The sequence below is a fragment of the Lottia gigantea genome (genome assembly GCF_000327385.1).
Source record: "Lottia gigantea unplaced genomic scaffold LOTGIsca_15, whole genome shotgun sequence".
In the NCBI taxonomy this organism is placed as follows: Eukaryota; Metazoa; Mollusca; class Gastropoda; family Lottiidae; genus Lottia; species Lottia gigantea.
Genome location: NW_008707797.1, coordinates 3,147,467 through 3,261,508, shown reverse-complemented (window position 1 = coordinate 3,261,508; position 114,042 = coordinate 3,147,467). Strand labels below are relative to the sequence as shown.

The 114,042-nt window shown below is 32.4% G+C and overlaps 2 protein-coding genes across 2 annotated transcripts in view; both read left to right on the top strand.

The window, feature by feature from the left end:
• Positions 1-7,248: 7,248 nt before the first annotated feature.
• LOTGIDRAFT_112524 (hypothetical protein) lies at positions 7,249-97,421 on the top strand (the record flags this gene model as incomplete). The annotated part of the gene is made up of 15 exons (XM_009050545.1): positions 7,249-7,416; positions 32,945-33,043; positions 47,803-47,892; positions 60,975-61,103; positions 74,156-74,232; positions 75,360-75,448; positions 75,633-75,805; positions 77,396-77,608; positions 77,861-77,961; positions 78,351-78,454; positions 78,775-78,892; positions 79,161-79,462; positions 82,853-83,260; positions 85,529-85,660; positions 96,877-97,421. 15 exons carry the CDS (start codon positions 7,249-7,251, stop codon positions 97,419-97,421), a joined length of 2,748 nt encoding a protein of 915 aa, XP_009048793.1.
• A 6,947-nt stretch (positions 97,422-104,368) lies between these two features.
• LOTGIDRAFT_177989 (hypothetical protein) overlaps positions 104,369-114,042 on the top strand; it is a gene marked incomplete at both ends in the record, with an annotated part of 20,611 nt that continues 10,937 nt past the window's right edge. Inside the window, 3 exons of the mRNA XM_009050544.1 lie at positions 104,369-104,403; positions 105,265-105,403; positions 107,085-107,089. Of these exons, the coding sequence (XP_009048792.1) occupies positions 104,369-104,403; positions 105,265-105,403; positions 107,085-107,089 (179 nt within the window). The remainder of the gene's footprint in view (positions 104,404-105,264; positions 105,404-107,084; positions 107,090-114,042) is intronic.

The following is a 114,042-nucleotide window of genomic DNA, read 5'->3' as shown; positions in this document are numbered from 1 at the left end:
TGTCTGTAGATCTTGCAATTCCACCAAAATGTGTATGATGTCATCAATCACAAAAGCTGCTTATTTATTGATTATATTTAAGCATTTCTAAAATGACAGGAACCACAGACTGCCTGAAAATTGAAATGAAGCTAATGGAGTAGACACTTCTCTCATTGAGAGCTTTTAAAGAGTTAAAACAACAAAGCCTCACCTTTTCAGTGGCCATGGCGTCAGCATGACCGTGTAATAAAGCTTGAACACAATGAAAATGTAACCCAGCACAAGCATGATGTAAAGCTGTCATATTGTTACTGTCTTTCATATCTACATCAGCATTCCCCTGAAATAAAAATATTGATCATTACCATATATATTATCAGCCAAACCTCTTGGCATTGATCATTCCTGGGTATATACCCACTGGGTTTACTGGAATTATAAGGAAGATAACTTTCTCAAGGTCACCAGGCTTTCACCAAGATTAGAACCCACAATCATCATTTCTTCAACTCAACCAAGCAAATGAAGTAATGTGAAGATTTCGTTCCTCTAACCAACTGTGCTACAGTCAGTCCTCAAAAGAAATAGAATGTTATGTGGCAAAATATATTTACTATCGAATTACTATAAGAATTTGTGATGGATTTTAAAATTTGCTAACAAGCCTCATATAGGCATTCTGTTTGTAAAAGGATAGTGCAGTTGCCCCTCCCTTACATGAGTAAAGTGAACCTCAAAAAATAAAGATAAAAAAATAAGAATATTTAATACTGCTGTAGGGAAAAAATATGTAATATAAGATGTATCAAATTACACCAACATGCAACAAAAACACCTCCTTTATTGCACAATAATTAACAAGGGTCGTTTTTTTTTTACCACCCATCAGTCCACCCATTTTACATATAAAGTTTCAGTTATATGTTTATCCACCATGCCTTGTATCCATTTCTATTGTAATTATTTCTCAGTAATGTTAGATATTGTTTGTACGTCAGTGCCCGTTTCGGTTTTTGATTTGACATATTATCTTATATATATATATACTGCATCAAGTTTAACAGGTGCTCCAATATGACTGCCTACGACAGAAGATGTTCTGGGTACTGTATATTGAAATCATAGCCCACATTTTCAACCCGTTTTTGCTCTTTTGAGTGTCGATTTTATTTCGTGGATATCACAGGAGATGCTTGATGTCTGCTTTTCTACACGAATGAGCTCAATTTGAGATATCCAAAAGATCTGGTTAAACTTCATTTCCAGTGCGTCTATATTTTCTAATAAAGACATACATGCATGTTTACTCAGAATACCTATTATTAGAGAGGTTAATGTTTATAACAACTCAATAACAATCTAAATAAACAATAAATAAAGAGTAAATACCTGTAGTAAAAGCTGAACAATACCAGTATGACCTTTAGCTGCTGCTAGCTGTAAAGCTGTGTTACCTACAAAACAGAAGGTTACAACTGTAGTACCAACAACTACCTAGTTTGCGATATGAGCATCCACTGGAAGCGAACGTTATCTTGTCATCTACCAACCAACCAACATGAAGTATATACAGGACAGACGAAAGGCGAGAAAGCAATCAGCAATGACATGGCATTGAGCTTAAAGTCTTACTTTTTGTAATGTCATGCAGTGTGTGATGAGGAAAATTTTGTCAGGACAGTGACATTCTCCTTTATATTCATATATAGTTCTAAATCTGATGACTTTTACCAACTTCTGATGTCTGATGATATGTCATCAGCTGTCTGACAATCAGAAAAACTGCTATGAGGGGGTTACAGATAGAATGAACTTACCTTGTATAGTTAAATCATTAACATCATCTGTATGTTTTAATAATGAATCTACTATTTCTACATTCCCTGAAGCACAAGCTATCTGGAATCTGTAAATATATAATAAACAAACAATGATACTCTTGATACATGACCAAACATTATTTCTACCATTATAAGCGGAATGGGTAGTTAGTCCATGATAGGGGCACAGGTGAGGCATTTACACCCCCCAGAAAAATAGCTTGTAGCACCAATTGTATCACCATTTCATTAAGAAAATTTCATGCAGGACTTTCATTCGTTTCTGCCCCAAAATGTGTCAAAATATACCAAATAAATTCAAATTTTTCAAATTCTCCCCTCAGATTCTCTATAGGAAGCTTGTGTATATGGCGCTTTCAAGCACTTACGCATTTTGAATCTCAACCCAGATAGTAACATCTGTTTGCCCCTTGTTGTACCCCAACTTATTGCAGGCTGGCACTGCCACTAAATTTTCATTTCCAGGAATTCTTCAATATTGGGTTGTGCCACGTGTTTATGTCAAATTCAGATTGTTTTATGTTTTCATTTGGCAGTTCAGTGAAGATATCAGAGCCAATTCAAATCAAAAACACGAGCAGAATATTTTTTGAAGGTAATCAATGTTTAAATAGATATATACTTACACTGAGTGTCCTCTGGGCCCTAGTTTATTTGGAACTAATGTTTTTTTAGATAAAATACTGTTAACTTTCTTTAAATCTGAATTCTCTACGGCTTTTAACAATTTCTCATCATTTTTATTCCATGTAGATAACTGAAAAAATATTACATAAGAGATTTATATAGCAAGCTCAACATTCTATAGCACCATCACTAATTCAGCTGAATGAAGACTAAAAACACCTATAAAATACGGAATGACGGAAGGTTTGAAAGATTTAGTTGCTTTGCTGGCAGCACCTGCATCAATACTCAATATTTCAATGAAATCTTTTGACTCAGGGAATCAAGAGCTTAAAGAAATTTAGGTTGACGAATGATCTCATCTTCTGTGAGTTGGATGCCGAGTTGACAAACCAATGGAATTAGGTGTTCTGGAAGAGTGGGCGTGTCCCGCCTTATCAGCAATACCTGCCACAATACCTATCATATGGAGCTTCGACTTACATCTGTGGTACTTTTGGTTCTAAATTTGAGTAACTTTTTGGCTCGGAAGCGATTCATCTTGAAGCTATATTAGGAAGTAGATATGTAGATATATTATGCAGTTCTGAGGTTTTTTCTTGTTAATCATGAGTTGGTCATTTCTGTAAGGAAAAAAATATCAGTCTTTTATTTTGATATTAATGATAAGAAAATTGGTGTTTGATAATACGCTCTCGATAATGCTGATGTTAATTATGACGTGGACTGAAATGATGAAAACTTTTTTGAGCGTATTTTTGTAATGACATAGGACTATTTTTCAATATTAATACGATAACACTTTTATATGCAATCTGATTATAATTATACGCGATACTAATATTTCTTGTTATAAGCTTTAGATATAGTTAGTTTCTTAATTAATGATGGATTTTAATCAATGATGTACAACATAATATATATTAAAACTCAGTAATTAGTGATATTGATATACCCTAATTATTAGTCAGTGCATTTATGTTTAATTAAATATTCAGAATATTTGCATCTAATTATTGATTTTGTATATTTCTCCGAAATATTTAAATATGTTTTCATACATGCTTTAAGAGACAATCGACCTCCGTTCCTGTGATCCAACTTATTTTAAAAGAATGTCAACATTTTCCTAAAAAAATTATCCTGGTCTTTTCCAGAAGAAATATAGAATTTCCCCTTTTCTCTCCTAAACTAATGAAAAATATTCTTACACTGGAGGATGACATGTTCGAAATTTCCCACTCTTGAAACGTATCGATATGTAATAACCCCCCCCCCCCCCCTTCTCAATTTTAAACCTTAATATATATAAATAAGCATTTGATAAAGACTGAGTCATTCTATATGATAAAAAGAAAAGTATATTGTGTTACTTCTCACAAACTAAAATGATAAATGGCATTTCCTTTCTTTTTTCCTGTTGTTCTAAAATTATTTCCTCATCATCTTAATCATTCATGTAATAATTCATTATGCCATCAGAAAAAAGTCATTTTAAAAAAAATGACAAATTTCTTATCCTTATTACTGATGAAAATCAGCAACAGTCAAGAAATTTCTGTCAAAAAAAGATCCACTGTTTTGCTAATATTATTGTTATATTTTTATGCATTACAGAGGGTTTCAGCCTTTCTCTTTCTATCACCTCTTTAAGGATCCTTGATCGATTGCAGTACCCCTTTCCCCTATAAATCCTTACTTTTTCATGATTTTCTCTTAGGTTTTCCCTGCAATATTTATCATGTTGTAGAAATATAGCCTGACTGAGGCTAGCCTGATTGACTTTTATTATATTTGTCCACAAATTTTATGTTACACTACATTACAATCACCTCTTTACTACCCCTTCCCAACAAAATTTCAAAATTACCCCAACATTGAAAATCTCTGATGTATTATGATACTAATTTTTATCATCGTTACAAGTACTATTCACACCTTCATTCATTCATTCTAATTTCTCAATGAATTTCATTTATGAGAATGGGTAATATCCTGCGTTCACAGTGGACCCAATATTGTTTCACTCATGACAGAGTAAACATTGGGAAGGGAGTCTATAACCCCTTTCACTTTACAACAATTAACCATTCTCAAAGAGAACAGAAGATACATTCTGAGTAGTTTAAACAGGCAAGCATTCTGAGTAGTTTAAACAGGCAAGCATTCTGAGTAGTTTAAACAGGCCAGCATTCTGAGAATCATTTGGTCTCAGAAAGGTACTGAGAACAGATTTGATAACTCAGTATTATGTATATGAAAAGTGGGCCTAGAACACTTCAATTTAAAAACTATTCTCTTGATTTACTGTTATGTAAATGGGCATATCTTATATCTTGTGGCCCTGGTAAAACTAAGAATCCTTGTGGGGATGTTACATCCCAAAGCATAAGGTAACTCTTGTCAACTAGATAGCTTACAGTGGACCCTTGGTTTGTAAATATTGGCATTTAAACCAAGTGAAACAGATGTATTGAACAAAACTAGGGGCATATATTGAAACCACATTATCAATATTTTACAAGGAAAAACTAACAGTATTTGATTTAACAATTTAACATTCTATATTCTATATTCTAGACTGTTTTATAATAAGTCCTACTCTGCAATTTATGGTATTTCAATTACTCATATACTACTGTGACACCTAACACTTAGTAATTGTGACACATCAAAAACAATGGTTTTGACATGGGGTTTTGGCATTTATTTCATATAAAATATGCCTATTTAAAAATATTAGGCCAAAATCTTCACATTAAACCGCTATAAGAGAATATCAAGATATCAATAGGAAAGTTATAAGAATATACAATTATAGTAATAAACAGCAGATAGATTTGACTTCTCCCCAACTGACAGGTGAGGTGACAACACCAACTGTAGATTAATATTGACATCATCAATGAATATCAGCCATAACGCCCGGGCAATATCACTATGATATATCACGTTTAATACACAATTAATATCAATATGTAAATATACGAACCTGTTACATGTTCACGCTGTATAATCAATTAATATTCCATATTTATCCTTGAATATCCAAACTCGAGCATAAACCTTGAATTTTGCGCATGATACCTGTCGCTTTTCCGGTCAAAATACCTTCCGTTATGGGGCTAAAAATACCTAACCCAATAACGTTATTTGGGTGAGATTATCAAGCCGCCTTGTTAAACGTCTGTAGAGATAAGGACTTGATAATCGGATATGAACTACCTGTACTGTTAGTTTTAAGATAAACGGTTGATTTATTATTCAGATTGAGTGACAAAGGTGATCAGTATTCACTGGTCATTGCGTAATGTTAGTATACGGCTATCTGATTGAATGATTACCTTAATTAAAATCCCCTTTATTTAATTAGGTTAAGTTTATGGGTCGGGAAAATCCAATAGATCTTATGAACTGAACGTTACTTATTTGATAATGAAGTTTTTTTGATAAAACTTTTCGTCTGAGACTATGAAAAAGTTTACTTCTTCCCTCATATGACTTTGACCAAAAACTGTGTGATGTATATTGCACTTGCGTTTTGCTAAATTATGATATAACGGTTAATGTATGGTCGTATTCAACTCGACTATGTTCATACAGAGAAATAAAGACAAAGGAACATTCCAAGGGATAGGTTTGGTTTGTCAGGCCCCTAATAACTCTGAACTTGTTGACCCTAACTGGACAATACATGCTGTAAAGCGTGAAAAGAGGATTTTGGAGAACGCCTTGACCATACGTGGTTAATAAAAGGACAGACATTATACGCTTAGGGCAACTCGAAAAATAGTTGTATATTAGTAAATGCAATTGTCTACTCCGTACTGTTCTCCGTCTTAAGCCCAATTAGATGTAGAAAAATTAACACGTAAAATTAAATTCAATAGCATGTAAAGTATTTTGCCGGTGATGTAACCTATAAAAAACCACTTGCAGCATATTATTTAAGTTACTCTTTCTAATTTCTTAAAAATAGCATCAATCAATAGCTTTTACCTAAAATATGGTAAAAATCGAAAGTTGTTACCCTTTTAAAGTTAACTTCTAATTTGACTTGATAATTATCAAAATGTTATTAAAATCGATTCATGTAGAAAATGCGGAAGGCGTAAAAATCAAGCCTATTGATTTACTTGTGGCAATTTGCCAAATATCTAAGAAAAGAAGGATTGGAATTTCTTTTCAAATTTTTCTAAAGAGTTTTCTGTAAAAGTATTTGTTTCTTTAGTGTATTTGAAGTTGAAATCGTGCATTTGTAGATATTATTTGAGAAAAAGCACGTGTAAAATGCGTATTATAATGGTAGCGGGAATATTGAGCGGTATAACGGTTCTTATAACTCATATCTTATAGTTATATCTCACGAGCAACTATTCTGTGCTGCTGCCACACGCGCTTAGTTCTCAATATTACACACGGAGCATGCGCATATAGAATATTTTCACGACAATATCGGCCTGGCTTCATTTCTTACTTTCTACTAGTGAGATAGTGACAAGTTATCAACTACTAGCCGCTATATTGTACTACAACTTTCACCATAACATGCAGGCTGCATAAATACACCCGGTTTATTGCATCACGATGGAAAATGGTTGAAGAAAATACTGCAGCAGTCAACTGCCCGATGTGTAATATACAGAAACGTTGTGTTGTTTGACGTAGAATATCTATAGGATATCTCTAGCAGGAAATATATTCCGTAGATATATATATAATCAAATTGTGTCGGAATAATTTAGTAAGGTGGCTTCCTGTAAGTCTGCTGGATCGGTTGGAAGGATAAACCCCAAACATGAATGGCTACCAAAATGTTCTGCGAGTAACTATAATGGGGCTGGTCATCCTGGAAGTGACAGTAGCCAATCCATTTTATACCGATAAATGGGCAGTACATGTGGAGGGTGGGGAGAGAGTCGCTCGATCTCTGGCAGACAAATATGGATTTGTGTATTTGGATCAGGTAGGTCTTTAAATTTTTTAAGAAATTTCCGAATATAATTCACGTTTTGACTATGGAACAAAGGAGTAATATGAAAGAAATTGAGAGATTTTCTTCAAAGGAAACAGAAATCTCCAATTGTCTTGACAGTAAACGAAGCCGATGCCCTGAACAAAGACAATTAGCAGGTTGTTTAAAGATTGTCGCATGGAGTGCCAAATATAACATTTAGAGAAGCTATTGTATAGTAGTACAATGTAGTACAAATTAGTAAGATACTGGTAGAAATGATTAGTATTGTTATAGATTAACCTTGTAATATGAGGGCGGTATTAGTAATAGAAGGTAATTTATGTTGGAGTCTTGAATAGAACATAATAATAACAGCCTTGATATATAGATATTACTTCAATATCTTTATATTTCATATACTGCCAAATACATAGTACATATACCCTACAATAATATAATATTTTCACTAAAAATAATGCTCAATATCAATTGTAGAGGCTTATAGAAATATTTCTAGTACATACATGTTATTGAAAAGGAATTGATTGGAATTTTGAATAAATGAACATACTTTAATAGCATTTTATTTCATATACTGCTGTCATATACCACACCATGACTATTGGGTTCAGTTAAATTTTTTTTATAGAAATATTAGCATTAACAGTATAACAATCCTATAATTTTCCTTAAATATATAGGAACTCAAATTTACATTTTTGAAATTGAAATAATATTCTTAATTATTGCTTCAATATCATTCTTTTTCACATAATGTTAAACAATACACCAGTTAATATTTTTTATGGGATTTTGTTATTCCATGATAATGGATATATATTTTATTAATATCAGAGGAACATTTCAATAAATATGAGCAGAAAGATAGAATCTAGTAATATTACTTTAAACAAAGATTTTATCTCAGGTTTAAAGTCAGAATCAGCAAATTTTCATTAAAATTGGGTGTGAAGAGGAATACAATTTAAGAAACGAGAAGTAATTGTTGAATTTGAGAGAATCCATTCCTTTTTTGTCGAAAAACCTTAATTATTTTTTTAAACGAAGACGGTAGGCCTATTTCTCGTTGTAAATTTTCAATTTTTTATTGTTAGATTTTTTTGAGAACTGCGCTTTAGTTCCTTTGTCAAATATTAGTCATTTATTAATTGACAGTGTTGGGAATTTGCGTATTGAAAATATTAGTTTATCATATAGATGAGAAATTTTGATAATTCATCCCTGGTGACTGACTGTTTCCTTATACATGTATTGATTTTGAGTCACTATGATGGTTTGTCATGATACAGAATGCCTAGTCCGACTAATTAGACAACTTAATTAGATTTCTCTAACCATCAATTATAAATTAGGCCTCACATCAAAGAAGTTTTTTTGTTGTTGTATTCCATGTATCATCGATTGATTCTTTATTCGTGTCAAATGTGCATGATTCCACATTTCAGATAATGCATTAATGATGCCAATTGAATAAAAGGAAGACAGTACACCCTTAGACGTCAGAACCTATCACTTCATTGGTTTAGTAGATTAATAATAGCTTTACCCTTTGATTGACAATTGGGAGAATATACCAGCAATAAGTTTTTATAAGCATTATGAGGACACTTGTGTGTGGATTTGAGCTTTATATCAATATAAGCATTATATATATTATTTATTATTTATGTAAAACTTTTTAAGTTTAATTTCCATCCTGTTTCTGCTATATATCTACTTGTTCTGTTTTTATTTGGGCCTACAGTCCTAGTCTTACCGAGCCCCTTTTGAAAACTATGCTTAGAATTCTAATGATAGGGGGAATATACCAGCATGTTAAATTTTTTTAAAGTTTATTTCCATCCTGTTTCTGCCACTTCAATCTGCTTGAGCTGGAGCTTTAGTTTCCCTAACCACTGTTCATCACCCATGCTTAAAATACCAATGACTCAAATCAAATAGAATCTTATCCTTCTATTGTGATACTGACTAATGACTGACTCTTGACTTTGATTGAGTAAAAATCATTAAAAAAATTAACGAGGTTGAGTTGTTTACTGTGAGAATAGACCAAGCCTAATCTCTAAATAAATAGAGACAATATGATAAGAACTAAGGTATAAACTGTTTGTTGACATAATTTATTGATAATTATATTTATAATATACTGTTCTCTGTAATAATATGTAATAATATTTGGGCATAAACTTTAGCCCCTTTTGTACCAGGCCACAAAAAAGCATTCACTGGACAAGGCAGTGATAAAATTTGCCAATTTACATAACAGTAACATCTAAATGGAATAGTTTTCAAATACTGTACACAGCACACTTTTCTGTAGAACTCTTCGTTGTGAAGTTAAAATTAGTCCTTGTGGTCACCCATGGAGAAATGCGAATGGACTAGAATAATGTGTAATAATGGAAAAAAGACCTATCAATATATAACTATTAAAAAAAAACAAGTGCTAACAATCAGAACTGCAAAACAAAGCTCAAATCCTAAATAACAGTTTGAGAATACACTCATAGCAGCTATGATGAAATTTGGAAATTTCAATTTCCCTAATATTGATCCACACAAAATCTCCAATCTATAAATATTTCCAGTTTGCGGCACCATTACAGAATTCCTGATAACAATTCGATTCAATCTTCAAATCTTCTTATTTAGGCAAGACTTTTTATTGCCAGTTGTCTTGTTCAAACATTGTCTTCGAGGCGATCAATGGAGAAAAAACTAGTGATTATTGGGTTTAGTTTATATTACAATGTGTGTAGTTAAACACATGGTGTGTTGCTTGACAGTAAAATGTGTCTGTCGATTATTTTTAAAATGTCTGATTTCTTTTCTCAAGTAAAAGGTGTCAAATCTTATGCTAAGTTATCAAAGTAAGAATGAATGTGTTTGACTGGAAAAAAAGGAAGAAACAACCAATTTTTACAAGGATAACATTCTGAGGTTCACAAGGATCCTGCCGATTAGTGATTTCTAGTCAAACCTCTTGACTATGTTCTTTTCTGGATTATCCCATTTACAGCTAGGAATAATTAGGAAAGATGACTTATTCAAGATCACTAGACTTTCATACACTGACTGAAATTAGAATCCATAACAACCATTGGTTCATCCTAGGACATCCTAGCACTAAGATCGTTTCGAGAATACATGGCCAGGCATAAAGTGGCGCTGTAGCCAGTTTCTCTACTTCAATCCATTGAGGCACATCATGTACTTGGCGCTTTGTTAACTCAAACCATGAAAATGGTGGTTTAGCTAGTTTACTTGAGAGACCCTGATTTATATTTTGACAGTTGTTAACTGATTGTGCTTCATTACCTTAAACAGTAATTATATATGGGGTAAAATCAGTCATGAAGAAAACTGAATGAAACGGAATATTAAAATAATATGACATAACGCATTAAGATCAGATCATTATAATGGGCGGACATGCAGTAGAGATTATAAAGATTGACCCTCACCCACCATTGTTTGTTGATAGAATCTAATAATTAAAATATTAAAGGGATAGTAAAAAGGTTTTCTAAAAAATATTATGTGTATCTTGGACACTGATAGCATTAATTTACACACTTCCAATTTTGGATCAGACATCTGTGGTTCCTGCAATTCTTCTAAGACTAAGTGTTTGGTGATGTTGCTAATTGCTAAGGCTCACCCCCCCCCCCTACTTTCACAATGTTATCCTTGTAAAAATTGGTTGTTTCTTCCTTTTTTTTCCAGTCAAACACATTCATTCTTACTTTGATAACTTAGCATAAGATTTGACACCTTTTACTTGAGAAAAGAAATCAGACATTTTAAAAATAATAGACAGACACATTTTAATGTCAAGCAACACACCATGTGTTTAACTACACACATTGTAATATAAACTAAACCCAATAATCACTAGTTTTTTCTCCATTGATCGCCTCGAAGACAATGTTTGAACAAGACAACTGGCAATAAAAAGTCTTGCCTAAATAAGAAGATTTGAAGATTGAATCGAATTGTTATCAGGAAATCTGTAATGGTGCCGCAAACTGGAAATATTTATAGATTGGAGATTTTGTGTGGATCAATATTAGGGAAATTGAAATTTCCCCCACAATGGGCATGCCTCAGGTGGTGTTAGGTATTACAGAAGATACTCTTCCTTATAAGCATTGGCCTGGGTCACAAATACTGGGTGTTATAGAAGATAGTTATTCTGCCCCTATCTCTTCGTTTATTTTAGCTATGTTGTTACAATCTTTAAGAAACATTAGATAAACATCATATCTATATCAAGCACACTTACTTACTTTGTTATGACTTTTTGGTTCACTTGCTCCAAGTTTTATTTTTGTCCATTATGAAATTTAACATTTTTTGTTACATAGTTACATATTTGCTGTGTGCATGTTAAAGGGATATTATAAATATTTGCTATGAGCAGTTGTCACTTCTACTGTTTTCTATATAATTGTACATAACCCAGACATCATTTTTCCATTCTGAAAAGTTAAACAGATAGCTGGAATGGAGCATTAATTGGTTAATTGAAAGCTTCTATTCAAAAGAAAAAGGATTTAAACTGTCTGGATTATGTTTTATAAGGTTTACTGCTGCAAGCTATTTACTTCTCAATCGTTCCTCTTTGAATCTTACAAAATATGATATGGAAATTTGACTCATGTTTTTTGAAAATATAGTAGTTGCTGTCCATGATCATAGAGATCTGGATTTTAACGCTTGGTGACTGGTATTAGAATTGTTATGTATTAAAACAGGCCAGTACTGTATACAGTGACTACATATAAGGTGTATAACTACTGTAAGCAACCCCTAACTCACTATAAATAGTTTTTACCCTATATAGTGGGAATATTGATCAGTATCTAGGATTGACTGGTATTAAAAGGGGTGTATATTAAAACAGATTGGTACTGTATGTAGTGACTAAGACATGATGTATATTATATGTGTAGGTATATAATGTTTATATCTCCTGTAAGCAAGCCCTAACTCACTATAATTACTCTCTATATAGAAGGAATATTGATCAGTATCTAGGATTGACTGGTATTAAAAGGGGTGTATATTAAAACAGATTGGTACTGTATGTAGTGACTAAGACATGATGTATATTATATGTGTAGGTATATAATGTTTATATCTCCTAAAGTCAGACTAATTTAACACACCTGTCCTTCAGTGGCTTTCATCAGATTCCACCATTTTTTGTTTCTGCCATTCAACAGTTCACTTTTTATACACAACCAACAAATTTGATTACTCTAATCTGTTTATACTTATGTATGTGGACTAGGATTTCTACTTCATAAGGAATTTAAATATGTGCTCTTACAAAATCTAATTTAAAAGGAAAGAGAAACAATCCAACACCCTCGAAAACACAGACAGTGGCATAATAATTCCATTATGAAAACACTTTGAGGTTACCATACAACTCCTTCTGATCTGTGCCACAAATTAAGGACAACATGGGAATAACTTGTTGGAACAGGGTTTACTATAAGAGCTGATTGGCTGACGGACATATCCTGGGATTCCAAGATGGTAGATTAGAAGATACCACTAACTGAAAGAAATGGTGAATTATCTTGAATGATTAATAAGCAGTAGAGAAATGAATGATAAGGCTAGCTGTACTGTTTACATTCATTCTTCTTATCTTTCAAACTATCTTTAGATTCTAAATAGTTAGTGTCAGTCAGTGACATATGCTTCTAAACTATGCATACTAAGTACACCTTCTCCTCCTCCTTTACTATAAGTTATTAATGAGCTTCTGTCTTAAAATGAATTAAAACATTTGGAATAACATAACTGTGAAAATTAAACGAACTTATGCCTTAAAATGTCTTAAAGTCTTGCCTTGAGTTTCAACGACTGGCACGGGCACACAAGGAGACACCTTGTCGATAATCACGTGCGGAGCATGCAATTGAAAGTTAAATGAATCTGATTGGATGATGATGGTCTGTATTGCAGACGATAAAACTATCGGGAGACAATTACAAAACCTGTTTGATATGATAAATCCTGTCGTGGATGCATGGGCACACGCGAAAATCTCTAACCAAGACCGCTCGTGTGCCCGCACCTAAAGCTTTGCTGGAAAAATATTTATTTTGAATTCTTGGACTTTTAATGTAGACTGTTGATAACACAAAGGTTTTGCAGTTAGTCAAGACATTAATTACTATGATAATTAAACTTTATTTGAATGGGTAAATTTGTTACTTTCCTCAGACAAATTCTGTCAATTTTTACTTTAAGTGTTACAGTGTGATCAATAAAAAGATAGAGACTTGATAGAAATATCCTTGAATTATAGATGTATCGCTTGCCAAGTCTTTATTTTTAATATCATACATAGCAGACATATTAATGTTTTTAGGAATATTTTGATCGTTATTCAATATTATAGATCTAATATGATGTTTCCAGTCTTTAAAAATTTAAGTTAGACTTCAATTAGGATGTTATTTGAATTTACAATTCGATAAAGTTCATGTTGCCCAGCAGGCTCCATACAGACTTAATTTGCAAGAGTACATAGGAAGATTTTAATTTGTACAAGTTAGAAATGATGAGAAGGCAAAATTCAAGATCTGTTTCAACAAAAAGCTCAAAAATAAATCCTTACAATTTCCTCATTTTTCTCTTAGTTTTTTTCCAGCAATCTTTTTCATGTCAAAGAATATAGCGTGATTGAATTGTACGACCTATGTTATAATTGTCAAAAAATGTTAATAATGAGGTTTCGTTACTAAAGAGAAACACGGTAAAAAATGTATAATAATAATATATATAATGCTAGTATCAGTATCTCCGCTATCAGTATATATATTGGTATTGAACTCTCCATATCGGGAGACTGGTGGTCTAGTTAATAATGAAATTAAGTGAAATTGGAAACTAAATGAATTTGAAGGGAGAACTAGTGTATTGATTAGGCTGGCTTGTAATTTAACAAGTTTTAACGAGTTTTTACAGCTAGATGGATGGTAATGTGTTTTAGCGTATTATTTTCTAAAATAGGAATTAATTCAAATTTCACCTTTTTGGCAATTTGATGGTTGCATAACAAAGCTCATTGTAACTTTGCATTTGTTGTTAGTTTGCAATGAGAGTTCTGAAGAGGAAAGTATCAATAGTCCTCTAGTTTCCAACCTTCAACCTCTTTGCATATGGATGGCTCGTTGTCCGGGACTACAGGACTGAGGAAGGGTTAGAGGGGGTGGGGGAGGTTGGGTTATTGTCCAATCGTAATTGGTACTGTTACTCTCTCTCTAAGACTGTATTGAATCAAGAAAAATCTCCTTACTCTGGTTAACTTTTCACTCTTATTCTCTCGTTTTTTTACTTGGAACTCTTTTTCTTAATTGGCAAATTTTTTAAAATCTATTTTAATTCTGCTTCAATGTTGACTGAAAACTTGAACATTGTTGATCTACCAACTTGAATTAGTTGACGATAATGAACATGTAATATATACAGTAGAGATAATTAATATGTATGTAAATCAAGACTACAAGTAATTATAGTATGTTGATATATGTAAATCAAGTCTACATTATGTATATATACTACCTGAAATCTACTAAAGTAAGTTTGCTGTCATTCAGATGTCTTATTAGCAAGTACTTGTATGAATTTATAAGATATTGCATACATCATAAACCATACTTAACTGGATAAGTATTACTAACACCAAATTCTATTGGTTTTGAAGATCTATACCTTCTGAGAATGGACTGTAGCTCAGTTCATTAGAGTGTTGCAATCTTGACATGATGTCATTGTCTTGGTTATGTCGAGCAGATGGTAGGCCAGTCTGGTAATCTTGAATAAGTCATCTCCCCTCATTAATCCAGACAATTCAGATGTAAATGGATATGGTTAATCTAAGGAAGATAAATGCTGAGAGGTCTGACCAAGGAAAAGCTAGTCAAAGGATCTTTACGTACCTAAGTTGAGGATGGCTCATGTTTGTTTTGAATCAGACTCCACGTGCTATGTGTATCTTGATTATATTTTTAATATGAAATAATGAATATGTGACTGTGGGAGGTAGATATGATAAGTAATTGTACAACAAGCCTGTAGTATAACATAATTAACGAAGTTAAATTTATTAAACCTACCACAGAGTTTAACAATACATGATAATTTATAGAACGCCTAACTTGGGAAAATGCCACTTGTCTTTGTTTTTTATGCTTGTATTGTCTTTGACAAGCTGCATTATAATAAGATAGTTAAGTGGTGTGAAGTCTATTAAAACACTAATAAATCTTGTTGAAAAAAACTAGTTTAGAATTAAAGAAATTAGTTAAGTAATTTTAAGAGAGAGATAGATGTAAACTAGTGTTTTAAGACGTTAATAACTCTAGACGTGATATTTCTTTTAGAAGATACAAGTCATGCTGTCTGTCCTTCCACTTTACCTCCATAATTTGCATTTTTCCCAAATATATTTTCTCTGATTTTGTAAAATTGTGTACATGATTATAAAAGAATGATAAATTTTCTTTAAAAAGGAAACAAATGGATATCAAATGTGATGCTATTTTCACAAAAAACACCATTACGAACTATTACCTGCTTCTCCGCCCCATTAACACAATGAATTATAGAGAGCCACTCTTGTACATCTGTTTGAAACCATAGAAGAGATGGACTGAGCAAGTAGTCCTGTCTGAAGTAACTAAAGTTAAGTACTTGCCCAAGCCCCCCCCACCCCTCTTCCCTCATAATGATTCATAGAAAGTCACTGTTGTATATCAATCTGAAAAGCCTGACCACAGAAGAGATGGACTGGGCAAGTAGTCCTGTCTATAGTAAGTAAAGTAATAGTGATTAGAGTAGATTATTTCAGTCTTGTCAATCTTTACCTAATGACAGGCTAGTGTTTAAGGTATTATTGAACAAGTGCCAGATCCACAGTGTTGAAGTAACCTTTACTAACGATACCTGGTAACAAGTGTTGTTTGTAAGGTGTATTCTGCTGTGATTTTAACTTTAGTAATAAATTAGAACAACAGATGGTCTCTGATCTCAGGTATTTGCCAACATTAGTCTGAAAAATCATTAAAATTATTTAATATGATGGCTATTGTACAACATTACAACAACATAACAGGTATAAAATGGCTATTGTACAACAATGTACAGCATTACTAGTATATGATGGCTATTTTACAACATTACTAGTGTATGATGGCTATTGTACAACACAACTGGCATATAATGGCTGTTGTACAACATTACTGATATAATGTACATGTATTTATGGCTATTGTACAATATAACAGGTATATAATGCCTAATGTACAACATACAACATTACTGGTACCTATTTAATGACTGTTGTACAACATTACTGCAACATTACTGGTACCTATATAATGGCTGTTGTACAACATTACTGCAACATGCAACATTACTGGTACCTATTTAATGACTGTTGTACAACATTACTGCAACATTACTGGTACCTATATAATGGCTGTTGTACAACATTACTGCAACATGCAACATTACTGCAACATAACAGCTATATAATGGCTATTTTAAACCAGAAAGCATTGGCTTGCATCACACCAATTTTCCAAGTTTCAGTGGCCCTTGCAATTCCACTAAAACTAATTGTTTTACAGCAAAACTATCCCAAAGGTTATTAAATTTATTAGCAGGTTTAGTAATAGTGACGTCATAAACAATAAGCATATTTATAATTACAAGAACCACAAACATCTGGCAGTATATTGGAATGATGCGAATAGAAGCCATAAATGGATAAACATAAGCAAGGTATTTCTAAGTTCATCAGACTATAGTATGTTTATTTTATAAACTAACTGACTTCATCTAACAATCATAACATAATATTATAAAAACATCTGGATTTAAACTACCTTTTAATGGTAAAATCATTAACTGGAGAAACAGAAATTAACCGTGAGCTTGTAAATATTCAGAAAGTTATGTAAGTTATGTTTACTACATGTCCTAGGGGACGTCAGAAATTGGTTCTGGTGTACGGTTTGTTCTGAAACTGATTCCATTTCCATTCCTGGAATTGAAATCTAGCCAGTTAATCTGATGAATTATAAGAGAAGCTATGTCTGCTGTTATAAAACAGGATCAGGCTGATATTGGTTATACTTTTATCTGTATGTTGTATAATTAACTCTTCTCTAAAACATTGTGACATTATGTAACGATCTCCCATTGTCATGCAAGTCAGACATCGAAATTTCTAATTCTACAACCAAGGTTTTCAATTGTTGGTCCAGTTACAATAATTTTTAGTTGTGAGTTGTGTTAGAACTTCATGCTTACTTCCATTATTCACAAACATACACTGAGTTCTATGGCTATGGTGTGAGTGCACCTTGAGACTGGATGGTTTGTACTTGATAATCAAAAGGAAAGAACTATTTGTTAAAATGGACATCTGTTTGAATTGTCTTCTGGGAAATTAATTAAATTTCATGGTCTGAAAAGTTTCTGAAAGTCAATGAGGGAGATTACATCATAATTAGTTTATCATTCATAGAAAGATTTGGTCATATGAACAAATATAATAATGAACATTAATTGATGTACCAGCTGATATCTTTGATTCACAGGATTTCTAAAGAGGTTTTTCTGCCTTGAAATAAAAAATCTGTACAAGCAAGACAATTCCGTTAATCAAAATCTCATCCAAAGTATGGCAACATCGAAGGTTAAAGAAAGAGAAGTACCATCAGGTGTTTTGAAAGTTAGGCACTGATTGCTTCTATTTACACTAATCTGATTTCCTGAAATAATAAATTATGAATTTGGCTTGAATGATAATTGCAACAGTGACATCATAATCTGATCAAAAATGTTTCAATATGGAAGGTGAAAATCAGAATGATGTAGATAAAATCTCTACATAAATCTCTAAACTGTAGAATTTTGTGTTTCTCGCTTGTATGAAGATCTGATGAACTGGAAATGGAAATATTTTATTTTTATATGTACAAATATAATAAGATGGACATTTTTAAAGCGCTAGTATCCACATCACTGAAGGACATGCTCAAAGCGCTTATAACAGCCCAAATATAACAGCAATCCAGCTCTGAACTGTAGAACTTTGTGTCTCTAAGGACCTTAAGAACAGAATGTGGAAATATCATCGAATATTTTGATTATATGCACAGAAATTTTCGAAGGTTTTGCAGTACACAAGTCAGTGTTTGAAAAGAGCACTCTTTCTTTTTTTAACCTGAACCAGGAGCAGAAAATAGGACGTGGAACTCATTAACTTTCATTCCTGTCAGATCAGAATTGTAAAGGTCAAGGTCATTATCCAATATTAATCGGTCAATTTGAAATTGTACTGTGGGTACACTTGGGAGTTGGGTCCAATTTGCATTTGACATTTGAAAGTAAGTGTGTCAATATGATTAAACACAACTGAAATTGTGAATCAATTAGGTTTCCAATAGACATTTCGAAATCACATGGCTGCAATCCAATTCCATATCTCACATTTGACAGTGTAGACAAGTATTCCTGTAACCCATGATGAGTAACCCTTTTAAGTTACTAATTACAGAACATCTTAACTGGACAATCTTTAAGTATTTTCGTAAAAAACTTTGGTTAGCTTGAGGTCAGTTTATCTGCGTTTATTGAAGTATTTTCATATTCTCAATCACCATTTAAATTCAACATTTATTTAAACATAAATTTGCTGGTAAATTTCGAATTCTTGTTCGATAACTTGATGAAATATTTTCGTGAAAAACTTGTGTAGGTAACTGCTTTTCTGGAATAGTTTTCATATCCTCTGCATTTAGATTCAACGTTGTTTCTGGTAAATTTCTAATTTCTGTTTGATAAGTTGTAGGTGAATAATCCCCTAAATGTGACTCAGTTCAGATTCTAATTGACACGTAGCTCAAGTCCATTAACTGATTTTAGATGTCAGTGTTATCTGTGTGCTTGCTGATAGTCTGTGAAGGAACATGATGGTGGTAGGGGGATGGTCTGATAAGAAAGACAACCTACACGGCAGTAGGTAGCAATCTGACAGAACTTCATCTTTTACTATCTTTAAAACTGCCAGTTTATTTCAAGAGCTTATTAAAATATATTTAGGTCATCTGGAAGTACTCATTTTAATAGACCAGAAGTTAAGATTTGCTCATCCTTAAAGTCTATTAGCGAAGGACTTTTTGAGAATGACTTTTGGGGTTAAAAATTGTTGCTTGAGGTAAAGTGAGTTATGCAGGTAAAGGAATCAGATAGGACAATATATTAAGGTCCAGTATGAAATAGCCATTCATGTTATAGATCTCTTGACAGTTTGAAATAGAAAATGAGTGAGTTAATGCTGCAGTCTTTGTACAAAGCTCTTTAAGAAGCAGAAAAATAGCATGTTGACGTATTTCCATTGTCTGTGTATTCCTGCTGTATTTATCAACATTGATGATATGTAACATTTCAATAACGAGATATATCCTTCCTGTCTGAGATTAGATTAATGCTGCTCCTTGGCAAAATTTACCCGATTGCACACATCATGGTGTTAATCGTTTTATTTTATCAGAAGCGGAAAAGTTTAATCAGTGTATGTACTATGACATGTATTTATCAACATTATCAGTAATTATATATGACATTACAATAACTTGATATATCCTTCCTTTCAGCAGATAGTAGGGTATATTAATATAAATATTATATACTGTAGCTAGTGTCAGAACTCGTGTCAGCATCAGATATATAATAACATGAGGTAGTTTTTATATACTGTATATTTCTGAATATAATGCGCAAACATTTATAATATGCACGCCTGATAACTGTCAGTATATCAGAGAAAATCTCTGTCACCATAAATAATTGGTTGGCCTATGTCTATTTCATATTTTTGATAAGTGTAATGGGATACCGCCTAGACAGACCAAGTCTAAAAGAGGCATCAGGTGTTTGGAAATAATGGGCATGCTCTGCAAGGCACCTTTCAGAAGTTTTGGAATGTTGAATCATGGCATTGGAGCCACAGTATTTCTACAGAATATCTTTCAGCAAAATGCTTATGTAGAGCAAAAGCATGACTTTTTAGACTTGTTATTTCAGTTCTTCTGCTACTCAGTTTCCAGTTTCCAATGTAGACTGTCTCTACAACTAATGTGCTATTATTATTCATAGTGCAGTTATTAACTATATTAGCTAGATGTTGACATAGCAATTAATCAACATGAGTGCGTTAGCACTGTCAGGTCTATTGGGAGTCGTCTAGAGCGTTGTGTTCTATTTGTCAACATGCTTTATTAATGAATATCATAAAGTATAAGATGTTATAAGATAGCACTGGTCTAGGTTACAAGCAGAGGCTATGGATCATATTGTCTAATGTCGGCTGCGTTGGTGCTATTATACTAGTGGCGGATGTCTCTCGCAAGGCAGACCACACATACTCTTTTCAAAACACCTGATGGTAGGCTACTTCTCTTTAGAGCAGTACACTACTATACTATACAGTTGACAGTAGATCCTTTCAAACTCTGTTCTAATGTATTCCAAGCTATTTGAATTTATTTTGTATGTAGATATTGAACTACCAGACTGCTGTATTCAACTGTATACTAACAACTACAATAGAGAATGTAAATACAATAGTTTTATTGATTGAAGTTAAGAAGTAATTAACTCACTACTAGAATCAAGAATCTATGTTACAAGAAACCTCATTACTTCTTTGAATTTCTATATTTCTCTTTATAAGTGTTCCATAGATATACAATAGATACTGGTTATCCACCTAGTTTCTCTTATCATGGTCATAAAAAGTAGGCTACTTTCAATTGATCCATAGACATTTTTTTTTCATTGAAGCAATTATATAATTTGTGAAAATAGCTTTCAGGCTTTATGAAGGTTATAGTTATATTCAATTTTCAATTAATTACTTACAATAATGACGGGTAACTCAGAACAATTCCATTAAGGGTGAAACATTGTGCTCCATAGAGACATATAAACATCGTTTCCTTTGTGGAAACACAGTTATATATAATGGTGCTTAGTAGCCTAATGAAATAAAGATACAGAAGAAAATAAGAGAAAGAATTACAATTGTACAGGTCCGGTCTGGATGCCAACCGGTTAGATGTCTGCAAAATCCATAGTCCTACACCATATACCAAACCAAACGCCATATCTTGCCGTTTCCAACCCATTCCAACCTTAATGAAATAAAGGTTATAGTCTGGAATCGAGATCTGTTATTAATTTTCACATTGACTATATAATATTATCAAGATTGGTACCGAATTGACATCTACTGAACTGGTACCAGATATTTCATACGCACCAGCTGTGACAGGAACTATTTCTATTATTGTCAGGAACAACGCCAGTGTTTTTATGGGAATGATAATAAACAAGACCTACTTTATGAAATATAGGCTAACCACTGGAAGCCTGGAGATAATGGACCTAATAGGATCTATATAACATTCAGGAAATTGATAAAATATCACATCTGCTCTACCAATTTCCTTGTTTTTGTCTGAAAATTACTTGTGCTGAGAAATAAAGGGGGTTAAGTGATGAACTAAATTGTTGTTCTTTTGTTTTTGGAACCCAGTCTGTATGCAATATTATGAGAATTAGTGTATTATGATCTTAACATTGGTTTAATTCTAGAAACTTTTCAACCGTCTTATATGGGCAGTACAGAAGGTAACATTTTAACTACAAGAGTGACGCTCAACACTGGATCAGTTCTTGAAAGTATTGGATCGATTATTATTCTGGTTTTGCTTCCAACCTGTCTTCAATACAATATCTGAAATATCTCTGTCTTGTATGAAGTTTACCTTAGTATGCAGTGGTTGGCATATTCAGTTGACTGAGCTCACTGACTTCTCACAATTCATTAATGTTCTTTAAAAGTTCGCTCTACTCCCAGCCAGTTCCCCTTATTTGTACAGAACACTCACTTCTGACTAATCTTTTTGTCTTGTATGCAGTCAATCTAAGATTGCAGTGGTTGGCATATTTAGTTCAGTGACTGGAACACATTGTTTCCTGATTGTACCAACAGTAACCATGTAACAGGTGGTTGCCAGATGAATATCTTAAGATCACAGTGGAATACGGAGGATGTGAGAAAACTAAACGTAAATGTGAAATATTTTCTTATAAATTTAGGTCTTTAAGTTTATGTGAACATTTTTTTTTGCACAAAGTAAATAAATTGTATTTCCCTTAAACTTTAAAAGATGTGTTTAAACATGTGAAAAATTTTCTTATTTATATATTTTGACACAGTTGGGTTCAGAGTATTTCTTTTATTATTTACAACAATCTATGGTTAACTCATAATTTATTACTTCAGAATTTGAGCACTTCTGCACAGACAGAAGAATAAAATTGAAAAAACCTCCCAAAACCAGTGATTAAACAAATCTTCCACAAAAGATGTTTTGTTCTGTTAAGAATAATCTAAGTTCAGTTAACATTTAAACAATTAATCTAACCTTTTAAATATTGTTTATTATCCTTTCAACATTAACAGTGAGGTGTGAAAATACATCATTATAAAAACTTGGTTAACAAGTCTTGCTAACTCGGTATTTCATTCATCAAGTCTCGAGTCTATTCAATAAAATAAGTACATGCTACTTCAAAAGATAATGTTATGATGGTTGTACTGTTATATTCATATAAAAAATACACTCACTCTATTGTGTATACTTAATACTGTGTCTGCTTGAAATGGTGGTTTCTTAAAACTGTGTCTGCTTTGAATTGTGGTTTTTTATTAATTGAATATACTTTATACATTGTGATTTCTTAAAACTGTGTCTGCTTTTAATTTTGGTTTCTTCAGTTTTATATTACAGGATAATATGAAATTGCAGTTTCTTAAAATGTCAATTTCAACTCATTGAACACTCTCCAGTATGCAGTCAGGGTAATTAGTCTGTTGTGAGACAGACTGAGATATATACTATGCTATGAGGGATATTTTTTGAAGACGGCACAAAATTCAGTATTTTATTAGGGAACTTTTGCCAAAATAGTATTAGTAATCAGATGAAGACACCTGATTTACATAATAAAAACTCTAGTTTCGATATCTATAAAGATAATATTTGGTAGTACTTATATCTTATCTTAGTAGATAATCCAACGTCTTTAAAATATGTTTTAAAATCTTAAGATCTATAAAGTTTTATCATCAGACATTTTCTAGTCAATGTTTACCTTGAAATGATTAAAAGAGGTTCACATCCCTATGATAAGTCATAAAACCTATATTTCAATTCATTTTATTCTAATCTTTATATTAAAGGCAGCCTTGATGTCAGGCCTTTAGCTTAAAGGGACAAGTAAAAACTGAAATTTAGCGCCGGTTTTTTGAATCATATGGAATAAGCAACATATATCAATCCAAATCTGTATGCCTATTTGGTTGCAAATTGGTCAAGAAGGACAAAGGTGAATCTTATCCGATGACCATTTAAGGGAACATTGTTTTCAAATTTGTTTGGGCTCCTTTAGGTTTTCAATGCCATTTCACTTTTTTTTGTTTAATACATTATATTAAACAGTTAATGGTTTCCTGAGTAATTTCTTATGAATACTTCTAACAATGGTAATAAAATATTTATATTCCATAAACCTATAAAACTACAGTATAGATAGCGTGCATTGTGACTGCAATATTGCTTAGTTTTTATTGTGTATTGAGACAAATATCAATTAAAGTGCTGACCTAGGTCATAGAGCACTCTAAATTTTTAAACTCAGAGAATTTTAGCGAAAAAGAACAAAAAACGTTTTTGGTGGAACATTGGTGTTCAGTCGATTACAGACGGATGCAATTTTGCAGAATGAATTTCAAAGAGGTATCAAATAAAAAAATACAGAAACTTCAGGCCACATATTCTCGAAACGATCACAGCTCTTGGATATCAATGTTAGAAGATAAGAACTTAAGACATCCATGAGCCAAGATCGTTTCGAGAATACGCAGCCAGTGTTATACTACTTAGGATAATTTTAAGAAAAATAGGAGTTAGAACAGTCAGAACTTTGTTTGATGGTGAAAAGTTAAAGATCTATAGTATTATTTGACAATATGCATTAAATAGAGATCTCCTGTCAATCAAAAAACTTAACATCCCTGTAAAAAGAGTAAAGTTAATTTGAAAAAGTTATTTTCCGTGGTGTAAAGTTAATGATATTTTTATTATTATTTTACAGCATGCATTTCATTTCCTGTCAATCAAAAAAACTTTACAGAAATATAATTTTTATATAATACAGACGTGAGACTGGCACGAGTCTGCTGCCAAAACTTTGTTGACCTTTGTCCCCCATTAATGTAACAGACAGTGTTAATTGAGAAATTACATCAATAGACAATTAACGATAATTAGGCTATTATATTAATTAGATAACTAACCAATTTCCTAATATTACTAACACTAACAAAATAATCTAGATAGAAACTTTTGGAGCGCAGTTCACGAATATTTAATTAAGATTTTAACAAATATATCATATATTCTTGCAAGGTGTCACCTTTTAACTTAACCAATACACAAACGAAAAACTCTACATAGAATCTTTCGGAGTGAGTTTTACAAATATTTGACAAATATCATTCAAGATTTATGGAAATAAAGCAGTCTTATTTGCAAGGTGATATTCTGCCAATATAGCAGTTCATACTGCCACCTATATATCCATCATTCTCTCCAGAAAGTGGATCACTCAGTCCGAAAGATTCTATATAGAGTGTAATGTTGAAAGAGGGGGGGGGGGGGGGGGTTGTGTTACATCAGTTGAAAAAAATTGTAATTATAATTTTTATGAACTCAGTCTATCTCCAAATATATTGATACTGATGATATTCTGAAGTCAATCTTTGTTTTATGAACATAATTATCTAAAACTCTTTCAGAAACAGTCTTTCTTCAGCTTAACATTCAATTAACTACTATTTCAGATTATACTAAATAAATCCGTACAAAACCTCTCTTTATAGGAGCTGTATAATTGTATGGATATAAGAAATAATGGACTGGCTGACCGATGATAATTGAGCCACCACGAATAATAAAATTAATGAATTCACGGTAGTTAGAATCAATAAAAAATATCTATTAATCCAGTATTATATATGTAAATAGAAATTACTGATCTTTCAACCTATATCTCTTACCTCTTCCCCTAGAGAATTACCATCATTGTACCCTTTATACTTTCACTTTCCATCTGTTAGCATTGCCTGCAGTCGTCATGGAAACCAGAGACCATATTTTATGTACAAAGTAGACATTAGTTCTACCTATCTGCTCATGAATCTAACGAAATAGCTGGAGAAATCAAAAATATTGTAATCTAATATTGTGTTATAAAACTGCTCTCAAAGTACTGTTAGTTGAGGTAGAAAAATAAGCAATGCTTGAACACATTTTACTATCTAATACAAACATTCAATATCTCATCAACTTTCCTGCTAAAATGTCTAAAATTTGACTTCTACATTCAATAAACAGATCAGTTCTATTACTTAAGTATATACTGAAGCTGAGATGATGAAAACTTGTAGAGTGGCACCATGTGTCAAGAAACACTATCGAAATATCTTGGTCTCTCACCAAGGTTTTCACATCTATTTATTATCTATTGCTCTGTGGCCTAGGCCAGTGTTTTCATTGAGACTCGTCTCAATACACCCTATTACTATCAAACTGAGAGTGTGGCCCTTTAACAAAATCCTGATTCTACTGTCAGTGCTTTGAGAGTTAAACCCTGTGTCAGATTTCACCCTTCTTTCACAACATCCCTGCCACATTGTTAATTAAAATGATGCCAAGTTGACTTATAATCTACTAAGAATAGATATCTATTAAATAAATGTTAGTAGCTGTTGACTTTCAGAAAAGACCAGAAGTTGACAATTAATAAGCAAGAAGAGTAAGCATATTTGGCTTGCAAGCACCTGCCACAATATGTAATATAGTGGTATGCCCTGCCCTTCTAGTACCACCTACCACAATATTACTTACAGTGGAGCTCAAAATCATCAACACTATAAAGTTATCAAATAAAATATGACATATAAAGTAAATAAGGTACAGTTTCAAACTGTGAATGTGACAAATCAAGCAGATCTATCAACAACAGTTCAAATTACAAAGGTTCAATCTCATCCTGTCAACATGAGGTGATATTCTCTTTTCATAATGTCAATAGACAGTTTTAAAGGGACAAGTTTACCATTTTCGTGGATTGAATTTGGTCTTGAATATATGTTAATAGTCTTCAGAAGTACTAGAAATGTATAAAATTGGGCAATTCATTATAATTCCAATAAAACCTCCAACTAAGAATTTCTCTTTCTATTTCTATATATGGCAGAGTTTCAAGAAAACACAAGTCATCTTTTTATTTTCAAATCTGGACACACATGGAATTGAAGGCTCAAATTTCTACTGTGAGCTGTGTACACTATTACTGATTAACTTAGCTAAGAAATTCCTGTTTCTGAGACTAAAGTATGATTGGTCGTACAGATGATGAATCTGTCTCTTTAAGCTGTTAATATATATAGAATATACTAGATACATAAACACTCGTAAACCTCATCTTCTCTAAATCTTTTATATACTTTTCTTTTGAACTCCATTTAAAAACCATTCTCATATTTATTTTCACATATTGGGTTTCCTAATTAAAGTCTATTGGATACAATATGATCTAGTTCAAGTTACTAGGAAAATTCTCATGATTTAATTAAAGGAATGCTACCTCTTAGAATCAACATCAAATTATAATTCTCATACTTGGCCAATTGAGTATATTTTCATCAGTGGACTTACCTGATGTCATAATATCAGATTTTACAGGGATTCTGTTATATGGCTATGACAAGGTAGGTCCAATGACGAATGTAGCATACTCTTAATGGCCCAGTTTGAGAGTGAAAATTTTATGTTAATTCTAAGAGGTAGTATCCCTTTAATTATATTCACAGAGACTTTCAGTAAAAATAATTTTAATGTTTGACTGTCTTCAGAAGGAGTAAACAGATACTAAACAAAAACACAGGTTTTTAATATCTGTTATGAAACTTTAGAATACATCAAATAACAGTTGTCTTCAACACATTTTGTGTCTCTGATTTCCTCCAACCAACTTGTTCTTGTGTTTTAAACACTAACCCTTCCTCTATTTTTTTAGAATTATCAGAATTTAAAGTATAGGAGGAAAATTCTGAATTGTTTTGACAAACATGTCTTCAGATTGGCAACCAGTTTCTCCCTGGAGAGTTGCTCCCCGGAGAGTTGCTCTCTAGAGTTGCTCCCTGGAGAGTTGCTCCCTGGACAGTTGCTCCCTGGACAGTTGCTCCCTGGAGAGTTGCTGCCTGGAGAGTTGCTCCCTGGACAGTTGCTCCCTGGACAGTTGCTGCCTGGAGAGTTGCTCCCTGGACAGTTGCTCCCTGGACAGTTGCTGCCTGGAGAGTTGCTCCCTGGACAGTTGCTCCCTGGACAGTTGCTGCCTGGAGAGTTGCTCCCTGGACAGTTGCTCCCTGGACAGTTGCTTACCAAAGAAATATTAATACGACAATTGCTCACCACAAATTTGTATAGCTTTGAATATTCCTCAACAATTGGAAATCTAAAATGAGAAGGCTGCTATCCTTGCAAAATTTCCCTCATCGCCCACTGCATGACATTTCTTGTCATTTTAACCAGAAACAACAAAGTTATACATATGTTGGCATCAATCCTACTTTAAATAACAAGTTCCATCAACAGGTCTTTATTTAGATCATAATTTGAAGGAGGAACAAGTGTTATTCACTTTTATTCAACTAAACAGTTTATAATAAGGTGTTGAAAAATTCTCTACTTAAAACTGCTAAAAATATCAAATATTTTCTCATTAAAGTAAATGTACTGGATAATTTCAAAATAACAGAAACTTTTTGATTCAATACAGATGTCTTCTTGTTCAAAATTACTAGTTAAAAATAAATTCTGCCTTTAAATCGGGGAGAAGCAATGTTTCCTCAGTTTCCATGATGTATGTTGTTCGATGTCCCATGATATCTGATGTCCCTCCTGAAACGTCTCTATCCACAGAAACTTATTTATTTTGTCTACTCCATGACAACTTTATTTCCTGTTTTTGGACGGAGGAAAATGTTTCCTGGTATAATATGTGGGAGTTAAATAAGTTGATGTTTGTAAGGTGAATTACATCTAGGATTGATGTTGACTGTTGTTTCTCTCTGGAATTCAGAAACTCAGTCAGAAATATTGATCTGCTAATGGAGGTTGTCTTTGTTTATATGATATACATTAACAAATAAAGTCCATTAAAGCCCCTTTTACACCAGTCAGCTCTAAGCCTTCTTTTCTGGGTTTGGATCAGACCAGGCATATTTTCTTTCCATGATTGATTTCAGAAACATGGTTGACAAATTTGACGTTAATACTTTTACTCATGTTCTTGGATTGACCACCAGCTTAAGGTCATGTAGGCATGTGAAAGTCTGGTGTCATCTTTTGTTAGTATTCCCGTCAGTACAGCTGTAAATGGATATAGATAATCTTGGAAAGACCAATGCCAAGAGGTTTGACCACAGACTATAGCTGGTAGACAGGATCCTCATGAATCTAACTTGTTATCCTTGTAAAATTTGGGTGTTCCTTTCTGGGTTTTTCTAACAAATCTTCAATTTTAGTATCTAATTTCATTCAAATGTCCAAAGCACTTATATCATCTTATGTTACGTTTTCAACAAAATGCCCCTATTGACTTCACTGTATGAAATTCTATGCATATCTGAGTTTTTAATTTTGTGTATTTAATAAAGAAGTAAAATAGTTGACAATCCAAGAGTATTAATTCCCATATCATTATCTTGATCTCATTCATAAAAACATTAGATTTATATCCATTCATAGTGTTATATTACAGTCTAGTCTTCTTAACAAACCTATTCAACCATTTAATAAAATTAGGCTTTTTACTGGCTAGTTCAGATACATTAGTGGTTGATATCAAATTTTATGGTTTATTTTGGTACAAGCTCTTGAACCTTCTAATATAATATATATGGTATAATTTGGAGTGGTTTTTTTTTCATTTTGAAATCAAGAGGGTTTAGAATCTTGGTGATATGTTTCAGTTTTTAACGAGACACGTTCAGAACTGTTCTATCAACTGTAACTTAGTCTCAGTAAAGGAAAGTGTTTAGTCTATCTTATGAGTTATAGTGTTCACAGGTTACAGTCAAATTTTGAACCTTCTTATCCACTGATTATTGTCTTGTGAAGCTCCTGTGTTCAATTCTTCATCAGAACTAAAAAACCATTTTATCTGAAACGCATCTTAAACTTGTTTGACATCTTTCAATTTTCACATATTTGGTATTTTGATTTCATTTTTTTGATGATTATTTTATTTTTACAATTATATTGATCTTAAATAGAACCTTAATTCCATCTCCTGTGTTTGGCCTTTAAAAAGGTGCCATTTCTACAAAATTACAATTGCAAATGGTACTGGTACTACACTTCTTATACATAAAGACTAAGTACCAATTTGTTGGAATATTAAACAGGACTAGTTGTCAAAGGCTATGTTATTATTAGTACTAATTACTGGAAGTACAAGACTAATAATAAACTAATACTGGTTATTACTGTTATTCTGATCAGCTACAAGTTGATCACTGTCCATTTCTAGTCCGTTCTGAATCAATTTCAGGCTGTAGACTGTCCTATTGACTTGCATTATCCATATAAATGACTGGATAATTTGACATGTGATGTGTTTATTATTGTAATTAATTGTCTAGAAGTATTAAATGGATATATCAAATGATTAGATATATAAGCTTATGAATTATGGTCCTTCAGATGAGGCAATAAACTGCAGTCCTGTGTAATGTCTATACAAAATTTCTGAAAAAGAACTGGGCATTGTGCTGTTGTTGCAAATTTCAAATTTACTTTATTGCACTCTGCATTTCAAATTGCTCCAATGTAAATCCATTCTACTGTCAGTTTTCATGCTGAAAGATTCCTGCTTATTATCTCAAGATTGTGGCCATGAAATTTGTTTTTTTTTATTTTTTATGTTTCTTAAATCTAGATTTTTTGTTGTTATTAAGGTTAAAAAATAAAAATGATAAGAATAAGTTAACCTATTTAAAAAGGCCAACAAGTGTGTATATGCATTTGGGATTAGTTTTATATTTCATATTTCATATGTAGTTACATACATATTGCATAAATATCTGCATTGTCATTGCCCTTAATTTTGATTTAATATGTATATTCAGGGTTTCGTATCAGGGTGTTTCCTTTTTTTAAAAATCTGAGGAACAAGATTGGTCAAATATATTTCAAAATGCAGATAATTAAAAACATTTTGCGTGACGTAAAACTTTCAACTGTCTACAAACAAACAGTCATTGTTACTCTTGATAATTTTAACACAATGGTATCACTAACATTTTGTGCATTTAATCTCATAAGAGTATAAATTCTTTTAGATATATAACAGTCTGAATACATTATGCAAGGAACGTGTCTGTCCGTCATACAGAATTAAAAAAAAGATTGAGAACTGGATATAATACAGATGGTATAACAGGTGTACATGTAGATTAAATATACTGATTAATTCTATAACATCTTGAATCATCCAGTATAACTGTCAACTTGTATAGCTTATACATGCTGCAATAAGATTATATTTTTTTTATGAAATCTAAAGCTATCTGGGTTGAAAGCTATCTGAATTAAAAGCTATCTGAATTAAAAAATATCTGTATTGAAAGATATCTGTATTGAAAGATATCTGTATTGAAAGCTATCTGAATTCACAGTTATGTCTAAAAGCTATCTATATCAGGATTGAAAGCAATCTGAATGGAATTTTGAGCTATCCAGACCGAAAGCTATCAGGACTAAGAACTATCCGAATAAAAAGCTTTCTTACTAGGTTATCTGAATGTAAACTCTCTGTGTTGAAAGCTATCTTGATTGCAAGCCATCTGAATGGAAAGCTATCTAGGCAGAAGTCAAAACAATCTACCTGGATTGAAAGCTATCCTTAATTGAAGGTTTACTGAACTGAAAACTGTAGCTTGTGTTGATGATTTTTTTGACATGTAAAAGTTTTCTGTGAAATTTAATGAAAGTTGAAACAGAGATAAAGTATCTGTGTTATTTTAGGAAAGTAAAATTATGTATGGCAAGATAAGATAGTTCATCCTGTATCACCTCTCATTCTAAAATTTATAGTTTCGTATCAAATTTCTCTCTCTTCTTTACCTCTACAAATAATAACATTGCTGTGGAAGTAGGTATATCCATATATATCTAGTAGTACCCTGGCCGCATATTCTCGAAATGATCTTAACGTTAGGATATCCTAAGGTCTTTACTTTTTACACTGTTTCTAGGATATCCTAGATTCTGATTCTTAAACCATGGTGGTACAAACAAACTTCACAGGAGATACCTGAGAGGTCTCTTTGAAATTTTAAATAAACTGTTTTAGAAATATTAAAACAGAACCTAGAACATGTTGTTACTCAGAGTTTCGTGTTATCTTCAGAGTAGGGACGCAGGCTGAAAACAGGTCAGTTGTCTGAAAATTGCAAAGCGTGAAATTCTGAGTAACAACATAATTCAGGTTCTGTTTTTATATTTCTCATAAATTTATACTCTAGACTTAAGACATAATGGACCTCTTCCTTGAATATAATTCTAATATAATGACTAAGTACTTTAATGCGAGGCCGAGAGACTGTTATTGTCTGACTTCTATCTTATAATATCAAGCTTGGGGATGTCACAATATAGTTCTATTACTATTAGTAGGTTTGGAACTAAAGTTCTCTCAAGGAATATAGACTGAAAGGAATTGTTTTATTGATGATCTGTGGTAAGCCTGTATTATGTCTCTGAGTCAATAGGTAAAGGTGCTGAGAACGGGCCACAGATTGTCAACAGGGGTGAACAGTACCAGACATTAAAGACATGATGATAATGTCTATATTGTGTACTTGTACATTAAATCCAGTACATACAGTGATACCTACCCACAATGCTATTTTTTCTACTGTTTCATAACCACAAGGTTTCAAAATATCAAAGTAATAAAAACCCGTAGGAGCAAGACAATTCAGTTAATCAAAAATCTTGTCCAAAGAATGGCAAAATCAGGAGTAAAGGTAGTATAGTAGTGGACTTCCCAAAGAGAAGTACCATCAGGTGTTTCGAAAAGATTAAAGTATAATGATATAAGTACATCAAGGCGTAACAGAATGTCATACAATGTGATACAAATAACAGACATGTATTTATCTAAATCTGAATCAATAAGACTAACTCTAAGATAGAGACAATCTCAGCATTGTAACAACCAAACCTATCTTACTATATCTATCATTATTTATGAATTATTCATTTGATCATTTCAGATTATGCCAGACTATTACCATTTTCAACATAGAAAAGTTGCCAAACGGTCGATACAACCCAGTAATTACCACCATAAAACCTTAGCTTCTGATCCTAATGTAAGTTACATTCATTTATATATGACATGATCATAGTTCTGTGCCGGCCAGAGTATCCTACCCCCTTACAACCCTCCCACCTTACAACCTCCCCACACACAAATTTTGGCATATACTCAAAATTTTGGGCTAGAGGTCCCCAACCCACCAAATATGCACACAGTTTATACCCTATGAAACTGTCACTTGCTCCCTCCTCCCTCCCTGAATTATGTGGTATTCTCACAGTTACCCCTCTCCTCTAACCTAACCTATTCCCATGTTTACACTTCAAACCTAGTATTTAACACAGGTCTATGCATAGCTTGGATTTATTTGTGCCAATTTCCTAATGCCATTGGAGGAACAAGGTACATATTCTTCTGGAAATCCAAATTTTAAAACCTGATTCATTGTAATTTATTAATAAAAGTTTTCTTCTGATTAAAGAAATAACTACCAATGAACTATTATGACCATCCTTGTCAGTGATAATTACTTTCAAAAGCTACCAGCCACATTTAAGTCAGTAAGGTTAGGACTAGTTCAGGTATTGAAACAAGCTTGGCAACATTTTGAACATTTTTCAAAACTTACTACTGAAGTAAATCAAACCTTCATCACTAATGTACAATTTTTTCATACACCTCCCATTAATGTAAAATAAACCTGCACATAGGGTGTTAATTGGCTATATTCTACAGTGAAAAACATGTATACTGATAGCGTTAGAACATTATTTTACGATTTATTGGTCCTAGATTCCTTATTTAATGTGAAATACATGGTAATATATCATAATAACTGATGATGATAAACATTAAACAGGTGCTGTCCCCTCCCCGTTGATATTTATGATAGTTGATTAGGATGTATGGAATACTAAGCTTTTCAGCTTTAAATTTTTAAGTTTATGATTGTGTTGATCTATGATATAATGTGAGAAATGAACCTTGTAAGACATGACACAGGCTTGTTGCTTGAGCTTACTTAATCTCTAAATTCATTGCATAGGGTTTTGAAATAGGATTTGAGTTCCACTTAAGGCGTTGCTGATGAAACAAGGGCCTTAGCTTGGGGGGATGAAGGGTTCTCAGGGTTTCGGGGCTGGAAGCCTTGGGGTCTTCAACCATGAAAATTTGAAAAACTCTGATGATTTGAAGAAGCTTTGCTGGGTCTTATTCTTATTTGCTGGGGCCAGCCCCCATGGACCCCACCTTATCTATGGGGCTAATGTATATCACAATTGACGAAGTGGAGGACAAAATTTGTCTCTCTATATATAGTGTTTATCCAATGTCTTCCCAAGTGGCACCAATTTAAGAATATCTGACCACTGTTCCTGCTGACCAGACAAATACTCTATCTATATAATGTTCAACAGATGATCTAGTAGAGTGATAAAGGCTAGGGAATAATAATGTCTAGAGTGGTATTCTGTGATTTATATACTCAATGATTTATATTATATTTAATAGGGCTGGTAGAAAAGTTAGATTTATGTGTCTCAGTATTGACCTAAACTTGGAGGCCTCTAGTCTTCTAATGTACTTACAATAACTGATATATATATTCTTGGTTTTCTTTCTCAGTCCTTTTAGAGAATCAATAAATGTATGTTCTGTAACAGTTTTTCATATGGTAACAGTGGTATATAATATACATTCTACTTATATATTCCTATATTATTAAGTTCCGATTTTTAATAACTGGGCATAATGCCATATTTTAATTGTAGATATTATAATATATATATCTTATCATCTCCACAATGTCAAGCTTCGTCTTATACCTTGACTACAATAGCCACCTTTCTTGTATCACAAAAGTTTGTAAATGCAGCGATTTGGTTGGATTGTATACTAGCAAATACAGCCAATCAGAGTCTTTGAAGAAAGCCTGAAACAACAAGTCATAATGTTGACAGTCTTTCTGTTGAGGACTCTGATTGGCTGTATTTGCTGGCATACAATCCAATCGAATGGCTGCATTTACAAACTTTTGTGATACAAGAAAGGTGCCTATCCTCAAGTCCAAATGAGATATGAGATATTGTAACTTGTAAAAATATGATAGGCCTACTGCGTTCAGTTATTAACTTTTATAACACAGTTTTTCAAAAAACATTTTGTCTTCAGTTGGCTTCTCATATGAAACAGCTCTTCAGTACAAAACAACTAAGGTTTTGCCAAAATGAACACAGGAAAGGTATTTTGTAGCAACGAATGCCTGATCTGAAAATTTGTAGGAAAGCTTTATGATTTTACAAGTTGAAAGTCAAAATAACCGAAATTCTACTAACTGGATCCTGCTGTTCTGTAATTATTTGTTATTTATCATTTTACATCCAGTGGTTCTGCTACAGATTGTTTTTTGATTCCAGGGGAGTTAAGTTTTATTGTATCTAATTGAATAGATATTGTTATAAACAGATGTTTATCTACAAGAGCTAATAGAGATTTAATCAGATATAAACAACCCTTCATTATTGACCATTCTAAAGTATTGTCTATGTAAAGCAAGACATTCTGCACTGAAACCTGATTAAAATAAAGATCTAGATATTTCGCTCTGTTTTTTTTTTCACAAGATATAACACTTGCCATCAATAATCCGACTTTACATTGTTCCTTTAACAGGTCCAAAACCTATTATACATTTCTACTGTGTTTTCCTTGAGCTGGTAAACCTTTTATTAGGGACTGGTATCACATGATATTTTAAACCAACCAATCACATACTTGTACATAACCATTTTATGTTTTGTTTTGTAAATATGAACACAACAATTCATGAATAATGAATGAGTTTTGGTCAACCTTTCTCATATAAAAAGGCTGTTTTGAATTTTTAAAATTTTTACAAAGCTATTTAGATAAAATGAAACACAGTCCCGTCTTTTTATTGGCACGTAAGCATGGTAAGAATGATGTCTACAATATTAGTACTTGGTATGAAATATATTGATCTTCTACAGAGTCTACATATATCATACATGTTGTATATAATTTGATTTTAAAACCAATATTCATCATGGAAGTTCCAGTGCCAGTCTGATAAGGTAGTCTGGAATCTGCCTGATAGTTTATGTATAGCAATGGAACATCTAATGAAAATGAAACCGGTATAACATAATAACAGATGTAAATGATGATTCGGTTTATTATCTGGAGAAACTTTGTTGCTGATCAGACATTCAAACATGTCTATGCTCGGTCAGTCAGTCCTTCAATTAGTTCTTTAAATTAAAACTTTCCAGTTTTCCCTTGTCCTATAGGCTGTACAAACCAAGTACAGATCCACAAACTGATATCCAAACAACATATTGGTGAAACATTGGTAGCAGCTATTGTCATAAGCATTTCATAATAAAAAGTGGTATCAGGTATGTAGAAGAATAAGATTGCTGGATAGTTGGAAACAGGAAAAGTGCAGACTAATGCTGCTGTTTTTGCAATATTTCCCATATTGCATACTGCATAGTGTTGCTTGTGTTCGAATACGGGTTATTATGCTTCCAAAATTCACTTTTTTGATTGAAATGTCTCCCCAATGAATGATATGCTGTTTTTGCAAATTTCTTGCACATTGCGTTGTTTTGCGTGTTCTATTGTTACAGAATTTCCAGCAATATAAAGCAAATTAAAACATTAATTGAACTGTCTACAAGATGAATGATACGCTATATGAATACACTATGTAATTTGAATAATGTTTTGTTGTATCAAGTATAAGTCAATAAAGAGAAAAATATAGAATCGTGTTCCCATCTCAAGGTTATTTCTGATCAATAACTTTTCATTGAAAGTACACGATATTTCTACTGTTTTCTATTGTATTAAAATATCCTCATTAGATTAGTACAGGAATTAGATATTTTCGAATAAAATGACAATGAAGACTGTATTGCTCACAGCTGTCCAGTAAGCGTCCTGAGATAAGGGGTACAGACTGACTCAATGGGGGCACAACTGTCGAGTCTGAATTAAAAAAAAGCGAAAGCTCTATAGAGGCGTATTGTCCCAAGCCTTTATGGAGTGTATGAGAGGGTTCTCAGTAGAAAACCAACCCACCCTCTATGTACCCCCTCTGGTTCAGCCACTGCGATAATGCCACAGTGTTGTATATTCTCTAACGTTAAAAACGTTCTGGCATCAGAGTTTTTCTAGCCCTTGGCACCATGTCGCTTAGCAGACAATCAAACTAACTTCGGACTAAGCTATTCCACTGCTGAATGCTCTTCGCAACTGACATGTGACTCATGGAGGTTAAAGTGCTGTACTGTAGCTTTAGGAGTTTTTCAATATCACATGAGTTCAGAAATTTGAATATTAACAACACGTAATCCCACATAATAATGACTGTAAATTAAAAAATTTCAATTTGAAAAACGTGTTTCTGCTTCTTAGATAGACATGTAAAAACATTATATTTCAATTAACAGGTAATGTATATATGATAATAAAAATAGAGGTTGAGTATATCTATCAATATTACTCTAGAGAGACATATACTTCATCCATGTCTCGGTTTATCAATTTATATATTCATTTATTTATTTGGTTATTTATCCAGCTATTTATTTGGTTATTTATTAACTCATTGATTCAGTTTGGTTATTTTTTATATTTGGTTATTCATTCATTTGTGTCAGTTATTTAATTATTTATTCAGTCAATTATTCATTCATTTATTCTTTCATTTATTTATTTGGTTAGGCTATCCATTCATTCATTCATTTATTAATTCAGTTACTCTTTCATGTCATTTCCTTATCCATTCATTCATAATATATTTATAAAACTTTTTGGTCTATAATTGCAGTTGTGGGCAATAATACTCTTAAAATACAGACAAAATGTCATATAATATATTTACAAAGAAATACAACTGTTAGTGTAAATCAACAAGGAATGCCTCTAGAAATTGAATATGGACATTGATTGAATGGTGTTGGCAATGACTGGTATTATTTAAAGATAATATATATACAACCCATACCAACTTGACACTCCATTAACTATCAAAGACAATATTCAAATAACTTTCAGTCTAGTTGGTATGCTCTTTAGTCAGGGAGGAGTGATTACTTTCCCTAGAGAATCAGTAAGCTCTTCAGTTAGTGAGGAGTGATTAGTATCCCTAGAGAATCAGTAAGCTCTTTAGTCATTGAGGAGTGTTTAGTATCCCTAGAGAATCAGTAAGCTCTTTAGTCAGAGAGGAGTGTTTAGTATTCCTAGAGAATCAGTAAGCTCTTTAGTCAGAGAGGAGTGTTTAGTATCCTTAGAGAATCAGTAAGCTCTTTAGTCAGAGAGGAGAGTTTAGTATCCTTAGAGAATCAGTAAGCTCTTTAGTCAGAGAGGAGTGTTTAGAATCCCTAGAGAATCAGTAAGCTCTTTAGTCAGAGAGGAGAGTTTAGTATCCTTAGAGAATCAGTAAGCTCTTTAGTCAGAGAGGAGTGTTTAGTATCCTTAGAGAATCAGTGAGCTCTTTAAGCAGAGAGGAGAGTTTAGTATCGTTAGAGAATCAGTTAGCTCTTTAGTCAGAGAGGAGTGTTTAGTAACCCTAGAGAATCAGTAAGCTCTTTAGTAAGAGAGGAGTGTTTAGTATCCTTAGAGAATCAGTAAGCTCTTTAGTCAGGGAGAGGTGAATAGTCTCTCATGAGAATTAGTTAAATTGGACTCCTGTTGCCTTTGCCTACGGCCTAAATCTCACTGTCAAGATTTTGTTACTAATATTGGTATTAAAAACTAATTTACTCTACACCTAGAGTCTAGACCCTCATTACTGTAGCTTTCTTAAGTCTTGCAAATTGTCGTCAACACGTCAACATTAAAATGGATCTGCTGATCAAAAGGTTATTCTTTAAGGGGTATCCGTGCTGGCATCCTTAAAACTGAAATTATGAGTAAGTCCTTTCGCCCAATGGCCTAATATAATTACATTATAATTCTGAAAAATTCTGAAGATGAACCAACAGCCGACCTAGAATACTAAATTGTGTTCTGATCCTGTATTTTTTGTAAATACAGATAAAGCAGCCTCCACTGTATCTTTCCATCAATTTTCTTGATCCTACTCCAGCCAATAGCTGTCAAGGATCAGCAAGCCTTGGACTAGATCAAATGGTAAACTTGAACTTAGGATATTGGGGTCTATCTGTGTCTGCCTCTCTTGTGTCTTTTATCTTTTCTGACCCCTACTCCAACCACTAATGGTCAAAAGTATTTATCAGAAGCCTGTAATTTTGGTTTGGTTTGAATCTAGAAATTGGGGTCAGTGTAGAGTCCGCCTCCGCGCTATCTTTCCTTTCTTCTATCCTCATTTATTATTCATTATTCTATTTAAAATGAATTGCTGGTCTATTTCTATCCTCATCGTGATATTTGAAAAAGAATGTTACATTAGAGAATTTGTTATCTTAGTGCTACTGTTCTGTATTGTGTTTATGGTAGTTGTCTCTGTTTAATGGTCTAACGTCAATAGATGTCAATATCATCTGCATCAGCAATTTTCAAAATGATGAAATGTTATATTATGTGTCAATGTTAAGTTATTCTAAGACTATCAATACTATTTTGAATCTGATTATAACAGGGGACATATGACATGAAAGATAGGATATTTTTTAGCTATTTGAATAATTTAAGACTTATAGCACAGACAGTTAAGACAGTTGAATGAAGACATTTGCTTGTATAGTTGAGTAAATGTTAAGTTGAACAAATGGTTGAATTTTGAATAAGTCAGCGGTAATTAAACGAATATGGATATTCCAGGCCATGTATTCTCGAAATGATCTTAGGATGTCCTAGGTTCTTATTATCTTACATAGAATTCAGGACATCCTAGAGCTAAGATCGTTTCGAGAATATGTGGCCTGGAAAGATGAATGCTTAGAAGTTTGGTCAAAGACAAGCTGTAGGAACGAATCTTCTTGAATCTTCGTTTTTATCCTTGAAAAATGGTAGTTCCGTTCTATTTAAAAAAAAAAACTCCATGTGGTACTAGAAGAATATTTAAGAAACAGTATACAAGATAAACATGTAGGAAAGAATTAATTTAGAGTATGAAATAGATATTAAGATGAGTCCCTGAGGGATATTTCATCACTGGATGATTATTCTATAGATAAGTCTTGTGGATATTCATCACTGGACGACCATTCTACCAGAATATTATTTATATTACAATAACAGTAATATCTCCCTGAAACAATATTATACATTCTGAACTCTCTTTGACCTTACTTCTATTAATTATCTTACTCCTTTACTGGAAGTATCTGATGTTCTGGCTCGATGCTTCTGGAAGATTAAAATGACTGGACAATATTTCTTGGAAATCAGCTATTTTTGGTCTATATAGCCTTGAATTCTTAGTCTTTACCTCATATACAGGACCAAGAATTGATATGCAATAACACTTTATAGCTTTAGGGTACTGGTTGAAATTCATGCCAACGCTTCAAATTAAAATTTTATTAACTCACTTTCATGAAATTTTTTGATCTGGCAACTGGTTATTAGATTTTCTGTTTTTTAAAAAAAAGTCTACTCATGACTAAAGCTATTGTTCAGGTGCCATTACTTTTTAATATTTTAAGAAAATTCAGACGATTAAAAGTTTTGAGTGCTTTAAATGCTCTCACACGTTGTTTGACAAGACTTGGTCCAGAAAGGCTATACACTTTGACAATCTATTGAAGTACAGAGAGGCCAGACAAGATATTTAATCCATTTCTATTGTAGCGATTAACTAATCAGACGACTGGAATACTAAAATTACCATAACTAGAAGCTATACCTTATTGAAGCCATAAGTAGAAGCTATAAGTTATTGAAGCTTTAAGTTATTGAAGCAATAAGTAGAAGCTATAAGTAGAAGCTATAAGTTATCAAAGCTATAAGTTATCGAGGGTTTAAGTAAAAGCTATAAGGTATCGAAGATATAAGTTATCAAAGCTATAGGTTATTGAAGCTAAAGTAGAAGCTTTAAGATATCGAAGGTTTAAGTTGAAGCTATAAGTAATTGCTTTTAGTAATCAAAGCTATAAGTAATGGAAGCTGTAAGTTATTGAAGCTATAAGTGCTGTCATTCAAGCTTTTTATTTTTACATGAAAACATGAGAATTGGCAGAGGTCTGACATAACAAGTCCTTCAACCTTCACCATTTATAGTCATCCTGGTGGTTGAATCAAGGTGGTTGAAGATAAAAACTAAGGAATGTAATCTGGAAATTTATATTTGATAATGTTTTATAGTCTAAAATAGCTTTATTACTGGCGTTTATTGTTTTAACAGTTGTTTTAACTTTCAAATAGATATCTTTTACTAATGAGTATTAAAGTCTAGTTTCATGAAGGTGGAATCTGGTTTCAGCCAGGATTGATAGGTTCAGGGTTTGTATCATTGGTTTCTTTTCTGTAATGGTCTGTTATGGTCGTTTCTTTCCTGAATAGTGATTCCAAAATATGCACTTCGATGACCATAAGCTGACAATAGCACACCGTTGAACCACCTTTTGGCAAGTTAAATATCTGATACCTGCCATGATTTGGGAAATGTTAGGGAGGTTGTTATTAGAAAAGTAATGAAAGAGTCTTGCAGTCATATCAGAAACTAACTAAAGAAAAAAAACAAAAGAGTTTATGACATATGAAAGCATAAAAGCTGCTGTTCTTGCCAATTGAACATTGAACAATATTGAACTGTGAAGGTGTGGTTTGGTGTTGTCTATAATCTGATCATAGCACAATAATGATCCGTTTTCATGAAATGTAAGATAGATGTTAGATGTTTCTGTAAGCTGGAAATATGATTGGTACAATTAAAGAAGTAGGGGATATCCTATTTTGCATAAGGAATTATTTATTTTCAATCTGATTGAATCATTTCTCTGAAATTTAACAACATTTTTTACTAAAATAAACCCATTTCATTTCAAAAAGGAATTTTTTTTTATCATTTGTAGGATGCTTTCATCTCAAACAAAGCTGTAAATCCTTGATGATCATTCCAAAGAAATAAATTTCTATCAGAAAATGCGGTAAGGCTGTATAAAACAACTATAATATAAACATGTGTTGAAGTCAGTTAGCTGCTATCGAATATAAATTACAATTTTACTAGGAAAAACATTGAATTCTGCATCAATGAAAACTCTGTTTTGGATTTCTGCCAATCAAAGCTGTTTGATTTAACTTCCAACAGGCTACAGGCCATATATATCATTTTGTTTGTTAGATTTTAACTACATTTGATATCTATGTTGCTATGATTCTGAATTTAAATCAACTGGGTAAAAAATATCGAAGTGTACTTAAGAATTTAAAATACAAATCATTCACTGTAGAAGATAAGTACAACAGCAGAGAAAAGACATCCTTGGGAACTCCCTAGAGCAGGCCTGTGCAACCTTTCTGCAACGGCGGGCCACATTTAGGGGATGCGAGTAGGCCGTGCGCCAACCAACCGTTAATGAATCATGGAATTAACAATGAGAAACATGCAATTTTCATTCATTTATCCAATAATGTATTGCAAATAACAGACATATTTGACGCAAAATCACTGTTTCACACGAGGTCAGATCTCGCTAATGATTTGATTGGTTAGATTCACTTTGATGTCACACTTTGATATAACAGCGTGGCAATGACGGGTTTCGATATCAGAATAGGCAGGGACAATCTGCAGGCCACACTGACCGTGACAAGAGCAAACAAAGCATTAGCCCGCGGGCCGTAGGTTGCACAGGCCTGCCTTAGAGCATCTGAATTATATGGTCATCCTTATAGAAGAAAGTTCAATGATGGTCTGGTACTTAAAGAACCTTGTCTCAAAAGTCAGAGATGCTGTCCTTCTTGGGTGTTATGCAATGGGTAGAAAAGACTTACCCTTTCTGCTATCACCTGGTCTTGTCATTAATTTTAAATCAGGAAAGTTTTCCAGGTCATCAGAATTCTGTGAAACAATTGAAGGAAATATAGGATATTGTAAAATAAATGAAGTGAAAGACAAGCAGGCTAGGATGTTATACTAGTAATACAGTAGCTATATAGTCTACCAAATCACTCATATTGATGCAAATAACTCATTCTAACCAGTAGACTCTTGGGTGCTTTCTGTATAAATGAAGCGGAGTTGTGTCTTATTCTAGATGGAAGAATATTGATTAGATGTCTTTACAATGTGTAGAATCTTAATAACCCGGCATCCCAGCATACAGAACATCGTTGGTTCGACATCGCGCTCGACCAACGCAATATTCTGTACAATGATGCAATGAAGAATGGTGTCTATCAAGACTAATGTTCAGTTTGCATGCAGTGAATAATTACGGAGATTGAGAATGATAATAACCTCCCTAGAGGATGGAGTATATCCTTGGCTACATCGTTATTACCTTTATAATGGTTTGATGGCAGTAACTAGCTTTTGACCTTTTCATCAGACAGCCACTGGCCATATTTGCTGGTAGAAATCAATGTCAGGCTATAATTTGGACTAATCACCTCACATCAACACTAATTTCTTACTAATTGACACAATCACCTTTATTTCTTTTCATCTTTTTTTCTCAAATACCATAATAGGCTTAACTGACAACAAAATGGCTGACAACAAGGTAAATTGAGGTCTGTTATATTCATTCCTACGGTTACAGTCCATTTGATCACAGAATAAGGTAGCAGCAATTGATTCCACTTGGCATTCCTTTCGTAGAGTCCACATACCATGTTTATTTGGTATATTTATTACACATCAATAGACCAATGACTCTGCTGGTAGACAAGATTCCCCCAGTCATTCTGCAAGCCTTGAGTCTCCAGTAAAATTGGTCCTGCATCAATTGCAGCTACATCAATGACAAAATTTGGACCATATGGACAGCAATATAGCTGTACTGAATAATATTTCTGCTGTTACGATTTTCTGATTTCAAAAGGGCTTATGTATAAAACAAAAAGTGAGGTTACGTTCACTAAGAGTAAAAGTATTAAATATACCGACGAGTTTAGAATTATGTCGGCCTATTATAATGACTATCGAATACCATCACAGAAGACTAGAATATTTCCACTATAACAGTTATAATGTGGTATAATAAAAGAGACTGGGAGATTGATATTTAGACTTGATTAATTCTTCCAGTATATTGAATAAATTGTCAGATTATAATCTATATTGTAGTCGTATTTCTTCCCGCAACACAAGGGGTCAGCACGTCAAATGAGCAGAAGAGAAAGATTTAGGCCAATAGACCAATACTCGGCTTGGTGTAGAATCAGTTTACATTGATCGAGCGAGAGGAAATAGCAAGTTACGATTGTTACAACCGGTATACATATTGATTTGCCGGCAATAAACCATACTTTCTCTGATAAACCTGCTGATTCCATATTCATGGACAGAAATTCTTTTACTTGTGTTTCTAAAATTTTACAATTTCCCTGCATCCTGCATCAACGATACGGGGGTGGGGCTGACATGGAAAAACACATCTATTTGCTTGTATGGAACATTAAACCAAGGCCCTATGTGCACCTACATCCTTGACAGTAAGAAAATCAAAAGGCTAACGTTGCTGTCTTGGCTAAATTTCCCTCATAGCACACTGCATGCTGTTATCCATCCACATTAGCCCAAACATGTGCAAGAAATAGAATGTTATTTCATTTCCTAAGATCTATGCAAAACAATATAATTTATATATAACATACGGTCAAAATATCAGAAAATATTAGAGGTGTTTGTACAGACATTTATTTTCCATTTTACTTCCTAAGATCAATGCATCACTGTATAATACAAGAAATACGTAAAAAAAATTTGAAAAAATAATGAGTGTTTCTTCCGACATTTATTTGGATAGCTACAGTATATTGATCGACACTGGTAATATTTTTTATATAAGTTATTAGTTGGTATCATTAGGCAATCTTTATATGGACAGTTTTATTGGTGTTTGGAGGAGACTTTTCTATAATTATTTACTCTCCCATTCACATCTTACTTTCTGGTAGAAAAAAAAACTTGCAGAATTGATCTTTCGACTTAGGTTGTATTGATTGACATGTAGGTTTAGTCCTTGTACTAGACACACTGGTAGAAATGAAATAGTAACCGTTTGGCACTTGGTTTTTATTGGAGCAGGATACAATATTTTCAAATCCATGGACGTGTTTTTTTAAGTATATATGATACACATACCGCAAGTATATATTGGAGGATTTGCATAGAGCTGTAACAATATTGTGAGAATAAATAAGTCAAAGTCCCAAGTGAAATGGTCAGAGCTTCAGCAATACTACCAAAGCAAATGTACAAGGTCTTGAGCAATTTAACCAGCCAGAGCGTTGCTGAACTAGAGCTCATGCAATACAACCGACCAAAGTAAATTTTGTTCCAGACCCTAAGCAATTTAACCAATAACCAGCAGAGCGATTGTTACACCAGAACTCAAGCAATATTACCAATGCAAATGTTATGCTTGAGCTAAAGTCATATAACCATATTCAATTTAGTATTTAAAAAGTGCCAATGAAATTTTCGCACATCTTGCCACCTCCATTCGTAACTCAAGTGATCTCTTCAATGTCTTGGGGTCCTATTTTAAAAAAATTTTACTATAAAATATGCTGCATTTAAAAAAAAAATTTCACTGTGAAATTTTGACTTGTGACAAATTTGATGTTCATCTAATAAAGTTTTATGTCCTGCACCTGTTTGGGCTGATGAAGACTGAATTAAGTTTTTTTGAAGATGATATTCAATATTAAAAAGAGTATTATGATACAAAACAGAAAACTAACAATGTTATTAAGTAATATATAAAACCATCTGTACCATATCTTTATAGTATTGCACTTGATAATGAGAACTCTGTTCATTTATTCACAACAAAATATGACCTGCAGTATTAACTATCTACGGGTGGTAGATTTCTTTCTCCAGTTTCTTGTTTCTTTCTGGTTTTCATCTCAACTGCATCTGTGTTTGTAGAATCAAACAGTGCTGACTTATGCTAATGTCGTTAAAAAGGTTGTTGTATTGCCATGCACTGGATAATAACTAATTCACACATTCTCTCTTCAAAATCAAAAAGAAAACTGAAGTGCAGGAATCATCAGGAGGCCTGTTAGATTATCTTAAAAAACATCTTTGAAATATAATGATTTACACGCTTCCATCTTAAATTAACGCAGATCAAATTCAAAAGTTTTACAAATTTTTTTCATGGAGGAATGATGTACCTCCATTCCCCTAAGTCTTGAGCTAAATATTCCTGAACAAATGGATACATTCCCTCTAATGATCTTCCCAAATACTGTTCTGTAAAGCTTGACTCAGACAGTGAGTAATTTTAAGAATTCCCCACTTGTGATGACATCTTGTTGGAAACTTTTTTTCCCTATATGTCAGCTATTTTGACAGGTAAAAACAACAGTATCAGAGAGGATCCTAGGATATGAATTTGATTCATCATCTGTCATACATTCAACCAAAAAAAATAAGTGTTTGAAATCTGTGACTTTAATATGATGGATATACCTAACTCCGCAGGGAGACTACGAGCGAGGGTTAATTTGTGTTGGTTGTTACAATGGATCTGTTAAGCCACAAATAGATGAGTCCGGTGAGGTGTATGGTGCAGGATTATTGATACAGTTAAAAATAGAAGATAAGAATTGTGTCTGCACCGTATCCAGACCCGTAGCTTGTGTGTTCACTACTTCTATTTTAATTTGTATGGATTATACTCCGTACACCGCACTGGACACCATACCTCGTCCATTCTTAACACTTCTAAATTATTTACTATCAAAGTTCCGGACACTAGTAGTAGCTGATAGTCTATAAGAAAGTTTGAACAGTAATTTCGGCACTGGAATAGTATAATGTGAGAAGCTTTTAACACCAGACTATAAGACATGACACTGACAAGAACATCTTCACAATGTCAAGGTATTATGAACAATGTCTTATACCTTGACTGCAACAGCCACCTTGTCTTGTATTGCTGAAGTCAATCAGAGCCTTCGATTGCATGAGCATACTGTCTATAACCTTTCTGTTGAGGGCTCTGATTGGCTACATTCAATAACATACAATCCAATAAAATCGTTGCATTTACAAAACTCTGTGATACAAGAAAAGTGGTTAATGATACCAAGGTATTAGACATAGTTAATAATACCCTGACATTGTGAAGATGTAAGTCAATAATACAAAAACATCTTACCAGTGGATATAAAACTGATAGACATTATATGAATAATATTTACAAGTCTACAGACAACTTTCATGTTGCATGCAAATTTCTGATAATAAAAGTGACATAGATCTGATGTCTGTAATATTCAAATTCCTGGCATCAAAATTCATCTAGACATGTTACTCTACAACTTCTAAATTTATTTTACAATTCTATTGTATGCAAATTTATATTGTCATCATCAGTTTTGATCTCAGATGTCAATATAAATTGTTGAATATAATTGTACACATTAAACTTGAGAGTGATTTACAATAAAATTACAAGTGGTTTAAAAGACCTTTCAAATTGCATACATTTTATTTTTTCCCTTCTTACATAATCTATGGCTTGCCAATAAGAATCCAGGGTAGAATTTCACCAGAATTCATATGATCAATTTTCTCATAACTCTGGTATTTCTCAATGTAAAATATTATGCTTTCTAATAATCCTTATTCTAATATGACTATTTTAAATAAAAAAATAATATTTACTGAACTTCTGTTTTCTTTTACAGATAAAATGGTTAGAACAACAAGTAGCTAAGAAAAGAATCAAAAGAGATATACATTTTAATGATCCCAAGTGGCCTATAATGTGGTATTTGGTAAGTCAACTTTCTGTTTTATTCTAGACATATTTTAGGTGTGTCACATTGGAACTGGTGGTTGATATTATTGCACCAGTCACTAGAAACTAAAATAAAATGAAATTTAGTTTTAACAACCTTTCGTTTGGCACCTGATTGGGCTAGTGAGAACAGGCAACATCATGCAGTATGGAATGAGGGGAAATTTTTCCAGGGCATTAACATTTGCCTATTCATTTAAGATTATGTCAATAGAAAAATGTTCGTATTTAATATAACTCTTAACATCAAAGTTTACAGATTTGATTTCCTGATGGAATGAATAAATAAAAAACATGTATCAACAATCAAAACAAAACCAGAAATCCAATACAGTGTTAGGTAGCAGTAAATGTACTATGATATAATGAATGCTCTTCATGTTTTAAATTCTATATTTTGTTTGTGAAAGTTATACGAGAAACTATAAGTAAAGATGATATTGATAAATTCCAGTTTAAATCACTATAATCTTCTCTAGTATTGAAGGGTGTTAATTTTTAATCCTCTCTACATGCTGTTAAAATATCTTACCATGATATATTATATTACATTTTATAGCTTGTGTCAACCATTAACACGTGCTCACTGGCAACTTGGACTTGTTACTCTGTTACCTGGTTGGTCAACTGAAATGAAATGAAATGAAATTGAAATGAAATGAAATGAGTTTTACGTCCTACTCTTCTGCACCATGTGGGCTAATGAAGACAGAGAATCCATTTTGAGAGTTCAACTATTAATGTCTAATTGGTACATGTATATCACTGATTATTATTAATATCTCTACACAATTGATGAAATCAGAAATAAAAATTCAGTCAAGTGATTCTAATCCACTATAAAAATTGAAAGATTGAAAATGAAGTATTTAAGCCTGAAGTTTAATCAATTAAGATTTTAATCGTCTACAACACTTGAGGTGTTTACAAGTTAGGAGGATTATTATCGTCAAAACTAGGTGAAAGTTGGGAGAAACGTACGGAGATGAACTTATCCTTGTGTTGGTGTTAAAGTGAGGAATATCACAAAAACTGGGTGAAAGTGGGGAGAAACGTACCTAGATGACCTATCTTCTGGTCGATTTTAAGATGAGGAATATTATCCTGTAAACTGGGTGAAAGTGGGGAGAAACGTACCTAGATGAACTTATGGGTTTGTTGATGTTTAAAATCCAAGGTTGAGGATATCTTGACATTATCTTGTTAGATAGAATAATTAACGTAATTTAATTACTTATCAATCTTCATATTGATTACAGAGAGGATGATGGGTAAAGGCTGCTTTACACTAATTATCTTAAAGTGACGATTGACGATGTTTCATGGCTTCAAAATGACAGCTAAGTCAGTAAGGGGTGATTTTAGAAGGTGTTGAAAACGTTGTCTCTTAAAAGCACTGGCCTGACGTATGATAACTTCTGAAAAATTGAAACTGAGATAATCTTTCTACAATTATACACATATCTATTTGTTAGACTCTCCTCCACGAGGGTGGCACTTTTTATGGATATTTGATATGGCAATTAAGAGCCATTTTACATGTATCTAGCAAGAAAGCGAAAGTAGATGTTCAGGATAGCTTCAAAATTACAGATATTACGAGATAAACCCTTTCTCCTATTAAACACCATCTATAGATTTTTATTGACATTGTGACGTATTTTCTGGTTATACAATGTAATGGCTTGAAGAACAATAGATAAAATTCATATTGGAAGAGCTACTATCTTGCAATTACTGTTTTATGGGGTGGGGGTACATAGGGCATGTGTTTTCGCAGGACAGACATTCCAAACTAAGCTTTGTATTTGAGATATAATTATTGCAAATAGAAATAGTGTGAAGTCCTTCACTTGCCATGAACGAATCGTTTCTAATTAATTTGAACGATTGAGCCTTGAACCTGTCAAATTTTTGATGTAGGCAGTAACTTCCTGTGTTTAATATTTGATCAGATATTGAATCAATATCTAGTTGATTAGGCCAGTTTATTTCAGTTGATTATAGATTAATATAAAATGTCACAGAATACTGTCTATTTCTATAGTGAGTCAAGCTTATTTTCAGGTTGTTAAGAAATTGCTACAGATTTTGTGAAATTTGGCATATGAAAATGAAAATACTGAAAACTCTCTCAGATATACGTGTATTAATTACTGTTCAAGCTTAAACTAAGTGAAATGAATGGAGTTGTGCGTCCTGCCTTTCTTGGAGCAGGAGAGCTTAGCGTTAAGACCTTGACTGAATGAGTTAGTTATAAGCTGAAAGTAACAGCTTCAATCATCTTTAAGATCTTATAAAAGGGTCTTGAGTATGTTATATATTTGTTTTATGGAAGTTCCCTTTCTGTTTTGGGTTTTGTTTATTTGTTTGTAGTAGAGAAATGCCAACAGAAAGGTGATGTCTTAGATAATATCTCATCTATAAGATGGTCTCATATTTCTAATTCCTGGACCAGTGCTTATATGGAAACAGCATGATCTTATCATTGACATTAGTAGTGATTGTCGTTTCTGGAATAGTAAAAATACTTCCTCCATTCTGTATGATTAATGATTTCATATTTGACTGGTGCTCAGTTTTTCTTGGCACCTAAAGACATGAATGTTTATTTTACTGTAGGCTATAAATAATAAACAATTGACTTGTAGTAATATGAGGTCAGAATAGGTGTAGCTATCATCATTAGAACATGTTATTTACTTGTGATGTTCCTTCATGCGCTATTTTTATTTTTATACTCCTTGGTAGATGGCAGAGTCATACTCTTTGCATTGAAGAATATTTGCAAGACCAATGGTTTAATAATAGCCTTAAGAAGTACTAAAACGCACAAAAATCGCATAATCCCTTCAAATATACCTCAAACTAGAAATTTCACTGTCTATTCCTATATATGTGTTTTCTATATGGCATATTCTCACTAAAATTCGAGTCGAATATTTAACTTTCAAACACATGGATTTGAAGGCTAAAATTTCGACAATGAGCTGTGAAGACTATTACTGATTATGTTAGATTAAAAAATTCTGTATCTGAAACTAAGATATGATTGGTCGAATGGATAGTGAAGGTGTTCCTTTAAACATGAGAGTAGGAAGTGATTGCTACTGTTTTTACATTGTCTTGTTCGTGTGTGTGTGGGTGTGTGGGTGTGAGGGAGGGTGTGTGTGGGGTTGGGGTATGAAGATGGTCTCAATATCAAAGTAATTGGGAACAGAAGTTGATTGACTCAAGAGTTGCTAGGTTGAAAGGAAGGTGTTAGTTTATGTACCATTACTGTGAAGTTATTAACAGTTGATTAAGATATAATACATCAATATTAACCCTAATAATTAACCCTCCTTACTCCATAATTAACCCTACATACTGCCAAATTAACCCTACATATTCCCAAATTACCCCAACATAATTCTGTATTTATTTTATATTATATTAGATGAGTTTTTATTTGTTTGTAATTATTTACAATTATATTATTGAAACCAGATGAATTCTAGACTTTTTCTTCTGTTTTGTTAGAACCATAGTTTATTTATAGATATTTCTTTCATCACATCTGCCTGTGTTTTCAGCTTTGTTTTATTCTTGATGTGGTATTATGATGAGTTTTTGAACATTCTTGGTATTTGTTGAATTATAATTGTTAGTATTTTTGATATAAACATTATGGACAGTGATGACATGTTGTATTTTGAATATAAATGGTCTGCCAGTGTTTTCAGCTGCATTTGGGGTTTCTGTAACTTGTTTTATGCTGTATTTGAAATATTCCTGGTAACTGTCAAATTGTAAATGTTCGTCTTTAATGTAAGGAAGTTTGATGAAGTTTTTAGTGTTTTTGAATGGCACAGAAAAGAAGCTGGCCTCGCTTTAGTTCTCCCACTTTCAAATTTCTTCTGATTGAACATGGGAAAAGATATATTTGTGAGACTCCCTTGACAATTCTGTGGCCCAAACCCCCACCCCCCTCTCCCTCTTCACCAAATGATTCATAGAAACACCACTAAAACAGTAAAATACAAAACCAGATGAAGTGGGTTAAAACTAAACAGAATACAGTCTGTGGACCAGATTGATCACCTGGGTTTAAAGATCAATGATTTCAGGTGAAGGTTGAAGGGAAGAAAAGGTGTAGTGGTTTTTCTCGTTAACAGGTGTCAGTACCATAACATTCTGTTGTTGCCATATTGTTTCTCATTATTACTTGCCTATCATTATTCGGTGAGTATAAACGGTGAAATTATGATGGTCTTATGCTTATCACTTACATAAATCAACCATAACCAAACTAACGATCCGAAAAGCAAAATGAAACCAAAAATCCGTATTGATGAAATATTGGTAGCAGCTAATGAACTTTATATCAATCATAAGTGAGTAAGTATTTCATAATGAAAAGTGGTATTTGGATACACCAGCCAGAATAGCGGAAGTACTTGCAGTGGCAAGTCGTTTACTTCAAGGACTAAAGGTTTAATTCTGAAAAAGATTTGTTTCTAGAAGGAAATAGTGTGGTGTCTTTTTTTTAAAACTGAGCTGTTTCCATGACGATAGAAATTTCTTATATACCCACCTTATTCCAATACCAATCTCAGTTGTCATAGTAGTAGAACCACCCAATTTTCATCAACAGCATCTTTAAAGATTATTCTGAAATGAGATCTGTTGAAGCTCTTCCATACCTGTTTTAATGTGGAATATAAACAGAAGCTGAAAGTTGTGTTCATGCATGTTGGAAGATCTGTGATAGAGGCAGGTGTTATAGGCCTTGTGTTACGATACAATAATACTCTCCTTCTCAACTTTACATACAATCAATCTGAATAGTTTTAACACCTGAACGCCTGTATTACTAGTAGTAGTAATTTTCTAGCTTTAGTTATAAACACAGCTATATTGAACAGCAATCACAGGTTCCAGTTTTATTCAAGGCTTTGATATGTTATGTCTTCAGGCAAACACATTGAAACAGTTCATAAAACAAGTGATTGTTGTTCCATAAAGCTGTGTTTATATATATCCTACATACAATTGCTAAATGCAACTGTGTTATAACTCGTTCACTAAATTTGTAAAGGAAAACACCTAGAATATCTTGTTAAATTAGTCGTACAGGGATTGTAAAGCATTCTTGAGTTTAACAGGTCCATTTATGGCTTCTATTTGTACAGTTTTATTCATGTGGTTCCTATATTTATTGAACAATAGAATTTCACTTTAATTGTATGCCATGGCTATTTTCAGACATAATTTGGCGCTATCCTGCTATCCTAAATTTGATATCATTGCTTGTTTTTATAAAACGTAACTTGTTGCCACCCTAACCTCTAAAATTAGAATCAATAAAAAACATAAACTGTCAAAAGGAGAAACTGCATCAATTTGTCTAAAATTAGAAGAAAGACGTTTCTGTGTGAAATGCACTCAAAAAAAGTTACAAGAAAAAAAAAGGCCAGAAAGAGAGTGGTTGATATACAGTTGTTGATTTGACTGAGTTTATCAAAAGATATCAGATATTTCTAGCCGCGATCTGATTTTACATGATGAGATTTCTCAGCTCCAGACTCCCTTATCTATCTCATACAAATACGCTTCATTACATGACTTATCTTTCTTGAAAAATTCCACCTGAAAGCTCAGCCAGCAAAAACAGAGGTAAACTCTATTGGACCAGAAAGTCTGGAGATTCAAGGTTATTTGATCAGGTAGAGATTACATTGTTGATGTGAAGAAAAGAACAGATATTTACTTTTATTAAACAGGGCCTTCTGTTAACATAAGATGAAGATTTTAAAAAATACAGTAATCTGATTGGTTAATAAAACTAAATTTAAAATTGATTGTAGTGATTGACCTTTCAGATAACTGAAACACTAAAATCATCTTAAAGTCCCTGATCTGATTGGTTGAACAGAGATTAACCCAAAACAATTTCATCAGATCATGGATGGCCAGTGGAGTTACCCACAGAAAAAACATAAAACAAACATCCAGATGTGTATGCACATGCACGATATTCATGACTAATATGTTATTCTTGAATGAAAAAGCATCTGATAGTATTCTGTAAAATAATTATCGTAATAGAAAAGAATCAATGTACAATAGAGTTTCAAAACACACACCCTCATACAAAGCTATTTTGATAAAGTGAACAACAGTCCCACCAATGTATTGATAAAGGAGGATGGTATATCTATAATAAAGAAGTAGTGAATATATAGCTGGATGATAATGAGTATAACAGAGAACATGTTTTAATATTCACCACCTCATATGAAGCTGCTTGGATAAAGTGTACCACATTCCCATCAATGTATTGATAAGAGATTGTGGATTATAAACTATGATATAGCTATAAAGAATAGTAGTGAATATAGAGCTGTATGATAATGATAATAACAGAAGACAAGATTGATATTGATATTGTTTTAATATTCACCACCTCATATGAAGCTGCTTGGATAAAGTGTACCACATTCCCATCAATGTATTGATAAGAGATTGTGGATTATAAATTATGATATAGCTATAAAGAATAGTAGTGAATATAGAGCTGTATGATAATGATAATAACAGAAGATAAGATTGATATTGATGTGATAATGATTACATAAACTACTGGTTATTATTTCAACCCTATAACCTCTTCTTTATATTCCTAGTTGAAAATACCTGGTTATATTTGTTAATGTTTCGCTAATATCATGTACAGACTGAAAACTGAAACCAATTTTTATATGTAATACTAGTGATATTATGACACTTCTGACAGAAATAGTTTTTTTTATGAAAACCTTGAAGATGTATTGAATAGATGATTTATTAGCTACAGCAATTTTAAATGCATTTACATTCAGTAAGTTTTTAAAACATGGTCTAAGATGTCTGTTAGATGTATATATTATGAAAGATGGAAATAAAAGATGCTTGTGATGGTGCATATATTATGATAGATGAAAGAATAAGATTGTTAGGATGTATTGTAATGTGGTAAACAATGATATCCATTATAGTCTGGTTGGTTGAGATCTGGACACTGTATTTGCTAGGATCTTGAGGCTTGTGGAGTCAAGATAAAGCCCTTATTCCAGTTCTATACATTCTTGGAAACTGAAGATTTTTGTCCTTTGGTCATGTAGTTCTGTAGATACAAGCATGCAGAAGATGTTTGGTCATTGCCTGATCTTCAACACCAGTAGTAAATATGTGAAATCTGTAGATCTTGGGACTTTGAGGCAGTGGTACTCCAGACCACAAACCAATATTTCAGGTCAATAAATCAATAGATATTGCCTGGTACAGTTGCCCCAGTAGTGAAGATTCCTGTGGGCAGAAGTTGACACTCTTTAGAACATTGCCTAGTTCAGGTGCTCTTAATAACACTAATAGTGAAGATGGGTATTCTGAAGACCTTTGGACTTGGTGGTACTCCAGCACTTATTTCAGTTCTATAGAAGCATATAAACATAAAAGGTTTAAAAAACCTCTTTGAAATCCCTTTACGTCTTGTGTCCTTTGTCTGATTGTGTTGTTGCTCTTGACAAGTCTCGTGAGATCAGATACAATGCATCAGTCCTATTTATATTCCTTGTTAAAAGTACAAGATTCTTGCTGAGCAAGGTTCCTTTCCGTGCTGATAGTATTTTAATATTTCTCTATTGTTTGACTCAATGCAGTGGAATTTTTACCGTAGACTGCAAACCTATTGTTTATTGGAATCTCTCTTGCATTATTAATGACATAAATCAATGAAAATTGATGGAAACGTTGTTTTTTTACGATAGAATCAGGGCTTGGTAAGCATATTTGTTGTGATGGTATTTTTACCCAGTGTAAACAATGCAAGCATCGATAAACAATACTCACTGGTATTTATGGTAGATAAAAGAAATACCATCGGTATACTATCGGTCACTTAGTGCTTTCTAATAGTCTGATACCCCCAATACCTTTACTATTGTAATAAAAACAAGATATAGAAGGAATGATAGTTTATAGTGTTAAAGTCCTAGGTTTTCAACTCAACAAATGGTGACCTGACACAACAAGACAATGATCACTATTGAACAAAACAGAACTAAATTCCTTACTTCATGTACTATTGTAAGCACAGAGAGAGTATAGGGGTAACAAGAATCCATTTGCGAAGGTTTACCTACCTTCTTAGTTTTAGTGAAATTGCATGAACCACAGATGTCTGACTGAAAATTGGAAAGGTGCAAATGGATGCTTTCCCTGAGAAACTTAAAATGTTCAGAAAATCTTTACAATCTTGTTAAATATGTTACATGTGACCTATTTAAGAATGAAGTACAAGACCAGCCACAAACAAAATAAGGTGTGTCATTACTCTTTTGTCTCCATGGAAATGTTATGATGTCTGGAGATACCTTTGATCTTGTATTCAACTTTAATGAAACTCACTGAAGAGAAAATATATGTGTTTATTGGATACAGTACAGTGCAGAGCAGAGACAAAGACTTGGTATTTCACTGTACCATTAAAACCTAAGACAGACGTAAAGTGTCTGAGGGTATTTTGTCAAATACTGAAGGGTAGGGTCGTACATAATGTAGAGGCTGTCTCCACCATTTTATTTGGATTAAGGGGCTTAGGTGGCTTCGTACCTCATTCTCAATTACTACCTCCTTCAAAACTTAAAGGGAGGGTTTTTTTTAACTTCTTATGTGTGTCAGGTCCATTTATGGCTTCTATTTTCATCAAACCAAACAATACCTTTAAAACTAATCTACAGCCCAGTGAGAGTATCAGCTGACCAGGTGAAATATACCCAGTGTTAGTAATTAGATACTAGTAGAATAAAATACCAACAAAAACAATTGTTAGACTATTAAACTATGAGAATAGTAGAACTAGGTTAAGACAACTGGATTTCTCAACTTAAGTACTCAAATGAGTTGCTGAATATCTGTTTATGTTTTCATTACTATGGAAATCCAGATGGTAATTTTAGTAAAAAAGGTAATGTTCTTAAGAATAACTGTGTATGGTAACAATCTGAGGGATATCTCAATAGTAAACCTTCTAAGTTAAACAGTTGACTTATTTTGTGGTTCTTTTAAGAACTTTTAAGCCTAGGTTTGAAAGTCGACATCAGGCCTAATCTTAGAAGCAGCATTTTTGTAACATTGAGGAGGTTGCTTAACATCGTCCATCGCTATAACTACTGAACTATTCCACTGCCACAAAAAGACAGTGTTCCAACCCAGCATTAGAGGGAGTACTGATGTTTTCAAAGTAAGCAAATTGTTAACCCCTTCAATAAGAAGATATTTATATGACTCTCAGAAGCACTGGCAATAGTATCAGAAGTTAACCTATAACTTGACTTGTCAAAAAGGTCATTGTCTGGAATAGGAAGTTGTCTGAAGCCATATTGAATAATACTGTAATTTAATCAGATTGTAACTAAGAGTTGACAACTGTTTGACAGGCGATATCTAGACTTGTCTGACATAAAAAATAAGGTTAATTCTTTTATTATGTACAAAACAATAATTGTTATCCTTCATCTGAGTAATTATCAATGTCATTGGATCCTTCTTCAAGGACATTTGTGGGTGGATCAACAAATCTTTTTAGATTTGATGGTGAAGGATTACAAAGTATCTAAGTTATGTTTTGGGATAGGCTTCTTCTTCAAGGATATTTTGTGGGTTGATCAACAAATCTTTTTAGATTTGATGATGAAGATTTACAAAGGATGTAAGTTATAATCTTTAAATGACATTTAGAAGTAGGTAGAACATTCAGCAATAACAACTATTATGGATAGTTCTTGCTGAAGGATCTAAGTTATGTTTTGGGATAGGCTTCTTCTTCAAGGACATTTTGTAGATAGAAAGAGACTATCCAAGCTACTGAACTATTAAGTGAGTGAAATACATAACAAAAAACACAGCTCACTCTTCCTGAATATTGATGCAATCTTCAAACTGAGTTTGCCAATTTGGTATTCTTTTTGGAGAGGTCACATATTACTTTGGTTTATTGATAACCACTTTTAGACCTACCTATTATGTAAGTTAAACTAAGGCATATGTAGTACATGTTGGTGTTTAGTCTAACCCAGTAGCAGGCACTATTTGCTCATGTAAACAATTTAAAAAGCATATGGTTCATGTTGTGAAGAGAACAATCATGTAATTAGCTACATATCGATTATATAAGCAGAAGGAGTTACCTGGTATTTAGTACATGCTGGTGTTTAGTCTAACCCTGTTGCAGGCTTTTTACGATCATGTGAACAAGATAGAAGGCATGTGCTTGCTGCTGATGTTAAGTCTAACCCAGAGCTTCCAAAAGTCGGCCCAGTGTCCTCTTCCTACTCTAAAACCTCACCCTAAGACTTTATCTAAACCCATTGATCTACAGGTTTTGGCCCCCCAACATCCCACTTTCAAATTTTTTATCATTTTACAAAGTGAAAGAATTACCTTTAGCCCCCCCTAAAAAAAAATGTTCTCCCTGCTTGGCCCGTTCACTTTATGTTTCCTAGAAACGCTAATTTATCTACCTTTATACAAGTTTTGTCTATAATAATAGTCACACCATTCTGATTGTTGTCAATATACAAGACGATATGTTATAAATTAACTCTTACCCTACATTCTTATATAATCTAAACTATTCTTTAACTAATTGTTTCCTCCATGTTTACCTGCATATTTTTTCAACAAATTTAGGACCAAATATTTGTTGAAGACGCCCTAAACATTCACCAGTCTGTGAGCAACTGTTAATGTTGCATTTGTGAACCACCTGTGATTATTTTCAGTGAAGATTGTTACCGTACTTCATTGTAATGTAATCAAGATATTAATGGATATTCTACAATGCCCCTTTGTCCCACAAGGTAGCACAATACAGTCAAGGGGAAGGCCTAACTTATGGTGTTGTATGAAGAAGAGAAAAACCTACCCTTTGAATGTATTGTGTGGTACTGTGTGTGGGACACAAGTATTGTAAACTATCCAGTAATGTCTTGATGGACTCATTAATGGTTGAACTTTGTATAGAAACCAAAAGTTTGGCCAAGTTTGACACTTGTCATGGTGAAAATTCTCAAAAACTAGTGATCAAATAATGGTTTGGAGCAACTCACATAAATAGTAACATTTTATGCCCGGCTCTAAAAATGCTGATATCCACACCGTATGTCACTTTGATAGAACTGGGCGGGGCCAGATTTGCTGGGCTAAAGATAAGCATGATTCAATTATACCAAGTCAGCAGTTATTCAAAGCCATATTAGTAAAATCTCCAAGAGTTGAATATCAGGAATATTTGTTAAAGAAATAAAGGTGTAAGGGAAATATTAAAGATAAGTTGATTATAGTAATATACAGTCATCAGGTAATGGTAAGTTAACTGATAAAATAAAATATATAGGTGAGAGATAAAATATATCAAAACCATTCTTTTAATTCCATTTCCTGTCATGCTGGGCTTCTAAACGCTCCAATTTTTAATACAAATAACATAACACTCTTGGGGTTATTTGAGTCTGAAATTGCGGTGCCGTTTAACTTTGGACTGTACTTTACCATTTTGTCGGACGGCAACTGTAGTTTTAATGATTATTATAATAAAAGACACAAAGTTATATATTAGGCTATTGCATAACACACTTTAATAAAGTACATAATGTTTCAACAATTTACACTTGAAGAAGAGGGGTAAATATTAGAATATATCGTAAGGGAAAAACCTTGAGGTCATTAACAGAGAACAGAATAATGCTGAAAACACTTTAAAACCATAATAAAACACAAGAGGCCAATATTGTGACTACACAGAGATTATGGCTTACCCTGTTGATCAAATCTTAAATAATCATTATTTATTCGACAACTTTCAATATTGTTTATAAGACATATTGTTACCCAATTATTTTTCTATACATATTGTTAGACTTGTTATATTTTTCATTTCTCTTGATAACACTGCCTGTATGAGCATGTGAAATGTTGAGTTAATAAATGTTAGAAATAGTATATCTATATCTATTGATTCTTTATAATATTTGATAACACTGCCTGTATGAGCATGTGAAATGTTGAGTTAATAAATGTTAGAAATAGTATATCTATATCTATTGATTCTTTATAATATTTGATAACACTGCCTGTATGAGCATGTGAAACGTTGAGTTAATAAATGTTAGAAATAGTATATCTATATATCTTCTCTTGATAACACTGCCTGTATGAGCATGTGAAACGTTGAGTTAATAAATGTTAGAAATAGTATATCTATATCTATTGATTCTTTATAATATTTGATAACACTGCCTGTATGAGCATGTGAAACGTTGAGTTAATAAATGTTAGAAATAGTATATCTATATCTATTGATTCTTTATAATATTTGATAACACTGCTTGTATGAGCATGTGAAACGTTGAGTTAATAAATGTTAGAAATAGTATATCTATATATCTAGTGCTTCTTTAACTTTTAATATATTTAAATTCTAACTAGTACCATGATAGTATGGGAAACTGGTTTAATACAACCACATCAATGATGGTACAAATAACAGGTCATTCCGCAACCAAAATAACCTTGACCTTTTTAAATGCAGCTGTCATAATTATGAATAATAAACAGATCTGTGGTGAAGGGCTTGACCTTCTCACATTTGGTAGTTTAAACTGACAGGTATCAAATACTGTAATTTCTAAATATTTTAGGCCTACTGTTTATTTTAAATTGTGATTATTATTACAGCAGTTCTATATCATTTTATCATTGCCAGTATGTTTCATAATATATAGAGTGAATAAGATACAAGTGTTATATAAGCTTGTTGATCTCTTAAAAGATCCCTAGTCACCTGGAAATATATATAGTATGAAATCGAAAAATGTTAGGCTAATGGGGGTGTCCTGCCAAATTTCTCTCATTGCACCATGCATGGCGTTGCCCGTCTTCATTAGCCAACATTGTGCAACAAAGTAGGACGTAAAACTCCAACTTTGATTTCATTTATTAATTATTTATTAATGATTGTAATATTTTGTATTGTAGAATCGTGGTAGTGGTTTAGATATGAATGTATCCCATGCCTGGAGGATGGGGTATACAGGTAGAGGAGTAGTTGTGACTATCTTAGACGATGGTATCGAGAAAGATCATCCAGACCTTGCCAAAAATTATGTAAGTTTTGTCTTGATTATCAAGTCTAATTTGTTTTGAAAGAGCATATATCCTTTGTTTCTTTAGCTTAATTTCAGGTTTTTGGTTATTGTTGTATTCACACTTATTTTTTCAAAGTTGATATAGAAAGGGGTTTCTGGCAAATCCTGCAATCTGTCATAGTTGATTCATTCTGCATGTCTGTGTAAAGACTCAATATTCATCCTTCATAATATACTATATCCTAAATCTACAGCAGAAAAAACACCAAGTGAAATTAAACATAAGAATTTACTACGCAATTACTCACAACTATATCCAACATTTGATTTTAGTTTGACCGTAATCAATAAACAGAACTTCATATCAAAATCTAATATAATAGAACGGAAATATTAAAATAATATATTTACAACCAAGTGTTTAAGATTTGAACGACCAATAGAAGCAAGGAGCACATATAACAACACACAAGACAATATTATGGAATATAACACACTTCTTAACCTTATTAAAGAAGTGTGTTATATTCCAATATATTGTTTGTGTTTTGTTAAACCAAGTGTTTCCTTTGTAGTTCTGATATGATGTTTTTATGAACAAATGTAATATAAAGTTTACTATATTTCCACAGAGAATGATATCAAATGTTTGAGCTTTTTGAAATTTTACATATTTTTATTACAGTTCACTGATCTAAAATAATAATAGATATCATATAAACTAGTACAACTATTTCCATTGTCAACATATTCTCATGGGACATTAAAATTCTTCTATACATTGAATACTAAATTTCTAAAATACCAGTATTTGTTGATGCTTTCTCAAGAGACCAATGTTTTTGTCATTTAAATATCAGTACTTAAAGCATTTACTCTGAAACTGACTGTAACCTTTTTCTTTGAAGTTGATATGGTTTTTGGTGTCAATCCTGACAAATGAGGCAATATTATTTAAAAATTTGATTCTCAGAGTCACTCCATGAGAGGCTTGAGACCATGATGCCTCTACAGAGTTGCCACATTTTGAATTTAGCCCCAACAATTGTACCCCCAACTAGTTAATTTGCACCCCCCACCCCCTCTATTTGTATCCCCAGTATCGGAAGTATGACTCTGTCACCAGTAATGTCATCTGACTGACCTTTATAGGAAAATGACTATAAAACTAGCATCCTGTATACTAACTGTATACTGTAGCATTATGATAATAGATTTCAATGTAGTCCATTAGTGGCCAAAGAACTTAACCTTTTCGTTCTCAGTTGCAGGATGGGAACTAGAAATAGGTTAAGAGCAGCAGTCTAACAATTTCAATAGAATAAAATTAATAAAAGCAACCTGGAACACTTAGTCATTGAAACTAACAAATGAAAATATCAAACAAAAAAATGGACTCGGGAGGCAGAATGCTTGTACTATTTTCTACTGTATCTATAATTCCACATCGGACACTATACCTCCTTGACTCCCATCTTTAAAATGGTTTAAATTTGTTATTTTTCATGAAAAGTAAACGTTAACATTTTCTCTTGTGATTAGAGATAGTTCTAGTTTATAATTAGCGTTTGCATGTTAGACACACACGAACACATCTGATTAGATTGTAGGATAGATTAAGTAAGGTAACATTACTGTTTTCTTTCAATTATATCAGACCATCTTTCAAATTAGATTTCCTGTACACTACAGAGACAATTAGTTGAGGTGGAAAACACAGATACAGAATATACGAACGCTGAATTCTCAATCAGAAAGGGTCACATGAAGGTGAAAAAATGAAAAATGAAAAGATGAGGGGAATATAGTTCTTGATTTCATCTGATATCACTACATTAACAATGGTTGAAAACAGTGATCAGTCACGCAGCAATTTCATACTAGTTTTGTAAATGTAATGATTTGATTGGATGGTACGCTAATGAATACAGCCAATCGATAGAACATCTGTTAATTATAAACCATATTGTTTGCAGACTTGCAGTCAAGGACTCTGATTGGCTGTATTGACTGGCTGAATCAGTGCATTTTATGATAAAAGAACAGTGGCTATTGTAGTCAAGGTTTAAGACAAGGCTTTTAATACCTTGACCTTTATGAAGATTACTTGCGCCATGCTTATTACCCGTCTGGGGTCAGTTATTCTGAAAGGTCCTTGATTGCTGGAAGAATTTTTGGAACAGTAATATTCCTTCCTTAGTCTGAAAACGAAGTATAACCATACATGTGTACAGGTCAGGAAAAAATCTGGAGATGTGCCGTGAAAATCAGAATATTTTTTCAAAGCACGTAAGATACTGTAAAACAGTTGGCTAGAGAAATCTATGATAGAGAAATAAATAGTAGATATTGTAAGATGTGCCGAGAGGAGTAGTAATAAATGAATAAATAAATAGTACTATATAAACAACAACTAGTAAGATTGGTATCAGTATTGTAGGTACTACCTAGGTAGACAGTAAGTGTTAAAACATATGGTCTTCTACTACTACCCTCTAGTACTTCATATCATTTCATCTACTCTACTCTCAGTACCTCTTATAGAGGTGTGCAATGTAGTCCTGAAATGTTTTTGTCGCTTTAGTTGGTATTGTGGTCTTAATAGTGAGGCTTTGAACACAAATTTGTGGAGTTTAGTCATGAAGTCCACATATCCAATCTGATTATCGTTATTTCTGATATTCTTTGTCTCCATTGTAATCTAACAAGTTTTCTACCAAAGTTGTGTTAAAATGGTGTAATTTTTAACCAATCAGAACATGTCCTGTTTGACCAGTTCCTTAATCAATGACATTTCATGCCTATCTCATTGCTTTTAATCTAATAAGTTTTCTGGCAATATCGTGTTCAAGTGACTTTATTTTTAACCAATCAGAACATGTCTTGCTTGACCCTTTTTTTAATCAATAGCATTTCATGCCTATCTCAAGTTTTCCAGCAAAATCGTGTTCAAGTGACTTTATTTTTAACCAATCAGAACAGTCATGCCTATCTCATTGCTTTTAATCTAATAAGTTTTCTGGCAATATCGTGTTCAAGTGACTTTATTTTTAACCAATCAGAACATGTCTTGCTTGACAATTTTTTTAATCAATGGCATTTCATGTCAACCTCATTGCTTTTATCAGACTTTGGACTTTGAATTAAAGATTGTGATTTGAAATATGTCGCCTCTTTCTTTGTGAATTAATATAAATGTGTCAGAATATTGTAATCCCTGTTCACGTTCCATCAGACAATCAACTTAATCACCTGACAACCTTTATTAAAAGTATTTTCTCGTTCCAATCATTGGAATATTTCATGATGTGTCAAATACAATATAAATTAGATTACTCTGTCCTGACCTATTTTTTACAAATAGATTCTGATAATATGATCATAGTTATATAAGTCAGTCTAATATTTATCATTAAAGGAATTAAGGCTTTGGTATTAGAGATGTTAGAGGTTGCTTTTGAAATACTCAGAAATAATGACCAAATATGACATTACTTTCACGAAACTCAAATGTCCTGTGGCAATGATGTCATATTCACGTCATGATTTTTTTATTGCCAGAACCACAGATATCGGACAGGAAATCAGAATGGTGTAAATTGATGCGCTTAGTGTCCCCTATACACATACAAAGACTAGAAAACCCCTTTACAATCCCTTTAAATATTGTTAGTAGCTGGTGCCACAGTCAAGCATTATATATAGTCAGTATTAACTGCCTATACAATTGGTAAATATGTTTCAGAGCTATACTATAGGCCTAAGGATAAATCAGTCATAAATTGTCCATAACTGATGCAAAAGACACATATATATAGTTATATAAGTCAGTAATGCCTGGTATATCATTCTATATAAGTCAGTAATTAATAATGCCTGTAGTATTAGTATATAGTTATATAAGTGGGTAATAACGCCTGGTATATCATTCTATATAAGCCAGGAATTAATAAAAGCCTGTAGAATTTATATCTGACAGTACTGGTAATCTTATTAACTCATTTTCCACACCATGTTCTATTATCCATATAAATGATTTCATTAAGATGTCGTTGTGTATATTGAAGTTAGAATATTGATGAGACGTGACCTAGAATTCACTGCCCTTTATTAACTTCTATTGTCTTCTGCTTCAATTCTCTTCTTTAATTTCAAATAAATAAGATTAATGGATTCTCTTATTACATCATCAGTTACTGGTTGTTGATCTCAGAAATTCCCAACTGGACTTTTTAACATCTTAATTTAGATCCTCATTGTTGATTGAGAAAGTATGAAAAATGTTATTGCCTAAATAATGATCTTCCAAGTCTATGTCTTGTTAATTGTTCATGTTGCAAACAATTTTCTAAATTTTATTGAAAGATAATAGTCTCCAAAATGTTGTGAAAATTACAAGAAATACAAATTGTAGAAAAAATCTGACAAATATAGTTTTACTGTATTATAGGGAAATAAGAATTACAGGCGTCTGGCAGGTTGCCAAGTTAGTATCACTGGCACCAAGCAGTAAATATGATTTGACCTGTAGATTGGTCAAAATAACTATCATGTAGAATAGAGCTAAACCAATCAATATAACTGTTACATCACTCATGACTAACATTGCATCACAGTATCTGGTACTGTCTGTTTTAATTTACTTTTACCATTCCATCTTGTATTACAATCCTGGAAGAGAAAGAAATTGAACTACATTTCTTGGTAAAATACTGCAAGCTTGTAGTAAATGAGCAGGGAGAATTGAAATGGTTTTACCAATTCCAATATATTAGGTATATGTTCCAGAGTTCATTCCAAGAATGGGTCAAGATAATACTTTTGAATTTTTCAACCAGTTTTCCCCTGTCAGTGATGCATGTTGGAAGGGGCCGACATGGAAAAAGTGTATCGTTATTTGGAGGGGGCAATTAACTGAGGCTCTGTATGCTGCAAACTGTGCATGTTAAAGACCCCTTGACAGTTGTGAATTAAAAAAGAGTAAGCCATTTCTGCTGACCTTGCAAATTTTATTACTTGCCACCAGTCAGCGTTTCCCTTTATTCATTATCAGAAGGATGTAAAACACCATTAATTCCATTTCCATTCTTGTAGAAATTTCCTGCTATTTTGTTAGTTTCCAAGTATTATTATATAATGTTATGTTAGTGCCTTCAATTATTGACTTATTTTTGATTGAGTGGAATTGAAGAAAACATAAACTGTGTTGGAGAATTGATTATCTGTCAAATAAAGGAAATCAAGTATAGCTGAAACATGCTGCAAATAGTTACAGTGTTTGATAGATTACTGAACTATTATCATGTTGCATCATGATGTCCTTGGAAAACAAATTACCGTGGATGAAAATTCACAGAAACATCTTCTATGTTATATGTCTTTTTGTATTTCCTGTGAAAAAATTTCTGTGGACAAAAATTCACGGAACATTCACTAGGTCTTTTATCTGTGGCTTTGGACCATGAATCCCTTTGAATATAAATTACCACAGAAAACAAATTCACAGACCATGTCCTAGGTTCCATATCTGTACCATTCTGAGACTCTTTGTATCCTTTTTGGCAATTTTGGAACCCTTGTGCCTTTTGCGCCTTTTGCGCCTACTATCAGTGAAGTGAAATGGGATGATATTCAGCCAAAATTCATGACTTATTCTTCAAGTAAAGAGAGATGTTTGACCATCATTACCAAATATTGCTTTTCACATATTTGTCAATTGGCTTTTTTTCTTTTTTCCGTTGTCAACCTGCAGGCAAACCAAAGATAGTGCTTGTCATTTTGTCAATGAAGTGTCAATGTAGAGTCCTATTCAGTCAATAGAAAGAAGAAAATGGATATCCATTATGCTACAGACTATGCAATTATGCATACAAAACATCTATTCGTTCTCCATTCTGAAAACTGCTGACCTGGCAATTTCCCTGATTCTACATTACATATCATTGTCAGTTCTCATCATCTCAATAAAGTGCAGAACAGTCTGACTTACAAGATTTCAATTCATTTATTAAAGTCTTCAGAATGGAAATATGTGAGTTTGTGTGAGTTTTATTGAAATATTGGTATAAATTGAGAGCAAGGCAGTCTGAACTGAAACATCAGTAAATATCACTCTAGACTCTAGACTAGATGATACAACATAAAATCATTGATTTTAACAATATCTATATATTTTATAATAACATGTTTCAGGTTCTGATTTGATATTTCTATATATCTATATAATTTATACATAACTATGTTCTGTTAACGAGAGATTTAGCCAGAAATGATAGAATTAGATTGTACTGCCATCATTTCAGACTGATGGACATTTTTAGATATTAAAACCCTATCTAGAAATGAAAGAGTTAAAGCAAGCTGATATTACTAAGAACTCTCTGTGAAGTGGGCTGCACACCTCAATATTTTTATAGAAGCACACAGCAGATGTCTTCTGGGACCAACATAGAGAACCCAGAGAACTCATTTCTGATTTTGTTGATTTTGTACAAAGACGCTGTAAATGAATCCATCTCTGTTGAACTGAAGAATGTTTTGCTGGGGCTTAATTCTCACTTGCTAGGGCCCAACCCCCACGGATCCCACGCTAATGACGGGGCTGATTCAGAGCAGTGAAAATATTCATTATTAAAAAAAAGGCCCCCTTTCAATAAAAGGGCATCAGCAATATTGCCTCTCAAGGTATTAGGTGTTTTGAAAATATAAGCCATATTTCAATCAGTAGTTTGAAAATATAAGCTAGTAGAGATATGAGTTTACTATTGGTAGCCATCCTAAGTCTGGTTTTCTAAATCTTCTTTAAACTGTTTTATCAAGTTGTTTGGGTTAGTATAAGTAATAATCTCGTTTCACTAGTCAATCTCTACTTTGATAAAACTCGTAAAAATAACATTTGTGCACCTTTAAGGAAAACAAAGTGAAAGTGGAGGTAAACAGAGGAAGGAATCTGGTTTTCATGTTATCTATGATAAATGATGTTATGGCTTTTAGAATGGCTTTCTGATAAAAATAAAAACCTTTTGAATTGATAAATATATCCAATAAACAATAGTAGCTATGTGGACTCTCTTCAATGCTGACTCTGTTTACTGTCAGAGAGGCTGATATAGAAAACGGGTTTAGTGATCTATAATTCCCTATCAGGCTTTTTCCCATTTAGCAGCTATATGAAATAAACTCTATAAGAAACAGTAAATTCTATAATTCCCTAGGGTAATTCGATCAATAAACCTTGTCTTTCTATGTCCATTCAAAGATTAGTCCAGTAATCATCAAACATTCATGAGGTTTGTGCTAATTCCTACCTATCTGCCTCTAGCTATAATACATTTAAAGATACAGTTCTTCATAGAAATTTGTTTTAAAAATAACTAGTATCAAAGATTCAAATTTAGACTTTTCTAGGCGAATGTAGGAATGAAGGAAAAACACATCTGGATCCACATTTTTGGACAAATTATGCACAGATTGCAAAATCTTTTAACTTTGTATGTGTGTCAACTTAGATGATATACTTTCTTCTTAACTTCTGGGTTTTCGTTCTTGTTTCGTCTTTGTTTTATAAAATTTAGGAGACCTTTATTCCCTATTGTGCTGTGTCAACCAAAATAACATTGTGGTATATTCTCTTTAAGCTATTTTAAAACTGGGTCAACTGATATGAAATGACTCCTTCTTAACTTCTGTGGTACATTCTTTGTCTTATCAAATTTAGGGTGTCTGTGGAAATGTAGAGGCCTTTGCTTACCAGTTTGCTGTGCCCACCAAAATAACATTGTGGTATATTCTCTTTAAGCTATTTTAAAACTGGGTCAACTGACATGATTCCTGATATTGAGCGTGATCAGACTATTATATTGGAATAATTGTTTAATTCCCTAAATAGTCATCATTTATCTCAATTATATTGGTATGATTTTAGTAAATTGGTTTCTTGGCCTAGTTTCAGTAGAGGTTTTTTAATTTGTTTTATGTTCATTGGAGCATAGAGTTCTTTAGAAGAGTGTGTCATATTGTAAGCCCCAATTTTTCAGAAATTAAGATGCTGCCTGAAAAACATTGATGTATTGAAATGAATCTTTAGATATAAGTAAATGGAATGGATTTGATGTCAAACATTTTTTTAGCTTTAATTCAAAATATTTCTGATGCCAACGCTCTTCAAAAATTTCCCTCATTGCACTCTGCATGGTGTTGACTGTCTTCATTAGCCCAATCAGATGCTGAAAAGAAGGACGTAGAACTTCATTTCATTTTAAACAGCTTTGAATCATTTGAATCTCCTTGACCTTAGACTTGACGTAGAATTATAAATATTACCATAAATATTACCGATGTTAATATTATTATTTTAAGAAATGTCAAACAGTCAGAAGAGTCAAGTCATCAGATTTATTTTGTGAAGAAAATAGATGTGTAGATTACATCAGTAGATTGTGTTTATTGCCACCCAAATTGTCAGGAATAGCGAAAGATTGGTAAGAATCGCGTAATATCAACAGTCTAGAAGATATAAGATATAAATATATAGAATAGTTGTAAGTTTTGAGCTGTCAAGTTAGGTAACTCTGTTATAAACCGCCTGTGTCTTACATTCCTGCTATTTATTCTCATCACAAAAACTAGTGATATTTTTATTGTGAGTAAAGAGTGATAATTTGATATCAGTAAGGTGTTACACTGTTGTAACAAAAATGAAACTATTCCTTACATTAGACGTTAGACTAACGCTACAGGCTGTGTAACTAGCTAGTATTATATTAACCAGGTATAAATGTTGTAAGAAAGCACCTGTTTTTTTCTGGCAGTGACATTCTATCTTTCACATTGTTACATAACTAGGTTAGAAATTCTCAAATATGTCGCCCCCCCCTCCTCGGACGTAAACCTGACTCCGCCACTGCTTTTGTCTACATATTATTTGGTTGCCCTTTGATAATTACTCAACACAGATGAGAAATGTACTGTGTATATATAATGAAAGACAATCTTTGGATGTCCAACTGTGTTTTACTCTTGTTCTTGGTGGTGGAGGTATGAATTAGCAGACCACCAGACAAGTCTGTTACTGGTTATTACACCAGACTCAGTGTCGAGTTTATATTTATAATAACTTCTAATTCTATTTTATTAAATAATGAACAAGTTTAAACCTTGCTAATACAGAGGTTAATTTTATAAATCTGGTAAACAGAACACCCTGAATGAATTCTCTACAGTGTTGCCTGCATGCGGGGAATGGGGGGGAGGGGGAGTTGGGTAGGCAAGGGAGGGGGGGATATTAATGGGGGATGTTGGGAGTTTTGTTTTTAAAGTCAGACAAACGATGTCTATAAGATATATTTTGAAAGAATCACAGAAACAAACAAACAACTTTTATTTCACAATGTTCACAAGGAACCAATTAGCCAAACCTTTCCTGGATTACCGGTTCCCATTCATGTCTTGGTGGACAAGAATAATGAGGACCATGACTTATTCAAGGCCACTAGACTTTCACTGATTGAGGTCAGAACCCACAACCATCTGACGACCATTGGCTGTTCAATTGTTCAAAGTAACCCGGCAAATAAGGTCATTCCTCCCTGAAAACTGTTCTTCTGAAGTTATTCTTTCTAGTGAAACATTATAATAAATCTGTCATCAGAAGAAACTTTATATACCATTAAAACTAGAAATACACCCCACCCAATGTGAGTCTTTCTTTGAACAATACTACTCTTTAATGATAAAAAATTGTTTTTCTGTTCCACCCTCTAGAACTCAGCCTTATGATGAAAATTGAAAATAAACATAGAGTAAATTACTGGGTGTCTTGGATGTAAGAAAAGAAAGAAACAACCATAATTACTATGGTTCATGAGGATTCTTCCCACCAGGTGATCCCCTTGGTTAACCTCTTGGTATTGATCTTTCGTAGATTATCCGTACCCCTTTATTAGATATCTTGGAATGTCAGTGATTATGCAATGCCAAATTCAGGATAGTTTGGCCAGTGCTTCCGATAGTTGGCTTTCAATCCCATCACATTACATATTAATTAAAAGCTTAAACAACTACAAACCCTGTTTCCTTGATTTTTTGACAAGTGTGTTGAGTTGTAAGTTTTAAGATTATGTAAAATATTTCAGCAAAAAAACTGTTAAATCAAATTAGAATGATATCAGATAGAATTTACTGGTGTTTCTTATCCAATACCTTGTCTAATTACAGGCTTGGCATTGCTCTCTAATGTTTTCAAAATCTGATAGAAATTTGGCAATGTTTTAGAATGATTTACAGTATGGCTTTCATTTCCAACATTTTACTGGAAATATCTGAAGTAGAAAATTTCAAAGATGGGCAATTTTAAGAATGTGACTTTTGATTTCAGTCATCTGAAAGATTATTAAGTGCTGGTAAAGTCTTAGAAACTTTCTTGTTGAAAATCCAGTTTGTCATATTCTTGAATGAGTCGTATCTCTGTCGGAGGCACTATCTTGTGATGGGTGCAGCAGTAGCTTTCCAATGGATCTTTAGGTACAGGGGTCAAAGAGAAGGCCGCAAAATTGTCCAAGGGAAGTACCAGACAATGAGAGTGCGAGGTGGTCATGACCATTGTCCCAAATGAACATTGAACATCACATCACATGACTTGCTTGCAATATGACTAACAATCTGATTGGCTGTGAGTTTAATAACACCTCATTTTGCTAAATTGAAAGTAAAGTTGAAGGTAATGTTTCAGTGATTCTTTATAAGATAAACTTTCATCAACAGCTGTAGAGGTTTTTTCTGTCTTTCCTGATCAAATTAGTGTGGTTTTGTTGATGGTGATAGTTTCTAGTTTTGTAGTAATAGTATCATTCTACATGACTGACTGCTACATACAATGTTAAGTAGATTTCAATAAGAAACAGGAAGTCTCTATTGATGCCTGGATTTACAGGAACCTCATGCTTTGATGCCAGTCGTTAATGCAATGTTCACTTGTTATTTGATTTGTATTAGTGTAATTCTATTTGAGGAACAAAGAATTGAAGAATTTTCTTTAGAAATTTGTTGAATTTTTGATTCTTTAGATTCTGTTAAATCCAATAACAGACTTCCCTCTACATTTGTAATTTGTCAAATGATTTGATGTATCCCAGCACCAACAGGAGCATAAGAAGTTGGATTTCACTTCATGCAACTCATGTGATTTTAATACTCCATTTCATTTCAATACTTCCATTTCATTTTGATATTCAATTTTCAATACGGTCATTTCATTTCAATACTTCCATTTCATTTCAATACTTCCATTTCATTTCAATACTTCCATTTCATTTTGATATTCAATTTCATTTCAATACGGTCATTTCATTTCAATATTCAATTTCATTTTAATACTTCCATTCTATTTCAGCACTTCATTTCATTTTAATACATCCATTCTATTTCAGCACTTCATTTCATTTTAATACTTCCATTCTATTTCAGCACTTCATTTCATTTCAATACTTCCATTCTATTTCAGTACTCCATTTCATTTCAATTTCCATTTTTATGTAAATTCTAAATTTCATTTAATTTTAATAAACTCAATTGTATTCTATTTCATTACAATAAATTCTAAATTTTGAGAAACTGTTCCATTTTATTTCAAACAATGTGAATTTTAAATGTTGAGATACTCCATTTCATTTCAATTTTATACTACTTGTAAGCTTTCTAGGAAACTCCATTTAATTTCATTTCAGAAATATTCCAAACATATTCAATAACACATTCTGATTATCTTAATGGAAACATTTAGGAGTAGATACAACCTATATCAGTTTTTATAAAAATTGTTAAATTTATTTATCAGGAAATGATAAGAAAAACTGAAACGTAATATACAGAAATAGACATAAAACTGATTTCTGGAAATGATAAAAACTTCTGATCAAAAACTTCTGCTCTCTAGGACGTCTGTATCAAAATGCTGAGTTCTTATTTTTCTGACACGTTTCCAAAATATTCAATACTTTACTGATAAATTGTTGAGAAAAATTACACAGCATCAAAGGGAAGTAATTTAGTAAATTGATTGTAGCACTGAAGACGAGTATAAAGTCATAATTCTGGCTCATATCGTCTGATTGGTATAATTGTTAAGTTAAATGGGTCAGTAGTTCGTGCTAGTCAATTCCGTCTCGAGTCAAACCAGAATTAAGTAAAGATTAGCTAATTAAATTCTACGATAACCAACACTATATTAAACTGGGGAAGTCTACGAACCTCATGACGAAGGTTAGAAGTCTGGTGTATTAATACATTAATAAAATGCAGAAACATTATCCAGGGATGTCTATGATATCCAAACTGACACAATACATTTATTTTGTAATATTTCCTCAACCATTAAACTGTGGACAGTATTATATTTCAACATCATTATAAAAGATATGTCCTCCCTAATTTATTAAGAAATGATATATTCACAATTAAAATTATAGAAACAAAGATATTCCTAATTTATCTCATTAAATTGTAAAATAAATCATGATTAAAGATTACAAGTTATGTTATTATATCATGTTTTGAAATGTTATTTTATAATTATGTGTTATGTTACAATAATTAAAATATTTTCACTGTTGAAATAGGGTTCAATACCTCAATTGTTGCAATTAATACATGTGTTATGTTAACACATATATAATATATGTGTTATGTTATAATATATATAATACATGTGTTATGTTATAATATATATAATATATGTGTTATGTTATAATATATATAATACTTGTGTTATGTTATAATATATATAATATATGTGTTATGTTATAATATATATAATATATGTGTTATGTTATGATATATATAATACATGTGTTACAATACAATACAATACAATACAATACAATACAATACAATACAATACAATACAATATGTTGTATATGATGTTAGATTATCACATGATTTCATTTTATGTTTTATGTTATGTTAATATTATGTTATATTATATGATACATTATTGATATTATTTTATTATAGTATATTATGTTATATTATTTATTACTATAGTATATTATATCATAGTATAATTTATTTTACAGGATCACGATGCCAGTTATGATGTAAATGGACATGATCACGATCCACAACCAAGATACGACTATTCCAATGAAAATAGGTAAAGATCCTATTGTTATTTAGGTTATTAACAGATGGTTATTAGAGAGTGCCTCTGTTGGTTGTTATTACAATGAAAATATCAACTGTTCAATTTTATTACAATCCTAACATAACAGAGTATTATAAGTTGTGTTGGTTTAAACACATTAGATAGTTACTAGGGGCGCCTATCATTGGATGATATTACAGCAAAAATATCAAATCTTCAGTTTATTACAATTCTAACATAACAGAGAAATAAAAAATGTTGTGTATTTATTAACACATCAGATGGTTTTTAAGGGTGCGTCTCATTGGCTGATATTACAGCGAAAATACCAAACCTCCAATTTCTTACAATTCTTACATAGTGTAACAATAAAATATGTTTATGTTTGTATTAACACATCAGTTTGTATGTGTAACAGATTGTAAATGTACTTAAAATGTTTCCTGAGTTTGATGTCTTATTATTCTAGTCAGCCATTGTTACAATAACAGTCTCTTACACACACTTCCCTTGACCTCACTGGGTTCAGGTGATATAGGGTGTTGACGCCAGTGGGAGTACTGCAATATGAGCTGGCACCACAAGTGCCCTGTATAGTCTGCAAGGTTTAGGAGTAAGAGGAAGCAAATAGATTGCTGATCCTGGGTTAGATTCAAGTGCATTAACAAACATGTTGGAGTATTTTTATGTTTACAATCAGGAATATTGTAGAATAACAAGTTTACAGGTCAATATTTACCTATGAATATCCTCAAATTTATATTCAATCTTTGATTGAATATGTCTTATTCTTAAACATACATGTATGTGGTATGCACATGGAGTCCATTATGGAGGGAAAACACCAGATGAAATATATAATAAATCAGCTTTTCAATCAGACTAAAGGGGCACATAGCATTTCAACACAAGTTTTTTCTTTATTATAGCACAGGACACGGCAGTACCACCATAACAAATTTATCATCTTAAAATTAACAAAACATTGCTAAGCTAACCAGCACTTATAAATCAATAGTCCTTGCTTCATACCTCGGCCCATGCTTTCTATGAGTTAAATTCTCATTTCACCTTCACACAAGTACATGAAATACAGTAATTAGGTGATTATACCTTTCTAAATGTTTGTATTATAGACATGGTACACGCTGTGCTGGGGAGGTGGCAGCACAAGCTGATAATGGTGTTTGTAATGTTGGTGTAGCCTTTAATGCCAGAATAGGAGGTATATTGTCTTTTATTTTTCAAATTAAAAAAAACAGGTAACAAAGACAGGTGTTTTATATTGTGATAGTGATGTAATTTTGTCAATTTTTGGGAATTACACAAACCTTAGATATCAGATGAGAAGTCAGAATGGTGCAACATTCAAGCTATAGGCATCCTAGGTTAATAATATATAATTTCAGGTGTTCGGATGTTAGATGGAGATGTAACTGATTCTGTAGAAGCTCAGTCTCTCAGTTTAAATCCACAACATATAGATATCTACAGTGCTAGCTGGGGACCTGATGATGATGGTAGAACAGTTGATGGTCCAGCTACACTCGCTAGAAAAGCTTTTTATGATGGCATTACAAAGGTGAGTTTATGGAGAATTATCTATAGAAGCTATGAAACAAGGAATAGTGTCTTTGGCTTCTATAATGTGTATAGCATTTAATGACTGAGCTATCTATGTTCCTTAGAGCTCATTTCATGCTGTGGACACATCCATAGACATCAAATATATCCATCCATATATCAGGACAGTCAGATTAGTTTGAGTTAATGGATCAATATAGGACTTCAGGCATATTAGTAAAAGATCACTACTTAAACTAGAGGAATAAGGGTTAAAGACTGAAAACTTCTGTGCAATTATTAGGTAGATTGGTATCTATTACGAATTGATAACCAATGTTTATTTAAATTTCACTGACCTTCATCCTACTGGTAGTCAAAATATTAAACTTTATTTTTAATGACATTATTTATCTAACCTTGAACGCATTATATAATGAGAATGATATCATGCCAAGGTTTTTTACGCATTTCATAGAGTAAAAATTTCATCTCTGATTTGATGATAGCTGATAAAAATAGGTGAGAAAAACAGGATGACATTTCGTGTCATAATAATCTATATTGAAATATAATGATTACACAGTAGTATAGAACGAAACAGTCATTGAAGGGTTCTTCTTCATTATACATGTAATTAGATTTAACAGTCTAATTTGTGACAAGTTATTTCTGCATCAAAGTAACTGTATTAAATTCAAAATAAGAGACAATCCATTGCTAGTGGGTTTATTTCATGCTTCTTTGTTTAAAATGTAAAATACACTGTCAAATTTGTGACTGGTTATGTCTGCATCAAAGTGAATGTTCAAAATATAAGAAGTTACAGGAACTATGAGGCAATCATTTCTCCCATTGAACATAAATCTATGGTTTTATAAACATTGTGACATATTTTTGATGTTTCCTGTAATGTTTGATTAGTAGGAGTGATCCCTGCAATTTTTCACAACTAACATCATTTTAAACTCCTCTTTCAGATTTTGAGATATGAATAAGTCCAAATGTAGCTTTTAAATCAGTTGACAACGCCATTCAAATATTAAGAAATTGCCAAGTTGAAGTTCTAATTCCTTTCAGCAGGCCAACCTGTTGGAACCATTAACAGTTGATGGAAATTGTTAAAGGGAAACAACTACCTCTAAAACATGTTAACTTAACACAATTTGTTTTACATTGTAAGGTTGTGATGGAAAAGGGTCTATGTTTCTCTACTCTTTATTTTAAGGGTTATGTTTTTATATTTCAGGGTCGTGATGGAAAAGGGTCTATATTTGTGTGCTCTATATTTCAGGGTCGTGATGGAAAAGGGTCTATATTTGTATACTCTATATTTCAGGGTCGTGATAGAAAAGGGTCTATATTTGTGTACTCTATATTTCAGGGTCGTGATGGAAAAGGGTCTATATTTGTGTGCTCTATATTTCAGGGTCGTGATGAAAAAGGGTCTATATTTGTGTACTCTATATTTCAGGGTTGTGATGGAAAAGGGTCTATATTTGTGTGCTCTATATTTTAGGGTCGTGATGAAAAAGGGTCTATATTTGTGTGCTCTATATTTCAGGGTCTTGATGGAAAAGGGTCTATATTTGTATACTCTATATTTCAGGGTCGTGATGGAAAAGGGTCTATATTCGTATGGGCGTCGGGTAATGGAGGTAGAGATGGTGATAATTGTAACTGTGATGGCTATACAAACAGTATTTATACGTTATCTATTAGTTCTGTAACAGAGAACGGAAACATTCCATGGTATTCTGAAGCATGTTCTTCAACTTTAGCTACAACGTATAGCAGTGGATCAGGGGGAGAAAAACAAATTGTAAGTAGTGGAGCCAAGAAATCTATTCCCATCAAAGAATTTGTGCAAAAGAATATCCTACAGATAAACCAGTAAAGATCAATGCCAAGAGGTTTGGACAATGACCAGCTGGTAGAAAGGATCCTTTAGTGTTGTTATCTTTGTAAAATAAGGTTAAGATTTCATGGATTGCACCTTTTGACATTGAACTTCTATAGATAAGACTTTCCAGTATCCTTTACAACAGCAGAGTTAACAATTTGTGTATTTCAGGTTACTACTGATTTACGGAGAGGATGTACAGAGAATCATACGGGTACTTCAGCTAGTGCTCCTCTAGCTGCTGGTTTAATAGCACTGGGATTAGAGGCTAAGTATGTCATAGTTTGTCATTTAATTTGATATATATTTTCGCACTGGCTATTAGCACCGTCATGGCTGTTAGCACCGTCATGGCTGTTAGCACCGTCATGGCTGTTACCACCGTCATGGCTGTTAGCATCGTCATGGCTGTTAGCATCGTCATGGCTGTTAGCACCGTCATGGCTGTTAGCACCGTCATGGCTGTTGCAACAGACTCATTCTAAAACATGTTGCTATTTAACAAATATTTTTGGGGAAATAATGTGTTTTGCTCCTGATTAAGAAAATGAAGTGCAAAATTATGCAGTATGCAACATTTAAGGAATAATTTGAAGCTTCTTAAAGAAAATTTTGATAAAAAGGATGTTTAATGAATTATGGGATAACTTATATTTTTCAGTCCAAGACTAACATGGAGAGACATGCAGCATATTGTGGTAGAAACTGCTAAACCATATCGTTTAAAAGCCAGTGATTGGGTGACAAACGGGGTCGGTAAAAATGGTAAGTAGATTTGGATCATTAATGGGATTGGAAAGAGATTTTCTAGCATCTGTATGTGTAATACCATCAAAGCTATGTGTAATTTAGGATGGTGCCATTGTCATTCAGTCTAAAGTTTATTCTGGAATTACAAAAATGGGAGACATCAAACAGGAAATCTAAGTGGTGGAAATAAAATGCATAATACAAATTACAAAAGCAAATCCTAGAAGATATCTTTTCAATCCTTAGACTTAATTAAAAATCAAGATAATTTTCAGTCTATTTTGTTTATTATTTATATTGACTCTATGAAATGATTGTGGTTATATTTTAAACAGTGAGCCATTCCTTTGGTTTTGGGTTAATGGATGCTGGATCTATAGCTGCTCTGGCTAGGAACTGGACCACTGTCCCTGCTCAACATATTTGTGAAATTCGATCACCAGATCACAACAGGTAAGCTTCACCTCAAATTTTTGCTTATCATCACAAGCATGAACTCTTTTATTTCAAAATCTATTGTGTCATATTCTTATCAGTGATAATTGAATGTATACCATATAATTGCGAATCTTGCACGCACTTTTTACCTGCAAAATAAAAAAGACAGTAATCATTAAGGTAACTCTGAAAACATGAAGTAAAGATAAAAAGATATGGATTGTAAGCACTATCTTGTACCCTTTCCACCCCATGTCTATGATACTGGTATTGCTATTTTCAGAATTATACCAACGAATGGTAAAATAACAGTTCCACTATATACCAATAGTTGTCAAGGTTCGGCCAGTCATGTTAAATATCTAGAACATGTCCAGGCACGAATAACAATGACATCATCTCGGAGAGGAGAAATACAAATATTCTTAACATCACCAGCAGGGACGAAATCCACCTTGCTGGCTAAACGCGTTCGAGATACTTCTCGAGAAGGATTTAACAACTGGGCTTTCATGACTACACATAACTGGGGAGAATTCGCCGAGGGTACCTGGTTTTTAGAAATTGAAAATGGAGCTAGTTCATGTGAGTATTTTGAATGTTTGAGGGCAGGTTGAAGTTAAAGATGCAAAGTTTCTAACTTCTCAATTCACCTGGTTTTCTTCTTTAGAGAGGGAACTCTTTCTAGGTAGAAGTAGAAGTAAGTTTCAATGTTGAATTCAGCCATTCAGAAAACTTAGCTGCTGTTTGGGAAGATCTTGTGTTGGTTGGTAATCATGCCTGCTTCAAAAAGAAATCCAGAATCATCTCTAGACATTAAAAATGACCTGACATTCTACTCTTCAATTTAAGAGGATGAAAAGAGAGCTCTTAAATATCTATTGAAGATTTCTCATTGAAGAAATCTGCTAAAATGCTTTAAGTTTCTCCAGATTTTCTCATATCCTTTTCGCAATGTTACTATTGCTTAAAGCTTAAAGAGTTATTTTGAAATGAAAATGCACTATATCTAAAAAAAATTTATCCGCGATTTGAATTTTCAGTTCCAGAAGTCAACCCTGAGATATAGCTATCACTTACTTCTTTAACTTCAACTTGTTTTTGCCTTTATAACCTCATAACAACCAATATTCAAATATTATGCTCATTTTTAGCTGCAGTATTTGAACTATATTGTATTATGAAAGCTATCTTCAATTATTTGCTATTTTCAGTTTTTATTTTGACTTTTGTTTATGTATGAAATGCTGAGATTTAGTTTAGCATGATTTAGAGTTATTTCCCTTCAATAATCTGTCTCTCTATTCTGTAGTTGCATGAATGACTTGATAATTGTGTCTCAGAATATCTTATAGCCCACTATAGCTGAACTTTTATATAGCATCTTTCTGTCATTTTGCCCCTCGATCTAAGGAACTTTTTCAATTTTCAAAGGACGGCATATACCAATTGTAGGGCCTACCATTGTGTGTAGGTCTATATCAATAAGACATACAACTGTTTTTATTGTATATGATGCATTGACGTTGTGACACATGCACTCAAATGTCTATAGCCCAAGGCAAGAATGTTTACTGTTGGTCTTTTCATAATGTGCACTTACTTGTCTACCTTTAAAACACTAAAATTCTACCCTATATAGAGGTTACTGTTTTATATTCAGAAACATTAAGGATGATAAGATGGAGTTATATTTAATATTTGGGGTAAATACTAATAAAGGTGAATCATTAGCCAAATAGAAGTTACAAACAGCAGCAATTATTGGGCGGGCATCTCAGTGGCTCAGTCTAAGGTCAATTTGTCTCTAGACAGTGGCTGTGCCAGTGTCCTGAGTCTGGGGGTACAAATAGGGGGCAGATCGACTTATTAGGGGGGTCTATTGTTAAGGTTGAGTTTCAAAATACTCTGTGGAAGCATTGCTTTAAGAGGGCAAATGCCCCCCCCCCCCCTCCTGTATCCCCACTGGTGCAGCCACTTTTCCTATAGGCCTATAATAACTTATATAAATACATATCAATATTATATATTCATATTAGTAATTGTAGTTTATTGTTACAATGTCTGCATGATTTTTAAGCTGCTAATTTTGAATTAAACTTGTCTTGGAATGAAAATTATTTTAATAAAATACATCATAGAGTAGGACATACGTTCATAAATATTCTGTCAACATCTGCTAATTTTCATATTCATTCACTTCTTCTAATGAAGAAATAACTTCAGAAACTCTGTGCTAAATGAAAGTTTCTGCTTTCTGAAATCAGAAAAAGTCATGTTGTGGGGGCTATTTCCTTTTTTTAAGAATGAAATATTAAGTTATTGCATCCTCATTGGATCATTTTTAAGTTCATCATATGTTTAGATTCATTAGACCTATAGCCAGACTTGATTGTTGGAAGTAATACATCCAGAAGGGCATGGTGTATGGTGTTTAGTTGCAGGAATGAAATTAGTCCGTTGTCAGACTTTTTTCAGGGGGGCAGTGAAGCTACGGGCCTGAGTTTCATTGTTTTTGATAATGGTTATTTTTTCATTGGTAATTTTGATTAAAGTTGTTGAGAATTGTGTTTTAGTTTGGTATTTTTATTCTTTATTTTTTCTGGGGTTTTTTGGTTGTATTTTAATGAAGTTTTAAAGAATTCAGTTAATTTTGTTATATTATAGATACGGGAAACACAAATCAAAAGTTTAGCTGTTTTACTGGCATCTAATAAGTAATTAAACCTCTAATGCACTCTCTGATGTTGCTGGTGACAAATTTCTTTAATTTTATATAAATTGATTTGGATATGTGTATTGGTTTATTACTGGTATTTGTTTTATGTATGATAATACTTAATTGGTTAGAGCTCATCTCAAGCTGATCACAATGGCTTGGTTTGGTAATAAGGATTTAACTTTTCAATATTCTAATGTAAGCAGATGAGAATAATTAGAAAATTATTTTGTGCTTGTCATGCAAAAGAGATCATTGATGATTGTTCATATTTAACAAAACTAAAAGATTGGTCCTTTACTAGTCCAGCCCTGCGTTCATAGCGTTTCATTTTATATCAATTGGTAACTGCAGAGAAGACAAAATGTCTGCTTCCAAAATATGGCAAAATCAAGAATAAAAGTTGTCTGGTAGTGGACTCCTCCAAAGAGAAGTACCATCAGATGTTTCGAAAAGAGTAAGACAGCTTTATGAAAACAGACAGGTCTTTCTGTTTTCTATTGAACAAATCGTGTCATATTCAAGTGAAAACTTAAGGCAAAACAAAATGTTTTGTCAAAAATGGACAACTGAACGTGGGGCTGGTTTTGCTTGATGGTAACCCTTAGTCATTCTCATTTTATTTCTGTACAGCATCTCTTCTCTTAACACATATACTACATCCTGTTTTTACCGTTCTCTTTAGTTTTACTGCACATCAGTTAATCACTGCATGAGCCTCTTTTTCCTTTCCTTTCTTTCCAAAACCATATAAAAACCATCAGCTTTTATATTCTGCTCGGCTCTTAATACGAATGAATTGCTCAAAATGCGATACTGAACATATAGTGCATGTATTAAGGTTGAAAAAAAGCATGGTGTTTGAATCACATAGAGTTACTTACAAAATTAATAGCATTTAGTTCAATTTATTTTCGGAGTAAGTATACTTTTCAATCAATTTCATCTAACATTTTCCAAATTCATTTTCACTCTTAACCAAAATTACCAAATTTTATTATTGAGCAATAATTGCATTTCAATTTCATGTTTCATGTTACAATTCAAGGTATATTTTTAACTTGTTTCATGCCAATGATAATCTGCGTTTTGAAATTTTGATATTTTTAGGAAAGAAAGGTGAAGGAATAAAGATTTTGTTTCAGAGGCTATTATTGTAATCTTTCACCAGTGGGAAAATGGTTGAAAACTTTTTATTTTCAAATTTCTTCTTCTCTTTTGCTTATTGACGGTTTCCCTTTTTATTTTGTTTCCAGTTCGGCCTGTAAGATTGAGGGATTGGGTGTTAGTGTTATATGGAACAGAAAGACATCCTTGGAAGAAAAAAATCCCTGCCCGTCCTGGGCGAGCTCCTCCAACCAGAATGCCAATCATTAAATACCCTTCCCACAAACCATATACAACTCGACCCTCAACAACAAGTACCAAAAATACCAACAACTGGCCCTCCAATCGTAAGATTTGGCCGTTATACCGCAAATACTGGAACCCTTTTCTGCAGAACCCCGCATCCAAGTCTTCCACCTATGCACGACACAAATCGCACCACGCGCCCCATCCTGCACACATGTGTGTGTATGAAACTCTTGCCAAAAAGTCCAACATTTCTGCTCTGCAGTATATCCGGATGATTCGGCCCAATTTAACTGCAGGCAAGAATTATGGTTGATGTTGTTCGACAGTTTGCCTGAGTTTATAACATACCCCTACCCTTCTAATTTATCTCATTTTCTTCCCGCATGGCATTTCTTCATAGCACATCTTTTTCTTTCTGCTACTATTTTATTTGCTGCATGATCATTGTCATTTTTAAGTCTTTAAATGTTCATTGTTTTTGTCAGATTACCATCTAAAAGATGAATTTGAAATTGTATTGATGGTTATTTTTGAAGGTTTTCTAGTTATTATTTTAATTCTATATCACAAGGGCACATAATTTCTTTCTTTCCTAGCTCTAGATCTGTTGGAATATATTTAGTTTATATGATATTCAGTTACTGTATGATATAATGATTGAATATGTCTTTTATTTTCTGATAGCTCGTCTGTTTAGTTTCCAATATGCTTCATAATATACCAATCAAGATTGAGAAAAATTATCAGTGTTAAGAATGACAGTATTAATAGATATATTAAAATTTTGTTGTCTTTCTGTGACCTTGGCCAGTGCTTCTGTAGCGAATCTATAACCCAATACAGACCTTTAATTGGGTGATTTTGTGTAAATGAAAGGGAGGGTTCTACCAAGCGATAAAAATCTTTAGTCCTGTAGTTATTTGAGGCCGTATTCCTGTTTTGGGTTACTTTGCAAACAAATTTGTGAAAAAGTCTAAGAATTACCTAACTGTCTTCATCGGCCCAGGTGGTGCAAAAAAGTAGGACGTAAATCTCCATTCATTTAAAATTATCTCTTAAAATGTTTAAAACCTTTATATTTGAAGGAAAATGTGACTGTTATTGTTAAAGAATAAGGTCGATATCAGTCATAATTCTCATTCTCTTACAAGTCAAATTTAACGAAAACAGTTTTATAAAACTATTTAATTAAATGCAGGGCAGTTGTAATAGTTAAATGTTAAGACTCTAGTCTAGATTGTTAATATAGTCTTCAAAAAATCTGTACAAACAAGTTCATTCTCTTAGTCAAAATATCCTCCAAAGTGTGGCAAGATCGAGAGTACCATCTGGTGTTTTAAAATAGCCTTGTGGAAATTGATTAAGATCAGTGGGGGTCATAGTTCCAATCTTCTACAGGAAATAATCCTTCTAGTAGGTAGGAAACAATGATGGTAATCCATGTGATTCTAGAATTTAAACTCATTCTGAAGTCAAGCTGTTAATAACATTATTCTTCCTTTTAGATTTTAACTTTTGATTATGCGTTCAAAATCTTGATTTACATTTGGATGCGCGCTTACTTCATTGATTATTATAGAGGTTGTTTTAAGGATACATAAATACAAAAAAAACTATTGGTTTTATCAAATTAACTCAGATGAGTCTAAGCCCCATGTTCTTACACAATAATTACAAACAATAGTTGTCATAGGGAAACAAGACAAGTTTAAACTCTACTTGACTGTCAACTCAGCTTTAAGCTCATGAGTCAGCATCTAAAAGCTGAAATTGAGTGACCTAAAACTACATCTAGACAAATCATGAAAGTATATTGAATTTGAGCTCTCTCTAAATAATTACCTTGGTAGTTGTCTAAAGTGAAACAGGACAAGTTAAAACTACTCAGTTCATGAGACTGCTTCTCAAACCTGAAAATGAGCTTCCCTAAACTAATTGGGTGTTGCCAACAAGATAAAACAGACTCAAAATAAAACTTTCCAACTATTGTTTATCAATTCAGCTTCCCTTTCTGAGAGTCTACATACTAGAGTAATATGATATTCTATTCTATAAACCTTAGCATGATATAAACAGCTTTAAACTTTGATAACTATTCTGTCATGTGACACGATAAAAAAAAACTATATCCAGTGATATTCAAAATTCCTTGCTATTGCAAATTGTTAATCTTCAACACCTACTGATTCTTGTTTCGACGGGCCTCTATGAAATTCGTGAAAATGCAAGTCAAAGTTTAAATTAATAGATGCATGAATGAGTTTGACAGTAGTATTACAGTTTGCATGGTTAATTAATTTAGTATAATTGATGTAATTTTAATGAGTTTAAAAGTTTTGCTTTGCTTTTGATGTTTTTAGAATAAAGTAATAACTGAACTTTTATGAATAAATTTTAAAATGGAATAAATTTAAGTGACTCTGGGTTTTTTTGAAAAATTTCTTAAAATCACTAAAGCTTATCACACTTTTTCTGATCTTTCAAATCAATTAAGTCTCCATAATTAGCTAATTACTTAAAAACACTAATTAAAGATGTATTATTAACAAACTTGTCATTTGTTTTATACATTTCAGCTGAATTGAAGGAATGGACGTTAGTGGTAATGGGCACAGGCACCCATCCAATGAAAGATAATCACACACCCACCATCAATACAGGCCACGCCTTCACCTGTGCCGGTATTAAATCCAACGGTATATGTATAGGTCTGTTATTTTTTCCTATTGTTTTTTCTTTTATTATCTCGTCATTATTAACAGCCAACATTCCACACTACGTATTCTTATAGCAGGGCCGACACAAACTTATCTACAGCATTCTATATTTTTCTTTCATCGTAATCATGTTAAAATAATGGGAAAAAACTCATTAGGATAGAACATTCAATAGAATAAAAAAAATTGTATAATTTCTTTCATTCACTGCCATTTTCAAAAAATAATGGGAAAAATTATTGGATTTAGTACATTGTATATTGTAAATTGTAATGGGAAAAATATTATGAGGATAAACAAATTGAATATTTTCCTTTAATCACAATCATTTTCAAAATTAAAGGGCAAAAACTTATTAGGTTAGAATATTGAATATTTTCAATCAAATGAAAGAAAAATGGGCTTAAATGGGTGATTTGTAGAATGTTTCTTTTTTAACAGAATCTACAGTTTTTAAATCACAAAATATCACATGTTTTTTCTTTTTATCTTTTTCATTTCCATAAAAAACACAAGCGTCAAAAACTTGTTTCTTTAAATCATTAAGTAGTAGAGCTGTGATATGTGATGAGATTCCGTTGTAAATTTATTATGATGGTCACAATATTAAGTAAAAAAAAACACATAGGTCACAATCTGTGATTTAAATCACTAATCAAAGTAAAGTCCCAAACTTTCACTTTATGAATTTTTAATTCAAAATCAAAATTTATTTCATTCTGAAATTTGGCTGTATCATGACAAATATCACTATAACTTTTGATCTTCATTTCATTGGCAGCTTGTTCATTGATTGCCATATTCATTCTCGAAATTTGCATAAATTTACATAATACATGAATAAATAATCAGATTTAAATGACTTTCTTCACCTCAAATTATTCATGAATTCACCAGTTGTTCTAATAATCAGAACCATTTTATGATGTTAATTTCTCTAAAAATGAATTTCACCAATAAATGAAATTTTAAAATGATATAAAGTTGATTGACAAAGTTATATCTTAATTCTCTGTGGGGAAAGTAAAATTGTCCAATTTTAAAATATCTAATGAAATAATTAATTCCTAGAGTTATTTATGAATTTTATACAGTTTTAATTTGGTAGGATAAATTTGAAAATAGTATTAAGTTGATTGACAAAATTATATCTTAACTCTCTGTGGGGAAAGTAAAATTGTGGGACCATTTTGTGTTATGTCTGTTGTGTTTTTAGGGTAAAAAAATCAAAATTTTAACTTCTGAATAATAAAATACACAAGACAACCTACAATTTTAGAATTTAACAAATTAAACTGAGAATCAACGAAAAAATTTGAGGATTGTAATATTGAGATTGAATCCCAACGAATTATTAGTATTGTATTAGTATATATATGAATAATTACTATGGAAACTAATTAATCAAACAATGAATTTGCATAATATTTTAAAATATGTGATAGTAAAATCTTTATTTACTAGTTTTCACGTTTTGTTTGTAAATATGAAAAAGTATTATGTATTAAGTTATTTTGTAAAAATTGTTTTTTTTAAGTTTTATGTACAAGTATACCTCATTATGATACTGTTAAACATCAACATTGTTTGTATTGTTAGTCCCAAAATATTTAATGATGTTATAATCAAAAATCGTCATGTGCCAATTCATTGTGTTATAGACTTAATCTACATTTAAACCACATTTTGATATCTATGGTGATATGGCTTTTATTTATCTTGTATTTAAATGATATCAGTGACAAATATCAAACTGGCAATATGATAATCTTGTAGTGGAAGCTCGGGCACCTGTGAGTTATACTCAAGATTTGAGTCAGCAACTAATACTGTTCCTGTGTCCTCACTATAATGTGAATTTGAGTATTAAAAATGATGGACTGGATTGTAAAAGTTTATGATATCTACCAGGATATTTTCTAAGATTTTTATGGTATAGAAGGGGTGTTCCTTCAACACCAAATATTATAAACTTAGTATAAATTTAATCATAAAACTATTTGGCTCTTGTGAAATTACAGATGAATGTAAATCAAATTCAGTGTATCTCTAATTTGATAGTTAATTATTCATCATGGTTTGCTAGAGTTATTGCCCTTGACTGGATTGAATGAATATTGTTGCAAAATGTCTGATAATCAAAAACGATTTTAAGCAAAAATGGTCACATTTTGTGAATTGAATTCCTGCTCTTCCTTCTGGCTTTTCTGCCATATATTTAATATATATTTTGTTTTTGTTTTCCTAAATAGGGCCTAAAAAGAATGATAGGGTTTTTAGGATATTTTGAATATTCATATCATATTGACAATGGTTGTGCTTGTATATAGTAATAGAACAGTTTGTAATTTGTTGTTTGTAGGAGGCTAGCAAATTGAATAGACCTATTATGACAGATAGGCAATATTGGGATTAAGAATAGGCTTATTAGGGAAATGAAATTTATTGGATAGGCTTATTAGAAAAATAGAAAACTAGAATAGTTCATTGGATAGACCAATAAATATGAGATTAAGGATGGTTTATTCCCTACATCCATAAGAAAAATTGTGATCTTTTTTCTATCAATGAATAGAATTATCTATGGATAAGCCCATTAAAAAATAAGTGTTTAATAGGCCTTATACGATGGATAAGCCTATTAAAAATTAGGGTTTAGGATAGTTCATTGGATAGGCATTTTAGAGAATGGAGATCTAGAATAGTAGATAAGCCTAATGAGTAAGAATTAGTGAAAATGTTTATATTTTGTAATAAACTGTGCAATAGTGGTATATGAAGAATAGCTTGTAGAGTTCTCTTCTCTAGTCTGATGATTAATTTATTAACAAATTTAATGATTTGGATATCTAAATCTATATCTTGAATACTTGTCTCGAGCTAGACAGTGTATTCTCTTTTGTAGCATCCAATGCCATTCTTTTGAGTAATCTATTTGACATACTGTCTGGAAAGCCTGCATAGTCAAAGAGAAATATTGAATCAATGAGATTTATAAGGATACTACATCTTAAGATGAACATAAAATTTTAAGTCTCAAATTTGCAACAAGTGTATATATGATGAACAAACACTCATTTTGGCCAAGTTTTAAAATATCAATTTTTTTGGTCATTCTAAGAGGTAGTATACCTTTTAGGACTTCATATAGCTTTTAATGTTGATTAGATAATATGTTTTTATAATCTTGGAATTCAATTACTACCCTCTGTGAGTTACTATTTTGGTTTCTGATTATATCATCAAATTTTCCTTAATTTGGAAACTACCGGTATCAAGAAATAATTAAATAAAATGAAATAGTAATTATAAAATTTGAAGGAAATTCCCAAAAAAATATGCAGATTTTATCCGAGCCATTAAATTTGTTAATGAATTAACAACTTGTTAGTTTAATAGGAAAATTGTAAATAAAATTTGTTAATGTTTTTATACCATGTTTTAAATTTCTGGATTTATTTGAAGATCTGAATTCTCGAGATGATTGTTATGTTGTTGATATAGAGGTACTATTTTATTGTAAATGTCCACAGAGGCAAAGGCTGGGGGAATGTATGGGAGGTGTTCGACGACATTATGCACCACTTTACATCATATAACCACAAAGTTTCAAAACATTAGCTAGGATATAGTTCCTGAAATTTTGTATTCTAAGATATCATTTAAGTCAAATTGTTGGCAATACACCTTTTTTTTTTAAATTTTGGCCATTTTGAACTAGCTACAAATCAGTTCCGTAATTTTTTTAAATGAAGCCTCATTTTTTCCACCAATTTTCTTTACATAGGGCATCTTGAAATTCTCATGTCATGTTTTGAGATATTTTTAACCCAGATTCACCCCTGCCAGTTCCCAACCAGACTTTGCCCCTGTGCTACTTTCATTTTCATTTATAAATCATAATTTTGTTGATATTATCATTTCTTCCATCATTTTTCATTTTATTTCATTGATCATTTTTTTAAATAAAAACATTTTATTATGAAATATTTGCCAATTTTTCAAATTTTCCTTTTAACATGTGTTATGAAGATGTCTGCAATCTTCGTCAGTCTAAAGAAGATTTTCAAATCGATCTTTCAAAACATTTGGAGGTTGTAAGGTGGTTATATGGTCAGGGCTGAAAGATTTTTGAGACTCAAACAATTTACGAAGTCTCTGGTCTTTAAGTGATTGTAAAGAAGATTTTTTAGACACTGATAGCATCAACTTAAACCTTTTCAATTTTCAGTCTCAATATTTATTCTCTCAATATTAAGCGTGTGATGACTTCAATATTGCAAAGACCCCAAGATAATATCAATTGTTTTTATGATAGCTACTTTAAAAAGTTGAAAAAACCTTTCTACAATCCCTTTAAGAATTGATCTTCAAAGATTTATACAACCATATAGCCATTGCTAAACAAGACAGTTATTGATTGCTACAGATCAATAATTCTATCAAGGTTGTTAATAGTTTCCACCTGATTATCTTTTCATCAACAATGAGTTAGAAATCAACAGGAATTCTTCAAGTTCTGGTGACGGAATAGATTGTATTCTTATTTAATTATCATATATTTTATACTCTATTTAACTAATTTTACTCTTTATTTCATTATCTCGCCTGAATTGTCTCTGTTTATAGCGACCATTAACAGTGATGCAGCTCTGAGGGGCTGAAAAGTGATAGACAATAAACCAAGGCCCATACACGAAAGTCTGTGCAAGTTGATTATTTCAGGGTCATGGACAGTTAGAAATTTAAATAGAACTATGATACAAAACTTTATGGTGAAATGCTTCAAAATTCAACTTTTATTTCTTGTATTTTTGCAAATTATTTTACGATTAATCAAAAATAAAACTGAAGACTGACGATACAGCAGGATCTGATTGGCAAAAATACCAAATCATCGGCACTGGTAGATTTTGATCAAATCATACTCCAGTAATACAATTTCCATGTTTGAAGAACCCTAGATACAATTTTCAATGTTTATTTTGACCATTTCAACAAAATAGAGTAGAACTCTGTCTAGAGTCAGACAGTTCCTGGAATAGTAGACCTATTAAAAATCACCAGAACGCAGGTGCTTGTCGAACAGGCATTGTAGACATAAACCTAGAGTATATTAAAAATAAATCAATAACAGTGAATTAAAATTCTTCTGACATTTGTACAGTTAATAATTTACATATAACAGTGAATAGTAGTAACTCTGTATATTGATTCAACAGTTTGTTTTGACTAGGTTGTCGTCTGACCCGCAGTGACTCAGTGAGGTAAACACTTGCTCGCCAACCTGAAGGTCCAGGGTTACTCTCAGCATAGGTTGAGATAATACCTTCGGATTTTCAATTCAGTTTCCCTGTCAGTGATGCAAATTGGAGGGTCTGACTGGGAAATGTGTCTAATCGTTCAGATGAGACAATAAGCTACAGTCAGTGCAAGTTAAAGATCCCTCAACAGTTGGAAATCGAAAAATATTAGGCTACTGAGACTATCTTGGCAAAATTTCCGTCACTGCACACTGCATGGCATTGCCCATCTTCATTAGCCCAATAGGTGCAGAAAAGTAGGACAAAAACCTCCATTCATTTTCTTCATTTTTGACCCTGTATACTACCTCATAAGGTCTGGTGTAATATCTGTATTATTGACAGAGTAATATTAGTGGTCTGAATCTGTATAACAGACTCACCATGTGTGATATCTGTATGATTAACTCAATATTTCACAATATGAACCAATACATTATTTATTGGAACCATTCCCTGGTGGTTCGATTCATTTATTAGTTGCGTCATCTCATTTTATTTACTACTGGCTATACTCAGATAGTTTGAAAAGTGCTGGAGAAATCGGCAGCATGAGATATAGTAAAGGGACCACCAGAGAGCTTAAGAATGGCATCAAGAGGCTTTGAAGGTGCAGCAATAGTGCTAGAAAAGGCTAAAAAGGGCACCAAGAGAGCTGGAAGGGCATTAAGAGAGTTAAAAAAAAAGTACTGCAATAGAGCAAGGGACCATATCTGAATAAGGAAGGGGCAGCAAGGGTGCCAAAAATGAAACAGGGCAGCATGGGTTGCAGCGAAATATTTAGCAAAAAGGCAGCACAATTGCTAGAAAAGGCTTGAAAAGGGTCGCAAGAGAGCTGGAAAAGGGAGCGTGGAACAGTGTTAAGAAAAGACAGCAAACTATTTTGTATGAATTATTATTTTTAAAATTCCATTTTTCAACCAAAAAATAATATTTTTAAACTTATTTTCGGAGAATTCATTTAAAAAGAATATATTATATTATTAATAATAATTATTATATTATTATATTATTATTATATTATTATTATATTATTATATTATTATATTATTATTATACTATTATTATTTCATTATTGGAAGTGAAAGGTGAGTTGAAAGCATGTACCAGGGTGTGTTTGGGTCTTGCTAATTAGAATGTCAGGGCGCACTTGTTTATTTATCTTGAGCAAGGTGTGTGCATCATATGAATAAGATACTGTTTCCATTTAATACCAACATAGTGTACTAAATACCTTACTAACATTTCCTAATCTACTATTTAGATAAACTCTAGCTTTATTTAGAATTATTTATATTGCTTGTTACCGTATGTATAGGAGATAAGGGGGTGCTGGATTGATAAAACACCTCAAAATCTTATTGGCAAATATGATATATATTATTTATAAACACATTTTGTTGGAAAATATTATAACTGTTCTAAAATTTACTCAGATTCTATGCCTATGGTGTTACCACTAATGTAATGGAGCTTGTAATGAAGCTCAATTTCAGCTACCTCTAATTACTTATAATCTGAAATTGTAAGGTGTAATCTGAAGTACTGGAAAAGCTGAAATTGAGCCTCTGACGACAAGCCACCTATTGCTTACTTATTGATCTTTAATGAGAATAATCTTATTTAAAAACAGAAGTGTCATTCTCTAGCTTTTCATCTTATTATATATTGAAATGTGAAGAAACTTGTGGTTGCCAGTCTTCATTAGCTCAATTAGGTTACAGAAAAGTAGGACGTAAAACTCCATTCATTTCATTTCATTTCAATTAAAAAAATTGTTATGTAGATATAAGCCTCAGATTTCATCACAAAAACCATCTATTTTGATATCAAGGCCAGATTTTAATGAGTCTTGAAAGATGTTAGTGATATTGATTTTATAATTCCTGAAAATAATTCCACCTTCATTCCATTATCTCCTTGATGAAGGTCAAAGTCTATGATGTTAATCTAACAGAATTATAAAAGAGCCAGATAAAATTTCCAATAAATTTAAGTGAATAATAGAACATTTTCTGGTTGCTGGGATAGTTTTCTAGATTTATCATGAAATTTAGAAATTTAGAAATTTATTCTAAAAATATTGCGTAACTCCGAGTTCATTTTATTATCTTATTTAACAGCTTCAGTTCTGTCTGCTGTAAGATTTATGTTAACTTTGAAAAATGGATATTTGGTATATTTTGGGACAAATTGAGAACACTAAAGCTATTTGTTCGATCTCTATGTTATCTTTTAATTACGTTGGTTTCATAGATTCTTTCAGGTTATTTCTTTGTAGGTGTTCTTTTAGTAGAGAGCCCATATTAACTATACAAATTGTAGATCATTGTAAACTTTAATATTTCTTAAAGATGGGTTTCCTCATTTTTTAGTGTTAAATTATGCAAACTATTTAATTAATTGATGTTTCTAATGAATTATCATGTATTCTTAATCATATCATTTTGTTCTTATTGCATATAATTAAGAGTTTTAACCAATCATAAATGTCCGTATGTACAGTCTGGATAATCATACTTTTTTGATCGGTCACTCATTGGAATTCTGCTTGTAATTCTCTTCTAATTTAACTAATTATGAATTGATTATGGACATATGAGACAAACTGGTATTTTTCCAAGTCATAAGAACACCTCTACTTTCTATTCATATAAGTATTAGCATTTTCATGTTCATAAATGAAAATAAGGGAACCCATGTTTTAATAAACTGATAGACCTCTGTTTCAGCTAAATGTAGAGATGAATAGTTTATAAAAATATGGAAAGAGGTGACAAGAACCTTATTACTCTAAATCCAATTAATAAGACAGGTTTGCTTCCACTCTTCAATTGGGTTTATCAACTTTCTATCCTTTTTGGAAAATTCACGTGTCTAACAATTTTGGCTTATCAACATGACATTATTCTCCACAAATGGATTCCACAATGGAGCTATTAATGTTAATGTGAAATAATGAAATGATTATCTCAGAAATTGTATAAAATCTAAAATATATATTACAAATTCTTGTCATTATTACGCTAATAACCCACGTGAATTAATGTAAGCAATATCTATCCATCTATCAGGAGAAGAATTCAAATGTCCTCTTTCAATATAACCCCACTGTAATCAATGATCAATGACTACATACTAATGGCTTTATATTGGAACAAGAAACCAAGACTTTAATTCTCCACTAATGTCAGGAATCGATAAAAGACAAAATAATTGATCAGCTATCAAGTTTTGACAGATCTATTCTGGTTCCAGGAACCATTCTGAATTCGTGCCAAATTACTGCTGTAGTGAATAATTCAGGAGGATCCTTGAAGATTCAAAAACTTTTCCTTACGGCTGAGTATTCTTGAAACGATCTTCTAAGCACTAGGATGTCCCAAGGGTCTTAACTTCTAACACTGTTTCTAGGATATCCTAGCTCTAAGATCTTTTGAGAATACATAGTTGGTAACAACTGTAGCATGGTGTTACTGTAGTTTATATTAGTTAAGAGTGTTATATTACTAATAATACTGTCAATAATCAAACTAGTATAGTTATTACCAAGCATTATAATGTAATCAACTGTGGTATATCAGACCTGGGATATTGGTATATTGATAATAACATAGTATGGGTTCAATATAACATGATATTGGGATGATAGCATGGTGTTACTGTAGTTTATACTAGTTAAGAGTGTTATATTACTAATAATACTGTCAATAATCAACCTATTATAGTTATTACCCAGCATTATAATGTAATCAACTGTGGTATATCAGACCTGGGATATTGTTATATTGATAATAACATAGTATGGGTTCAATATAACATGATATAGGGATGATAGCATGGTGTTACTGTAGTTTATATTATTTAGAGTGTTATATTACTAATAATACTGTCAATTATCAACCTATTATAGTTATTACCAAGCATTATAATGTAATCAACTGTGGTATATCAGACCTGGGATATTGTTATATTGATAATAACATAGTATGGGTTCAATATAACATGATATTGGGATGATAGCATGGTGTTACTGTAGTTTATATTAGTTAAGAGTGTTATATTACTAATAATACTGTCAATAATCAAACTAGTATAGTTATTACCAAGCATTATAATGTTATCAACTGTGGTATATCAGACCTGGGATATTGGTATATTGATAATAACATAGTATGGGTTCAATATAACATGATATTGGGATGATAGCATGGTGTTACTGTAGTTTATATTAGTTAAGAGTGTTATATTACTAATAATACTGTCAATAATCAACCTATTATAGTTATTACCCAGCATTGTTATTTAACTTATCAACTGTGGTATATCAGTATATTGAAATAGATTGTACTGTTTGTTAATAGACCATTTTTAATGATGTGTTTATGTGTAAATTGTTCACAATATTTTACAAGTATCAGGGAATAGAAATCTAAATCCATAACATATAAATATGACCAAATATATGTCTAATTTTGGTTTTAAATCAAGAATGGCCTCACCAGCTTTTAGAGTAGAATTCTGGGTTTGGATTGAAAATATTGTCGATCTGGTAATTCAACTTTAAAAACCACCTTAGAGATCATACTGTCTGAATGATTAAGACTGTTTAATTATTTATTAACATGTAATGAGATATTTTAAATCCTCTACTAACGAATTACATCATTCCCTACTAATTATATTAATTAACATATCATTACACCCTGTAAGCCTGGAAAAAATTATATGCTTTCTACTACAGCACATATTTCTAGCTTTTCAACATTTCACTTTAGCTTCAAGTAGAATTTAGCTCATTTCAAATTAAGAAATTTGCCTTGAATGTTTTTTGTGATTTTGGGTAAAATAATTTTTGATGTTGTGAAGTGTGAATATGGAGATTCTAGCAAACTAAAGACATACAGAATGTTGTTGAAAAGTTGTCTAATTTTTTCCAGGTTTCCAAAATCCAAAAGCCATGCATTATAGACACTATATATTTATTCATTCATTTTATAAGTACATGTGGGTTTCCTCCCTTTGTGGTAATACCCAACATTTGAAGCAATTAATTACATTTATATCAGTCAGGATTGCATATATCATTACATAACTAAAGCCAGCCTAAAATTAATTCATGGAAAAAGTAAAAAATCTTGTGCTCTATTATCAGTTTAATCGTGATTTTGATTTTCATTACATTTTTAAGTTAATGTAAAATTTGTTTATAGAAAGTTACAAGGACTGAGTCTGTTTACTAGGGCGTGATTTTGAATATAATTTTACATTACCCTAGAATTTTAAAAATTTAGCTCAGAATAATCCATTTGATCGTATATATCTGTATATTATTAATTTAATTTAAAATTCTGTCATTGAAAACTTTTGAAGTTGACATAAAAACTACTGACTGTTTGTATTTATTTTGACATTTCAGTCAAGTTAGACTCGTCTCAGTCAGTTACCTACATTAAATTATATCGCCTTATTTAGGGAAGTCATTCCTTTGTAAATATTGACAGAGGCATTATTTAGAATACTATTACATACTTAGTAAAATGTCAGAAATTTCCCGTCCCTCTGCCTGAATTACCTGCATGATTCACCCAAACATACACCTGACAAATTTGTTATAGGAATGATAGAATACTAATATACTTCGTAGTGTGATTTTGGAATGGAATTTGGCTGATTTAATATTCAATATTCAATACTCAATATTCAAATGTACAAGCGACAACAATTCAACAAATTGAAGCTGAAAATAAACAAATAAATATATATATTTTTTTTTTAGAATTTTTCAACTATTTAGCTCAAATTTTTTTGAATATTTAATTTTTCGTTGAAAGATAAATTTTATTTTTCTATAATTCATGTTTTATTGTCAAGTTTGCTTAAATCTCCATATTCTATTTGCAGAATGTAAGCCTGGATATTTCAAGCTAGGAGATGGGTGTGTAGCCCACTGTCCACAACATTATTTTGGCAGTGTTGAAGCTGTGCGATTAGTGTCCCCTAATCAGGCAAATCATTCTAGACCATTAGTTCGTACTCAGGGAATATGTGCTCCCTGTCACTCATCTTGCCTTACGTGTCGGCAGGCTCGCATGGAAGACTGTTTTCAATGTAGTGATGGATATGAAAGGAAAAATAACCTTTGTCAGAAAAAGATGATATGGGATTTTTTAGATCCAGATGTAATGAAACATTTAGCATGGGCAATAATATTGTGTATAGGGGCAATTATATTATTTAGTGTATTATTTGGATTATTACAAGCCAGAGATCATAGGAAATTATGTTGGAGTGCAAAACGTTTCTATATACCGGACCTTGCTAAAGGTCATTATAACGGAGTGTCAAGAACTAGTCACGATGACCCCGAGAATCTTAGTGAATCAGGAAGTTCGCGAAGCTCTGGAAGTGCACGGACAGTGAGTACGGATAGTCAGGAAAGAGTTTAATATTCAATTTGCTTTTTGTATAAATTAACACTGTTGATGCAATTCATTTAGAGCACATCTGTACATAAAGCATTTATTACAAGTGAAGTTTGCATGTGCATAGGCCTATTGAGTGATGTATATATGGAACATGTTGATACACCAAGATGGGCTTATTAAGGCGGAAATGATCAATTTGTCTCATACAGATTTTGGATCTATAATAACAGGAATATCAGTTGGGATGGATTAAAATGGATTAAAAAAATCTGTACAAGCAAAAACATTCCGTTAACCAAATATCTCATCCAAACCATGATAATATCAGGAGCAATAATTATTGTATAATAGTGGATTCCTAAAACGAGATGTACCATCAGGTGTTTTGGAAAGAGTAAGCATGGATATTACACTATTCTGATAGTGTAAATTACATAGGTTAAAGACAGATCAATTTGATCTATTTATCATCATGCACATGCAAACTTCACTTTGACCTCACATTGCTTTCATCTCATTATATTATACAATACTCCTTATTTTCTAGCCAGGTTCCAGTTTAACTTATTATTTTCTCTATGTCCCATTATTATTATTTCTTTTATTTGTTTTGTTGACTGCATGCTAACTGTATCAAGCTTAAGTTGCTGCCAAAATGAAACACAGTAAAATAGTTATTGATCTGATTTTCACTGCTCAGTGTTTGGTGAATATTGATTGATATTGGCCCACTTCCTAGCCTATTATTTCCTTGTTTTTAAATTAATTAAATTGTATTATACTGTTTCCTTATACCCAAAGTGCCATTTTGTAATATTGCACTTCGTTTGACTATCATGAATGGATATATTGCTAGGGCTTACGGTGTTTCTGCCGGCTTGTGTGATATATGTAATTATATTTATCATTTTACTTGGAAAGAACAAACAGAATGCAGACTTGGCAATGATTGTATAAATTCTAATGAACTGTATTTATAAGATATAAATGGCATGTCAAGGTTCTGTATTGTTTATGTGATAAATGTACACCAAAGAGAACTAGAAATCAACTTTCATTTTTTCTGCCTTTCTACAATCTTTCATTATGATCTGTTATAAATTTTAGAGGGGTACAAACTTGCTTGTATTGCCTCTAGAAAGGTCGGTCATTTCTGAAGTTTAAAGCTTGTATTTCCATCAATCTTTTTTCCTTTGTGACATCTTTGGTTCATGAAAAACATTTCCAGATTATGATGCACAAATGCACAAAAAGTGCTATCATAATCAAAGTGAAATTTTTAGGAGTATAAGGATCAAAGATAGCAGAATGGTGTCTCATTATACATACAGCTAGATCATCTCTTTAGAATTCCTTTAAGCTGAGGCTAGTAGCTGATCATGTCCATGGCCACACCAGGGTCCAATCTCACAAGAAATCTTACTATTAATTTAAGTATGGTATGTAAAATTCCACACTTACCATAAATTCTTATCTTACAAATTATTCGAAGATCGGTTAACATGTATGGGAGACAATGAAAGAGTATTTTTTGGTGTATATTCTCAACTGTGGTGATAATTTCAGGGTTTGATGATGTTGAAGTGGCTTAAATTAGAATGAAAATATCAACTTATTTATTTTATTTGGAAACTGATGTATGTATATAACCTTGTTGGTTAATCCCTGTCACTCTATCAAGTATGATTAAAGTGGAAGTATGATGTAAATTAAAGTATGATAATAGAAATGAAAGACATGGTGGTTTATCTCTGTCTCTCTATCAAGTATGATAAGGAAAAGTATGATGAAATGGAAGTATGGTAATGGAAAAGGAAGGTTTGAAGAAAGTATGATAATTATTAACAAAGGTATGAGAGAGTAAAGAGGGTTAATTAGGAACCATTTGATAGGGTTAATATATACATCGTTTCCAAATAGAACTATATTATTATATTTACTGTACAACATTAATTTTAATTTATTGGTTGCAACTGATAATAAATTAAGTTCCAAGCATTACTGCATTTAAATAGTGCAAATTAGTGGTCTCAATTTTACACTTTCACAGTTGATAGAGCTCAAATTGAGCTATCAATATCACTATTAGTATGATAATCTTGTAAGATAAGTAAAATTGGCTTTAGAATCCAAAAATTGAGATTTATCAGCAAGAAAATATACATACATCCATTTAACTTCGCAAAATATATTACTGCCTATTATAAGTAGACAAGTCCTTCTCAATTGACGGTTTGCCTTTAAACAGATTTCAGATCATTACTATTATATTCAAGAAAATTAACTTAACTGCCTACTTGGCACATATTTAACAATTCCATGCATCTACTACATTATTGTTTAGAACTGTCAGAGAATAATGTCAGGTTCATCCATCAAAAACTGAATTAATCTTACAATTTCCTCAGTGCAACCAATAAACATCACCTCTATATACTCATATTAATTATCTGTGTAATATTTTCTATGTCAATCATTCAACTGTATAGATAATATCTGGGTATATGTAGTTTTATATTCTCAACAACTTGATTATTTTTGTTCCTAACAATTTTGATAAGAAGAAAACAGAAGTAGATCATTGAGGTCTGAAGATCTTGTTGGTGTCAAGGGAATTTTTCTTTAGAAATTACAACATAAACTTGACAGCTTCAATGTTGTTATCAGTGGACTGTTGTGTTTTAGTCCTGCTGTGAATCCAAAATCACAATCTGGTGCAGCAGGCAAAATAAATGAAAATTTAAACTTTGGTTTTTTTCGTAATTACATCTTAACAAATTAGCTGTGCCTCAAGTTAAGATTAGCACCCTACTTCTGACAAAGATTCCTGATCAAAAGGATCAAAAGGATTGTAAGGGTAGAAAAATATATGTCAAACATTTCAATAATTTATAAGAGAAAAAAATTACTCTGATTTAAAAGGTACCTTTAAATCCATTTCAAAATTCTAACTAATTCCCATTTAAAAATCGGTATATATCTCTGAATTAGAAAGGTATATTCGAGTCAACAAAAAAGACAGATTTTAATGCAAACATTCTATATTGTCAGGTACTTGTCAGGTACAAAAAGAATTGAGTTATCGCTAGTATCTGTATCTATCATGCTTTTAACTGTAATTGTTTATATGTTGTGTCCTGATTTCAACTGAAGAATGAATGAAGCTGATTTTACTTGATTTATTTGGTATTTTGTACATTGAAAGGTTGAATTTCTTTTATAAAAAAGTTATAAATGATGAGTTTCATGGAATGGTTTTTTATGCAATTTCTTGTTTTCTTAACCTTATTAGAGTCAATTATTCTACTAGAAGTCAACTGATACTGATTTGTCAATTTGTCATTGTGGAGATTATCACAAACAAAATGGTGTTTCAATGGTGTATCCCGGTTAGTATTCAAACATGATATCAAAGTATTTAAAACTGTAAAAATGTGCTCTATGTAAATTCAAGTATTCAAAAATGGACTTTTAAACGTACACGTGCTTTTGGGTTAGAAGAACTTTGGTCTGAGTTTTAAAAAACCCCAAAATCTTGTTACAGGATACTCTGGAGACTGTATATTCAAAAAACTTGTTATGTTTTCAATATTTAGGTATTAATTTGTCTGATTGAAGTCAGATAATAAGAAAGATATCAATGATGAAACTTGTATGAAATGAAATGAACAATTCATCATGTTTTTGGTATGTTGTTTCTTTGATTTTTGTGTGCATTTTTATTATGTAATATTTGATCTAGGCAGCTTGAAACATGGTTTGGCCTTTACTTCTTTAATTATTATTATCAACCTAGTCATAGTCATGTACGAGTCAAATTTGTAATTTGTGAGCTGCAGTCAATTTTTGCAGTTGTCAGATGGATATTTAAACAAGTAACAGGGAAAACACACAATGGGTGGACATATTCTGTCGAGGCTGAATTTGAAATCCATAGTTCTGTGGAATCGCCATAAACCGAAGCTTCCGATACAGCGTCTGAGAGAGTTCTCCCTTGGAAAGTTTTGAAAAGTAACATTGATTTGGTGCATTCTGATAAATATTTAAAGGAAAAAAAGCATATTTTTAAATTTATTAGAAATTAAGTGGCGCCGCTACTGAAGTTATCACATGAGATGAATCAACTGCTACTCTCATACCGTCATACCATGCTTGTGTCTAAATATATCGGACTGGTAGTGGTGTGTCCCCTTACGACATCAAGATATTTCAATTTCTTTTGATCATTGGATTCTCATAGCCTACAGTCTACATTCAACAATTATATGACACTTTCTGGTTCCAAATTGTATGTAACCTGTGATCAAAAGAAATTGGTATTTCCTTCAGATTTACGATTATGTATGAAATGAAATATTAATGAATTTATTTACCAATATTTGGTTTTCTACAGACAATGATTGCAACATGTGAATTACCTGTATGTTTTATGTTGTAGAAAAATATATAAAATACTTAAAAGCTAATCGTGTTTTATTCTTATGTAGAAAATTCATCAGTATGCCTATGAAATATCCAAAGGTACAAGGCAATGCCAGTGGGCAAGGGCATTGATTGGCATGACCAATTTATCATAGTCCACTAGGGCTCTGAAACACCCTATTAGTTGTTGAGGGGCACAACTCATACTCAATCCCTCCTCTTCGTTACCTCTATCAACTTTGATCAATTGAAGAATTTTTGACATCGTAATTCCATGGGAAAGTCCAATAATTTTAGTGCCAAAAAAGGACAAAAAAATACGGTTTTGTATGGATTATATAAACTGGATTCATCTACTATTCATTCGTTGATCAGTCTAATTTTATCCTTTCACATATTTCTATTTGCCTTCTTCGCTATTTACAGAAACGTATTTGATCTAGCAAGTGGCTTTTGGCAATTTCTCTGTTCAGTAGACGTAACATTTATCGGATATCGTATCCTTGATTATAGATTTCCTATTGTCTGAGTAGTTAAAGGTGGTAATTAAATCAAGCTGACTCAATGATTATTATTTTACATGTTCATCAATACTAACAATCACAGGATTGTATAACAAGATCACATCACATTCATTTCATTAGAAATACACCCCTTTTAAAGCGATACCATAGACGTTTTCTGTCCTTTTTACTGCAATTCTCCCAATATTTTGTTTCGATTAACCTAATTGGTCGAGAGATAGACTGTCGGCAGATTCAAACTAGTGACGGGATTCGTACAGAACGCTACCTAAAGAGTTGGGCGATGGTTTCATTGCAACGGCCCACGGCCTTTCAGAGCTGAGGATGATAATTCCGGTGATCCCAGAAAACTCGACCTGTTTAAGACGTCACTATCTCAGATACCATACTATATATTATATATATATATGGGCCAGAAATCCCGTTTTGTGTCTCATTAACATCCAAAGAAAAACACCAGTGGGCTACATAAACAGTGGCGTTTCTATGAATCGGTAGATGAGGGGAGTAGCGGCCATAACATTGTCAAGGCGGGTCCATAGGCTTTCTTTCCCTGCTTAAAATGAGAAGAAAATTGAAAGTGGGTGAAAAGGGCGTGGCCAGTCTCCGGTTCTGTGCCCCTCTCCTCACAGAAACTAGACAAACTCATCTCATCAATATACAAGCAGTATACACCATAAAGCAAGTTTCACAAAGAAAAAAATGTACAGTATCCTTGTCACATTGGATTACTCTTTGCTCTGTTTCAGTTCGTTTCCAATCATTGAATCCCCCCCCCCCCCCCACCCTCCCTTTAACATGTAAGGGGTGGGGGGGGGGGGAAGGGTCAAAAGCACAAGGTATTTAAAAACTCAATGATATATTGAATCTGAAACAGGGGGAAAGGGTTGCCAAGGTCTATCTAGGCAAATCTACACAAAGGGGTTTGGGGGGTGGGGTCGTAGTTACGTCACTGGGCCCCTATATACTCGGCATGGCACCCGAAAGAAATACAAAATATACGACACACACACCACTGGATTACTCTTGACCAGCATCAAATTATTGGCAGATCAGTAATTGGTTAGATTTGAAAAGACTTGATCAGACTACCTTCAAGAAGTCAAGGAGGTGAGTATTTATTTTTAATGCAGACAGATTGTCGGACATGGAATATTGTTTATCAATAGAATTTCTAAAAAAGGGGGTGGGGCTGAGGCTGGACGGATTTGCTCAAGTAGGTTTGAAGCTGTTTTATTCAAATTTTAAAAAATACTCATACCCATTCACTACAAATATACCTTAATGATATTTGCACAGAGGACGGTTTCCGGCGGTGCGCCCTTACTAAACCACGGTGGGGCTACATTTACTACATTAAAGACGAATCGGGGATAGGCTACGATTTCAAAAGTGATTGATATACTGGCACGATGATATACTGTATACTAATCTGAGTTTGAATTTTGAATATAGAATAAATCTCTAACTGAGTCTGTAAGCACCAGCCCCACTTGATAAATGATATTTGGAAATGGTAAAGTAAATAAAATTAATCTTTCATATTATTTTTGAAATATTAATCTTTCAAATTATATGACAACATTAATTTTGATAAGAGTGATGGTTATTAAAATATACGGTATGTAAAAGCTATTGAACAATATTAGAATCGCTGGAACATCATGGGACTTTCTAAATGTACAAAGGCAATGCAAAGCCCCCACACCCCTTATTGAATAAAAAAAACACCAATTGACAACCGACCAATTCCATTACTGCAACCGAACACCATTGTCGCTCCGAACAATCAAGTATGGCTACGGGCCTGTAAATGAATAGGGCTTGCGGCGTTAATCCGGGTTAGATCCATGCAAGGTTTAACCACAGTTAAGCTGGTAGACATATTGTGGTTTTGCTTTAGCAGATAAGCCTATAACAAAATCACAAGGGAATATTATGCTATAACACATTTTAAATAATTTTAGCAGAGTTCTCAAGTTTAAAATGTCTCTTAAAATCAATTAGCCGTGTGACATGAATATGACCATTTTCAAACAAAGAAAATCAATCACAATGTCCCCAAAATTGCGCCATAAACCATTTATAACACAATAAGTGTCTATTACGTGTTTTAAACACAACACAAAGGGTGCGGGGAATATTTCGCGGGGGGTTTAAGCATTAATCAATGAAATACAGTAGTCGTATTCATTAATACTACTCCAAACCAAACACGCCTAAATTACTTCCATATGTGTAACGATGACACTATAGGTTTTATATTTTGGAGGAGATAGCATCGTGTGATTGTAATCAATAAAAAAGCCTCTTATTACATCGTTTGAAGTCACGTGACTGTATGGTTGTAAACAATAAGTCAGTGAGCACGTGTTAGCTGTCGACTGTTAGTTTCTTGTTGACGTTTTATTCAGTACAGCGTGGCTCGATTATACACCGGCTAATGTGTAAGTCATTTACATTGTTAAATATTATATTTTCAACTAAATTATATAAGAATGAGGTGATATTATTTAATGAAAACCAAATTTTACGAATTTTTCTTGTAGAAAACGAGGCTGTTGACCTTCGGCTTCCTTCCTAACGTTTCTTCCGGAAACAAGAAAAATGGCGCACACACAGGAAAACATGGAATTGGTAGTGCCATTAAAACCGAATGAAGATCGGCTTTCGCCAGCAGTCACCCCTGACGAATCGGAGGAGACGGGCGACGAAATGAAGAAAAGCAGTTCCAGATTTCGTGTTGCGAGAGTAGAATTCGCGGAAAATATCAAAGATAAAAATGAGAAAAACAGTGAACAGAATATAAATGGCAATAAATCGACTGAGGATTATGATGGTGGAAATCAAAGTCCGGAGTCTCCAAGTGTTACATTTTCAGTTGGGACGGATTCCTTGACACATTCTTATGATACAAGTAATTTGAAAACATTAGCAATTAACACACATGAAGCTCTGCCATGCATGGACCATTATCGGAATATTCTATCTGCAACTGGTGGAATGAAAACAAGACCAACTTTAGCAGAATTACATGAAGAAATGGCTATAGATATGGTATGTATTATTTTTTAAATCAAACCCTATTCTATTTTCTAGCAGAATGTGCTTAGCACTGGCTTTCCTTTAAGGCTTAAATGAGGCCTGATGCTTATTTAGATGCCTTCGGTCGGTGGAAACTGCACACAAAAGCTATAGAACTAAGTAATGCTACATAACTCACTCTATGACTAACTGCCTAGCAGACGACAAATGAACCATCCTAGTCCATTACTGGTATTCAGATTAAATAATCAGGTTTTTCTCTTTGAAGAAATGTGCAGATTATTCTGTAAAATATAAGCAAAAACGATGTAATTTTTTATCAAATGCTAAAATGATTAAGCTTTTTTTTGGTTAACTTGTCAAAGCATGTTAAGTAGACAAAACATTAAAAAATATGGGGTCGCAATATGACAATTAAAAATATGACATTCACAAAATAAAGTCATATGCTAATGATGTTGAGCAAACAGCTGATCTAGAAGTATAAAATTGTAAAATGAAGTGATCTGGTTTGCGTTTCACAACACTCTTATGATCTAACTGTTGGACTTTACAGATTTTTTATTTTCGAAACAGTTCCCAGACTTTTGTGCACCTATAGTATCTTGTATCAAGATATATGTTTTGTTGTTGTTTTTTACACAGTGAAAAGAATTGTAAGAGGTTTTCTAAACTTTTTTATGTGTATGAGGGAGACTGATACCATTCATTTGCACCATTCCAATTTTCAATCAGTCATTAATCACAAAGGCCTTCTATAATACAAGCATATTTCGTGGTTAGTGATGTCATCAAACGCTTAGTTTTAATGGAATTGCAGGAACCACAGACGTCTGATTGAATATTGAAATGGTGTAAATTGATCCTATCAGTGTCCCAATACACATAAAACTTTTAGAAAAATTCTTTACAATCCTTTTAAGATCTTAACAGTTTATTTTTATCAGGTTTTTATGTAAATCCAGATTTATTCTGTTTGAAAACTACTTGTACTAGGCTAGTTAGAATTCAAAAGTTGGTCAAAAAAGCATTTACAGATAGATCATACCCCTGTCAACCTAAAAACTTATATTATATCACAATAGTTTGTTATTAGTGAAGCTAAGGATAGTAATAAATTACTGTTTATGGTTTTACTAGTTGATAGTTTTATGACCTGTGCCCTTATTGTGTCATTTCTTGATTTTTTTGAAGTGATGAGGTTATGTCACTATGGAAGGTTATTTGTTCTTAACATTGAATTCATTATGCTGATTTAACCTTCATGTAACTTTTAGTGTTTGACATTGGACATTGTATTTTTGTCAGGACAATGTTTTTTTATGACTAACTTGCTTGGGATTCGGGGTTTGTTCATGACATAGACCTGTCAAGAAAATGCCTGGATTCTTGTCTCTTTTGGACTTGTCAGTGTGGGGTATAAATTTTTTAGAAATCAGGGTTTGTTCTGTCCAGACATAAATCTATGAGATTTTTCAATGTGTCTCCCTTCAGTAGGGGGTTGACATGATGGAACAGCAGTTTTTTTTGATTGGACAATGAATAAAAGTCAAGCCCTGTGTACTATAGAGGCTTATGCATTTATAATGCCTTGAAAAATGAAATCAAAAAGGGTAACTTAATTCTGCTGACCTAGCAAAATTTTCCTTATTACCTTACTCACTGTATCAAGTGAAATCTTCCTCATTATCAGTACCGGTAGTCATAGTAATCACTTAAATTTTCCTCATTACTCACTGTAGGGAGTTGTCCCTATTTTATTTCAGTAGCCCTTAACCATTAACTCCATTTTAATTACGACTTTTTGACTTGTTAGACTTCAGGCACACTAATGCTGTTGTCATTACATCACATTAGTTAATGGGCAGAAGACTAAAGGTTAATTGTGGATGTTTTAAACAAACATAGCACAAGATTAGATATTTGTTACAAAGTCACTTAATCTTCAAAGATAACATAAATATACCTGATATACACCTACACTTTACATGATTCATCAACTAAAACAGTTGTCAAAATACTTAGAAAATCTCTTAAACACACCTTAATGAACATTTTGCATTAGTGGCAATTACAATTACAACAATTGGTGTTAAAACCATTAGGAATTTCTTCTCAAAAATCTCTTGAAAGTCCCTTCACAAATCTTTGCACAAACAAGTGTCAACATGGTTATTCCATTGTTGCTAAATCTATTAGGAATTTGGTTTTGAAAATATCTTTGAACACACCTTTGCACAAGTGTCAATGAAATTACAATACTTGTAAATTATTACTTTAAAATCTATTACAAATTTCATCATAATCTCTTTGCTTTGAACACCCCCTTAATGAAAATGTTGCACTAGTGTCCATGACAGTTACGTAATAATAATAATAGTAATAAAATCTTTATTAGGGTGAAAATTAGGCCTGACCTTTTTACAATTTCGCCCTTCAAAGGAACACAACATATAATACAAAAGAAACTAAAAACAGCAAAACATCAATCAACCATTACAACATTAGTTGTTAAAACCATTACAAAAAATCTTAGAATTGAACACCCCAAGGCTCTTGTTCAAAATTAAAGACAACAACATTGACATTGTTGGTAATGAATCTTTATTTTAATGGATGTGTGAAAAATATATTATGTAGTTTTATAGGGTTATTTGTTAAAGGATTAAAAAGGTTTTTTCACCCTTTGTATTAGTGATCAAGTTGGTTGAAATTAACAAGTTACTATCCAACAGAATGCACTGGCACAGGGTTAAAGCAATGTTCATGAATTTAAAATGTTAAGGTTAATATGTTAAAGTGGAAATTCGTACTTGTATTCTAAAAAACAATGAGATTATAATAGTATATTATTAAAAAAAATTGATTCTTTAATTCTTGCACTGAAGTTATATAAGTATAAGGGAAAGTTAAGTGGCATTGAATAACTGGGGTATGATAACTGGACACAATTATATAGATAACAATTACTTTAATAAATAACTTGAGATGATGATGCTTCCGTCTTTATCAAGCAATGATCCTTTTATAAGGGACACTTATGTCATCTATTTGCAGTTTTCTAGCCAGGTTATGATTGATGAGTTTCTATTAAATTAAAATGTCACAATCTTTAAGTAATTAAGGCACATCTGAAAGATGTCAGCTTATGTATATATATGAATCTGACTATTGGATCGTATATCGCTCTCTTGTCACCTGCAAAGTAATACCATGTGTGGGCTAGTTACTTAAGTATTAAGGGACAGCAGGGGATGTAGTAGATTCTTGATTCAGTACAGACTTAATTGATATAACATGGCTACACAGTTTGTCTTGAACTCACGACTTTGGATGGTCACAGAGTCAATATTCTTGACTCAACCCAGGCCAAAATATCTCCAGAATAATATTAAAGGAGTAAAATTAAGACTACCAGTGGTACCCAAATACTAGCTAGTTATAGGTGTTAAAAAAGATGATCTCCTATAGAAGCACTGGCTAGTGTAAGATGTTGTCTATTGATTACGAAAGACATTTTTCTCATGTTTTAACACATTAAAGAAATTGATTTTTAAGTCTCTATAGATAGATTGATGATATAAAATGTACTGAAGGACATTGACATCTATATTAAACTCGTGTTAGGCTGACATAGATCAAAAAGATGTTTAACAAGATGTTTTCATCACAATCCTGTCATTGTCAACTAGTAATTTATTAAATTAGGTTTGTATTTTGTCAGATTTTATATTTAGAACGTGTGACTGCCTGTGACAGTTGATGTAATGAGTGATAACTCTGTGTTTGTAGGTTGTGTGTCTACGTCACACCCAGGTTCTAGAAGTTGTCTTAGCACCTAAGAAGGTGGTAGGTACTGGCACAGGGTTAAAGCAGTGTTTAATGTTAAGGCTGTTATGTTAAGATGGAAATTCATTGTTAAAAAAAATCTAGAATATTATCATAATAATAAAAGTTGTTTTTTAAAATTTTTATGAATATTGAGGACAATCATAGCATAGACTTGCACCATTTTAATTATCAGTCAGTATGACTTCAAATTACACTGTATTCTATGATATAAATATCTGTATAGAGTACTTTGATGTTATTATCATCTTTTGTTATGGGAAGTCATAAAACAACTGAAAATCAGAATGGTGCAAATCAATGCCATCAGCTTCACCAATATACACATCAAAAGTCTAAAAAACCTCTTTACAATCTCTTTAAAATCTCCATAAATAATGATATAGACTGTACAAAGTATAATTCACTTTGCTTGATTGAAGGTGATGGATTTCAGTTCTTCCAGTTCATTTATGACATCATGTTGTCTGAGAACAATAAAAATTTGATGGATCAATAATGTCTGTATGATTAAATCAAAGCCTTGCTTACATCAGAGCACTAAAACTGTACTGGTACGAGATATCTGTTTGATGTCTTAATGGTCTTATATCAAAAGTAGAAACAGATCTGTATTTGTGACATTTGGTTGGTTAATGACAAGTTAACGTCCGCTTCCAGCTAAAGATATTTTTGTTACCTTGGCCAGTACCTTTATAAGTGTTTTGATAGACAACTTCGCTCATACCAGTTTGCTTTGTAATATGAGATACACTTTTGTAGTAGTAAGATGACTTTAGAAGAACAATTTTCATTGTCTAAAGTTAGATCATCCCAATGATGAATTCCAACTTGAAAACATTGTCCATGTACTTTGCGATACCAGTTAACTGAAAGCGCACGTTAACTTGTCAAATTTAAGTTATGAGGTAAATGTCTCATGACCTTAAGCAAGTCATCTTTTCTCATTATTTTAATGGCCAGATGAAAGTAAGCTTATTGATGTTAGATGTAGATCTTTCAGTACTCTTTAATACTGTTTTCTCCCAAGAAACCTTTATACCTCATAAAACTTCATATATAAGAACTTAATTTCAAATTTCCTGCTCTGTCTCTATGTGTTGAATGAGCTAGAATCTTTAATATACTTTACTTCTCAATAACATTCTGATTTTAATGAAGTCTGGCTTTCTGCTTGGACTGTTAGCATTTATAATTCATGTGCTTGGCTGCATGGTTATTGTCTTTTAGAAAGGGATGTTGACCTGTTTGCCAGCCATGACAGATTTTACTCCTGATGTTTTTGTATCAATAAAATGGAGGTGCCATATATTTAATCATATTTACAGTCCAAACATAGTGTCATGTTTTTTTACATACCATAACAGTTGAGTTTTTGAAACTTTACAATATTAACAAATACCCGCCTGTCTTTGAACTGGGATAAAGTATTTATTCACAATTCATTCAAGTTATAGCTGAGACACACCTGTAATAGCTTCAAACCTTTTCTGATAACTTAAATAGGAAATTGAATGGAAATCCTTTATTTACTAGTAAATCTAAAAACTAGCCCCTTTCAATCCCCCAAAAAATATAAACTTACAGAATGTAAATTTGATTCTAGTAACTAAACTTATTGTGTTGATATTGAATATATGTCCTTTATAAACCGGTATTAGTAATTCTATAAGAAGCCCCTTCACAATCCCCCAAAAATGTACTGAATGTTAACATGATCTTCGTAAGATATTTGTGGTCGTGTAAACAAGAATTTTCTGGTATTTGTCAGTCAATTGTTGTGTTTATGTCAACAATAAACAATGAAGTTATAAACCCAGAATATCTCAATGTGGTAAATATTAGGTTAGACCTTGAACAAGGGAAGGAAGAACAAAATTCAGGCCTGCTGACCAAGTCTAATAGGTAACTGCTGTTAATATGTTACGTTTTGACATGTCTTTTTCTCGTCACCTTGTTTTTTGCGTAGTTTACAGCAGAATCTATGTTTACTACTAAGTCAGTTGTCATTTCGCTTTTTAGCTCAGAGTCTTTGAGAATTTGAGCTCCAGTATAATAAATACTTACCTAACCCCTTAGCTACAGAGAGGGGGTAGCGGGGGGCATTGCCTTCCCTGAAAAGAATGGGCAACTTATGTTGTCACGGCAATGAAACACCAAATTGCCTATCCAGATATATCTTTTGCAATTGAGTCTGTCTACGGGCTTGACACTTGTGTCTGCTGCACTAGTCAAACAGGACTTGTCACTCTGTAATTGGGTTGTCTTTTGGGAGTCCACATAGCTAATATTGGTTAATATTGACTCTCTGGCTTATCTGATGTCATATTACACAAGTTTATCAACTCCACATTCCATTACCTAGCTAATAATCTTTTGTTGCTTAATTAAATGATTTCATGATCAAAGTTTAAACCAGTATGAAAAAGTAAGTAGGATTTGTCAAACAGCAAACAGTCCTATCAAATTCTCTAATAGAAAATTAACAGGTTATAATATCTCAATTAACATGTCAATCAGTCACTTACTAACAATCACTATGTTTGACATCGTGTACAGAAAATAATACAGATCTGCCCCGTTTTAGTAACCTTGAAATAAAGATTAAAGTTGATGCTTGTTTATTTGATTAGAATTCACAGAAAATCTGCTTTATTAAAGAAGTGTGTTATATTTCATAATATTGTCTTGTGTTGTTGTTGTATGTGCTCTTCGCTTCTATAAGTCATTCAAATCTTATGCTTTTGAGACTACTGGGTCAATGATCTTTATATATGATTATAGATGTCAAAATTTGAATACAGCAACGTCAGCGAGACTAGTCAAAGCCATTGAATTGTAAACACTATTGAATTGTAAAGATGACAATCGAAAACCCAACAGAAAATAAGATGTTGTATATATTTATCAACTCCCGAATTCGTTCAACTTTCATATTAGATTTTACATGATATTTTTACAGAAATAGACACCACACACAGACTGCTTTCAATGTCTCTTTATTGAAACTTGACAATCAATGGAGAGTTTTGTGGGATATTGATCATTTATGTCAATGTTGGAGGGTGTATAGAGTTTAATGATTGAATTCACCAATTTCCTTCAATACAGTATGTATAGGAATTAGATAATAGTTTTATTGAAGCATGAAATAGAGGATAATATCAAAGTCTATTTAAATCTAGAATGAATTACTCCATGAGCTGAACTTGCTTCTATTATTAGAGTTTGAAACGAGGTTGTCAATCAGATATTGATAGCATCTTTTTGCACCAATTTTCTGACAATCGACTTCTGTGAGTGTTTTATGACATCACCATTGCAAAAGCCTTTGAGTATGAATTGCAGCATTTAAGATAGCTACATCACAAAATAAAGTAAGTTACAGTGGTCTAGAATCACAGATGTCTGAATGTCGACTGATAAAATTGGAATGGTGTCAATCGATGCTTACAGTGTTCCTGAACCCTGATACAAATTTATAAAACCTCTACTTACAATTCCTTTAAGTCTAGTTTTTAGCCCATGAGCTTTAAGTATATACATATTTGTCTTCTAAGTTATTAGGTCTAAGTACATGTACATAGAATTAATTATCTATTAACAGACATGCATGAAAGGCTTTAGTGAACAGTAGGATAGTTTCATAATATCTGCTAGACGTTCTTTTTCCCATTGAACACAAAATTACAGGTTTTTTTTGCATGGTGTTGAAAACAGTCTAATTATTGAAATACGGCTTAATTTTAACTTGCTCATCATTCAGAATACAATATATATGATATTTTGCTTGTGAATAAGCTCAGTCTGGCTAGGACTATGACAGTATAGGGAAGGCTGGGTTTTAGGGAAAATCGGAACTTCTTTCACAGAATTTACATGATATTTTTACATTCTTTTTTCTTGAAATCCTTGTTCATTCATGTCTATGTCTATCTACCTGGATCGTACCTCAAATGTGTAAAGACATATGAAAAAGTAAGCTTAAAGATGGGTTCCCTTATTTTCATTTATGACAATGAAAATGCTAACTCTTATATGAATAGAAAGTAGAGGTGTTCTAATGACTTGGAAAAATACCAGTTTGCGCTTATCCAGACTGTATATACATTTACATTTATGATTGGTTAAAACTCTTAATTATATGCAATAAGAACATAATGATATGATTAAAAATACATGATAATTCATTAGAAACACCAATTAATCAAATAGTTTGCTTAATTTGAAACTAAGTTATAAGGAAAACCCTCTTTAACCAGTGAAAGCATTCTAGGTAATATAGTCTGTGCATGTCTTCATGACAGTCTGCTACAAAATAACACAATTTTTTTATGAATGACATCAAAATAACTATGCCTAGACTTGACTAAGTTCACTCCCCTTTCAAAAGGTTCATTATAAAGTATCTGAATTAATTACTTCTTGATATATAATTGACGAAGCCAGTTAAATGAACATTACAGGAAATATGTTTGGTATTTTTATTAGTGTACCCGGTACCCTACTTGTGATTTTTCCTACTTGAAATATTTTCCTGTAAGAGTTTTGGTTTATAATCTTAAAATTGTAGGGGAACTACAAAAATGACTAGATATTGACTTCATTTATCTTAAGATATAACTTAATATTTCCCTGTACCGGTATGACTTTTAGTTTTTGGAGAATTACAAAATGACTAGATGCTGAATTTGTACAGCTCTAATAAGGACTTGTTTTTTTAACCTCTGATATAAGAACTAAATATTTTAATTAAGAATAAGATTACTCTTGTTATTTTATCCTGACCAACACATAGTATA